The sequence below is a fragment of the Stegostoma tigrinum genome, chromosome 20 (genome assembly GCF_030684315.1).
Source record: "Stegostoma tigrinum isolate sSteTig4 chromosome 20, sSteTig4.hap1, whole genome shotgun sequence".
NCBI lineage: Eukaryota > Metazoa > Chordata > Chondrichthyes > Orectolobiformes > Stegostomatidae > Stegostoma > Stegostoma tigrinum.
This window is the reverse complement of record NC_081373.1, coordinates 29,915,734-30,059,912: the sequence shown is the minus strand read 5'-3', so window position 1 is coordinate 30,059,912 and position 144,179 is coordinate 29,915,734. Positions and strand designations below refer to the sequence as shown.

General features: G+C 40.6%; 1 protein-coding gene across 7 annotated transcripts; it reads left to right on the top strand.

Annotated features, from left to right (window-relative positions):
- The first annotated feature begins 37,980 nt into the window (after positions 1-37,980).
- On the top strand, positions 37,981-123,482 carry chst15 (carbohydrate (N-acetylgalactosamine 4-sulfate 6-O) sulfotransferase 15). 7 transcript variants are annotated; one of them, XR_007249574.2, is made up of 10 exons: positions 37,981-38,571; positions 47,087-47,173; positions 81,051-81,771; positions 83,837-84,176; positions 94,036-94,179; positions 94,731-94,887; positions 98,528-98,684; positions 116,448-116,595; positions 118,883-119,029; positions 120,055-120,169. XR_007249574.2 is itself a non-coding variant. In XM_048551373.2 (9 exons), the coding sequence occupies exons 3-9, from the start codon at positions 81,226-81,228 to the stop codon at positions 120,240-120,242; spliced, it is 1,680 nt and encodes a 559-aa protein (XP_048407330.1). In that variant the 5' UTR covers positions 37,985-38,556; positions 47,087-47,173; positions 81,051-81,225; the 3' UTR covers positions 120,243-123,482. The 7 variants fall into 7 exon arrangements, 6 of the variants coding, with proteins under 6 accessions (XP_048407330.1, XP_048407327.1, XP_048407328.1 ...); XM_048551373.2 differs by lacking the exon at positions 118,883-119,029 and having other exon boundaries at positions 37,985-38,556; positions 120,055-123,482; XM_048551370.2 differs by lacking the exon at positions 118,883-119,029 and having other exon boundaries at positions 37,985-38,571; positions 120,055-123,482.
- The last annotated feature ends 20,697 nt before the right edge of the window (positions 123,483-144,179 follow it).

The window sequence follows — 144,179 nt, the reverse complement described above, 5'->3', positions numbered from 1 at the left end:
TTCACTTGCCAAGTACACCATTCAATTCTAGTTGGTCAAATATTTCATCGATATGCCTCTTACACAATTTCAAGTCATCAATTTTGCAGCTTGAAGATACACCTTGAGTGTGGTCTGTTTGTGTCGGTGCACGTCTCTTTTTAGCTGCATTAGCTATTGCACTAATGCAGTGTCTTTACCAATGCCCTTTGCTGCCAAATACTTCTCAAAATTAATTGAAAGCTGAAACTTTACTTCATGCACGCAGAAAGCCTTACCTCCTATACGCCCTTCTTTGTTTGCGTGTTCTAGTGGTTGTGACAATGATTGGCCTTTATCGAGAACCTTTAAGCTTCATTGACCTGCATGGATCACTTTGTACATATGTCCACCTTTCAGTAGCTCTTCAACACTGCGCGCCCTCAACTCATGCAGCAAATTTTTCAGAAAAACATCTATGAGAGTATATGCAATCATCACCTCGAAAATTCTGAGATAACGAGGTGTAGAGCTGGATGAACACAGCAGGCCAAGTAGCATCAGTGGAGTAGGAAGGCTGACGTTTTGGGCCTAGACCCTTCTTTAGAAACTCAAAAATTCTGTTTGCTAGCTCCCCATCTGAAAAATCAATGAACCATTTTCCCTGCATCTGCTCATGAGGTGTCTATGGATTCTATGTGCTTCCCTATAAGTGACTTGACTGCTCGGTAATGAATATAGAAGTTTAATCTGACGTTGAATTGTTCTTCTAATGTGGCCCAAACCTTTCAGGGATCTTTTAACAATTTGGATGTTAATTATGATACAGTAAATCCATGTAAAGTTTCATTCCTAATTGATAAACTAATCTTATGTACAATTAAATCTAGGTACACTTCAATCGAGAAACCTTAGCTCTAAATGCTGGTTAAATAATCTGAATTCTGTCAGGAGATCTGCTGTATCCCAATTTAAACTAAGGAATTTTGCAGATGTTCTGACAATCTCCCATGACCTTCCCTTGCTTTATATCACTCTGGTACACACACCAATTACCTGCTTTCTCGAGTGAGTTAAATTGGTTTCTGAATTGGAATTTGAGTCTTACAGCAAACAGTGCTTTCAACAATTTCCAGTGCTCTAATGAACAAAGACATCAAAGGTCTTCTCGTGCACTTTAGCACCATTTTTGACTGTCAACTAGTGTTTCACTTGTAGATTAATTTGCTTGCTAACTACTCAATTGCAGCATGCCTCATCAGCATATTTTCTATCACTGTTTGCTCTGTTATATCAATGATAATGATTTAATAATCAGTAGGAATGGATTAACTCTATTGGTTAGCTTATTTTAGACAGTAAAATATAAGTTATGAGGCAGACTTGCAGACTCACAGGCTGAATAACCAATGTCTGCTCCTGTTTCACATATTTGCACATTCGTAACTGCCAAGTAAAGTTGCAACAGTGCAAACACACAGCATTTGGAGTGCCTAGTGGGGGAAATTTCTTAAAGGCAAAGGACACGTTCAATAATGATGCAGGTATTTACCATTTTTCTAATCAAAATTAACAGCATTGTTTAATGAAACTTCTAAATGCTGGGCAGTTAGAAATTATAATCTAAACCTGAGGTGCTGCTGCTTGTAACAAATTCTCATGATCTATGAAGCCATCAAATCCCTTATGGAATACGATATTACAATCTTTCAAAATATGTACTAAATGGTGAAAGACTGAATGGCTTTAAGGAAGCTAATGGTATTTCATTTTCATCTAATAGCAATCCATTTGTGAATGAAAGTAAGAGTAAAGTGACCACAGAGTTGCTGTCTCAATAGAGAGACAACTGGAGGTGGTGGTTAAACCTCAGGGGTAACCATGAGTCAAGATAGGGGAGAAATTGAGCAAGTCAGTCCTTCATGATAACCTCAACTGGTACGGGAATTGAACCTATATTGTTAGCATTGCTTTGCATCAAGAACCAGCTGTCCAGCTGATTGAGCTAATTGCCCCAATAGGTTTTAAAACTAAAGGAATCTAGTTTGCATGTGAAATGTATCTGCATGGAGTGAAATGTAGCCTTCCTCTCCTTTAAACTTGTCATGTTTTTCATGTTTTTTAAAGCAATTCATACTCAACTGAGATAACCAAGTGTGAAGCTGGATGCACACAGCAGGCCAAGCAGCATCTCAGGAGCACAAAAGCTGATGTTTTGGGCCTAGACCCTTCATCAGAGAGGGGGATGGGGAGAGGGTTCTCATACTCAACTGAGGGGGCTTGGCCAGCCTGGAGCAGACCATTGTGAAAATGTGTTAGCTACTTTGAATTAGACAGAGTAGTAATTAATTACAGAAGAAACTAAGAGAATAAAATGAGGGGTGTACACCAGACATAATTACTTTATTCTTGCCAGCTAAGGAGAAACAAGAAAGAACTAAAATATTCCTCAATAACTTGCATGTGTTACTCCACATTTAAAATATGCATGTTAATATATTTACACAACATGAGACTGAAGATTATTGCAATCTAGTAATAGTTGATTTGAAAGTTCAATAACATGGGCTTGATTCCAGCCGCGGGTGACTGCCCGTGTGGAGTTTGCATATTCTCCTTGTGTCTCCATGGATTTTCTCCTGGTGCCCCAGTTTCCTCCCACAGTACAAAGATGTGCAGGTTCGGTGGATTGGTCGTACTAAATTGTGCATAATGTCCGTGAACGTGCAGGTTGGTGGATTAGCCATGGGAAATGCGGGGTTACAGGGATAGGGTTGGGGGTCATTGAGTCAGGGTGGGATGCTCTTCAGAGGGTTGGTGTGGGCTTGATGGGCTGTTTGGCCTGCTTTCGCACTGTAGAGATTCTGTGATTCTATGATTCTTTTTTAGGCTAAATTAGTGAATAATGCATGAGTGGGAACGATAATAATTATGTGCAAAGAACAGGATATATAAAACCAGTGACTCGAGCCATTTAAGGTTGTAGTCTATGGTTATATCAAAGCACTTACTGTATATTTTAGCAAATGCTGTGTTATTTAGACAAAAGATAGATTTGTCTACACGCCGTGCATATTTTCTAATCTTATGTACTTACCAAATGGGCATATTTTGTACAGAAACTTATTGCTACAATTACTTATAATAATTGCTTATATTTATATAATGCCAGTAAAAAGATAAAATATCCCAAGGCTCTTCAAAAGAATGCTGTAAAGTGAAATATTACACTAAGCCTCATGAGAGATATTAGGTCAGATAATCAAAGTCTTGAGCAAAAAGGTAGTTTTTAAGGAATATCTGAAAGCAGGAAAGTGGGTAAAGAGGTGTCAAGGTTAATGGAGGGAATTCCAGAGATTAAGGCCAACTGACTGAAGGCACGGACACCTGTGATGGATGGATTAAAATTGGGATTTGTTCAAGATTCCAGAATTACAGGAGGGTAGATTTCTCTGATGGTTGATGGGCTAGAGCAATTTAAAGAGTTAGGGAGGAGTGAGGACACTGGGGGTTTAAAAAATAAGGAAACAAATTTTAAAATAAGGAAGTTACTTGACCAGGAGCCAGGTATTCAGTGGACACAAGGGTTGATTAGAAAATTGGACCTGGTGTGACCATGTGTAGCAGAGCTTTGGTTGGCCTCACGTGAAAGGGAATTGAATTTTAGGGGCTGGTTAGGATTGCATTGAAAATATTGAGATAATAATTATGCATGAGGGTTTCAGGAGCAGATGGTTTGAGATGGGAATGAAGTCAGGTGAGGTAGAAATTGGCAATCTTTGTTCTGAAACAATGGTCCCCAAGCTGTGCTTCCAGATACACTATGTGACATCAAGATTGCAGACAGTCTGCATTAATGTCAAACTGTTGCCAGGGAGATTGTTGGAGCAGTAGCTAGGGAACAAATTTTAAAGTGAGATCTGAAAATAGTAAATTTCAGCATCCTATCACGAATGAGAGCCTTTCTTTTTACGCTTAAACTCTGAAATCCTATAATCTAAAGCCTCCACAAGGATCTCTCACTTGCCATTTTTATTAATTAGTTTCTTACAGGTGACCTCAAATTTACCGTAGCAGATATCTAATCCTTTAGGAAATGGTAAATATAGTATGTTGCCAGTTTACCTTGCTCCCTAATTTGTGTAGGTTTTGCAAGGGTTCAGCATTGGCTGGTGGACTACTTTATGACCTATACACTTGGACTGTACAAATAACATTTGCCTGTACTGTTGGTTTATCATACCTTGTCGCATTGCCTTGACCTTGTCATCATTTGATTTTTGAGTCCTGCAGGTATTGCACCCAATATTGAATCTGTCTTCCATCTTCTGTCAGACACATTGCAAAATTGCCCCTCCAGGCAACAACAAAAGAATCCAGCCTTTCTAAAAATGAACTTCGCCTGATGAAGGAGCAGTCCACATCGGTTGGACTATAACCTGGTGTCTTGTGACTTCTAACAACACATGGTTTCAGCCAGATCAAATCTTTCCATTTTTGATTTGCTTTGCCTGTAACTCTGCCCGGACTACATACTTAAACCATTAGTCTATTTCTGTTTGTGAATTTTGCCTCAGTCAGTCATTCAATTGTATATTTTAATAAGCTTGTTGACTTTAATGCAGAGATAATAGGAACTGCAGATGCTGGAGAATCCAAGATAATAAAATGTGAGGCTGGATGAGCACAGCAGGCCAAGCAGCATCTCAGGAGCACAAAAGCTGACGTTTCGGGCCTAGACCCTTCATCAGAGAGGGGGATGGGGTGAGGGTTCTGGAATAAATAGGGAGAGAGGGGGAGGCGGACCGAAGATGGAGAGAAAAGAAGATAGGTGGAGAGGAGAGTATAGGTGGGGAGGTAGGGAGGGGATAGGTCAATCCAGGGAAGACGGACAGGTCAAGGAGGTGGGATGAGGTTAGTAGGTAGATGGGGGTGCGGCTTGGGGTGGGGGGGGAAGGGATGGGTGAGAGGAAGAACAGGTTAGGGAGGCAGAGACAGGTTGGACTGGTTTTGGGATGCAGTGGGTGGAGGGGAAGAGCTGGGCTGGTTTAGGGATGCAGTAGGGGAAGGGGAGATTTTGAAACTGGTGAAGTCCACATTGATACCATTAGGCTGCAGGGTTCCCAGGCGGAATATGAGTTGCTGTTCCTGCAACCTTCGGTTGGCATCATTGTGGCACTGCAGGAGGCCCATGATGGACATGTCATCTAAAGAATGGGAGGGGGAGTGGAAATGGTTTGCGACTGGGAGGTGCAGTTGTTTGTTGCGAACTGAGCGGAGGTGTTCTGCAAAGCGGTCTCCAAGCCTCTGCTTGGTTTCCCCAATGTAGAGGAAGCCACACCGGATACAGTGGATGCAGTATACCACATTGGCAGATGTGCAGGTGAACCTCTGCTTAATGTGGAATGTCATCTTGGGGCCTGGGATAGGGGTGAGGGAGGAGGTGTGGGGGCAAGTGTAGCATTTCCTGCGGTTGCAGGGGAAGGTGCCGGGTGTGGTGGGGTTGGAGGGCAGTGTGGAGCGAACAAGGGAGTCACGGAGAGAGTGGTCTCTCCGGAAAGCAGACAGGGGTGGGGACGGAAAAATGTCTTGGGTGGTGGGGTCGGATTGTAGATGGCGGAAGTGTCGGAGGATGATGCATTGTATCCGGAGGTTGGTGGGGTGGTGTGTGAGAACGAGGGCGATCCTCTTTGGGCGGTTGTGGTGGGGGCGGGGTGAGAGGGATGTGTTGCGGGAAATGCGGGAGACGCGGTCAAGGGCGTTCTCGATCACTGTGGGGGGGAAAGTTGCGGTCCTTGAAGAACTTGGGCATCTAGGATGTGCGGGAGTGGAATGTCTTATCGTGGGAGCAGATGCGGCGGAAGCGGAGGAATTGGGAATAGGGGATGGAATTTTTGCAGGAGGGTGGGTGGGAGGAGGTGTATTCTAGGTAGCTGTGGGAGTCGGTGGGCTTGAAATGGACATCAGTTACAAGCTGGTTGCCTGATATGGAGACTGAGAGGTCCAGGAAGGTGAGGGATGTGCTGGAGATGGCCCAGGTGAATTGAAGGTTGGGGTGGAAGGTGTTGGTGAAGTGGATGAACTGTTCGAGCTCCTCTGGGGAGCAAGAGGCGGCGCCGATACAGTCATCAATGTACCGGAGGAAGAGGTGGGGTTTGGGGCCTGTGTAGGTGCGGACGAGGGACTGTTCCACGTAACCTACAAAGAGGCAGGCATAGCTGGGGCCCATGCGGGTGCCCATGGCCACCCCTTTAGTCTGTAGGAAGTGGGAGGAGTCAAAAGAGAAGTTATTGAGGGTGAGGACGAGTTCGGCTAGGCGGATGAGGGTGTCGGTGGAGGGGGACTGGTCGGGCCTGCGGGACTGGAAGAAGCGGTGAGCCTTGAGGCCACCTGCATGCGGAATACAGGTGTATAGGGACTGGACATCCATGGTGAAGATGAGGTGTTGGGGGCCAGGGAATTGGAAGTCCTGGAGGAGGTGGAGGGCGTGGGTGGTGTCACGGACGTAGGTGGAGAGTTCCTGGACCAAAGGGGAGAAAATGGAGTCCAGATAGGTGGAGATGAGTTCGGTGGGGCAGGAGCAGGCTGAGACGATGGGTCGGCCAGGGCAGGCAGGTTTGTGGATTTTGGGAAGGAGATAGAAACGGGCCGTGCGCGGTTGGGGAACAATGAGGTTGGAGGCTGTGGGTGGGAGGTCCCCTGAGGTGATGAGGTCATGAATGGTGTTGGAGATGATGGTTTGGTGCTCGGGTGTGGGGTCATGATCGAGGGGGTGGTAGGAGGTGGTGTCGGAGAGTTGGCGTCTGGCCTCGGCGATATAGAGGTCAGTGCGCCATACTACCACTGCGCCACCCTTGTCTGCGGGTTTGATGGTGAGGTTGGGGTTGGAGCGGAGGGCTGCCCGTTCTGCGGGGGAGAGGTTGGAGTGGGTGAGAGGGGTGGAGAGGTTGAGGCGGTTAATGTCTCGACGGCAGTTGGAGATGAAGAGGTTGAGGGAGGGTAGGAGGTCTGGGGGTGGTGTCCAGGAGGAGGACTTGTGTTGGAGGTGGGTGAAGGGGTCAGTGGAGGGAGGGTTAGGCTCCCGGTTGAAGAAGTAGGCATGGAGGCGAAGACGGCGGAAAAACTGCTCTATGTCCAATCGACTTTAATGCATAATGGTTTCACATTCCTCTTCTGGAGTGTATGTTTTATTCAGATTTTTTTTACTTACTATTGAAAATCGATAAAATTTAAAACAAACTGAAGTATTGTTCTAAAATATACTAGCTGTGCATTCCTTAAAATGTTATTGTAGCCTGGAAACCGCAGAAGCTTACTAATTTTAAAATTATTTCAGAAATGCTTGGTCTTAAACAAACTCCACTGAATACAAGAATAATGCAAAACACTACTTCAATTTATTTATCAAAAGTGAACTCCAAAATCACCAACAGATTAAAATCTTTACTTTTATATATTTACATATATATGTGTGTGTGTGTGACTGCTTTAAAAGAACATTTAATTGCCCAATAAAGGCAGTGTCTACTTAACACAGAGTAGCCAAGTTGGGGACTTTTAAAAATTTCAAGCGGTTACCTGAATAAAACTAACTCATCATGTTTCTGGAATGTCAAACCTCCCATTTGTATTACAACTCTCGTCAAGTCAACACAAAGAAATATTAAGCACTATGTCTATAGCAGCCTGTTCTAAACAAGGAAAATGTTGAAACATTTGATCCACTGAGCCAAAATTAACTGCCACAAAACATAATGCGTTTTCATGAGGACATGAGAACCATCTTAATGGCTGCTGGTATGTAGAATTGCCTTTATTTATAGAATTATAGGCTTCTGTCCTTATTCAACTTGTAGCAGCAGAAAAGCCAACAACAAAAGCAACTCCAGGCTTAACTAAACGTTCTGAGGAAGGGTCACCGGACCCAAAACGTTAACTCTGTTTTCTCCTCCACAGATGCTGCCAGACCTGCTGAGCTTTACCAGAAATTTTCTTTCTGTTCCTGATTTACAGCATCCACAGTTCTTTTGGTTTTTTTTTAGCTAAACGTGCCTCTAGATTTAAGTTGGAGTTCCAGCAAAAATGCCATGTTTTGCCTGCAAAGTAGACAAATGCTAAACCTACAAGAATCACATTGCTGTACCTTAAACTGCATCCAACTGCATCTCAGCTTTTATGAAGAGGAATTCTGTGAGACTAGCTAATTGAAAAACTGCAACAGATGCTTACTTAGAGGAGTTTAATTCATGTGAATGAATGACAGTTTCTTTTTTTTAAGTGATTTATAATCGTAATTTTGTTTTTTTCCTTTATCTTCTTCCTTAAATGCTTATTTGTGGGTGTTTGTGTATATGTGTCATGAAATTATACCTTCCCCCTTACACTCAGATTGAATGTTTGAATAAACCACCCTTTTCTCTCAAACCCTGAAGAGAATCACATAAAAATTTGACTTCACAAACCAAGTGTTTGGGGAAATATGCTTTCCTTTTGAAAGGATAAAGATATAAGAAACAAAATTAAAAGTAATCTTTGTTAATATTAGAACAGAACAGTGAAACTGGCCGAACCCTCTGATAAGAGGCCACAGGTGAAAACTTATACTAGCCTGCACAATGAGGGCTATGTTGAGAGATAGTAGGAACTGCAGATGCTGGAGAATCTGAGACAACAAGGTGTAGAGCTGGATGAACACAGCAGGCCAAGCAGCATTTCTGAAGAAGGGTCTAGGCCCGAAACGTCAGCTTTCCTGCTCCTATCATGCTGCTTGGCCAACTGTGTTCATCCAGCTCTACCCCTTGTTATCTCGAGGGTTATTATGAGGTTTGTGGCAGAAGTGAGGCCTATTTCCATGTTGGAAGCAACTTGCTGCATCTTTTATGCAACTGATAAGGCATCGATGTGAGATTCTTGATGGGCAATGGTGTTACCTACCAAGGGGGGCTTATTGCTTGTGTACAATCTATTAACTGTGCATATCAACTCATTAATATGCAGCTTTCTATCATACCAAACCTACTGAGCAAACTAGGAGCTGAGAACTCTCGCCACTGAAATCTGAGCTGGCACCTGACGACATCAGCTCACCGGTGGCTCTGAGCAGCTGCTAGGTCACTCACTATGAAATAGTGTCTCAGGGCATGATCCCTGAGCACCAGGTCACATGCATCTGATATTTGCCCACCCCTCAGGACCCACCCCAATGGCTTTCAGAAGTTAGAATAGATGACCATGGTGTGAATCATTAGGGTGTAGTGTCAAGGCTCACGAGGCAGTTGGAGGCAAAATTTAATATAATGGGTCATCACGTCAAAGAACAGATAGAATGGACTGTTGGGTGGCATGATGGCCCAGTGGTTAGCACTGCTGCTTCCCAGCAACAGGCACCCGGGTTGGATTCCACCCTTGGGTGACTGTCTGTCTGTGTGGAGTTTGTACATTCTCCCTGAGTATGCATGCATTTTCTCTGGGTGCTCTGGTTTCCTCCCACAGCCCAAAGATGTGCAGGTTAGTTGAATTGACCATGGGAAGTTCATGGTTACACGGATAGGGTGGATCTGGGTGGGATGCTGTTCAGAGGGCTCGGTTTAGGACTCGATGGGCCAAATGACTTGTTTCCACAGTGTAGCGATTCTACTGGTGATGTAAGATAAAAGGAATGAGAAGCCCCTGGGGGAAGGAGTACCTGATATTGTCCTCAATCAATAGCAGTACCTGCCATAACTTACTGTTCTCTAGATGGTGACTGCAAATAGACAATGGCTGGGACAACAGTCAGGGTGGACACAGTCAGTATCAGGTTAGTGGGGAAAAGCACAGGACCTATATCTGCATTTGAAAACTCCAGCTCCATGTAATTTCTGAAGAAAGGCCTAGACCCGAAAGATCAGCTTTCCTGCTCCTCTGTTGCTGCTTGACCTGCTGTGTTCATCCAGCTCTACACCTTGTTATATGTAATTTCTAATTATTTCTTCATCAGTAGACAATGAATGCGGAGTGTATGCATTTCAGATCTTGATCAAAATCATTTTGCCCTATGCCACTAGTTCTTGCCAATCCAACATTGCCATCTCAGTGATGCAGAAGTGAGTGGTAAAGACTTTGAAAGGGGTGGATGCTATTCAATGTCCCATCACATGTAAAACTTCCAAGGGTGCTTTGGGAGGTGGAGTAACATCATTTCAACCTATTTCATGTAATGGTAAGCTGTACTGAATGCAATGAAAAATTGAATGACTGATTTGGAGAGCTATTAGGAACTGCTGATGCTGGAGAATCTGAGATAACACAGTGTGAAAGTGGATTATCATAGCAGGCCAAGCAGCATCAGATGAGCAGGAAAGTTTGACGTTTCGGGTCGAGACCCTTCAGAAATTACATGGAGCTGGAGTTTTCAAATGCAGATGTAGGTCCTGTGCTTTTCCCCACTAACCTGATACAGACTGTGTCCACCCTGACTGTTGTCCCAGCCAATGTCTAATTGCAGTTACCACCTAGAGAACAGTAAGTTATGGCAGGTACTGCCATTGATTGAGGACAACATCAGGTACTCCATCCCCCAGGGCCTTCACATTCCGCTTTTTTTTCTGAAGAAGGGTCTCAACCCGAAACGTCAAACTTTCCTGCTCCTTTGATGTTGCATGGCCTGCTGTGTTCATCCAGCTTCACACCATGTTATGACTGATTTGGTTCTGGCATAGGAAGGGAGGTCAGAGTGCAGCATGTAACGTGTTCTGGTTCGGGTCTGGTGACCGTTCTGAGGAAAACTCTGTTTTTTCCTTCACAGATGCTGCCAGACATACTGAGCTTTTCCAGCAACCTTGTTTTTGTTCCATGTTGTAACCAGAACCACTGGTGAAGCAGATGACAGAGATCCCAAAGGTGCAGTTTTATTGCTTGGAATGGTCTGGTGGAGCTCTTCAGTACAGTCTGGATAGTATCCCTCACTTCATGTTGATGAGTTGGTACCTGCGTAATTGAAGCAAGCAACAAGGTGATGTGATAGATGCCAAGGGACTAGGAGAATTGGAGCAGCCTTCCAAGGAGGACGATATTGATATCAGAGAGGAGGAAGTTCTCCTGGTGTATGACAGAGCTCAACTTGATTGGGCATTGCAGGACAGACAGGGCCTGATTGGCAACCAGCTCCAGTTAATGGGAATTAGGTTAAGCAGACAATCGTGAAATGTAAATAGTCAATGGTCATCATGCCAACATTTGGATGGCATTTTCGGGGTGACCTGTGGTTGCTACTGGTTTAGTTTGTAATCAGTTTTGCTGCCTGTAAATAAAAGTTCTTGTTTGGAATGGTCTGATGTTTTGCCTGCAGGTGATACTCTCCTATTGGACAATGACAAGGTGTTGGTCTCCATTGAGAGTGGAGGTTATTCTCCAAACAATAAATGTATTTAAACAGGATTCAAGTCCACACTTTTAGTGAGAACTTTATTTCAGCTAGCCACAATTCACAAAGCTCACATCCACTGACTGTTAGCTCCCCAGTTTATACAAACATTCCAAAACCAATCAACTCTTCATGAATATATCCAGCATCTGTTCCTTCGTTTCAATAGGTCTCAGACATTCCTTCAAACCAAATTAGGTGAAAACATTGGAGACGGAGTAATGGTGACCTAGAGAGGATATTTAAATGGATGTAGTTAAGGACAAGTAAATTGTATGTTCTTGCGGTTAAATATTGAATAAGGTGAGCGAATAGGGTTTTATGTGAAAGGGAGAGTCAGTCATGCTGGCTATGTGCCATGAGCTATGTGGCTTTATGGCTACAGTGCTATTAGGTTGCTAAAGAGGGACAATGGCAAGTTGTCAATGCTTGACCAAGTACACAATAGCTTGTTGAATATGGCCTGGGTGCCAGGAATGCCAGTCTTTTGGTGGCTGTCCATTGAGTGGAGAGTTGTTTTAAGATCATGTATGGTGATATAGTGCTAGAATCAGGCACAAGGGATGCCATACGGATGGAGTAGATAGTTCATAAAGTGAGTTTGTTACGATGTAGCAAGAAATTTCAGTGGCCCTTATGTCAAGAATCCCTCCAATAACCTTGACAAAGCTGAAATTTATCCAACAAAACATAAGGTTCAGTTCTGCATCTTTTTGGCCTATGAACTGAAAATAAACAAAATGGATATTGTTTTTCAAAGAGGATTATTTGTGCATACAGTTTATTTCCAGCTAGGACAAACAAGTGAAACCAACTGATGAATATGAGACGATGTAAATTTTTGGGGACATTGAGCCCAGACAATCTGGCACCATTTATTGCAGGTCCAGAAGAGCTTGGTTTGGTCACATCTCATTGACTGTTCTGGCTGCAACCTAACATAGGCCCCGTGAAGGAAATGCAGAGATAAGCAAGCAGTAATCTCCAGAAGGAAGTCACATCAATTTTCTTTTTGTTTGTTCATAGAATGTGGACACTGCTGACTAGGCCAGTATCTATTGTTTATCCTTAATGGGATCCCTATTGCCCATCCCTTTGCTGTCAGTCTAGATCATATGTAGGCTAAACTAGGTAAGGACAACAGACATCATTCCACCAAGTTGATTAGTGAACCAAATGATTTTTTATGATTGACAATGCTTACGTGGTTCTAGCAAAGATTTGCAGCTCGGATTGTGAAAGAGATTGTTGATTTGCTCTTCGAGCTGGCTGGTTATCGTACAGGCATTTCATCACCATGCTAGATAACATCATGATGAAGTGATGTTGTTCTACTCCATTTGGTATCTGTATGATCTGGTCTGTTCAGTTGTGTTGTGTCATTTTTGGTTCTGTTCTGCATGGGTTTGTATATGGGGTCTAATTCCACATGTTTGCTGATTGCATTATGGGTTGAAAACCATGCCTCTAGGAATTCCTGTGTGTATCTGTGGTTGGCTTTAGCTAGGATGGTCAAGTTATCCAAGTTAAAATGATTGCCGTCATTGTCCATGTGCACTGAGATGGGGGAAAGTTCATTGTGTCGTTTTGCTGCGAGCTAGTGTTCGTGTATCCTGATGGCTAGTTTCCTTCCAGTCTGGCCAATGTATTGTTTACTTGCAGTCATTGCAAGATATTTTGTAAACTACAGTGGTCCTGCATATCATGGATACGGAGTCTTTGGTCCCTGTGAGTGTTTGTTGCAGTGTGGCTGTGGGTTTGTGTGCTATCATGATTCCTGATGGTCGTGGAGGTCTCATTTTCAGTTCTGCCAGCTACAAAGTACCATGCTATGACTGCAACAAACATTACATTGGACTGTGATAATGGGAACTGCAGATGCTGGAGAATCTAAGATAATAAAATGTGAGGCTGAATGAACACAGCAGGCCCAGCAGCATCTCAGGAGCACAAAAGCTGATGTTTCGGGCCTAGACCCTTAGGCCCGAAATGTCAGCTTTTGTGGTCCTGAGATGCTGCTGGGCCTGCTGTGTTCATCCAGCCTCACAGTTTACTATATTACATTGGACTGACAGGAAGGAAACCAGCCGTTAGGACGCACAAACATCAGCTAGCATCAAAATGACATGATGAACTTTCCATCAACTCAACACACTTGGCCAATGAAGGCCATCAATTTAACTGGAGTAATGTGACCATCCTGGCTCAAGTCAATCACAGACATGCATGGAAATTCCTAGACGCCTGATTTTCAACCTGCAACGCAATCAACAAACATGTGGAATTAGACCCCATGTATAAACCCATGCAGAACAGAACCAGAAGTGACACAATCCAACTTAATAGACCGGATCATATAAATTCCAAGCGGAGTAGGAAACATCACTTCATCGGAGGTCACACTGAAGATGTTACCTAGCATGGTGATGAAACATCTGTATGATAACCAGCCAGCTCGGTGAGCAAGCCAACAACCTTACATGGTTGCTGTTAGGCCAGCTTTTCCTTCCAGAATTAATGAATTAAAATTTCAACATCTGCTATGAAATAGTCAGGTTTGAACTATGATGTCAGAATATGAATCTGAGATTCTGGATTACTAGTACAGTCACATTGCCACTGTGCTACCACCTCCTTAGTCACTTTTGTCTGAAAAGGAGATTTCTCGAATTCTGGTCAAAAGAGCACAGAAATTACATTCAGAGACACTGAAAAAACTAATTCTAAAATCCAAAAGGAAAAAAAAAGACCTGAGGTCCAACCAAACAACCAATGATTCACTGATCATTGCTGTGCGGATAACATTCTGGCATCAAAGAAGAATTGAATGATGCAGAACTGTGCTTCCGTGACCAGTTTTTCTCCAACCATAGAATTTGTGCCTTGTCTGGTTCCCTTTGCATGCTCCCTCACCCCTATCCCAGGCCCCAAGAACACACCTCCTCCCTCACCCCTATCCCAGGCCCCAAGATGACTTTCCACATTAAGCAGAGGTTCACCTTCACATCTGCCAATGTGGTAGACTGCATCCACTGTACCCGGTGTGGCTTCCTCTACATTGGGGAAACCAAGCGGAGGCTTGGGGACCGCTTTGCAGAACACCTCCGCTCAGTTCGCAATAAACAACTGCACCTCCCAGTCACAAACCATTTTAACTCCCCCTCCCATTCTTTAGATGACATGTCCATCATGGGCCTCCTGCAGTGCCACAATGATGCCACCCGAAGGTTGCAGGAACAGCAACTCATATTCCGCTTGGGAACCCTGCAGCCCAATGGTATCAATGTGGACTTCACCAGCTTCAAAATCTCCCCTTCCCCCACCGCGTCCCAAAACCAGCCCAGTTCGTCCCCTCCCCCCACTGCACCACACAACCAGCCCAGCTCTTCCCCTCCACCCACTGCATCCCAAAACCAGTCCAACCTGTCTCTGCCTCCCTAACCTGGTCTTCCTCTGACCCATCCCTTCCTCCCACCCCAAGCCGCACCTCCGTCTCCTACCTACTAACCTCATCCCACCTCCTTGACCTGTCCGTCTTCCCTGGACTGACCTATCCCCTCCCTACCTCCCCACCTATACTCTCCTCTCCACCTATCTTCTTTTCTCTCCATCTTCGGTCCGCCTCCCCCTCTCTCCCTATTTATTCCAGAACCCTCACCTCATCCCCCTCTCTGATGAAGGGTCTAGGCCCAAAACGTCAGCTTTTGTGCTCCTGAGATGCTGCTGGGCTTGCTGTGTTCATCCAGCCTCACATTTCACTATACAATCATATATTTTTTTTGTCATCAGTTTAAAAACTCTTTATTTTCTTGTTAATGATAAAAAAATTTCTTTTAACCCGAATTAGACAGTCAGATCAATTAGAAGTTTAATTACATTTTCACATTTGTGATGTCTCCAGGAACAATGGGTTTTCATATCAAAGCACTCTCCCAAACAAGTTGGAACACTTTTGTCCAATGCATCCACAGATCCACCTTATGCTGTACCTTTCAGTTCTCTTTCCAAAACAGCAGCCAACTGAACTTTGCATGGCTTTTATTATTGAATCCCTAGAGTTTGGCCCTTTGGCCCAACAAGTCCACACTGACCATCAGAGCATCCCACCCAGACCCATTGCCCCTATAACCCATCTAAATCTACACATCCCTGAACACCACAGGCAATTTCACATGTCCACTCTACCTAGCCTGCACATCTTTGGACTGTGGGAGGAAACCAGAGCACCTGGAGGAAACCCACACAGATACGGGGAGAACATGCAAACTCCCCATAGATGGTTGCTCAAGAGTGGAATCATACCTGGGTCCCTGGTACTGTGAGGGGTGCTTGATGAATCATTCCAACACTCAATTGCCTATTGGGCAGGATTTTACACACCCTGTCTCCATTTGTTGTGGTGGCTACTGGAGACATCAGCTAATCTGCCCGTCCTTGGGCCTATTCAGTGCTGAAGTGGCCAATGAATGCTCACTTAGGAACTTCATTCTACCCCCTCTGCTATTTTATCCATGTCACCTTCCCATGACAGTGGCTACCTTTGTCCACAACCCCACTGATCACCCTTTGTGCCTGTGAATGGACCTGATGGACTGACCATTGGCCAACCTCTAGAGAGACCTATACAGACAGCCCTGGATGAGAAGTGCCCAGACCCTGGCTGATGGCTGTACATCCCCTTGCCCATGTTAACTCTACCCCTTGGACTGAGGCTAGACAGCCAAAGGACAGACCATGATCCACATTCTGAATACAGATGCATGGACACTTGACTGAGACTCCCTGACCAGAGGCTTGACTGTGACCAGTTTGGACTAATACAGAACGCTGCCCTTTACTTAGTGTGCAGGGCCTCCTGACTGATGTGTGCCTACATGGGCTTCAGTGAAAACTATTCGTGAACACATTGAGACATGGCTGTTTTGCTTGCTGGACATCCAGTGTGCTTGCTGCGTACACTGCTGGCACATAGAATAGCTGTGAAATTGAGATTGTACATTGCTGCACTGCAAGATGTATACTCTCTTAACTGAGGACAGCTGAGCAGCGAGGCAAGATGCCTGGTGGTGTGACTGCAGTAATTCACAAAGCAAGGTAGGGATTCTTGAGAGCAAACAGGTAGGCACTAAGTGAGCAAGCTCTAAGAAAGCAACCAAGCAGCCCGAGGACGCAGCCTGATCCGATCCAAAAAGCTGAATACCTATCACTTACCAAATCTCACCATGGCCCATGTCACTCAGACCCCTATAAGATTCTGCCAAATGGCTCAGCTGGGTTAATGGCCATAACAGCATGTTAAATTCTTGCTCCTCATTATTGATGAGAATGGTAAATTTCAGACTTTGTATTAACTTTCTGCATTTGGAGTTCAACTCTTGACAGCATGTCAGCAATGTTTATTTGCATATTTTTGACATCCAAATCATTTATTTGTAAATGAAGTAAAATTTTTTGCAGCTGCTTTGTAGCAGGTTAAAAAAAGTTTAAGATGCTTTGATGTGGATTATGATCAGACTCAACTGTCACTATGTCTCTCCATACAGGAATTTATTAAAATGATCAGGGCAAAAGGAATAGCTAGCCATTCCTTCAGAATGGGCACAATGTCTTTCAGTTTATTCTAATATCCTGAAAGCAAACACAACTAGTTGTCCTTTCTTCATGAGGGTTCTTGCAATTCCCATCTCACTAGCATCACTGGCAACATGACCACATTTTTCACATTACAGTACTTCAGGAATGAGTTGTTGCCACTTATTTTTGATGTGACAGGAAGCTGTTTCTTGTTCTGTGTGCAAATACCACCATACATCCTTTGCTGTGAATTTGCATGAAGGTTCATACGCTGAAGATAAATTTAGCAAGAACTTTGCCTGGTAGTTCACACACTCAAAACATCTTTATACTGCTTTTACAGCTGTTGTTTTCCACATCTCTATTACAATCCCCAACCATTAGAATCATGAGAGAGTCTTTTTGGCGTTTGTACAGAAATGATGGGGATCAGCGAGTTCAGTGAGAAGGAGAAATTGAAGCAAATCTGTATAAGTAGAGAAATGTCACATTGTAGATGATCATATTTCTGGTAAGCAGTGAAGTTTCAAGGGCTAATCTCACCTTTTACTTCAGTAGAGTGATGCTCCTTCTTTAGTTCATTTCTGTTGCAGTAATTATTTTATGCTGAGCCACACAAAAAAGTACATGTATCTTTTGGCCTATATACGTATAATTCAGAAACATATTGTTTTTCAATGTTTTTCCTGAATTCAAATTGTAATATCATCTGAAAACGTGGACGTTTTATTTAGAGACAGAGAATGCTAACAGGGGAAAAAGAGTTATTTTGTCCACAAGTAGAACATAGTTTAAACTTATTATTATCCTCTTGACTGCTATGGTTAGCAGAAAAGCTATCTGACAGGACATCCATGTGTGTACACTGATTTTTTGAGAAAAGCCTGAATTATGGCTCAGTACCAGTTGAATAATTAAAATTGACGATAAAATGTATTTAATGCAATTGATAATTACTAACATACTGTCTCACACTAAACTGTTTCCCGTGAATGTCCAACTGGGACATGTAGGTTGAAGGTTAGTGACCAAACCCTTGATTTTTCTACTTTTTGGATACCATGTGGCCGTATCTCAATATATTGGAGTGATGCTGAAAGCACTCAGATATATTTTTCAGTTCTATTTCCTTTTTATTGCTGAAGTTGCAGACTCCATTGCAGCATGGTCCATGTGCTGTGGATTTAGATAATGGATGTGGAAGGAACATTCAATTATGGATTACATCACAACTAAGCGACTCTCACCTCACGTTCATAAACATGAATTTTGAAGTAGAATTTTCTAGTTAGGAATTAGGCGTATGAATTTAGGCATATTCATTTCCCTCCCTCTAGCCCTTAATCATGGATGCTGCTTGATTCTCTGCTCCAGCTGACATCAACTAACTTACCACATAATGGGAAGCAAATTTGATGCTCAAATCTCTATAACATAGCATTATTCTTCCTCTTGGGACTGTCGCTGGCAAGCTAACTTTTCATGACCATTCCTGTTTGCTCTTGAGAAGGTGGTCACAATCTTGAACTTCTTGAATTGCTGCAGTCCCCCTGATGGAGGTACCGCCACCACATTATTAGGAAAGGAGTTCTAGGATTTTGAAGAAAAAGCAACATACTTCCAAATCAGGATAGTGTATAATTCAGAGGGGTTAGCGGTGGTGCCATGAATCTGCAACTCTTGTTAGTTTAGATAATTGTAGGTTTGGAAACCTTGGTAAGATGTGTGGTGCATCTTGTGATGGCCTTCGTTGATGGTGTATCACTGTTGGCACTGAGCGCTGGTGGTGGAGAGACTGAATGTTAACATGTCTTAACTTGCAGGTAGAGTCCATAATTAAGAAAGCGAATGTAATGTTGTCGTTTATCCCAAGAGGGTTGGAATATAAAAGCAGCAATGTGCTTCTGAGGCTTTATAAGGCTCTAGTTAGGCCCCATTTAAAATACTGTGCCCAATTTTGGGCTCCACACTTCAGGAAGGACATACTAGTCCTGGAGCGTGTCCAGCAGAGATTCACACGGATGATCCCTGGAATGGTAAGTTTAACGTATAATGAATGGCTAAGGATCCTGGGATTGTACTCATTAGAGTTTAGAAGGTTGAGCGGAGATCTAATAGAAACTTACAAGATAATGTATGGTTTAGAAGGGGTGGACGCTAGGAAGTTGTTTCCCTTAGGCGGGGAGACTAGGACCCATGGGCACAGCCTTAAAATTAGAGGGGGTAAATTTAAAACTGAAATGAGATGACATTTCTTCAGCCAGAGAGTGGTGGGCTTGTGGAATTCATTGCCGCAGAGTGCAGTGGAGGCTGGGACATTGGATGCCTTCAAGGCAGAGATCGACAAATTCTTGATCTCAAAAGGAATCAAGGGCTACGGGGAGAGTGCAGTGAAGTGGTGTTGAAATGCCCATCAGCCATGATTTAAATGGCGGAGTGGACTTGATGGGCCGAATGGCCTTACTTCCACTCCTATGTCTTATGGCCTTGTGGTCTTATGTTAGGAGGGATGCTGGCTGTTTTGTTTTTGATGGTGTCTAGCTTCTTGGAGTATTATTGGAGCTGCACTCATACATGCAAGAGAAGAGTATTCCATCACTCCTGACTGAGCCTTGCAGGTGGTGGAAAAGATTTGGGGAGTTGAGAGAATAAATACTCATGAAAGGCTGGGGAGTGGCACCTTTGTGGCAATGTTATTGGACTAGATACCCAGACGACTGCTCTGGAAACACTAAATCCAGGCTCACTAACTTTCTCAAGTGTGAATGTGTGCAACAAATTATTATTAATAATAGTTAAAATGGATGGGTTTGCACAATCTCTAATCATCTGGTTAGATCAAAATGATGGCTACTAACATGATGTCTTAGATTTATTTGTATTGTGTATTATTAGACGATATCCATAGTCTATTGAGCTAAAAGGGAAAATAAAGCTGTCATTATCTTTAAGTCTTGGACTATATCTCATTTGAAAACCAGAAATAACTTGAAAAACAATTACTTTCCTAAGAATTTTGAAATGTGCTCATGGCTGAAAGAAACCCAAATACACATGCGTAACATTGCCAGAAACTATTAGTAAGTAATGTCTGGTTGTAGTATTTTTTGTTAAGTTTAAAATTAAGCATATAAGGATCCATGTTCTGCTAACATGTCACATGCATAAATGTCGAGACACCTCCATCTGTAGAATATTATCAAGTGTTAAAGCTGTTTTCGTCTATTACTGAATCTGGCACTTTTGTCAGCCGAAGGTTTATCATTATACCATTATATCATTATAGAACGGGATGATTTATTTACTGAAGTTTGTTATAAGAAGCGCACTGCTGACTATAACATATGCTTCTTTCAATTGTATTTCCACTGGTAAATGTGAGAAGCATTGTTAGGATCCAAGAATATCCATCTAACCAGACAGTCACTGACTTCAACTGCAACTAATAGCAGCCCAGGAATGTTAATTCCAAAGATGAGTCATGAGCACCAGATGAAACAAAATCAACGTAAGGAGGAGCAGGTTTAAGTAACTACAGAGGACCAAGAAAATAATTGACCAAAGAGGCAGCTCTGGGTGACCTTGAATTGTAAATTTAAATTGAGATGGAATTAATCATAATTCATCTAATTTGTTTGATATTAATTGTAATCTGTAATGTTGGAAATGACTGTCAAATGGAACATATAACTTTAACGATATCAGCCAATCCCTCCTCATAGCCACAGAGTTGTCACTCAGTGTTGTGTGTCTATTTCTATAAGTGCACAGCAATAGCATTGTGCAATTGATGCCCTGCAATGGGACCTGAAAACCTCACGCTAAAAGCAGTTGTGGCTAGAAAATACTAAATAATGCACCATTGTAGGAATTTTAATTTTTCTCCTTACCACTATCCAGCTCTGATCTGAAAGTGCTCTCATCCTACCCTTTCTCCATGCACATTTGCAACAACAGTGCACAAGAATAAAGAATCTCTATTTTCTTCTAATCTATAGATTTTCCATAGATATTTTGTAAAAATATGGAACAATACAATTTCTTACATTTCTGTTAACATGTATTTACATTGGCAAACTGCTGTGCCCTTTTATGCTCACAAGGTCTGGTTGATGTACCTTCTTCAAATAAATTACAGGCTAACATTGCACTTTCTCCCTTAGACCCATTAAGGAATGGAGAAAAGTAGGATGAAATCACTCTCTCCATTTTATTAGTACACTTGTTAAAGGTGTGAAATGGACATTAGTCTGTGCGTATCTGACGAGTGAATGAACTGAACAGAAAGTAACTGAACTGTTTTTGTATACAGTAGGTGAGCTAAATGTATAGCGCTGTATCTCCATTTTCATAATTTACAAGGTATTCAAGATTTCAAGAATTTTGATAACACGTTTGTGGATTGGCAGCATTGTTGGCTATGTTAGTGGACCAGTAATCCAGAGACCTGGACTAATGTGCTGGAAAATGCACTTCAAATCCCACCACTGCAGTTATGGATTTAAAACCTGTTAATGAAGATTTGAATAAATTGCTAGTATCAATTGTGGTGACCACTAAAATGCTGGATTGTTTAGTTTTAAAAATAAATCTAGTGTCCTGATGTCCTTTAGCACAATCTGCTGTCTGACCTGGTCTGGTCTGACGCCATACTAGATCTTCTGAAAAAAACACATTTTAAAGTATGTTTTGTAATTTTCACAGTGAGCATATCAATCAAATAATTAAAAGTCTGGCACATAGCATGAGATGCATGAAGGGGAGTCATTTCTACAGTGGTTCCCCCAGTATCCACAGTATAGTCAGCACAAGAACTCAAGGAATTGAAATTAAATGAACTGATTTAGCTTCATTGTCATCTTCTGGATCCATTCCACTGAAATTATACTATTCTCACCCACAGTTTACACAGCTCTTCTGCCTAAATTATGGAACACTAATTGGGAAAATCCCCATGGAGATTACTCCTCCTAGTTAGCTAGCAGTGCCTTAAATCTGCTTGCAGCAGGAAAAAAACCCACCAGTGCCCGGTTTTTGTATCGTTAGATAACTCTGGGCTACAGTCCCTCATTCCATTGGAACACCTGAATCAGCACGACTAGTGTGGGGCAAATTCAGAGGGAGGCAGGAGGGGTTGCTGGGTTTGCTAAATTTTGTGAAGCTTAATGTTTTTCCTTATTTGAATAGACTTCCTGAATAATTAAAACAGGGACCTCAATTATTGTATGATTTGTTTAAAGGTGTTACACTGATGGATCAGAACCTCGCAGTATTTGTAAACTTTTTTTTTGACTTTTAGTTCCAAAATCTGGTATTTTTGTCAGAACTCTAAAGAAAAACTGCATGAATGTTTGCCAAACACTGGTGTGATTGTCGCACATATAAATGATCTCGGAAACTTCAAACAACGAGAGACTTAGAAAGAAGAGATAATGAGGTCAGCAAAAAGAGTGCTGGAGAAACACAGCAGGGTTGGCAGCAGCTGTTGAGAGAAAAGCAGAGTTAATGTTTCATGACCAATGACCCTTGCTTGGACTGAATGTTTTCCAGTCTTCATTCAAGCAATCGCATACTACGAAGGCCACAGTTGATGAACTAGCCCTTTAAACCTGTGCTGTATGTATAGACTCTCTTTAATTCCAAGTGCAGCAGACCAGTTAAAAAAAAATGGACAATTATGGACTCTGATCATACCAAATGCTGGACTTCAATCACAGTTGAAAGGAATTAAAGCTAGAGTATCAACCAATCTGAAACACTAAGGATCAAGAAGCCACTTGTTCAACTACCAAAATCAACACTATTAGTGATCTCTATTGAATGCCGCAATATTTAACTATGTTCTGTTCAGAAACAATGCAGTATCTGATCTATATACAGCATTTAAAACAAATCTTTTATCTTTTTTGACTCACCCTTTATTTCTAATTTGTGTGTGTATGCTTTGCACAACTAATTCTTCCTGCATTTAGTAATTAACAAACTCACTCCTTGCTAGTTCAAGAAAACCTGGTTAACTTAACTCTTTTTACAACATTTTCATTTCGCTCTGGGAGAATGGAATCCATAAGGAATGGGATCCCTTGCAAATTAACCTTTTTGCAGTAAAGGCGATTGTTGAATAATGAAGTGGAGAGAGTTCATCCATTCACCCAGAAGCTTAACAATTTGGAATATCCTATCTGAAACTTTAACAAATTGATCAACCTCCCTCAGGTTCTGGTATGTCAAATGGGTTTAGTTAAACAGTAAAAACTTTGGTTCTTAAATGAATGTGAACGTTTTGTTGTGAATTGCATTCTGTTTGCAACATGAGTGATAAAACAACTGCAGAAAAAAGTAAGGCAGTCACTAGGGAAAGATACACCAGTCGGACTGTGCATAAGATTCTTGCTGTGATGTGGTTATAGAGGATGGACCCTTTAGGAACAATAGACTTTATGCTCATAAAAGCCAAGATTATATAATTTAGAAAAATGGTTGGAGAAGGAGGAAACTGGAGCCAATCCTTAATCAGTTGTTATTTATATACAGAGTGAAACATTACAAGCATATATCAACTAACTCAATCACTCTAAGTTTTAGTCTCTTTTAGTATGTAGACAAGACATTTTTAATCAACCTGTTCAGGTATGTTATGGCACATGTCCATGCAAGTAGAACTTGAATGCAGAATTCTGATCCAGAGGTAGGAATATTACCATTATTTCACAAGATATTTTCTAATTAATCTGCTCAGAGAAGTCATTATACACCTCTGGAACAATTAGGATTCTACCTCAGAGGAAAGAACATTGCCAGTGTGCCACGAGAGCCCTAAAGATGTAGTGAAGTAAAACCACAATGAATGGCATCCAACAGCATATAACTAAATAAAATTGATAAACAATCAAGGTCAACATAACTTTAATGCAATTTGTAGGAAACATATAGAATCACTGGGAACAATTGAGGAGAAGCTAAGTTTTAAGCTAAGTTAAGGCCGATATTAGGAAAACCAACTTTGCAAACAACAATTTCCAGTGGTGATAATTCCCATGCTTACGACACATAGTGATAGAGATTTCAAAGTATTGAGGCAAACATTTCTAATTTTCCATGTGCTATTTAATTGCATAAAAGTTTCACTTTAATGCATACATTTTGTAAGATGTGGTTCAACTTCAAATATGGATAATTTACAGGTTTTAATTTTGGGGTGTCTTTGGAGGGAGAGCATTTGGAAAACAAGGATCACAACTTTGTTCTGTTCAGAGTATTTATGGAAAAGGGCAAGAAAATAAAACCAAACTTTTAAACATTTAGCTGGGCAAAAATTAATCCAGGTATTTTAGGATCAAAGGTTAGCAGATAAAACAGTCACCGGCAACTTCAAAGAGGAGGTAGTTCAGGTATGGGCTAGAGACATTGCCATGGGGTGAAAAGAAAAGCTTCCTAAACTCAAGATCATTGCATGACGAAAGTTAAAGATATCAAAATGAAACAGAAAGACATGGTTTATGATAATGATGATGTTCGTAATTCAAAACAATGTATAAGGAACAGCAAACTGCAAAAGGAAATAATTATGACAAATAGAGAATATGAGAAGAGATTAGTTCCAAAATTGACCAAAGCACTTTCATGCAAGTTTTGAGGGTATGATGAATACGCTGCAAAATTTGTCCAGAATCTGGGGCACAGTGTATCTGACTTCTTTGCTGTAAGGCACAAGGGTTTGTCATAAGATAACTGGGTAAATGACCAAGCCTTTGAGGTTTCTAGAGGCGGCTCCCTAAGATGTGCTCATAAAGAAGTTTTAACTTGAAAGCTGACTACACATGTTGGAGTTCAGCTGTTGAACTAAAATCCAAGCCAGTTTGAAATATTAATTGATCATAACTAATGTTTACGGAAACTTAACAGAGCACAACTTGTTTTAACTGGATGCAACTGGAATAACTGATACTTATCATGAGAAAGTACTGATATCACTAGCTGGTTGATTTTATCAGTGGGCATTGAATCTTACTGGAACCACCAAACTTCTCCTGCAACAAGTTGGTAATCAAATTGAAATCAATTAGAATTTGTGGAGCCACTTGGCATATAGATGTTTCAAATTACTCTTTGAAATGGAAACTGTACCAGTTGATGTCAACCAGACTGACGTAAAGCAAAAGACTACCAAATGTGCGAGGCAAAAAAGCTTTTCTTTCCCTCCCCCCATTGCATCACAAAACCAGCCCAACCCGTCCCCTCCCCCCACTGCATCCCAAAACCAGCCCAGCCTGTCTCCACTTCCCTAACCTGTTCTTCCTCTCACCCATCTCTTCCTCCCACCTCAAGCCGCACCTCCATTTCCCACCTACCACCTCATCCCACCTCCTTGACCTGTCCGTCTTCCCTGGACTGACCTATCCCCCCCCTACCTCCTCACCTATACTCTCCTCTCTACCTACCTTCTTTTCTCTCCATCTTCGGTCCGCCTCCCCCTCTCTCCCTATTTATTCCAGTTCCCTCTCCCCATCCCCCTTTTCTGATGAAGGGACTAGGCCCGAAACGTCAGCTTTTGTGTTCCTGAGACGCTGCTTGGCCTGCTGTGTTCATCCAGCTCCACAGTTTGTTATCTTGGTGTGTCAGTGTTCTCACATTGCATTCATGAAGTGTTGCAAATAGCACAATGTTAGTGATCTACTCACTTCACATGTATAAATATGTTGTCCATAAACAAGTTCTGTTATGCTGATGCATTCAACAGTTCAACTACTTAAGATTTTACTGGTTGAATAGTTATATTCAAATAGGGTTACATAATGGCAAAACATATTGTGTATTAATATTCAATACTTTTCCTGGTAGGAATAAGGGGCAAAATGAGTTTTTATGCCATCTAGAACCGTGAAAACTCTCCATTATAGAATGAAACATAACAATTTTAAGTACCATTGGTAGCCATGATATGGTACCAGTGATAAAGTCAATGGTATCTCTCTTGCTTTAAAATGCAGATCAACGATCCTCCCCTTTAGTATAGTGGTGTGGAAATGGAGAATTCCAGGGAATGTTCGTAGAAGCAGGTGCCTGGAAAATCCTCTCGACAGTTGGAGGCAGATCATAGACGATAGGACAAGGAGGGAGATTGAGTCTAAGAGTTAAACTGAAATGAGACAGGATCACCTTGGGAACAAGTACATTAAACTCCTCACTCTGAGAGAGGGACAGTAACTGGAGACCCTAGCATCAGAGCCTGCCTTCGCTAGCACTCTGCATTCGACACACACACTTCTGCAAATTGTAGGCTAACTACCATATTCCACCAACAAATTCTGCAAAGGATCCTCGCCTTCATGCACACCCAAAAATATGAAATGATTTACAAAGTAAAATATATACAAATTGTCAGAATAAAACGTGTTTTTCTGGGAAGTCATTGAATTCAGAATCAAAAGTGGATAATTTCTAAACAAATTCAAAGTATTTTCTCAGCTGTTCTTGTTCTTCCAGCTTTTTTTAGTTACAGCTTCTGACACAACTGCTTCCATTTATTTTTATCAGCAGTCCGGGCGGGGGGAGGTGACATGTTGGCAATGTCACTGGATTTGCAACCCAAAACCCAGACCAATGCTGTAGGGGCATGGTGTTGAATCCCACAATGGCAGATGTTGACATTTAAATTCAATAAAATCTTATCATGGCCTAACGGTGACCATGAAACCACTGTCAATTATTGTAAAAATCCATCTGATCACTATTCTTTAGAGAAGGAAATCTACCATTCTTACTTGGTCAGGCCTACACGTGGCTTACAACAATGCATTGGGCTCATAGCTGCCCTCTGAACAATTAAGGGTAAACATTAGATAGTGGCATAGCCCGCAATGCCCACATCCTGTGAATGAACACAACAAAAATCGATGATGCTGCCATTGGTTTTAGACTTCACGGAGCTGCTGAGCTGCTGACGTTATTTAAGAGACAACTGAGTTTGCTTCTTTTTACAACTTCACTGTCAACACAGATGGTTCAATATCTTCCTGCTAACCAGGCCACCCTCTCTGACTCCCCGCCACTCTGCAGACTCACTCACTGTCTCAGTTATAATGAGCAAAAACCTCACTGTAGTTACTGTTTCTAAATGCTATGATTCAATCCTCTCCTTCTAATTGTCATTGGTCTAAACTACTAACACATAGTGGGGAAGAATGCCTGCACAAAAGATAGAATCCAAGAGGTCTGAGTGATGTGGGCTATATTGAGGTATATGGAAGAATTGGGCTACTTCATAAGGCTATCACAAGCCTAAACGAAATACAGCAATACAACCTCCAGGTTAATTGCAGCAGAAGATACTATAAGCATGCTACTACCATAGCCATCCCTAACAAATATGTGAAGCCTCATAAATCAAACCATTTAGATAACGGCTATTAGCATATAAAGAAGTAACCTTTTCAGTTTGGTTAAAAAAAACTCTTGAGAAATTCAAGATCCATACAGGATATCAGGATGTGAATATCAGAAACACAAAGGCTGTCCTGCTGAGAGAGAAGTCATATTTCAGGAAAGTACTGATAACTTCAGGGCCCATGTTTATCAAGCTTGATGGGTAAAGTAAGAGTGAGACCTTTTGGCCAAGAGTCGATTTGATTGCTTAAGTGTGTAGGGTTTCCTTGTTTTAATTTATGAATAAAGAGCTCAGCATCTCGCATGTTACTCAATGTTTGACGTCTGCAGTAGTGAAAGTCTTTGCTTTTTCATGTAGGATCTCTACTGCAAGAACCTTTACAAAATAGAGGTAGGAAGCTGTCTTTACAGATAGAGAGTAATTAACCAAAGAGTAAAGACTTAATTGAGTTTGAGGTGTCCTTGCCAGCCCAATGCAGACAGAGAGAAGTGTTGCAAACTTTCTAAGGCCCCAAGATTAAAGAAAAAGAGTGTGAGGCCAGTTTAGATATTGTCATTTGTTGAGATGATGGAAAGAATTTGAACTAAAATTCCCTCAGAGATAGCAGGAACTGCAGATGCTGGAGAATCTGAGACAACAAGGTGTAGAGCTGGATGAACACAGCAGGCCAAGCAGCAACAGAGGAGCAGGAATGCCAACGTTTCAGGCATAGACCCCTCCTCAGAAAATGTGAGGAGGGGCCTAGGCCCAAAACGTCGGCTTTCCTGCTCCTCTGATGCTGCTTGGCCTGTTGTGTTTATCCAGCTCTACACTTTGTTGACTAAAATTCCCTACTGCTGCAAATGGGTTCACCAATCAACATTCCAGAAGTTACAGACAGCAGTTAGAAAGAAAAAGAATGGTTCAAATATGCTGAATTGAGAATGAGGCTACACAGTGACTCAGTGGTTAGCACTGCAGCCTCACAGCACCAGGGACCCAGGTTCAATTCCAGCCTCAGGTGACTGTGTGCAGAGTTTGCACATTCTCCGCGTGTCTGCGTGCGTTTCCTCTGGGTGCTCCAGTTTCCTCCCACAGTCCAAAGATGCGCAGGCTAGGTGGATCGGCCATGCTAAATTGTCTGCAGTGTTCAGGGGTGTGTGAGTTATAGGGAGATGGGTCTGGGTGGGATGCTCCAAGGGGCGGTGTGGGCTTGTTGGGCTGAACAGCCTGTTTCCACACTGTGGGGAATCTAATCTAATCTAGGTTCTGTATTTTCACTTTGTACAAACAGACTTGAAGCATTTAATCAACTGCTGATTCAAATCTGTTCACTTGTCATTTGTGTGAAGATTAATATCACCAAGAGATGATCTCAGAGGCTGGTTATTGCTGTACTGTCTCTGACATTTTGTATCCATCAATGCTGATTTACAAGTGAACAGAGAAGACACTTGTTTAGATTTTTGGAAGCCTAATACACATTCATCTACCTAGCTTTAATTTTAAAATGTGATTTGTAATCAATAAATAGTATCTATTACATGACTTGTGGTTTGGTTTCTCCTTTGAAGAATTGGCAAAATTTATTTCACCCACTCAGCAAATTGAGCATATCATAACTAGAGCCTATTTAATTCAATTTATTTTGATTCTAATGGAGTTCGATATGAGACAGTTTAGGTGCATCAAGCTGGTCAAGCATCAGTCCTTGCTAGATTTATACTGAAGCTGAACAGGACTTTTGTTAGGCCACTGTTGCAGTACTGTGTGCAATTCTGGTCACAGTACTAAAGGAAGGAAGTGATTGCTTGAGAGATGCTGAAGAGATTCACCACACTGTTGCGTGGGATGGAGCAGTTTAGCTGTGAAGAGAGGCTGCATAAGCTCAGGTTGTTTTGTTAGAGCCCAGAGAGCTGAGAGGGTACCTGATGAAAGTGTATAAGATTATAAAGGACATAGACGGGTTGGATGGAAAGCTGCTTCCCCTTAGTTGAAGGATCAGCAACAAGGAGGCATAATTCTCAAATTAAATGTAGGAGGATCCGGGGGATTTGAGGAAGAGATAGTAGGAACTGCAGATGATGGAGAATCTGAGATAACAAGGTGTATAGCAGGCTGAACACAGCAGGTCAAGTAGCATCAGAGGAGCAGGAAGGTTGACGTTTTGGGCCTTGACCCATCTTCAGAAATGGGGAAGGGGAAGGGGATTCTGAAATAAATAGGGAGATAGGAGGAGGCAGATAGAAGATGGATAGAGGAGAAGATAGGTGGAGAGGAGATAGACAGGTCAAAGAGGCTGACACTCGGTTTGCACTAAACAACTGCACCTCCCAGTCGCGAATCATTTCAACTCACCCTCCCATTCCTCAGATGCCATGTCCATCCTGAGCCTCCTGTGGTGACACAACTGTGCCACCCGAAGGTTTCAGGAACAGCACCTCATATTCTTGGGAACACTGCAGCCCAAATATATCAATGTGGACTTCACAAGCTTCAAAATATCCCCTCCCCCTACCACATCCCAAAACCAGCCCAGCTTGTCCCCTAACCTGTCCTTCCTCCCACCTATCCCCTCCTCTCACCTCAAGCCCCAACCCCATCTCCTACCTACTAACCTCATCCCATCCCCTTGACCTGTCTGTCCTCCATGGACTGACCTATTGCCTCCCTAACTCCCCACTTACACTCATCTTTCCTGGCTTCATCCCCGCCTCTTTGACCTGTCTGTCTCCTCTCCACCTATCTTCTCCTCTATCCATCTTCTATCCGCCTCTGCCTCTCTCTCTATTTATTTCAGAACCCCCTTCCCCTCCCCCATTTCTGAAGAAGGGTCCTGGGATTTGAGGGAAGTGTTGATCACTTAGAGCTGGGGTCTGGAATGCTCTGCATGGGAAAGCAACTGAAGTGGGGAACCTCACAATCTAATAAGTACTTGGATGAGCACTGGATATGTCACAATTCAAGGCCATTAGCCAAGAGCAGGAAAGCTAGGCCAGTTTAGATTTAGAGTACAGCAGGCCAAGCAGCATCAGAGGAGCAGGAAAGTTGACATTTCGGGTCTGGACCCTTCTTCAGAAATGGGGGAGGGGAAGGAGATTCTGAAATAATAGAGAGGGGGGGAGGCGGATCGAAGATGGATAAAGGAGCAGATCGGTGGAGAGGAGACGGACAGGGCAAGGAGGTGGGGATGAGGCTGATAGGTAGGAAGTATGGGTGGGAGTTGGTCAGTGAGGTGGGAGGAGCAGATAGGTGGGAGAAAGGACGGACAGGTCAAGGAGGCGGGGACGAGCTGGGCTGGTTTTGCGATGAGTTTCGGGATGGGGAGATTTTGAAGCTTGTGAAGTCCACATTGAGACCATTGGATTGCAGGGTTCCCAAGTGAAATAAGAGGTGCTGTTCCTGTAACCTTTGGATGGCATTGTTGTGGCACTGGTGGAGGCCCAGGATGGACATGTCACCCAAGGAATGGGAGGGGGAGTTGAAGTGGCTAGTGACTGGGTGGTGCAGTCATTTGGCGTGAACTGAGTGTAGGTGTTCCACAATGCGGTCTCCAAGTCTCCGCTTGGTTTCCCCGATGTAGAGAAGGCCTCATCGGGAACAGCGGATACAATGTACCACTTAAGCAGATTTGCAGGTGAAATGAAATGTCAGCTTTCCTGCTCCGCTGATGCTGCTTGGCTTGCTGTGTTCATCCAGCTCTACACCTTGTTATCTCAGATTCTCTACTATCTCCAGATTTAGAGTACTGTTTTTTTTTAGTGTAGACTGAAGGACCTCTTTTAGCCTTTATGATTCCATGACTTTATGTAAAATCTCAGGTGGATTTTTGGTGAGAGTCAAACCACGTAATTTCAAGATTACAAAAGTTAAAACAGAAAAAAACACTCGAAACACACAACAGATGAGGGAACATCTGTGGAAAGAAAAGCAGAGCTTCTCAAGTCCATGATCTTTCAGAAATATAACAGGATTTTGAGCAAGTGAGATGAGATGAGAAAGAGCAGAATGAATTCAATGGTCTGAGATAGGGTAGAGGCCAGGACAGACTAATGGCAAAAGGTTTCATGATAACAAAAACTAAAGTGAATGGTAATAGGATAAGTAAAAAAAAAGAAAACTGTGTCTCGATGAAGTATGAATAGCAGGATGACAGCCATCCAACTCGAAGGTAAAGAGATTAAGAAAGCAACAACAAAAAAGAAAAGAAAACACAAAACAAATAGTGTCACTGTCAGTCCTTTGGAAAAGCAATGCAATCAGTGCCAATAAACGAGTATTCTTATTCTCATGGTCGTGAATACTTCTATTATACAAAATCTCAGGTGATGCTTAGTTCAGTGCCAAATCCTGGTCAGGAGATGATTCCAGACTGTCCTTGGTGAAACTAATTAGTGCACTGCTGGCCGCTATTGAGAAAGGATGCACGTCCACATAAGAGAAGAAGGAACCCTTTTGCTTTTCTGTCCCTCTTTTCTGCATCAGATGATACTGCTTTGCCTAATTTTCTCCTCTAATTCCATCTGCAGACCAGGCTGATCCCCCAGCAAGATACTCATGACCAAGGACCTCCCTTCCCCTGGTGACTCCTATAAATGTAGAGTTAGCCCGTCACTTAATGTTTTTAGGTGAAGGGTTCAGAAAATTTCCAGAATGACTGTTGATAGTGTGTTGATGAAATTGACAAATTGTCACCGAAATCTCATCATTTTTTCAACTGTCTTCTTCAAACATCAAATGCAGCAGCCAATGAGTAAGAGGTGAATGTATCTTTAAGTAGCAATCAAAATCCTTAACAATAACTTGTTTACATCTGTTCAGCTGTTCACTGTCAGGAGATGGTTTTAATTCAAAGAACTCTTAAATGGGCTTAACATGTATACTAGTCATGTGGAGAACACTAGTGATTTACTGGTAGTGGTTAACGTGAGGGGAAAGAAAAGTACAGGTGACTTGGTAGTGGGAAAAAAATGTTCAGTTGTATGTAAGAGCACTTCTGGATATTAAAAAAAAGTTAAATATTAGCATTCGCTTGGGGCGCAGTGGTAGTGCCCCTAACTCAGAACTACAAGATCTACGTTCAAGTCTTACCTCTTCCAGTTGTGTGTGATAACATCTCTGAATGGGTTGATTGGAAAATTCTTAAAAAGTCAGAAATCAGCCCTCTCTCTCTTCACCCTCCTTAGATTTAATATTGCATTGCCCCGCTAGTTTTCCTTAAATGAAAAACACAGGTGAATTTGGTGATTGTTTAAAAAAAAGTGCCCAGAGGTGTGTAATAGAATCCCTAAACAGAAGTAAAAGAACAAGTCAAGCATGATTTCCTCCCTTTCTTCCTTGCCGTCCCTTTTGTTAATGTTGCACTGCCCAGATACGTAGTGCTTGTTATTGTTAATTGTTTAATTAGTAATGGGTGATTTAGTGATGGCTTTGTTAAAGTCAAACACTAACAAGATGGCTTAGCATTTTTGTGAATAGTGAGTGCTAGAAGGAAATTTAAGTGATAATCAGCTTAATAATCTCCTTTACCAAGCTGTCAAGCAAATCTTGTGATGTAGTGAGAGGGTTTAAACCTTTGGGTTCAAGTCACAACTTAAGACTTAGCTACCATAGAAAGTCTGTCATAAGACTGCCAAATAGTATTTTATCAATCTCTAAATTCTTCCAATTTTTCCAAAAGCAGCAGAGTTAAGTCAGCAGACCAGCCAAGTCAGAATCATGAGGTAAACAACCAGGAGGTTGGAAGAACAGAGCAAGCCAGGCAGCATCTGGAGGAAAGGAACAGTCAATGTTTTGGGTATTACCCTTCTTTAGGATGAAATGCTGTAGGAGGGGGAGCTACAGATAAAGAGAGAGGGGAAGGGTGGAGATGGAATTGTCGCGATAGGTGGACATTGGTAGTAGGTATGTCCTGGTCGGTCGATGGAAAGGATGAATCTGGTTGGTGGTTGGAAGGGAGGGTCAGAAGGTGGAATGCAATGGAAAGGAAGAGGTGGGGCTGGAAGGGATGGTTATTTTAAAATTGGAGATATCAATGTTGAGTCCTCTGGGCTGTAGGGTCCCAGGCAGAAGATAGGTATTATTCTTCACATTTGTGTTCCAAGTCACTGTGACACTGGATGAGGTGAAGGATGGATATGTTGGAGGGAGACTAGGAAGGGGAGCAGTTATGGGCCAAGTGATGATGTTTGGTGAAATGGTCACCTTGTCTATGTTTGGTCTCTTTCTCCCACCCACCCCCACGTAGAGAAGACTGCATCAAGAGCACTGGATGCAGTAGACAAGGTTGGAGGACATGCAAACGAAGCTCTGTCTCACATGGAAGGGCTGTTCAGGGCCCCGAATGGAGGTGAGGTTGGGTGTGGATAGGTGTTGCATCTTGAATGAAAATTTATTTATATTAATTTATTTAGGGTGTGGCATATCATAAAATTATCTGAGGCAGAGATTACTGAAAATTAGTTACAGTTTCCAAGCAATAAACCCACAAGTTCAGGTGGAGAGACCTGGGCAAAGGGGTTTGTTTAAACTGCTGAAGCAAAAATTAGTACATGCGTGAACCAATTGCAACTGGGAGGTAGTTACTATCTCAGATGGGAAATGATGTGTACCTTTTCAATTTTAAGAATAACCAATCCTGATAAGCATGGAGTATGTAGCCCTCATATTTTCACCCAACCTATTCCAAACTTATCATATTTCCAATGCTCAACACCTTTCAGGACTGAACATGGCTGCTTACAGATCAAGGATTGGGCATAATGCTATTAATTTTTTCTCTAATTTCCTGATCTAATTTTCTACCAGCCTGAATTAAGGCCTGGTTGGGCCAATAATGAAAGTGATAAAAGTTACATTCATACTATATAACTGCTAGGAAAAGGCCATCTCCTACAAGAGAGAATTGACAATCCCATCAGTTAGATCTCTGACTACTGAAATCCTGGAGTTACTGTTGTCCAAACTGAACTGGAATGGCCGTACAAATGCAATGATTACAAGAGTAGGTCAAAGACTAAGAATTCTGCAGCAAGTAATTCATCTCTGGCTCTCCAAAGCCTATCGATCATCTACAAGGCACAAGTCAAGAGTGCGATGGAACTACCTTCACTTACTTGGATGAGTGCAGCTCCAAAAACACTCAAGAGACTTGTCACCATTCAGGACACAGCATCCCAGTTAATTAGCACAAAATCCACAAAACATCCACTTCCCTACACCAGCAACAATACGAAACTCATACAAGTTGCACTGCAGCATTCACCAAGGCTCCTCAGGCAGTAATTCTGAAACTTGTGACCACTGCATCTGCAAGGGCAACAGCAATGGATACGTGAGAGCACCATCACCTATAGGTTATCCTTAAAGCCACACACCACCCTATCTTTATTGATATGTCACTACTCTTTCAGTGTCACTGGAAAAAAAAATCCTGGAGCTTCCATCTTAATGGCATTCTGGATCCTCCTCTAGCAATGGACTGCAAAGTTCAAGAAAGAAGTTCGGCACCATCTTTTTAAGGACAACTAGGAGTTGGAAATAAAACTGCGCCAAACAGAGGTACCCGTGTCCCATGAATGATTAAAGGAAAAGGACTGACAGTAACTCAGAATCCCTGCAGTGTGGAAACAGGCCCTTTGGCTGAACAAGTCCACACTGAACCTCAGAGCATCCCACCCAGACCCATCTCCCTACAACCCACCTAATCTACATATCCCTGAACACGACAGACAATTTTCTTTGGATTGTGGGAAGAAACTGGAGCATCCAGAGGAAACCTATGCAGACAATGTGCAAACTCCACATCGACTGGTGCCTGAGGCTGGAATTGAACCGGGGTCCCTGGCACTGTGAGGCAGCAGTGCTAACTACTGTGCCACCTGAAATGTGACTTATTAATTTATTTATGAAGTGGGAAAACAGAGATTGTTGCTGAATACAGTAAGCCAGATATACAGCCATGCCCCAGGGACAGTCAGCAGAGAATACAGTAATGTTTGGTGGCTTGTTAGCCCGTTGTCTGCTGTGGAGTGATGTCTGCAGTACTGTGAGTCAATTGCACTGAGTCCAGAGAACTATGAAATTGTGGTGTCTGGCAGATTCTGAACTAATCAAACATCAGTGTCTGCAACACTGACCGTCAGTCATACAGCATGGTAATAAAATGTGAGGCTGGATGAACACAGCAGGCCAAGCAGCATCTCAGGAGCACAAAAGCTGACGTTTCGGGCCTAGACCCTTCATCAGAGAGGGGGATGGGGAGAGGGAACTGGAATAAATAGGGAGAGAGGGGGAGGCGGACCGAAGATGGAGAGTAAAGAAGATAGGTGGAGAGAGTATAGGTGGGGAGGTAGGGAGGGGATAGGTCAGTCCAGGCAAGACGGACAGGTCAAGGAGGTGGGATGAGGTTAGTAGGTAGATGGGGGTGCGGCTTGGGGTGGGAGGAAGGGATGGGTGAGAGGAAGAACTGGTTAGGGAGGCAGAGACAGGTTGGACTGGTTTTGGGATGCAGTGGGTGGGGGGGAAGAGCTGGGCTGGTTGTGTGGTGCAGTGGGGGGAGGGGACGAACTGGGCTGGTTTAGGGATGCAGTAGGGGAAGGGGAGATCAGTCCCTCTTCCGCACCTACACAGACCCCAAACCCCACCTCTTCCTCCGGTACATTGATGACTGTATCGGCGCCGCCTCTTGCTCCCCAGAGGAGCTCGAACAGTTCATCCACTTCACCAACACCTTCCACCCCAACCTTCAGTTCACCTGGGCCATCTCCAGCACATCCCTCACCTTCCTGGACCTCTCAGTCTCCATCTCAGGCAACCAGCTTGTAACTGATGTCCATTTCAAGCCCACCGACTCCCACAGCTACCTAGAATACACCTCCTCCCACCCACCCTCCTGCAAAAATTCCATCCCCTATTCCCAATTCCTCCACCTCCGCCGCATCTGCTCCCACGATAAGACATTCCACTCCCGCACATCCCAGATGTCCCAGTTCTTTAAGGACCGCAACTTTCCCCCAACAGTGATCGAGAACACCCTTGACCGCGTCTCCCGTATTTCCCGCAACACATCCCTCACACCCCGCCCCCGCCACAACCGCCCAAAGAGGATCCCCCTCATTCTCACACACCACCCTACCAACCTCCGGATACAACGCATCATCCTCCGACACTTCCGCCATTTACAATCCGACCCCACCACCCAAGACATTTTTCCAGCCCCACCCCTGTCTGCTTTCCGGAGAGACTACTCTCTCCGTGACTCCCTTGTTCGCTCCACACTCCCCTCCAACCCCACCACACCCGGCACCTTCCCCTGCAACCGCAGGAAATGCTACACTTGCCCCCACACCTCCTCCCTCACCCCTATCCCAGGCCCCAAGATGACATTCCACATTAAGCAGAGGTTCACCTGCACATCTGCCAATGTGGTATACTGCATCCACTGTACCCGGTGCGGCTTCCTCTACATTGGGGAAACCAAGCGGAGGCTTGGGGACCGCTTTGCAGAACACCTCCGCTCAGTTCGCAACAAACAACTGCACCTCCCAGTCGCAAACCATTTCCACTCCCCCTCCCATTCTCTAGATGACATGTCCATCATGGGCCTCCTGCACTGCCACAATGATGCCATTCCCTACTGCATCCCTAAACCAGCCCAGTTCGTCCCCTCCCCCCACTGCACCACACAACCAGCCCAGCTCTTCCCCCCCACCCACTGCATCCCAAAACCAGTCCAACCTGTCTCTGCCTCCCTAACCGGTTCTTCCTCCCACCCCAATCCGCACCGCCATCTACCTACTAACCTCATCCCACATCCTTGACCTGTCCGTCTTCCCTGGACTGACCTATCCCTTCCCTACCTCCCCACCTATACTCTCTCCACCTATCTTCTTTACTCTCCATCTTCGGTCCGCCTCCCCCTCTCTCCCTATTTATTCCAGTTCCCTCTCCCCATCCCCCTCTCTGATGAAGGGTCTGGGCCCGAAACGTCAGCTTTTGTGCTCCTGAGATGCTGCTTGGCCTGCTGTGTTCATCCAGCCTCACATTTTATTATCTTGGAATTCTCCAGCATCTGCAGTTCCCATTATCTCTCATACAGCATGGTAACATGTTTGGTCTAAATTGTCCAAGCTGACTGGGTATCTTAAACTGATCGAGTCCCATTTTCCAGCATTTGGCCCATGTCCCTCTCAACCCTTTATACTCATGCACCCATCCAGATGCCTTGTAAATGTTGCAATTGTATCCAGCATCACCATCTCCTCAGGCAGTTTGCTCCATCCATGTACCACCTGCTGCTGCTCCTCAGGTCCCCTTTATATCTTTCCCCTCTCACATTAAACCTATGTCTTCCAGTTTCGGTCTCTCCTACCCTGGGAAAAGGACCTTGGCTATTCACCTTAGCTGTACTCATTATTTTATAAACCTCTATAAGGTCATCTCAGCATCTGACACTTCAGGGGGAAAAAAGACCCAACCTCTCCCTATAGCTCAAATTACCCAAACCCTGGTAACATCTTTGTAAATATTTTTCTTGAACCCTTTTAAGTTTAATACTATCTTTCCTACAGCACTGTACTGTGTCTACAACCCAGTGGTATTTGCTGGAGTGTGAGTCAGATGCCTATTGTATAGTTAGTTATTCTGGAGACCTGTGTACTGGTTCTAGTGACGTCTGGAGGATTCTGAGTCCGCCGTAATGATGTCTGAGAGACCGTGATCTGCCTATGATGATGTCTGGGCAACTGCGAGCCAGCTGTAGTGAAGTCTGGGGGACTGGGATTTGACTTTCGTGATGTCTGCAGATCTGAGAGCTGGCTGTAGTATTGTCTGCAGGGCGGAGAGCTGGGTGTGAGGATGTGTGTGAGCAGACGGTGGCGGTGCCTAGGGGACCGGGAGCCGGCTGTAGCTGTTTCTGGGGAATCGGGTTGTCTGCTCCTGCACAGTGGGAGGAGAGTTTGTGATTTGACTGGTTGCTGCTGAGTTTGTCTGTGTGTGTGTGTGTAGCTGGCTTACTGACTCCACAGCGGCCGGATACTCGTGCTCACTGCTTCTCAGCCAGGAGCAGAGGAGAGAATGCCTCACCGCAAGTTAGGACATTAAAAAACCAGAGCGGAAAATCAAGTTAGAGAGAGAAAGAGAAAACGGAGGAATACGAAGAGAACCGGCGACTGAACTGTGTGTTGAGCAGCGATGAGTTATAAAAGCCCGGAGGTGAAGAACGTTAATCAAGAGAGGAGGGAAATGTATTAAAGTAAGAAACAGTTGGGTGAGTGAATGTACCGACTTGAATTGAGTTTTGAAGTTGTTTCTGGAGAGCTGGGAGCCGGCGCTCAAGGGAAAGGGGATGAGACTGAGCCGCTGTCTGGAGGCTGTGAGCCGGTTGTAGCGATGTGTGCTCTCCCCCGCCGCTTTGTGCAACTTCCAATCCCCCCGTCAGCCCAGCCCCGCTGCATTTTGCAGCCGGACCCTCCGAGGAACACACATTCTCTCTCACACACACAACCTGTTTGGCCCTGTCATATAGGAAGGCACATTGTTTAATGCGACCAGTCGACCTACTGGATGTCAGTTTATAAACAGAGAAAAGGGAGAACAGACACAATCCATGTGGAAATAATGAGGAGCGGGTTTTCCTGGCCATCGCCCTCCTTTTGATCTCGATCTACTTTTCATGTTCGTCAAGGTGTTCTGTTATAATGACAAATGTTATCATTCGCCCCTTCAGGCTACATTTTTTCCCACTTGCTATTCCATCGAGCTATGACATTCAAGGGTTTCTGAAAAGTGAGTGCCTGCCTAAGATTACTTCACAAAGCTATGATAGAAGTGTGAAATAAAAGCGATGGCGATAAGACTGAAGATCAGAACTCAACTGATCTATAAACTACTGTAAGAATCCAGTGTAGATTCCCTACACCACCACATTTGCTTCTTTTTCACTTCTTGAAATTCTTTTTAAATATGTGGTTACAGACAGTTTCTTATCCCGTCAAATGGATTGTGTTACTTTTTAGTGTTTATCAAGATTTTGGTCTCATACTATTACTTTGTTTAACATTACAGTTAGTCTACACATTCAAATATTCTTGCCTTGGCTTCAAAATCTTTTTTTTAGTAAAAGTCTTTAAAGTTGATTTGACTGCTATTTTAAATAGCTTGGATATTGTTAAGTTGTACACTTTTTTAAAAAAACATTCACAAGTTTAAATCTTTTAAAGACATTTAAAATGGTTCTTCATTGATGTCTCTGCTACTCAGAACCGTTGGTGTGTTTGACCTTATTTTGATGTTCACTTTCCCATTCAACTCTCCTTTTTTGCATTCCTCTTCCCAAAGCTCATTATCTTTTTGTGAACATATAGTTCATAAGATGTGTGGATGCAAAATACGTGGATGAAAAGTGGACTTTTTTTGTTATACAAAACATGTGATAGATGATTTTAGCTATATTAATAATATTTTATAAGATAACCTCTGTGCCAGTTTTAAAATGCAATCTGGATTAATCATGCTTTAAAAATGAAAGTAACAATAGGAATGGAGCAATTATCTTTTTTATTGTTAGATTTTTAACTTTAGAGGATAATAAAACAATTACTAATACGAGTTGAGTTGATTATTTGGTTCATATGTTGAAGTCTCTTTGGCACTTTACTAACTTTCCATACAAAAATATAATTGTGAAATGATATGGAATTAAGTTATGGAATTTCAATAATTATTTCGAACAGCACACTTTGGGAATTGTATCCCATGGGTAATAAATGATTATCGCCATGACAATAGAGAAACAAAATGAATTGCAGCCTTCTGAGCCTGTCACATTGAGGCCTGTGTTTGCCTGTGTGTAAATGTTGTAGCCCAATAAAATATGGTGGAGGTTTTGTTACGGAAAAATATTACTTCTCATTCTGTCAAAGACTGTTTTTATTTTCTAGTTAGATACCTGGTTCAGCAGTACATTGTGAGCATTTTTTCTGCCTGTTTTCAAATCAAATATTAACAGGAGGAGATTGTGGCGTTAGCAGTAAATGTGAACTTTTGTTAAGTGAATTTTGTGTTCTTCAAGATAGGGGATGTTCAGTGCTGACATTAAAACAGGCTTAGTTTTGAGCACCCAATGTCTCCATCAATCAATCAAGCAACAAGTAGAAAGTTCCCCAGCCTGTGGCTGAAGGAACTGACTAAATGAGGGAACATGAAGTACATACTGGCTCCCAGTTTTATAGGCCTACACTAGTCCAAAAAATTTTAGAAGTTGAATAGAAATGTGGAATTGTATCAATTAGTTATTATAGTTAGTCTGGTTGGCTGTTCTTAGTCAAGATTGATATTTTAAAAATGCGCATGTGTAGTTTATTTTAAGAAAAGGTTTTCTCCCCCTCAATGTGACATACAGATGATCAAAAGATTGTGACAGTATTGTAGGTTCTAGCCTTAAAGGCAGTTGGAACTTCAATCTATTTGCCACAGAGAACATTTGGTGAATTTTAATCATTCTAAGTCATTATCTTGCCGATCCTCCACTGATGAAACACTTACTTGTACTCTGTTGTCGATGGACTTGATGACTTTATTGTTGTCTTATAGCCACGCTTCCTTCTTAAATCCCAACTTCTCCAACTCTCTTGTACTTAGCCTATGTTTACTAATACCTGTTCGATCACTAGCTCAGCATTTCATCATGTATTACATTCAATAGTGTTATGATTTAAACATATTTTGATGGTTTAAGACTGGCTACGATTACCAATCCTCTTGGATTGCTCTAGAATTTCCTGAAATTAATGGCCTGCATACTCCTCCAGGTGTCTAGAAGAAGAATTGTACAATCCCTGCAGCGCAGAAGGAGGCTATTTAGGTCCACCCAGACCCAACCCCTTACGACCTACCCCCTACCCTATCCCATAACCCCGCATTAAACATGGCTAGTCCATCTAACCTACGTTTCCCTGGAAACAATGGGCAATTTAATATGGCCAATCCACACAACCTGCACTTCTTTGGATTCATAAAGATATTTTCTTTTCCCACTTTTGCTCTATGCAGACTCAAAGTAAGACTTTGACGTGTTCTGGATTTGTTTGTGGTTGGAGCATGTATGCTGTAAATGGTATAAACCACACAATGAATGGAGCAGCTTCTGGGATGCAAAGAATTCAGTCAATTCTGGCTGACATTGTTGATGGACAGCTACAAAGAGTCTTGTGCCAGACCTCCAATGGTAGGCATTGTGAGCAAAGCAGCTGGAAGTAGCATAATGTGTGAGGGTACATCCTGGAATACAGTCCAAGAGAGTTAGTAAAACTAGCCTTGCCTTGCACTATCCTGTCTACAAGTGACTTCAACTCTCTGCCCTCCTCTGAGTGCTCTTTTCATCTTTTTTTCGGACTTTTGTGCTTCTTTCCTTGTTTCTCATCCCCATATCTCTGACGGCACAGCCTTCAGCAAATTATAACTTAGTGCTAAGAAATGAAACTTCCTCACTACAGCACTCCATGCCTCTTCCTGCATAAGCTTTCTATCTTTCTTTTGCAGCTCATTGTTAGTTTGTTCATTTTTGACCCATCTGTTTTTGCCCAGAATGTTTTGATACACTTGTTATATTAAAGACACTGCATTGGGAAAGACATAGGAACCTAGCCCCACTGTGTCATTGCAGATATAACCTCAACTGAATATCTGGCACATCATGTGCTGAGGTTCTGGGGCTTTCTATTCTTACTGTTCCCATTTGAAACTTTCAGTAATAAGATACAAGAAAGAAATAAAGGAGTAGTAAAGTTTCTTGAGAAGAGAATATATACAATTAATCAGCCTAATTAGACATTGATGACAGCACATCTTTAATTGTCTAGTTCAGAGACGGGGACACTAACGCTGCACCACAACACCCTTATGGGGAATATACGTGACCATCAATAGTGTTTGAAATCTTTGCTTCCATGAACTAACATTTTCCTGTTGTAATTGAGACAAACTGTAAGTAATAACTTTGAAAATTAAGAAATACTGTGCAGCTAAGGGACTATCTCTGTAAAAGCAATTAATTTTTGGGAAGTGAGACAAGCTGGGGCAATGATGTTGCAATTAAAGCCTAAGCAAGTGAAACAGTTGGGGATTTTAGAATGACTTATGTCACTGTAGTCAAGCAAAATAGTTTTGTTACATTTTTAATGTAGTCTGTACACTTTAACAACTTTATGTATAATATTGCCCTGAAGAGAAGCTAGTCTGCATCAGTCAGTTTTCTTTCTTGATCCTGATTCTATGACTAACTGGATAGCTCTTTTGGAAACTGGTACAGATGCAATGGGTGGAAGAGTAAACTTCTATGAAATCTTCCTGCCACACCCCCTGCCTCCCCAATCTACACTATTTTAATCACTTCATAGAACTAGTTTTAATACTTTCCAGTTGGAATTCTGAGATATATGGACTGAGCACTCCGTCAGTGACTGTTAATGATGGACTGTGATTTTCAAGAGTTAGAAATCCAGCTGGTAATGCCAATTACGTCACTACAATCCATTCCAAAATCAATTTTTTGCCTGCATTGTACTCCATCAAGTAACACTGCCTGAAACTGATAAAACTCACCAAACATGTGGCAGGCGAGAGTAATGGGCAGTTCGAGAACGGAGTCTGCAATTTTGTTTTGTTTGGAGATTGCATTCTGCTATGTTGCTGCAGTTTGCTTTTTTAAGAGAAATCTGTGGTAGCATAATTCAACATTGAGCTATATTATTTCAGTTGCAATACAGGAAATAAATAAAAATGTATTTTCACTCTGTCTAAGCACTGTACGTTGCACAGTTAAAGTGGTAATATGGAAGTCCAAATAAGGATGAAGTACCTTGGACACGATCAATAGTATTGCTGGAGCTGACTGCTGTTTTCTTCCTGTTTTGGAGAACATGCACAGTAAGGTGAATAATGTCCACATTGAAAGCACTGTAGAAAATGGAGTCTGATCGACTCCAACAGTGATCAGCAGAATTGATTAATTATCTACCAAAATTTACTTCTTCCTTAAGTTTAGTATACATTTTACTCTTTACAAACATTTTTATTCTGTTTCTGTCTTTGCATAGATAAGAGATGAATCTGCTGTTGTTTAATGAAAGTAGTCAAATCACGTTTATAAATTTGTGCAACTATCCTAACTTGAAGTTTGCTCTTCTCAGTTCTTGACAGTTTTATATGGCTGCTGGTTGCCTTCAGTTGTATCCCCTATGTCAATTAATTTATTTATCAGGATAGGATGAACAGTGGCACTCATTTCTGTTTATAAATTCTCAGAAACATTGAGAGTTGTACATGTTAGATTATTGGATGTATTTGAGGCCAATTTAGATTGATTTTTGGCAAAGTTTTTAAACATTTAAGAAGGTGTGGCTGGCAGGCAATAGAATTAAGGCAACAGTTAGATCTTCCATTATCTGTTTGAATGATGGAGCAGACTTAAATGGCCTACTCCTGCTTTTGGAGTTGGAATTAAGGCCACAGTTAGATCATCCATGGTCTTTTTTGAATGGCAGAGCAGCTTGAGAGGCTGACTGACCCACTCCCATTCGTATGCATTCATATGTAAGATAGTCAGCAAGAAATCAAATAAGGAATCCAGAACAAAACTCTTTGCCCAGATGCTACTGAGAGTGGGTACAGTTGATATCAATGGTATAAATGCATTGGAGAAACAGTTAGGTGGCCGTTTACTAAGGGGATATGAGGATTGTGCTGATAGTTAGATGAGGAGGGAGAGGAGACTTGCAAAGGTGTGAAAATACAACTTGGGCCAAATGATCTGGTTCTGACCTGCGTAGTGTGTGAGGTTCTGCATTGAATCCTCTGTGTATTTCCAGCAAGGAAGTATCTTGATCAGGAGCTGGAATCCTGGTTTATTCTTCTTCATCTGAAGGAGATTGGAGCCAATTGTACCAATTCCACTGCTACCGCAACATGACAGCATTTGTTCAGTATTGCTCATGTCACACAATCTTGGCTAACTCCTGTAAGCCCCCAAACCTTTCACAGATTTAATGTCTATTTTGGACGCTATCATAAATTCCATTTGTTCTTGAATCACAGTTACTCTGTGATTAAGTGGTAAGGGACATGTCTGTGTTTGATGTTGCCACAAGAAAATGTAAGCTGTTCTGATGCAGGCAAAATACAAAAACAGCTTAAATATCACTGCATAGAAACTCCACATATAGACATTACACAGTGATGATTAAAGTGAAAGCCAGTGAACTAATTTTGAACCAGTCTGGGAAAATCAATTGCCTACACTGTCAATACTGTGCCTTGCTCTTCTCTTAGAAGGGTGGAACTTGCAGCTGAAGACTGTCTTAAAACTACAACAATGTCAGACCATTAGATTGGGGTCATGTCTGTGGTGGTGGAAAGAGTGCCAGCACATATTCTTGGAATTGGACTTCCATCTCAAAGGTGCTCGAGAGTTTTGTAGCTGTACCTTATTGCTGCAACATGTTGTAGGATAACAAAAGTCGAAAAAAAACCTTCAGTAAAGAAAATGTGTCCTTTCTTTTTAAGTGTTAAAACAACTGTCCTGATTTTCATTATGATTTTGAATGTTTGACCAATTAAATGTTTAACATTATCAGAAAATAACTTTCCGTATCTTTTATGATGTTAAGTAGAACGCTATCATAGTTTAATCTACTCTAACACATTCAAATGTTTATCTTTGCTTTAGGTTTGGCTGATTTATTCATTACACCTGGGATTATAGTGCAGCAAGGGAAATTGTGTTGGACATTTGCGAACACTTCTTTCATATCTGCTGAAAGATTGATGGTAGTTGTTCAGAGCAAGTATTCTATTTAATCCTTCCCATCTGTACAAAAGTAGATGGCACCTACTGTGCTACTCCTCAGAGGTACAGCTAAGATTGGAAACTCACTACATGGCAATTCGTGGGCACCTTTTCTCCATTTAGGGATTTTTTAACTTAAAAAGTTTGCCAACAAAAAAAAAATGAAGACTAACGAATCATATTTGTAAGTTAAGCCACAAATGCTGTGGTGCTTTTGTGAAAGCATAGCCACAGGGGTTAACAGTAAAGCCTTAATAACATACTGTGTTCCTTTAAAGTGGTGCACTGGACTGAAAGAGAATGGTTCTGATGTGGATGACATAGGCATGGTGATTTACTTGGTATGCTAATTAAAGACTACCACTTGTATCCCGGGAATAAATCTTAACTTGAGCCACATTCAAAACTTGTCCAATTCTTATGTCGTACAGTCTCGATTTAAGAGTAACTGCCTGGGTGTTGACTGCAGATCAATTTTCTCTATATTTATATTTGCCATAATAGAAGCTTACCACCAACATTAAATAGTAAATAAATACAACGTAATGTTTTTCTATTTCTATTCTGCATTTGGGTCTGATAATAGGGTTACCATTATACAACTATGAAATTGTAGCAATTGGATGATTTTAACTTCATGTCATAGTTTGACCTGTTGGCTTTGAAGGGTGAAGATAAATATTGTAACCATAGCCATATTGCTGGTTTGGGTAATGTGAACTTTGGAAATTGATCTTTTTTGTCCAAAAAAAAGTCAATTTCTATTACAAAGGGCTTTAAGCTACAACATTTTTTAAAATTTTGTTTCTAGTACCTTGAGTCACCAGGATGTGGCTTTGCAGTCTGAAAGAACAGACATTTAAACATCTTTGCTGTAGAGAAGCAGCTTGATCATGGTGGTTATGTGAGCCGGCATTCATTCTTTAAAAAAGCATTAACTCGATTGGAGGTTTCCAAAGTATTGAAAATGGGGTGCAAGGAAATTATCAAGGAGCTGTGGCGATGCCAACCATAACTTAACAGGACAATAAAGTCTAAAATTGGCCAGGAGGGTTTGGCATTAGAATTTTACATTAATGCTGCTTGCAATTATTTGGAATACAACTAGCATTAATGGGGCAAAAACCATGATCCATTATTCTGATTTTAAACAAGTGGCCGTACGATTTGAGGCATTTAGCTTGAGCCTTGTTGAAGTTTGTTTGATTTATGATATGGATTATTTCTACTGTAGCTATTTTGGACTGGCGGACTCGTAATGCAGAGGACCTTGGTAATTATTATTGCTTCCTATTATCGACTAATAAGACATTAAATCTTGGAGGTGCAAAAAAAACTCAAAAATGCTGTGGAGGCTCACCAATTGATAGTGAATTGTATCTAAAAAAAACTATTTGTATATTTTCTTTGGTCTTGCCGCCCACACACCCAGTAGTATCAAAATCAATTTTCAAAACACAATGCTCCTTTGACACTCAGACACATTCAAAAACAAGATAAAATAAAATATAATATACTATTCACTTCTAGAAATTGAGACATGATTGCTTGGGTGAAAGAACACGAATTTGGATCAATCGTTCCCAAACCTTTTCAACACTGGGATTTTCCTTGTGCTGTGTTCTGTTCCAAAATAGTGGTGAGAGATTGATTGCTTTGATTAGTCAACAACTACATTGTCATTTAACCATGCAACTACCATGATGCTGGAACTCAAAATATTGGCCATGGTTTGTTTTAAACTAGAAAGTTCAAATTTCATATCAATGTAGGGCAATCGAATACATACTGAGTGTTCCATATCAGTTTTGTACTTCATGGATTTATAGTACTTGTATATTTTGTGCACCTACTCTATCACACACTCACTTCAGTGATTGAGACTGCAATTTCTAAACACAGCAGGATTACAAGTGTGTTTTCTCTTTTATCCTTCTAGAATGGTCACTTGGGCTGGTACTAAACAATTGGCAGTAAATGCTGAACAATGCCATGGCAGGGGCCACTGACAGCTGAGAGGAAGAGGGTAGGAAAAGAAGGAAAATGTGTGCGTGGCTTACAATGTGCTTGCATCATCTGCACCATCGCAAGTAGATCATACCCTGCCCTAAATTCCCCTCAACAGCACCCCCATCATTCTATTGACAAGTTGCTTCAATGTTACAGTTATTTCTCTTGGGTTATGACCTCATTCTTAAAGGAATTTCTCCAAAGCATGCCAACTTCTGTTTTCCCAATTCCTTTAATCTCCTCTTCCTGCACAAAATTTATTGCACAGCTAATTTTTCATTGCTACTTGTCCATTCAGTGTAGCGTGGATGAACTTTCAGTAAGGATATGATTGTGTGTGATATCCATCAGTAATCTGCGGAGAGAACAACTAGCTTCTGAAATCATTGCCACTATTGTGCCACTGTCTAGAACTGTGGTTAAGGGAAATTTTCATCTATCACAACTGTTTAAAACTGTACTTCAGTAACTATAAGTTCACCAAGAACAGCTGTCAACTGTCATTGTAGATATGGCACCACCTACTGGAGCTTAGTTCAGTCTGAAATGGAATACTCTATGTAGCACTGAACTCCTATTTTGGCAAAAAAATTATCTTTCAAAATGCTTCCTTTCAATTTTAAAAAAATTTGAACATCACATTTTCATTGCTTGAAAAATTACCTTGTAATTTATACATATATCTGTAATTGATTATCCCAGTGCTTGCCTTTCCTTTTCAAAACGTTCAATTGTAAGAAAAGGTGAGATACAAGTACCAAATTGTTGCTTTCACTACTGCATGGACTGCGAAAAGATAAAGCAAAGCCAGAATGATTCAGCAAGCCCTTCTGCAACAGTGTCTACTGCTTCCAACATGTTTTCAGCAGTGAAAGGTTCAAATTAAACAAAGAACCTCAGCAAGGCAGTTTCCTGTGGTGTAATTTGAGGAAACAATGTAGAAGAATATTAATGAATCTGTTACGATTCTTTTGCATTTTACCACTGCATGTGGTGTTCACCTTTTTCTGAGAAAGCTTGTGATACCGGTCAAAAAGGAACCTCTTTCCTTCCTGTGAAAAGTCTAATGGAGTATGCATGGCCTTACTTAAAATGTATTTAATTTGTTTTCCCGTTTTACTGTGGTCTGTATGTTAATCCCCACCCACTTCCAATGCTTTTTGAGGAGGCGTTTATGATCATCATCATTCCCAAAAGCGAAATGCATGAAGAACTAACTGTGAATACACAATGTTGAAGTTTCTTGTTGATTTGGAAAACTTAGTTGTTAATATTTCTTCTAAGGCAGTGAATTGATGGAGGAAGGATGGGTGGTAGAAAATGAACAATATTGTACAATTTTTTTGTTGCAATGTGAATTTTTGTTTGTATGTCAAGAAAATGACTTCAAGTCAGATATTTATTTTTGATATTACGTTGTGTTTATGCTCAAAGCTTCACTACAGGTAAAAATGCATAATGGTTTTCATGTTAAATTTATTTTAATCATTGCCTCTTGTTTTGTTGTGAGATTACTTCATATTTTTATAGACTCTTTCTTTGAATAGCCTGCTTTATTGCACTCCGAGAAGATAAAATATCAAAAACTATATTCCAGAAAATTTTCTTCTGACCTTTAGCAGCTGAACAGTAATTGCCAATGAGTGTAAGCTACAGCCCCTATTCTGAAACATTTGATTAATATTTTTAAAATACTTGCAAAAATACAAATTTGGGTAAATGTTGTTTTCATCTTTTTGTTCCTCCAATTTAGTTGGCGATGTTTTCAGATGCACAGCATTTATAATATATTCCTCTGGCAACTTGATGTCAATAGATTGGATCATGGGCCACTCTGAAAAGTCGGAATCTGAGGGAATAGTTAAAATGTGGTTGAGGTGATTATCATTAGATACGTTAAAGGCAGAAGCTAGATAAGCAGAAGTGGAGGAAAATGTGAGAAAAGGATCCTGTGAAACGTAAATAACAGCTTGAATTTGTTGGGCCTTTTTCTCTGCTGTTAGTTATTGTAATACCTTCTTTGCAACACTCCACGTACTCAGTGTTTTCTGTTGTATGCATGGTCATTCAGTCATTATGACAGTGAAACCCTTAAAGGTTTTCTTAATGATAAATAATCTGTAGATTTCAACCAAAAGTATTTGCTCATTCTTTCCAAAATAAATCAGTAAGTCAATATCTTATTGAGCAGCCTTAGGAGTTTGTGTCATAACTCATCAAAATTTGATCATTAACTAATACAAATATCCTTATTTTTGCATTGAACATTATTGCATTGTTATCTTTTAAATTTCTAACAGCAGACGTTAACATTTATACTTTATAGTGACTTTCCTGTGTGTACAGACCACTGCCTGAATGAATAATATTTAGTGAGCTTAAATGTCAGTGGAAAGCCACAGAAGGGAATAATTAGCAACTTTTCTGCCAAGTTGAAAACTGGGGCAGAACAAAAGGCAGGTGGGCTCCTGGCTTGAGTTCTGATGTTTCTTTGGTGATGAAATATCAGACATGATCAGATGACTAAGTCTCTGGGGAGCCCACGTAAAGTCTGATAATCCCCAGTGACAAGGGGACAGGGGGACAAGCTTCTACAAAATGTGTTTATGACGATTGGATCAAGAGTCTGCACTGACCTAGTGATGGCTACCATGTACTCACTTAGGTATTTACGCATTTTGGGGGCCAAAAATCCAGTAAGAGCTCTGCCAATAGTGAAAAGGCTTCAAGTTACTGCTGTGATCATATATTCTAAAAATTAGTGAACTAGGTGCAGTTGAGAGGTTACAGGTACTTCACAAAACTTAAAGCAGATATTTTTTGTTTTGCAGTGTTACACAGGATTATAGAATTGGAACATCTTAACGTGCTGTTTTATACCAGGTTTACTAACGCATTAACAAATTGAGCCCTGACCTCTATGATATCAACATGTTGAATGTTAATGTGTCATTTGACATAACTGCGTTGCTGCTGTGACTAAACCCACGTGTTTATTTAATGTCCTAAATTATATGTTTAATACTCCTGTAGACTTCACAGAATTCCACCAATTATTTTTTGAACATTTGCTTTGCTGTGTATTTTTGATTTCAAACTTTAATTTTTAGGAAAATGCAGCTTTAAGGTATGTATAAGAACATAATGACACAAGTTTGCTGCAACTGTGATAGCTGGAAGTGGTCTTGCCCAGTTACGTAGCGTGAGGTTGCATCTGTGTGTAGCTGGTGAACACTTCCTTAAATTGTGATGGGGATGATCAAACTTATCTGAGGGCTTTTGCAATAAATGTCACACTGTGTTCATTCTGGAGTGAAATCTCATAACATTGGAGCAACAATCCATTTCAAGACGGTACAGGTTGTGCTTCTGTTAAGCATAACATTCTTTTTAATCACACCTGGAGCATCATGTTAATTCCTGGACACTACATTGTGGGAAGGAAGGATATCTTGACCTTGCAGTGTAGAATGACTTTAAGAATTAAATTATGAGAAATTGTATGAACTAAGGTGGTATTCCAGGGGGGTTGAATATTAAAAGGTGATTTGATCAAAGATTTCAAGGCAATTAGGACAATAAGTAGTTTAGTTTGGGAGTACTGTTGTGTGGCTGGACTAGGACTTGGGGAAATAGTAATTGAAAATGATCTGGTCTTTCAGGAATGAATTTAAGAAATACGTGAAGGGTGATTAGAGGTTTGGAATTCTCTCCCACAGGCTACTGTTGACACTCATTCATTTTTAAAATTTTAAATCAGAGGTTGGTTAACAAAATCCTATATTACTGAGGTTTTGAGCAAAGCTAGGAATGTAGAATTAAACTGTAGATTTGTCAATTCATTGAGCGATGGAACAGACTTGAGGGGCGATGTGGTATACTCCTGTCCCTATCTAAAAGCTTGAAGTGAAAAAGAAAATAATCTTCCTAATTTGGGTGAAATGTAACATATAGCAAGCATTGTTTAAACATAGATGCACAAATTGCAAATGAGAACCATAAACATCTTGTCCTTGGATCATGTACAGCAATGGATTTACCATGAATTCTGTGAAATTCTTCCAATTTGTGATAAGTGAAACCAGCAAGGAATGAGGATTCTTCATTGTATTTATGGTAATACAGGCTATGTGAAAACTGATTTAGGCTGGCAGCAGTGATCACAGAGATTTAATTTCTTAAAGTTAAATATTTATTTGTGGACTATATAGAATCATTTTTCAAACATCATTTGGGCAAAGAAATTTAACTAACTTTTTAGTTTCTTTGTATCTGCTCCTTGAGTATTCCTTGCAATATTTGATCCCTGAGTCATTTGTATTACTCTTTTTTTAGTTGATCTCTCAAACATTCTCTAAAATTGAATTGTTGCTACAGCTATAGAAGTGTCCATTTGTATCAACATGTCAATAACCTTGAGCTGCTATTGGTTGTCCTTCAGTCATTCATACAATACTGACCTTTTGAGAGTCAGCTTACTGTTTACCAGTAATGTTATTTCACAGAATAAGGACTGAATCTAATCAAAATCTGAAGTTAAACATACCCTGTTTCATAGAGGAAATGTAGCCATGCAAAGAATTAGCAATTAGTTTATCTTGCTTTTCTCCTCCTGGTAAATAATTGTGCAGTGCTATTGTGCTGTTTTTGGCAAATTGCTCTCAGCCTTTAATTACTTGCAATTTGACCATTCTGAAACATGATGTAGTTTGTTGGCCTAAAATTATTAATATTATGAATGAACCAATATGATGCAAATTGTTAGAAGGCAGACTTCACCTTTTAAATTTACTACATTAAACCTATGTGCTATGATTTTTAATTATTTTTAATCAACCTGTCAGGCATCTAATGTAACATGTCTAGGGCAGATGGGACTTGAACATGGATCTTCTGACTTAGAGGTAGGGACACTAACACTGCACAATATGACCCTTACAAAATATTTTTATATTAGGTCACATAATGTTGAACTCAATAACAAAGACAGCATCTAATGTCATTCGCTAATTGCCAATGTAGAGTAGTAGTTGTTCAAAATATAGGTGTTGGTACTTCCACAGGTATTAGGGATGTTTTCCACATATGGTGAAGGAACCATTTCCAAAACAGGTCGCGTGAGAGTTGGAAGTGGTAGTCTGCCCAAGTGCCTGCTGCCTTTTAGATAGTAGAGTTTGAGAGGTGCTGTCAAAGAAGTCTTAGATGAGCTCTAGCCTTGCAATTTGTAAGTGGGCGATAGTGCTACAGTTGCAGTGCGTTGGTGATGGTGTGGTTTAAAGAGGGTGGATTGAAGATGGTGGCTGCTTTGACTTGGATACTGTTCAGTCTCTTAAGTGCTGTTGGTACTGCAATCACCCAGGCAAGCTTCTGACTTTGAAATGTTGGGGAGTGAAGAAATGACTTACAGTACTCAATTTAGAGTTCTAAGCCTCTGAACTGCTGCTGTAGCTGCAGCATTTATATATCTGGTCGAGTACGGTTTCTGAACAGTGGTCACCCCTAGGACCTTATTAATGAAGAATCCATTATAGCAATGCTGTTAAGTGTCCAGGAAATGTATTTGGACTCGATCATTGGAATTGTTCATAGTCTGGCAAACATATGGCATGAATGCTACGTGCCATTTATCAGCCACAGCCTGAATATTATCCACATCCTGCTACATGTGGGCATGGACTCACATGTGACTGGAACTAAACAGTAATAATTAATACGCATCATCAGTGCAGACCTTCCAAAGATCATTGATAAATTGGCACTAGGAGCTGCCCTGAGGAGCGCCTGATGTGATAACTTGTGGCTGAGATGATTGGACTCCAAAAACCAAAACCTTTGTGCTAGGAATGACCCCAGTAAGTGGTGTGTATTCTTATTGATTTGCATTGACTTCAATTTCGCAAGCGACTTTCTCCAAGATGTCAGACATGAGAACAGTAGGCTGTTCGTCCCAAACTGCATGATTTAGTTAGTTTCTGGCAGATTTGCATCTCAGCTCAATTTTGCACTCCCTTTTCTCTCAACCATCTTTTCATACTGTCACTTGTTAATAATCTGGCTTTTTCAGCATGAAAGCTCTGATTGACGGTGTCCACTGCCTCTGTAAGAGAGGATTCCATATTTCTGTTCCTGAATTTTGCTGCTTCGTGACCTGGCGCTAATTTTAGAATTGAGTTACTTTGTTTTTGACACCCACCTGAGATCATTTCTGTCTCTCTCTCTCTCCTACAAAATCTAACACACAGCAATGTTTGACATGTAAAATGTTTAAGCCACCACTAGTACAATAGAAACAGATGTCTTTCCAATCTTTTACTTGATTTGCTGAAGAAAGATGAATGATGGCCTTTCTAGATGTTCAAATAATGAAACAAAAAAAAAAGAAAATCAGTTTGGAATTGAGGATCTATGATAGTCTGGAAAATAGAGGCTGGACATTGTAAATTGTTTGTTTCTTTAATGCTGATGTGTGATTTGCATTCAACATTTAATGTAGTGGTGATCACTTAAAACTGTTTGATATATTTTCAGCTTAAATATACCTGCTTATTGTAAGATGGCAATAGAGGGTTCTATCTCAGTCAGGTTAAACAACAACCTGATATAAAGCTTCTGAAATAATAAAATGTTCCAAGGAATGACAGGGGTACATTATAAGACAACATTTGATACCAAGCCACGAGAGATTTTGGGGCAGCTTTATAGTTCAATCAGAAGATGTTGATATCTATCTGAGTGTTGTTTCAGCTGCATACGTGCAGACATATTGTCTTAGAGCTGTACAGTATGGAAACAGACTGTTCGGTTCAACTTGTCCATGCCAACTAGATATCTTAATATAGTCCCATTTCCCAGCATTTGGCCTATTTCCTTCCAATTCCTTCCTGTTCTTGTACCATTCAGATGCCTTGTAACTGTTATAATTGTACCAGACTCTACCACTTCCACTGGCAGCTCATTCCATACACGCACCACCCTCTGCATGAAGAAGTTGCCTTTCAGGACCCTTTGAAATCTTTCCCCTCTCACCGTAAAGTTATGCCCTCTAGCTTGGGGAAAAGACCTTGGCTGTTCACCCTATCTATGCCTGTTATGACTTTATAAACTTCATTAAGGTCTTCCATCAGCCGCCGCCTCCAGATAAGTGGCGAGTATTCCATCATACTCCTGACTTGTGCCTTGTGGATGGTAGACAGGCTTTAGAAAGTCAGGAGCTGGGTTACTGTAGGGCTTAGATTTCCTAACCTCTGAACTTGTGACCGCAGTGCCTATATGGCTACTCTGGTACAGTTTCTGCTCAGTGGCAATCCCGAGAAGCTGATAGTGTGGGGTTCAGTGATGGTAATGTCATTGAGCAACAAGAAGCCATGGTTAGATTCTCCCTTGTTGGAAATTGCCATTGTCTTTAAATTGTGTAGCAGAATAGTCACTTGCTGCTCCGTCCCAAAGCCCGGGGATTGACCAGCTATTGCTGCATTTGGATATGGACTGCTTCAGTATCTGAGGAGTCATAAGTGGTCCTAGACATTGTACTGTCATCAGTGAACATCCCCACTTCTGACATTATGACGGAAGGAAGGGTCATTCATGAAGATGGTTGAGCTTACAACACTACCCAAAGGAATACCTGCTGAAATGCCCTGGAGTTGAGACGACTGACCTCGGACAGACACAACCACCTGTATTGTGCCAGGTATGATTCAAACCAGTGGAGTGTTTTCCCCCGATTCCCATTGCCTCCAGTTTTGCTAGGGCTGCTTAATATCACAAGTGCTTTGATGGCCTTGATGTCAAAAGCAATCAGTCTCACCTCACTTCTGGAATTCAGCTGTTTTGTCCATGTTTGGACCATGGCTGTAAAGAGGCCAGGTGCAGAGTGTGCTTGGCAGAATTAAAGCTGTGCGTCAGTGAACTGGTTGCTGTTGAAAAGGTTCCACTTGATAGCACTGTTGTTTTATTTTCCAATACTTTAATGATCAAGAGTAGACTGATTGTATGGTAGCTGGCCGGGTTGGACTTGGCCTGTGTTGTTTTTTGTGGCTGAGACTCAATTGAGCAACTTTCCACATCAGGTAAATACCAAAGTTGTAACTGTACTGCAACAGCTTGGCTAGGGGTGCAGCTAGGTCTGGAGAACAAATCTTTAATACTGTTTATGAAATATTGTCAGGGCCTTAGCATTTGCAGTACATAAAGCTCACTGCCATTTCTTGATATGGTGGAGTGACTTGAATTGGCTGAAGACTGGCCTCCGTGATGCTGTGGAGTGTAGGGGGATGTTGAGAAGGATCATTCACATGGTATTTCTGGCTGGAAGTACTAACCATGTTGAAAAACTTGATTGAAGAGTTCAGTTCCAAGGAGTGCCTTAAAGGAGAAGGGTGAAGTAGAGATGTTAAGGGAGGGTAGCTGAGAGTTTAAGATCCAACTATCTTGAAGCGTGATCACTTATTACGGAACAGTTAAAGTCATTCGATGCTGGAAAGGCCAGACCTGAAGGAGTTCAGTATGTCTGAGGATTGTAGGGCAACAAGACATTCCAGAAATCCAGGATAAGAATTTAAAATTAAAGAACTGCTTAGCCAGGAGAAATTGTAGGTCAGTTAGGTCATTGATGATGGGCCAACAAGACATGGAGTTAGTGGAAGGGAGCAGAGTTTGGAGAGTTTATTCTTATGGAGCAAGCATGTGAGAGATCTGTGTGTAGTTCGTGGGAGTAGTCATTTCTCAAAATAACAAAGGCACGAAGGAGTGCTCAGTAGATGAGCTGAGCCAGAGAAGAGAATCATAGAGTTTTATAGATGTCTGGTTACACTGCCATAGTGATGGAGTGAATACATGGTTGGAAAGTTGTTTCATGGTTAAAAACGACACCAAGGTTACAGACAGGGTCAAATCAAAGATTTAGTCTTGATAATATTTGGTTGGAGGAAATTTTTAATTATCCACTTCAGGAGGTCAGGTAAGTTGTCTGCCAACTTAGAAGCAGAAAGCTTGTTGGAAGATAGAGTTAGGTGCCATCAGTATAAATGTGAAAACTGATATTTTCTCATGATGTCACCCATTTGGAACAGTAGTTAGATGAAAAACCACAGAGCCCAAGGTTCTGCCTTTGGGAGACATGGTGTGGTAATGAGAAGAGAAATCATTACAAATAATTCTCTAGCAATGCCAGAATGAAGCTAGGCGAGAGCACTCACACAATGCTGGTTGCCAACGGAGAGTTGATAAAGGATGATTGTGTGGTGAACTATGACAAAGATTGGAGACTGGTCACTAACGGGACGTAGTTTGCCTCTGTTTGGGGCATTGGAAAGAACTTAGTTTTCATTATGGTCCAGTTGCAAATCTTTCTAAAGACATTATCTTTGTCTTTGAAGGATGCTATCATGTCAAATATAGTTTTCACAGATTTGGGAAGTACAAGATTTTCTTACTTGGATTTTACATGACTATTCAACAATAGAAAGCACTTTGATACCTTTTGTTTCTAATGAGACATATGTCTGCTGCAAGTCAGTGCTCCTTTTTCCACAGATGGGAAACCAATAGCCTGTTCCTTTTACCCCACTTGGTTTGACTGTTAAAGATTCCAGACACATGTGTCACCCATTGTGCTATTATTATCATAAGAAAGCATACAGTTTGTCTAAATATAGGTTGAAGCATGTTGCTTTTTGCACAACAGTTGCTTTTCTGACTGGTCATCCACATTCTATCCTCTGTAAGCAGAAGTCATTCAAAATTCCCCATATTAATCATTCCAGCTCATGCCAATGCCCTTCTAAGCTCTGGAATTCCCTTCATAAATTGCTCTGCCATTCTCTTGCATTCTCTCATTTTAAGATGTTAATTAACTAATCCATTTGTACCTTACTTCAGTCTCAATTTTCATCAAATTACATGCATGGGATCACATTTAGAAGCTTTATACATGTAAATGCCACATCCAATGTTTTGTTTGACTGTCAATTTTTTTTCAGTAGCATGGTATCAAATTAGTTGATCTTTTTTTCTGAGGCATCTGGAATAGTTTACTACATTTAAAGGTGTTATGTACAATGTTGCTATTTGTTCCACTAAAATCTTCTTTTAGAAGACAGTAGAAGAGAATATCCTTTATTGTCACATGTACTCAAGTATAGGAGTACAGTGAAAAGTTTTACTTTGTCACCTCTTATGGCACCATCTTAGGTACAAATCTCGGATACAAAAAGAGGAATAAAAAAGAAAACTAGTGTGTTACTTCACAGTGATTCATTGAAGAAGTTAGAAATAAGTCATAGTTAAAAGGATAGATGTTACAGTCATATAAACAGATTACACACAAACATTACATTACAGCAGCTAAGTGCAGGGGCTTCCACACGTGGAAGACCCCAGTCCAACAACCCGCTCCACTCCAAGCCTCTAATCCTCTCCGCACTGGCTTTCGGCTGCTCCAAGGTACGTTTTCTCAGGACTCTCTTTCCCCTTGCCCCACCCCACGACTCGCTACCCCTCCGCCCTGTGACTCACTCTTCCCCCACCCCACCCCACCCCCTCCCCGGGCTTGCTAGCTCCTCCATTCCCCATCTGGGTAAGTCAAAGTTATTAATTGAGAAATAAAGGAGGAAGAAGGGGGGATAAAAGAAACAGAGAAGAAGGGGTGGAGCAGAGGATCTGTGGCTGGAGTGTCTTACTCCATGGCTTAAATTTATTCAGAACACTAAACCATATTGCTTTAATTGCTAATAAAATGTGACCTTGCTTACGCATCTAGCCGCATAAAGATCTCAAAGTTGGGATGTACAGAATAGCTTGCTAATTGGATCTGCCCCTTAATAATTGGTTCAATGCATTTTCAGTTACTTGGCATTAGTAATTACTCACTGGATCCTTGAATTAGTTAGAATGACCCGATTACTGTTCAATCCCTTTAACCTCCAAACTGCATTGATTTGCCAGAATTTAATGAACAGTAAATTGACTGATTACACTAATGGCCTTAGTTTTTCTGAAATTGTTTGAGCAGTTAAATTGCAGGACATCCATATTATTATGTTTGCATCATAAGTGTGGTTGAAACCTTTTAAAATGTATGGATCCTATTAAAAGGAATAAGCCATATTAATGGGAGAGATTTATGTGATTAAAGCAGTACACACATCAATTAAGTATTAGCCAGTAATTGTATTTTTAAAATAAAATCTTGAGAGATCAAAACACAGCAAGAGGCCAGCTTTAGATGGTCAACACGTATGCTAATTACTAATACTATGGTCGTAGTTTGCCCACCAGGCAATGTTTGTTTTTTAAACTTTATGATGACTGTTACAACTCTGAAATAGTAAGTTTTGTGCTATCTCTTATAATGAGATTGAATAAAGTTGGGAATTCTCAGATTGTTTTGTATCTGGTTGGCAAAAAATGCTGGCTTGTGCTTCATTTTTCAATCCTACTGACTCAAGGACGATCAGTGCCATTTTTGATCTCATATGAACACAAGCATTTACCATTTACAGCATCATGTGTGATCTTGTCTTTTTTAAACACGAACAAAAACAGAAGTTGCTGGAAAAGCTCAGCAAGTCTGGCAGCATCAATGAAGAAAAAAATCAGAGTTAACGTTTCGTGTCCAGTGACCCTTCCTCAGAACTGATGGTAGCTAGGAAAACCATTGTTTTTATACAGAAGGTAGGGAGGGGGAGGGGTCAGGGAGTAAATGATAGGATAAAGAATAGAGCCCGGAGAGAGAGAGAGAGAGAGAGAGAGAGAGAGAGAGAAGTTGGATGGACAAAGAGTTGATAACAGGAGTGGCTAGGAGGGGGACTAGCTGTTAGGGACTATTAGTGACTAGCAATAGGGTGTGTGTAATGGCAGGCTATGTGATAACAAGGCCTGGTGAATGGGGTAGGTGGCGGGGAGTTGGGAGAGCTTAGGCCCTAAAATTATTGAACTCTATCAAGTCTGGAGAACTGTAGGGTCTCTAAGTGGAAAATGAAGTGTTGTTCATCCAACTTGTGTTGAGCTTTGCTGGAACACTGCAGCAAGCCAGAGACACAGATGTTGGCTAGGGAGCAGGGTGTTGTGTTAAAAAGGCAGGTAACAGGTAGCTCATGCAAGCAGAATGTAGATGTTCTGCGAAGCGGGCACCTAGCCTATGCTTTGTTTCCCCAATGTAGAGGAGACCACATTATGAGCTGCGAACGCAGTAGACTAGATTCTGAGAAGTGCACGTGAAGTGTTGTGCACAACATCAATGTCCCATTGCCTTGGCAAGTTACTGCAGCACGTCTTATAGGTCACTTTAAACAATAAAAGTGATCCTGTAGCTGTACAGTTTGGCTATTGCAAATTTTATGAAAGTAAATCATTTACAGAACATTTCTGCTTTAAAATCTCTAACCTGAAATAAAAACCTGTGAATTAAGTTTTAAAAGTCCGTTCGTAATGGAAATCACAGCTAATAACCGTGTTATATTGGGCAATTTCAACGTCTGTTGAATTATGTTACCTTGGCATTTAGAATTTGATTGACCCTTGGATACTGTACTTGTTGTAAAGGTGTGGGAATTCAAAGCTTCCAGGGGAACAAAATACAGAAAAAGGATCTCTAGTTGCTAACTTCTGTCTGACTGAACAATCTCTTATTTCAAATTAATATGCCTCTCTTTAAGTTTTTGATTCTGATAAAGGCAAGTTGTAAAAGCCATTTTGTGCAAAGACCCCCATGTAGAACACTGAGACATTAGGAAGGAGAAGGTTATCTGGAGCAGGGTCTCACAAAGAGGGAAGTCACACTTAAATACAAACAAGGAATAAGCCATTTGACTTCTCCATGCTACAAGATGGTGACTCATCTGATTGTAACCACAAATGTATATTTCCACCTTCTCCTGATCACTTTTCACCTCCTGGCTTAAGAGCAGTCCATTTACAACTTCTTTAGAAATATTTGAGGACTTTGCTTCTTCAGGAAGAGTTTTCCAAAACTTGCAAACCCCTGAGGAAAATCTCTTCTTGTCATAGTGCTGGGGAAGGCATTAGGCAAGAAGTTAGAGACGCAAACAGTAAAGGTACAGCTATAATTATGGACAATTTTAATTCACATATAGATTGGGCAAATCAAATCAGTAACAATTTGTAAAGGAAGAACTACAGGAGTGTGCATATAGGATGGTTTTCTGCATCAATACATTCAGCAAGCAATTTCTGAATCAGCCATCCTAGACTGAGTATTTGCATAACGAGAAGAAATAATTGGCAGCCGAGCTGTGTGAGGCCCCTTGGGGAAGAGTGGTGTGTTTGATTTTTAAGACTAGGGTCCTGAATCTAAACAAAGGAAATTACAATGGTATGAAGTACGAGCTGGCTATGATAAATTGAGGAGCATTACTTAAAGAGATGATGGTAAGTAGGCAATGACAAACATTTTAAAAAGTGCATCGAGGAACTGCAACAATTGTTCTTTCCTGTCTGGCATGGAAATAAAATGGGTAAGGTTACCTGGCTGTAGCTAACAAGAAAAATTAAGGTTAGTATTTAGATCTAAGGAAGGGCATACAAGCTGGCCAATAAATGCAACATATTTCAGCAGAAGACAGAAGGATTAATTAACAGTGAGAAAAGAGAGCACAAGACTAAGATTGCAGGGAACATACAAACTGAAAAAGCTTTTGTAGGTATGTGGAGAAAAAAAAATTAGTCAAGATAATCGGAAACAGTGGAAGTTCTGCCAGGCAACAAAGAGATAGCAGAACAATTAAATATATAATTTGGTTCTGTCTTCAAATGAGGACACAAATAGTGTCCCAAAAATGTTGAGGAATCAAGGGGAGAGAGTGAGAGTTTGAAAGGAGTCAGAAACAAAAACAGAAATTGCTGGAAAAGCTCAATAGGTCTGGCAGCATCTGTGGAGAGAAGTCAGAGTTGATGTTTCTGGTTGAGTGACCCTTCTCCAGCAGGCAATGAAGATAGCAAATGGTATGTTGGCCTTCATTCTGACAGGACTCAAGAACAGGAGCAGGAATGACATGCTGCAATTATATAGGGCCTTGGTCAGACCACACCTGTAGTGCATTGTGTGCAGTTTTGGTCTCTCTCTGTAGGAGGATATTCTGGGTAGAGAGGCAGTGCAAACAAGACTGGCTCCTGAGATGGCCGGTCTGATATATGCAGAGAGACTGGATCACTAACGGCTTTATTCACTGGAGTTTAGAAGAATAAGTGGGGCTCTTTAAAAGCCTATCAAATCCTAACAGGATTAGACCAGGTAAATGCAAGAATGTTCAGGATGACTGGGGAGTCAAAAGCCAGGATTCACAATTTAAGGATACAGAGCAGATGAGAAATTCCTTCATCTAGAGAGTAGTAAGCCTGTTGAATTCTGTACCTCAAAAAGCAGTTAAGGCCTAAACATTGAATGCTTACAAGAAAGACATTGATACTATTGTTAGGGTTAAATGAATATGGAGAGAAAACAGGAACATGGTGTACTGGATGGTCAGCCTTGATGATATTGGATGGCAGAGCAGGCTTTATCCTCCCCCTCCTCCTCCTATCCTCTGTTTCTCTGTACCTAAGCATGGACCAATTGGCTAAGTTGCCTTCTGTGCTGTCGTCAAAATAGCAGAAGTAAATGATGTGGAATGATAATAGTGGTGGGTATGTATGGAGGGGAAGGCAAGAAATGCTGGGACAGAGAAAACAAAGTCCAATAGAGAACCAGGGAAGGAAAATAAAACATGAAAAGGCAGAATGTTGCTGCAGTGCTGCAATAAGCAGTAAAATTAGTGAATTAATAGGAGCAAAGCAGAGGAAAAATTACAGTAGATCATAGATTTAAAGTTGTCTGTTGGCAATGCCTTAGGTTCAATGATATGTTGCAGCATATACTACTAGGCAGTAAATATAGAATTCCATAGTTAGACTTAAAATTGCCTGGACACTAACAACATTCAGGGAGATGTGCAAACTGCATTTTTATGTGAGTAATACTATGGGATGGCCATTAATGCATTTTGCTTTGAATGAAACTTCTTTATAAGGAGATGCATGTGTGAGATCTGGAGACTGTTCTATATTCTGTGGAAATGTATCGAACCACTTTAAGAATCCCTGCATTTCTGATTGAGAACTCAAAGATATGAATGATTAAGCCCATTTGCTCATAATCCATGGCACTCCAAGTTATTCCTTCATCTCATTTTGTTTTGTGCAAAGTGCTCAAAAACAGTGAGATATTTTGAAAGGAGCTCATGCATTGTAAGCAGTGAGTTTTACTACTGTTATATGCTTATCTATTATTTGCATTTCAAATCATAGGGTGTATTCCATCCTTTACATTTAGACAAGAGTTTCTTGAGCCTCATATTAGCATTTAATATGTAGTTTCCCTCCTGTCTATCCAGTAGAGCTCAAATACTGGGTTTGATCCAATATGACATTGAGTATAAACTGCTTTTTGTTGCTCAGTCCAGACAAAACAGTAAAAAGGAAACTCATGTTCTTAATTGAAATGAGGCATACTTCACAGCAATCAGTGGCTATTAATCTTCTGTGTTCCCTGACAAGTTTGAAGAATTCTAGCAGTTGAAATATTAATTTGAAACTTTATAAGTTGCGTTAGTTTGAAGGCAGCACCACACAAAGTTAACTCCCAGCCGAATCGGAGACTGTGAATCTCCAATATAATATGCAGATTTAGAGCAGAGATACAACAGTCGGGAATGCAGTTAAGCCAAAAAGTGCAGTCAGTTCTTTTGTGCAGTGATCATTCAAAGTTTCGTGTATTTCCTATGATTGTGTTAACTGTTGGGACAAACTGTATCGTTTTAACAACCATTTTATACAACAAACCTCAAGATTCATTTTCATCAGAGGACTAATTTTTTATGATTGTTATAAAATATTGTTCTTAAATAATCAGATGGTCATTATAACATGTGAGCATGTTCATTTTAAAGAAAAAAGTGATGGAATGCAGAGTGCAAACAGTAACTTGTTGAATAAGCACAAACAAAAATTAAGACAACTACTTTTCCAGGTGGCGGAAAAAAGTTGAATGGAAATGTGATAAGAAAAACAGCTGACATTTCTCTCTGGAAACCACAAAAGCTGCTTGAATTCTTGCTGTGTGTGTGCTGTGAATGCTGAGCCATAGAAGAAAAGACCATTCTGCACCGAATTAGTCTGGAGAAAATGTTCTCCTGAGGCTGATGTAGTATTTCCTGTTATTGTTAGATTTTGAAAAAGAGCTAGGTGATCCTGATTGTGTTAACAGGAAGATTTCTGCACTAACAGTTGAATAAAACTCAACATTTTTTTTCCATATGTCAAACAGTTTTACACAATGGTGTGTGTACTTCAAACAATCAAGCATTTCAGCATTGTGTGCTCATGATAGGACTGGACAGCAGATATTGTAATCTGCAAAGAGCTAAACCACTTTCAAATTGTCGAATTACCTTTGACTAAAAGAATGGCAAAGTGATTTAAATCTCCTCTATACATTTTTGACTGGAACTGAAATGAGGTTAAACAGGTACTGGGTCCTCTTTAGGAAGATAACTATTCTTTAGACATATGTGGTGTTGAGTGTTGGCAGCTTGAGAGAAAATGATTTGAAGAAGTTATGTGTGATTCAGCTATATGCTGTGTAGCTGGTTTTATTGGCGAGTGATCAGTGACTCATTCTAATTATATTTTTTTAATCAAGTTGCCTAATTCTAGGTAACACCCAAAACGGGGAAGTTGTAACCTCAGAAATGTAGAATTGGTGCCACATGTCTCAATTATCCACCACAGCAATCAGTGGAGTGCTAACTGATGTGCTGACAAAAATGTGTGAAGGAATATTGATTTAATACTTGGAATTATATGGACAGTTGTTGAAAACAAAAGGAGGCTATGCTGCAGCTGTATAGGGCCCTGGTGAGGTCACACCTGGAGTGTACTGTGTGCAGTTTCGGTCTCCTTACTTGAGAAGAGAGATACTAGCACTGTAGGGGGTGCAGAGGAGATTCACTCGGTTGATTCCAGAGTTGAGAGGGTTGGATTATGAGGAGAGACTGAGTAGGCTGGGATTATACTCATTGGAATTCAGAAGAATGAGGGGAGATCTTGTAGAAACATGTAAGATTATGAAGGGAATAGATAAGGTGGAGGCAGGGAAGTTGTTTCCGCCAGCAGGTGAAACTAAGGCTAGGGGATATCGCCTCAAAATAAAGAGAAGCAGATGTAGGACTGAGGTCAGGAGGAACTTGTTCAACCAAAAGGTTGTGAATCTGTGGAATTCCCTGCCCACTGAAGAGGTTGAAGCTACCTTGCTGAAGGTGTTTAAGGCAAGGCTAGATACATTTTTGAACAGTAAAGGAATTAAGGGTTATGGTGAGTGGGCGGGTAAGTGGAGCTGAGTCTCAAAAAGGTCAGCCATGATTTTATTAAATGGCGGGACAGGCTCGAGGGGCCAGATGGCCTACTCGTGCTCCTAGTTCTTATGTTCTAAAATAGGGGTCCGTTTATAATGGAACTTTCTTGATATTTGCTGTGTAACATGAGAAACTATTTAAGTACTGGTACAGCAGGAAGTAACTTCCCAAATTTCCATCATACGAAAACAAAAGGGAAGGTTCACAAAAGGGAAAGATCACAAAATCACAGAGGTAATGGTGCCCTACTGAGACAGACAATGCTTTCTGAGCACAATTTACCATCAATGTGTGCCAAATTATAGATTAATTGTTTGGGAAGATACACTTTTGATTTTATAAAGAATGGTAACCTAACTTTCGGATGAAGGCTGGCAAGGGGACTACAGTTATTATGACATTGAGTAGCTGGTCATTGGTAAACAGAGGTTAGAAAAGTGAATGATAATTTGGCTGAAACCTACACTAAGGTATATCAGCCAGTGTAGGTGGTGGTGGAGTGGGAGGGATGTGAATTTAGGAGAATGACCAACAATCTTCTTGGGAGAAGACCAGGATCTCCCCTACATCAGTCCAGGAAAGAGTGAAGATTGTAGCTACCAAAAACTGTAGGACATAAGAGATAAACACTCCTCCTCTTCAGGGGTTAGCTGCCCTCTCTCCTCCACTCTAGAGAATGACTTGGAATTGGGAAAATGTCACCTCATATATTTCCTTTCTTTGTCTAAACAATTGATCTATCACATTAATAATTAATATCTGAAAATTACTGACAAATAGTCAACAGTCTATATTAGCTAACTGATCACATACCCCTAAAAAAGCTTCTCTGATGAGTTTTGAACTGGTTATGAAAGATCTTTTTAGTTGGAATTTTGGACTGTAGCTTTGTCAGTGTACACTTTTATTTGTCAGGATATTAGCCCCCATGTGCAACTTCAGATACTAGTTCATTATAATTATGATGTTATATGTTATGAAAGTCTTAAAACTATATTTTTCAGAAGATGCTTTGGTACGTCAGCAAAGGTAGAAGTTTTGTATGGCATAAAATTAGGTATCCAAATGATAAAAGATATGAATTATAATAAAGTTCCAGCATTTATTCCAGTGCTCAGAATATGTTATTAGTCTAAAGGCTGTGTTGATTATATTGAATAGCAGTGTATATCATAATTGTATTTAATGTTGTGACTGGGCCTGCAAACTACTTACAGAAATCACTCGGTTTCTCCAATGATTGTGTTTCATATTTTACAATATATTTTACAGTTTTAAATAAACTAACTGAGTTAACCAATCCCTGACACTCAACTGATATTTGACCATTAATATTGTTACAGCACTCTCTAATTCAGAACTCTGGATTATTTTTCCATTCAGCATGATAAGAAAACTGGCAATGTTAGATTAGTTATCTGTTGTATTCTCTAGTATGTCAACAGAAAGGAATATCAAACTGCTTTCATAAAAAGCTGTTGAATCAGGGTAGAAGTAATACTCACAATGACCAAAACACATCTAAATGTAAATACTTCTGCTAAGTTCCTCACCTGTTGAAAGGAAAGATGTCATTCAAAGTTATGACTAGAGTTTGATGAGGTCAGCTAGTAAGTAATTTCTACGTGTCCAGTCAATAACTAGAGGGCACAAATGTAAAATTAACAAAAGAAAAAGGAACCATTTTGAAGAAAGAAATTGTTCAGAGGACTATTTAGATGTGAGATGTCCAATTTAAAATGAAGTGCACATTTAGTAGGTTTTGGGAATCATAGAACAACATCACAGAATGCTGTTTTGTAGCTTTACTGCATTCATTATAATTAATTCCCATCCCTCTGGCTTCTGCCCAATGAATTACAGTGGATTAACGTTATGAAGTTGTTGGCACAACTAGATAGACCAAAAGGCTTCCTTTGGCTCGGTCAAATTTGGTGATCTTTAAAAAGAAAATAGTAAGCTATTTCTTTCTCTAGCTCCCATCTGGGGTGTTTTTAAAATGTTTCATTTCAACTTTTCAGAGAACTTCGTGCATGGAATGGGTATTGTATTGCTCATGTGGACCTCTAAGTGTAACATACTGTTATGATTTTGAAGCCTATAACTGATGCCCTCTTATCTTTATCCTAATTGTAGCCCTAGGCACATTAACTGGGGCAATTAAATTAATTCTTATGTACAAACGTGCAACTGTTTGTCGTTTTGGTACACAGTTATGTAATTGTCAGGTCAGTGTTCCAATGGAATTAGCATGGAAGTATGTCCAGCAATGAGTGAATACACAGTTCGGGAAGCTGGTGAAGCTAAAGATAATGTCACATGATTAGTGATCACAGCTAATGCTCTATGGTTACGGGCTCAAATCCCTCCATAGCAGTTAATGGGATTAGAATTCAATTTTTTTTCTATTCATTTGTGGGATGTGGGCATTACTGGCTGGCCAGCATTTCTTGCCCATTCCTAATTGTCCTTGAGAAGGTGGTGGTGAGCTGCCTTCTTCAACCGCTGCAGTCCTGCTGCTGTGGGTTGACCCACAATGATATTAGGGAGAGAATTCTAGGATTTTGACCCAGCAGCAATGAAGGAACAGTGATATATTTCCAAGTCAGGATGGTGAGTGGCTTGGAGGGGAACTTGAAGGTGGTGGTATTCCCATATGTCTGATGCCCTTATCCTTCTAGATGGAAGTGATCATGGGTTTGAAAGGCGCTGCCTGAGGATGTTTGGTAGATTTCTGCAGTGCATTTTACAGATGGTACATGCTGCTGCTACTGAGCGTTGGTGGTGGAGGGAGTGAATGCCTGTAGATGTAGTGCCAATCAAGCAAGCTGCTTTGTCCTGGGTGGTATCAAGTTTCTTGAATGTTGTTGGGCTGCACTTATCATTGGGGAGTATTCCTTCACAGTTGTGACTTGTGGCTTGTGCCTTGTAGATGGCAGACAGGCTTTGAGGAGTCAGGAGGTGAGTTAATTGCCACAATATTCCTAGCTTCTGGCCGGCTCTTGTAGCCAGTGTTCATGGGGTGAGTCCAGTTGAGTATCTAGCCAATAATAACACCCAGGATGTTGATAGTGGGGGATTCAGTGATGGTAACATCATTGAATGTCAAGTGACGGTGGATAGATTGTTTGTCTGTCATGGGTGATGGTCACACTGGCATTTGTGCGGCGCAGATGTTGCTTACCACTTATCAGCCCAAGCCTGGACGTTGTCCAGATCTTGTTGCATTTGAACACGGATTGTTTCAGAATCTGAGGAGTCACGAATGGTGCTGAACATTGTGCAATCATTGGCGAACATTCCCACTTTTGATCTTATGATAGAGGGAAGGTCATTGATGAAGCAGCTGAAGATGGTTGGACCTAGGACACTACCCGTGGGTGTTCTGGAGCTGAAATGATCGACCTCCAACAACCACAGCCATCTTGCTATGTGTGAGGTATGACTCTAACCACCGGAGGGTTTGTCTCTTGCTACCCACTGATTCCAGTTTTAATAGTGCCCCTTGATGCCACATTCAGTCGAATGCAGTGTTGATATCAAGGGCTGTCACTCGCCTCGCCTCTGGAAGTCAGCTCTTTTCTCCATATTTGAAACAAGGCTGTAATAAGGTTAGGAGGTGAGTGGCCCTGGCAGAACCCAAACTGGGCATCACTGAGCAGGTGCTGCTTGATAGCACTGTTGATGACACCTTCCACTTTACTGATGATTGAGAGTAGACTGATAGGGCGGTAACTGGCCAGGTCGAATTAGGCCTGCTTTTTGTGTACAGGACATATTTGGGCAATTTTCCACATTGTTGGGTGGCTACCTGTGTTGTAGCTGTATTGGAACAGCTTGGCTAGGGGAGTGGCAAGTTCTGGAGCACAAGTCTTCAGTATTATTGCCGGAATGTTGTCACGGCTGGTAGTCTTTGCAGTATGCAGTGTCTCCAACCCTTTCTTGATATCATGTGGTGTGAACTGAATTGGCAGAAGTCTGGTGTCTGTCATGCTGGGCACCGCTGGAGGATGCTGAGATAGGTCATCCACTCGGCACTTCTGGCTGAAGATTGCTGCGAATGTGTCAGCCTTAGCTTTTGCATTGATGTGCTGGGCTCTTCCATCATTGAGGATGGGGATATTTGTGGAACCTCCTTCTCCAGTGAGTTGCTTAATTGTCCCCCACCATTCACAACTGGGTATGGCAGGACTGCAGAGCTTAGATTTGATCCATTGGTCATGGATCACTTAGCTCTGTCTATCACATGCTGCTTTCACAGTTTGGTGTGCAAATAGTACTATTTGGTACCTTCATCAGGTTGATAACATCTTCAGGTATACCTGATGCTGTTCCTGGCATGCCCTGCTGCACTCTCCATTGAACTAGGGTTGATCCCCTGTCTTGATAGTAATGGTTGAGTGTGGGATATGCTGGCCCATGAGGTTACAATTCTGCTGCTGTTGATGGCCCTCAGTGTCTCATGGATGCCCAGTTTTGAGTTGCTAGATCTGTGCGAAGTCTGTCCCATTTAGCACAGTGATAGTGCCACACAACACGATGGAAGTTATTCTCAATGTGAAGGTGGGACTTCTTCTCCACAAGGACTGTGCAATGCTCACTCTCACCGATACTGTCATGGATAGATGTAACTGTAGCTGGCAGATTATTAAGAATGAGATCAAATACGTTCTTCCCTCTTGTGGGTTCCCTCACCACCTCCCATAGACCTAGACGAGCAGCTATGTCCTTTTGGACCTGACCAGCTCGATCATTAGTACTGCTGACCAGCCACTCTTGGTGGAGGACATTTGAAATCCCCACCCAGAGTACATTTTGTGCCTTTGACATCCTCAGTGCTTCCTCTAAGTGTTGTTCAACATGAGGAGGGAGGACAGTACATGATAGTCAACAGGAGTTTTCCTTCTCCATGTTTACCCTGAAGCCATGAGACTTCATGGGGCCCGGATTCAATGCTGAGGGCTTCTCGAGCAACTCCCTCCTGACTGTATACCACTGTGCTGCCCCCTCTGCTGGGTCTGTCCGGCTAGTGAGATAGGACATATCCAAGGATGGTGATGGTGGTGTCTGAGACATTGTGTGTATGGTAAAATTTTGTGAGTATAACTATGTCAGGCTGTTGCTGGACTAGTCTGTGAGACAGCTCTCCCAATTTTGGCAGTAACCTCCAGATGTTAGTGAGGAGTACTTCGCTGAGTTGACAGGGCTGTTTCTGCTGTTTTGTCTTTTCTGGTGTCTAGGTTGATGCCAGGTGATCCGTTTGGTTTCATTTCTTTGAGACTTTGTAGTGATTGGTACAACTGAGTGGCTTGCTGGACCATTTCAGTGGGCAGTTGAGAATCAACGACATTGCTGTGGACTGGAGTCACATGTAGGCCAGACCAGGTAAGGGTGGCAGATTTCCTTCCCTGAAGGACATTAGTGAACCACATGGGTTTTTCCAACAATTATCAATGATTTCATGGTGATCAGTAGATTTTTAATTGCAGATTTTCTATTTAATTATTCAATTCCAATTCCATCATCTGCTATGGGAGGATTTGAACCAGGGTCCCCAGAATTTATAGCTGGGTTTCTGGATTAATAGTCTCACAAAAATACCACTGGACCATCACCGACCCTAATTTATTAGAAGTAAATCAGTAATAGTGACCATTGTGGTAAAAACCCATCTGGTTCTCTAATGTCTTTTAAGAAATGAAACCTGTTCTCTTTACCTCATTTGGCCTACATGTACCTCCAGCCCCACAGCAATGTAATTGATCCATAACTGGATAATTAGCAACAGCCAACATATGTAAGCTTTTCCAGTAAGTCCCACGTCCTTGAAAGATTACAAAAGCAGTTACAGGATACTACCAGCGAAGGGCCGATTAATGTCAGAGGAACATTATTTTATGGAACCAAGACAGAAATTGCTGGAAAATCTGAGCAGGGATGCCAGCATCTGTGTCGAGAATTGAGAGATAACGTTTCAGGTTCCGTGACCCTCCTTCAGAAAGGTTTCCTGAAGAGTATTTAATGAGGAAAATTGGAAAGGTAGGAAATCAACTTGTGGAAGGGGATAGGGGGTGGGGTAGGAATCAGTAGATCTGTGGCTGGGTTAAGGTTATAAGTTGACTTGCAAATATGAGAATGTTACATAGGAATTGATTTTACCTATTCACTTGTGGGACTTGGGTATCGCTGCCTTACCAGCATCTATTGCCCATCTCTCGTTGCTCTTGAGAGGGTGGTACCGCTGCAGTCTACCTGCTGTGGGTTGACCTACACCGACCTGAGGGAGGCAATTCCAGGATTTTGAACCAGTGAAGATTAAGGAATGACAATATATCTCCAAGTCAGGAAGGTGAGGGGCTTGGAGGGGATCTTGAAGTTGGTGGTGTTCCCATGTATCTGTTTCCCTTGTCCTTCTAGGAAATAACTCTGGATGTCGTTTTCGAATTGTAATCTTATGTACGTTTATAATAGCACATCTATTTTGGTTTGTTCTCAATAAAATAATGAGTATGTCATTTTGATAGGGGCACCTGTTTGTGTAATTTAAGCAGGTAATTTAAAAACTGGAAACTAGATAGTCAATGATTTAAAATATTCTTGGCAAATGTTTACCATAATATTCAGCATGGGATGCAAGGAAGTAAGCAAAGTAGAATATTTAAATATGGTTGAAATTGGATATAGTGTGCACATTTGTAACCGCTTTAATATCTTGCATACTTTTGGTTGCATGTTGTAACCACTTACCAGATGGTTCCTAATTTTTGGAATCCTTAGTAGCATGTTGGTATTGTGTGATGGTAATTGAAAAGCTGAATACTTCAAATAGTATTCCAATAAGCATTGAATATTTATCGAATGCTTGAGTGGGAATGCCAGTAGAAATTGCAGTAGTGAGTCTTATCATTGCAATGTTTAAGTTTCAAATTAATTGTGAAAAAGGACAAGCAGTTGGAGATGATGTCAAATGGGATGAGAATGGTAGTTCGATCTGTAACTGAACAGTAAGCTCCCTTTTATGAGGAGGCGGTTCAGTATAGTCGAGACACATTGGTATGAAGCCGAGTTTGGGGGGGGGGGGCGGTGTAAGAAAAGTCAACCCAGAGCTCCCTAGATGCCAAGAGACAGAAGGTAAGAGGAAACAGAAAAAAATGTGCATATGACATAAGTGTGAGCCAGACTCAACATGAACATTTCAGAGGGGATGTAAAAGAAGTAGAAGCAGTGTGAGAGCATGCATTGAGACTGACAACTTACATAAATTGGAATTTTAATATTTTAAAACTTCTATAACCATCTAAATAATAAAAGGAGAAGTGGCACAGATTAGGACCAAAAGGGGATTTACACGTAGAGACAAAATCATGGCCAAAGTACTAATTGACTCCCTTGGGCGCATATGTTTCCTTGATAAAGACAGATTTGAAACCATATTGTAAAAGCAGACAGATGAGACACTAGATGGGCTTAAAATTTAAAAGACAACATATAAAAGAACATAGGAACTAAGAGCAGGCATAGGCCATCTGGCCCCTTGAGCCTGCCCTGCTATTTAATAAGATCATGGCTGATCTTTTTGAGACTCAGCTCCACTTACCCGCCCACTCACCATAACCCTTAATTCCTTTACTGTTCAAAAATTTATCTAGCCTTGCCTTAAACACATGCAGTAAGGTAGATTCAACCACTTGACTGGGCAGCGAATTCCACAGATTCACAACCCTTTGGGTAAAGAAGTTCCTCCTGACCTCAGTCCTACATCTGCTTCTCTTTATTTTGAGGCGATATCCCCTAGCCTTAGTTTCACCTGCTAGCGGAAACAACCTCCCTGCCTCCACCTTATCTATTCCCTTTATAATCTTACATCTTTCTATAAGATCTCCCCTCATTCTTCTGAATTCCAATGAGTATAATCCCAGCCTACTCAGACTCTCCTCATAATCCAACCCTCTCAGCTCTGGAATCAACCGAGTGAATCTCCTGCACCCTGTCCAGTGCTAGTATATCTCTTCTCAAGTAAGGAGACCAAAGAGACCGAGAAGTCTTGAAAGCTGTAGCAGTACTTAAGTTCATAAGGTTAGATGAGATGTATCTGCAGACATTGAGAGATGTATGAGTGGACATTGTGGCGATATTCACTATAATTACTCATAATCACCATAATTTAGATAGAGGAGGGGTGCCAGAGGAGTGGAGAATTACAATTGTTGTACCCTTGCTTAATGTAGGTAAATGAATAAAGCTAGTAACTTGAGTTTGGTCAAAAAAAGTTATTACAGACGATAATCTGGACAAAAGTAGAAGTAACTTGGACAAATGTGGCTTTGTTGAGCAAAGCCAGCATGAATTTGTTGAGGACAAATTGTGTTTAGCTGATTTGGTTGAGTTCAAGCTTATGGGGAGAAAAAGGTCAATTATGGTAGGTGGTAATGAATTGCTTTCCCAAACTGCTGCATTTGTATGGTCAAAGTGTTTATCCAGTGTATAACTTTTCTTTCATGCTTTTGACACCTTGCTAAGTCATTTTGGGGACTACGAAGAGCCACATTTATGCCAGGCCATGGAATAACAGCAAATTGCCTCTCCAAAGTGCATTTGTGAATTCAATGGGTCTTTTACAAAAATCTGTAGTTTCATGATCATAATTAACAAGGTCTATATTTTTATCCTAGATTTATTAATTACTTGAGTTTAAATTCTTCTAACTGGCATTTGACATCATGGTTCTAGGTCACTTGTTCAGGCCTTTGGATGTTACTGTTAATTTGTGCTTTCTGGTAGTTGAAGTATGTTCTGTTTTTAATTGATGAATCCCCAGATATATTTTGGAATAGTTTTTTATGTTTGATTTAGAATAACAGTATAACATTGGAATTGAGGAGCAAAGTCCAATATGAATTTACATTAAACATTCTCTGTTTATCATAGACTGATCAGATGATGTTTCATCCTGTCACGCATATTAAACCACTGGATATTGGAAAGAAAGAATTTGTTCTATTTATATGATATCTAATGGTATGACAAATATCTTGAAGAATTTGGATTATCATGTGAAATGTAGCATCTGGGGACTCAACAGTAAAATAGCATGCTTGCAATAAACAGCTGGATATTTCAACCAGACTGGCCCTATCAAGAAACATTTAAACAAATAATTGTGGCAGAGACTTGAAACTCATTTTAATAGGAGGACAGAACTGTACTGGAAAGAGATTAGATGAATTTCTATGCAAGTAGAGAGGAGATGTAATTCACTTATGCATAGGGAGTAGCTGAGAAATTGATGTTTTAAGATAGATGTATTTATATCATTCATATTTACATAAAGGCAAACATCTTTCACTCTTGAGAAAAATGCCATTTTGAAACTCTTAAATCAATTGCTTTCTCCCTGCTGTCTTTGCTAAATTGTGGCTCACTCATGCGACTTAGACATTGCTGAATCGGTTTAATAATCATGTTAATTTGCTGTTCATAGCACCCAGGAAAATTCTGAATTTGTGGGTGCTCTGTTTACCTTGCACTCCTGTTTTAAAAGTACTTCACTGGCTATGAGGCACTTTGAGGTGACCTAGGATCTTGAAATACACTGTATAAACACATAACTTTTGTATACCAGGAAACATATAACTACATGATTTAAATATGACTCACAGGGAGCAATGGTGAAAGGGTATTCCTCAACAACATTGGTGGGATGAGATATCAGCGATTAGTGTCAAGCCAATAAGGATACTGCCAAATCTATAGGGATATTTCTTAAATGCATGCTCTTCCTTTTCCTTTAGTTTTCACTTTCTAACACTACTATTGCAACGACAGCAACTATGTGATGTCAGTTATATCCTTTACATAAGTCCCTAGTCAGTACTACTCAAGCTGTAATTGCAGTACACACATAGTAATTTGGGAAGATGAGGTTTTCAAAACATCAGTTAAGAATATGAAGCACAGGGAAGATTTCTGTCCAGTAATGAGGCTATGCTACTACTGAAGGCCAGAAACATCAGCTTTTGTGCTCTTGAGATGCTGCTTGGCCTGCTGTGTTCATCACACTTTGTTATCTATGCCACTACTGAAGTTGTGATCACCAATGGACAAGAAGTAATTGTTATCAAGAGATCAGAATTTGATGAGTAAGGATAGCTAGAAGGTTGTAGATGCTGGAAGAGATGATAGCAACAGTGCTGAGATAGGCTGTGCTGGGATTTAAAAGCAAGGGGGGGAGGAATTTTGAAATCAATGAATCCTTTGTTCTGCCTGAAATGTGAAATTTTAGCTGGAATTTTCCAATGATGCGACAGTCATTATTCCAGAGCTAATGGGGGTTAGTTGCGAGGAGCTTGAGGAATCCGCATATTAGCAGACTCTGATGGAATTTCCACTGGGCATTTCCCTACACCAGAAACTTTTCTTAAAGTCTCCATTGAAATCAGAGAATTTGGAGGGTTTAAATGAAATAGATATTTGGGGAAAATTAGACAATTAAACACATCGTCCAAATCCGAAGTGAGCATTCAGCTGACTCATGCCTATGTCACACACAACTACTGCTCCCCCATACCATAGACACTGATCTGACCACTCAGGACCTGTCACCTACTTCCTATCCTCTGTATTTAAGTCCTTTCCCGTATCGCCACAACTGACCTGCTGGCCATGCCCTTCCTGCCCTTTTGCTCCATACCTGACCTCCAACCTTCAACCCCCCTTGCCATTGGGCATGCTCTCCCTTTCCACCACACTGCACCCTTTCCTCTCCTCCTGCTCAACACCCAATCTCCCCCTTCCCCTGCTTCTGGAATTGAGGACTTGCCACTCCTCAGAAAATATGCCCTTTTTTTCTTATTCATTCACTGAACTGGCAAGTGGTCTGGGTGTAATACTGAAGAAAAGGCAGAGATCCAATGTTGTTTGTTTTTCTATCATACTTAAAACTTTGGAAAATTACAAACGGCCTCATGATGTTTTCCTTAGTGGGTTTATGGTCCATTGACTTGTGGAGGGATAAATTACATTGAAGAATTGGGTAACTGTACTGAAAAGGGTTAGTCCAATTTCTCTTTCACAATGTAACACAACGATTTAGATCAGGCATAATACTGAGACGTATTTGTATAGCACACAGCTGTAATACTTAGTTTAGACTAAGGGATTTGTTCCAAAATCTGTTTCATTTCAGCAGTATAATTGAGAAATGGTTGCTGAGTCAGATATTTTAATTCAGGGCAAATGTTTCATTCTTTAAAATAAAATTTCTTTGAGATTTATAAAACAGGAAGCTGTTTTTAAGGACAGAAAACTGCAACAAACTAGAACAAGCACTCTATTGTGTTTCCATACAGAGGTTGAAGCAAATCTTTGGAAAGAACTCAATGATTTGTTGGCTTTTTGGTTGAAGTACAATGTTCTTTATTTGGAATGAATGCTGGTGCTTTCTTTAAAGTGTAATATACGTGAATGGGACATGTGGCAACTCCTAAGATTGTGAAATAAAAGTTTCCATGGTAGTTGATGTAACTTGTTTAAATTCCCCAAGACAATATTTTTTTGACAATTGTTAAATACCAAGGCAATCTTTCAATGTTTTAATGAAACATTATCTTCCAACTGCTCCCTGACTATAAGCAACATTGTCTTTGTTGTATTAATGATTTTTTTTAACCAGTCGTCTATATTTTGATGTTTTTAAATTTGTTGGCATTAACTTCACATTACTCTGGGTTGCTTCAAATGAAGTTTACTTTGACCTGTTATGGATACAGTTGCCGTGTTGAATTTCTATCACTAAATGTTTGGTTTTCAGCGCCCGCTTTTACTGTCTTTTATTAGGTGGGACAAGAAGATGTTAAGATTGTATTGCTTTTCCACTTTTTCTAAGCCATTGGCTAACCATGGTTACAGTTTACAAATTTAGATTTAGCTAGGTTTTATTAATGCAAGTGTTATATAATCAACTGACAACATTACAGCCTATTGGCTAAGAGTCACTTGGTTAAATAACATTAGCATATCTGTTGTGGGATTGTCTTTGGCTATTTTAGCAGTCTGGTGCAACATCATTTGTGGATGAATGCACTGTGGCCTGGTTCTGAGAGGGCAACCAGCAGCTGGCAGAGGGAGATAGGCATGCATGATGTTAGCAGGGAGATGAAAAAGGTGTTTGGAGCCTCCGGTAGGAGTCATGCCATTCATTTGTCCACCTCTTGAGGTGCCTTGATTGGAGGGAACACACTCTGGCTGCTGACGCTTCTGGCCATTTCCAGGGTGTTTGTTTGATGAAGCAGTCCTCCTCCTCCCTTCCTCAGGGCACTTCAATGCTGACCCTCCAGATAAACTTGAGAGCTCCACTAGGCATCTTCCCCTTCCTGTAAGTGCTGGAGCTGAAAAAATACAAGTGCTGGGCTTTCGTTTTTAAACATGCCATGGGTTTTCTCAACAGAAACCTGATAAAATAGTTACCTCTTTCAGCCTGTCCTCCTTGAATAGTTAGGGAGCTGAAAATTGGGCTCCTCATGGTTTGCTTTGATAAGTTTGGATTTGAAATCTGATATTGTCTTGCTGCTGTGTTAGATTAGATTGTGTTAGACAGTAAAATTCTGTCATAGTGTCTGCATACTCTCATATTTTGAATTTGATTGCGCACGGTTCTGCTATCTAGCCTCAATAGTAATTAACTCATGGGACAACACAGACACAATAGAAAATAGGTGCAGGAGGAGGCCATTCGGCCCTTCGAGCCAGTACCACCATTCATTATGATCATGGCTGATCATCCACAATCAGCATCCTGTCCCTGCCTTATCCCCATAACCCTTGGTTCCACTATCTTTAAGAGCTCTATCTATCGCTTTCTTGAAACTATCCAGAGACTTGGCCTCCACTGCCTTCTGGCGCAGAGCATTCCATATATCCACCACTCTCTGGGTGAAGAAGTTTCTCTTTAACTCTGTTCTAAATGGCCTACCCCTAATTTTTAAACTGTGTCCTCTGGTTCTGGACTCCCCCAGCAACGGGAACATACTTCCTGCCTCCAGATTGTCCAATCCCTTAATAATCTTATACGTCTCAATCAGATCCCCTCTCATCCTTCTAAACTCAAGTGTATACAAGCCTAGTCGCTCCAATTTTTCAACATTTGATAGTCTCGCTATTCCGTGAATTGACCTCGTGAACCTACGCTGCACTCCCTCAATAGCCAGAACGTCCTTCCTCAAATTTGGAGACCAAAACTGCACACAATACTCCAGGTGCGGTCTCCCCGGGGCCCTATACAGCTGCAGAAGGACATCTTTGCTCCTATCCTCAATTCCCCTTGTTATGAAGGCCAGCATGCCATTAGCTTTCTTCACTGCCTGTTGTACCTGCATACTTGCTTTCATTGACTGATATACAAGAACACCCAGACCTCGTTGAACTTCCCCTTTACCTAACTTGACTCCATTTAGATAGTAATCTGCCTTCCTGTTCTTGCCACCAAAGTGGATAACCACACATTTATCCACATTAAACTGCATCTGCCATGCATCCGTCCACTCACCTAGCCTGTCTAAGTCACCCTGTATTCTCATAACATCCTCCTCACATTTCACCCTGCCACCCAGCTTTGTGTCATCAGCAAATTTGCTGATATTACTTTTAATGCCTTCATCTATATCATTAATGTATATTGTAAACAGCTGCAGCCCCAGCACCGAACCTTGTGGAATGCCACTGGTCACTGCCTGCCATTCTGAAAGGGACCCGTTTATCACTAATCTTTCACGGAAGATTTGGAGGAAGAAGCAAAAGTACTGTAGGCAAATTTGCAGAAGAGACAAAGATAGGTGGAAAGGCGGCTTGTGAGAGGGATACAGCAGTTTACAGAGAAGTTTTGATAGGCTGTGTAAGTGCTCAAAAAGACTGCAATGGAGTATGGTGTGGGGAAAGTAAGTTTTTGTTTATTCATTCATGGAATCTGGCATACTGATCAGGCCAGTATTTATTACCTATTCTCAATTTCCCAGAGGGCAGTTAAGTGTCAGCCACATTGCTGTGGATCTACGTCATAGTAGAGTAGGCCAGACCAGGGTAAGGATGGCCATTTCCTTACCTAAAAGACATTAGCAAACCAGATGGGCTTTTCTGACAATTGGCAATGGTTTCATTGTCATAATTAGACTGCTAATTCCAGATATTTATTAAATTCAAAACTGCGTCTCCAGAACCTTACCAGGTCTCTGCATTAATAATCTAGCAATAATACCAATTGGCCATCACCTTGCCAAGTTGTTTGGAATGGACAACAGAAGAACACATTATTATTTAAATGGAGAAAATTTATAGAAGCTGCAACATCAGGAAACTTGTACACGAAGCACAGAAAGCTGGCACATAGATACAGAAGGTAATCCGGAAGACTAGTGGAATGTTGACCCTTGTTTCAAGGGGGTTGGAGTAGAAGAGTAGGGAAGTCTTACTGTAACTGTACAAGATGCGATGTGACCACACCTGGACTACAATGAGCAGCTTTGGTCCACTTATATAAAGAAAGATCTTATTTCATTGAAGGCATTTCCAAGCAGATTCACAAGGATGATTCCAGGTGTGGAGTGATTGCCCTATGGATAAAGGGTAAACAAGTAGTGACTCTAATCACCTCATGGAAACATAAATGATTCTTAAGGAGATTTACAGGGTAGATGCTGAGACGAAGTTTCTCGGAACAAAGGGCATAGCCTCAGAATAAAGGGGTCCCAAATTAAGACAGTGATAAGGAGGAATTTCTTCTTTAAGGGTTGAGAGTCTTAAGAATTCCTTGCCACAGAGAGCTGTGGGGGCAGAGTCCTTGTATATAATTAAGGTTAAGATAGGTTCTTGATCAGTCGCGGAATTGAGAGTAATGGGAAAGGGCAAGAAAGTGGACACGAGTCTAGGAACAGCCATAATTCTATTGAATCAAAGCAGGCTTAAGTGTTCAAATAGCTTACGACTGTTCCTATTTCTTGTGGTCTTATTGCTGAGAACAATGAGACAGGAGATTAGGTGTTCTTTTCTTTATTATTATTGACTCATGGACATGGCTGTTGCTGCTCGTCCCTAGCTGCCCTTGAGAAATAAGGAAGAATTCCCTCTCTCAAAGGGTCATGTACCTGTGGAATTCTCTACCCCAGAGTCTGGGGAACTGAGTAAATTTTGAAGAGGAGATAGACAAATTTTTAATTTGTAACGAGTTAAGGGGTTATGGAGAGTGAGCAGAAAATGAAGAGTTAAGGCTGAGATGAGATCAGCCGTGATTGCATCAAGTGGCAGAGCAGGCTCAAGGGGATGAATTGCCTACTCCAACTCCTGGTTCTCATGTTCTAATAGGAGCAGGAAGGCTGACATTTCAGGCCTAGACCCTTTTTCTGATGAAGGGTCTAGCCTGAAACGTCAGCTTTCTTGCTCCTATGATGCTGCATGGCCTGCTGAGTTCAGCCAGATCTATACCTTGTTATCTCGGATTCTCCAGCATCTACAGTTCCTATTTTCTCTCATGTTCTAATGTTCTCTCTTCACATATGATGCGAGTCTTGTTGAGTATTTCTAGCATTTTCTGTTTTAATTTCATATGTTCTATTTTTCTGTTATACTTCAGGTGTTACATAACATTGCAAGTTTCTATGTCACACATGGGATAACATTATTTACAGTAATAAATCAATAAGTTTAGAATGTACTAGTTGTCCAGCACCAGGAAACACCATTCTGTGAAGTCTGCTGTTTCTTAATTGACTTGAATAGGTTCTTAAGCTTTTACTTTCAATGGGATTTTGGATTTTCAATGGAGCACAGAATTATGTTGTGTAAACAGGATAAAGCTTTGTTTTTGGTGTAGAGAAATGTTGTCTTCCGCTGATTTGCTGTGAACAGTACAGGCTACTTTTAATGGTGATAGGAGTACAGGTAAAGGGTAAATCCCTCTGAACAAGTTGAAGCCACAAAGGCAGTAATTTGCAATGGATGGCAAAGTTCCTCAAATTAATAATTTCTCAGAAAAAAAATTGTCATTGCTGCTCAATTGATCTTGGCAATTAGACTTTTTTTTAAAAAATGAAGCAGTATCATTCTTCTGTGTCACAATTGTACGGAAATTTGTTTTAGGCAACTTTCTTTTAGTGGATTAGCTTGAATGTAAACTCATAATATTTAATTCATATCTTTTGAAAGAAAGAAGCAGCTATTTGGGAAGTTGAAAAATTCTTCTACAACCCAAAACAAAAGTTTAGCGCAAAATCAAAATGCCTTGTTTACATGCTTTGGAATCAAGCATATTCTTTTCAGTAGAAGAATACATTATATTCAATATGGTAAAGCATTCCTGTCCTGAGAATATAATGATTGCTGTAATGTTAACAGATTGATCTATGTGATGTACTTTTCAGTATTTTTAATAACTGAAGGTTAATTATGTAAAAATGTCACACCACTTGTATTAATTTCATGTTTCTTTTCTTTCTGTAGGTATGTTTAAAGGCAGACTAATTATCTCCACTAACTGGCATCAGAAGCGTGTCTTCACAGCTTAAGAGCAAGATTGTGCTGAGCCACTCCTTAACTGAGGTTGACTATTTTTTCCAATGTTGTAAGAGCGTCAAAAGAAATTAGTCCAGGACATCATTGAAGATGTAGTTATTTAATGCCCAATTGCTGTATACGTTTGCATCACTACAACAAGATACATGACAATAAAATGCGTTCAGTGACTGATCACACAGAAAATAAATTTGCTACCTTTACTTTCAGTAAGGACTTTGAAAAGCCGCCTCGACTATTTAATGAAGGTGAGCAGCAGCCAATGAATTTACTTGCAACACTGGAGGTCAAAGGAGAGCGCAGGTTTGGATGGAGTAGACATATCTTTGCTTGGAAAGCCAAACATGGGACCCTGTTTATGGGAGTAATAATATTGTGCCTAGTTATGGTATCTTATATTTTAACTAGAGACCAACAGAAATTATTGTTGACTCCATCCCCATTCCAGTACAGTACAACCACAAATAATGAAGAATCTCCAGAATTGGATCTTACAGAAGTTGAAAGTGATGCTGAGAGGCTTTCCTTACCATTTAATTGGTTAGAAAGAATCAATCATGCAACACACGAACACAGCACTGATTCTAAACTTCAGCTCATGCCAAGGAGACTGCCAGAGAGGGAGGACCTTGTAAAACAAGAGGCACATGTAAGTTGAAATGAATTTTTCTATGATATGTTTGTTGTAATGTCTTCAGCAAACAATGTTAAAGTTTTTGCAACTTTCAAATAGGTTACTAAGTCAAAAGTACATAGTGTAGTACAATTTTCCACTTTGTATATTCATTAGTGATTGAATCGTGCTATTTGGCATCATTCTTGGTCTCAGTGCTATAGTCTAGACTTCTAGACTAATACCATACATACCAACTTTACAAGCTGCTGCATGTAGCTAATAGTTAGAATGACTTTAATAGAATATAGTTAGTACTAAGCAGCATTCATTTCAGGTATTGAAAAGCACCTTTAACTGTTATGGCAACTAATCACTCTTAAATACTGATATTTGTTTTAAAAATTACTAAACAGTATTGAGGATTAAGTTTGATTATTAGATCAGAAATTGCACGACACCAGGTAATAGTCCAACAGGTTTATGTGAAAACACAAGCTTTTGGAGTGTAGCCCCTTTGTCAGGTGAAGTGCTATAGTGCTTTGTCAGGTGAAAAGCTTGTGTTTTCACATAAACCCGTTGGACTATAACCTGGTGTTGTGTGATTTCTGACCTTGTCCACCTCAGACTAATACTGGCACCTCCACATCTTGATTATTAGTAATATTGGACTTTGAGTATTAAAATAGTCAGTTGTGCTAATGGTTCAGTGCTGCATGATATAGAATATATGAAAGTAGTAGGATTATAGGGCAGAGAAAGCCTTATTTCATGCATTTATATCTGGTTTTGTGAAACAGGAAAGGCTTTGCACACTTCCATTTCCTTTTGACTGCTGCTCACGTATTTTGCACAACCTACCATTTTATGGTTCCAAATTCATCTGTTTAATCAAAATCAAATTGTATGTGTATTTATCATAACAGTTTAAGAACATCCATTGATCATAATATCTGAACTATTCAATCCAGAATATTATAGCAATATAGAAACAGGAGCAGGCCATTTCAACCTCTTGAACCTGATGGCACCCAACTGTTCCCCACCATGCTGATCACCCATCTACTACCCATTTGAAACAAGTGACCAGCTATATTTTTTTTGTATGGTATTATTTGTGTAGGATCACTGACAGGATACTGAATGTATTCCCTCCTCTTCGATCAGTCCTTTGAGATTTGTAATGCTAAACGGAAACCAAAACCAAAATAAATTAGCTTACTACATTTTGAACAGAAATTTGTAGCGACACATGTTCAGTATTGTTGGTAAAACGTTGATATTTGAAAGGGACACTGGAATAGAAATTGGTTATGATCCATTTTTCTGTCACATAGCAAACAGTGTGCACACAGTATATTTCAAAATTGGGAGATACGAGCTTTATACAAAACTTAACATCTGATCCCATTACAGTTATTTTAAAAAAAGATGTTGACACAAATCATGGGCACTGAACCAGCACAGTCAACAAATGCGTTTTCATTTTTGACTTTGAGGAAATAAAAATCCAGAGAGATGTAAAATGGACTGGTGGTTTGCCATCAGCTTTTTTTTTTATTAATCTGTTGCACAACATTAAAATAGCCCAGCGTGATTAGAGCAACATACCCTTCAGGCTTTGCACAGTTGGAGTGTTAAACATTGAATTCCAAATAAGTTTCATTTTGGGGAATGTTGTGCCATGTTTCTTGATGGCATGTGTATTTGTAGGAATTCTCAAACACTGTCACTATTCAAATTGCATGGTACAAGAGAGAGCCAGTATTTACATTCTGTTTACTTCCGTCAAGATTTGTACATAGTTTGTTTTTTACACCTGATGTTCTGCTTCTTTGTGCTTTCCGGAATCTGGTGCATGTGATGTTTTGGTGTTGCAACAATCACACTGGACAGAATATTGGGTAATATGTAAGATTTTTTTCCTACAAACATTTTACAAGGTTTCACAATGGCATTGTGTGCAATTTCTCGAAATCACACGATCAACAGTTCTGTAAATCAAATATAATTAAATAGCCAACAATATGGTGTCAAAATGATTTTAGAATGAAATCTAGGTATTGACTTCCTTCACACATTTGTTATTTTTATATTTTAGATATTCTCTGTCATTCCAAGAAACTTTCTTCAAAGTGTGAAGAACCATTGTTGGTATACGAGATATACAGGGACTGCATCCACGGACCCTTACAAGAAAAATGCTTATTTTTTACACACAAAACATTTTCAGACTATATTTGATTACTTGAAAAAGGTAATTTGGAAACACTTGCAACATCGTGGTGATGAACACTACCGCCTCCGCTGTCTTCCTTATTTCTATATTATAGGGCAGCCAAAGTGTGGGACTACAGATCTGTATAACAGACTTAGATTGCATCCGGAAGTGAGTTTTTCCATAGTCAAAGAACCTCACTGGTGGACAAGGAAAAGATTTGGTAAGTAGCATATTTCATTGCTTTCTTCTACTGTGCAAACGGGGAAACCAGAACAAAGGTTACTGGAAGGGAATCTACTTGTTTAAGTCGCCATCACGATTTGGATTACAAGTATATGAGGAATTGCTAGGGCTAATATTACTCCACAGATTTGTGAATGAAAGGAAACTGTTACTTAAAAAAAATACTGTATTTAACACAAGGCAAGCTGTGTTCAGGGCTGTCTGCAGCTGGTTAATGAAAGACTAGAGTTTGTTTCAGTTTGAAGGACATATGTCACATTTCAGTTGGTAGTGTTTTAACAGTCTAGTATACCAAGGGCACAGTCAGATTATCTGCAGTGCTATTAAATAGAGTGTACAAGAGTTTCAGTTATGTGGAGGTTCCAGACTGGACAGCTACTTACATATGAATGAGGAACAAGGCTGCTTGCTTCCTTGAGCTTGTTTTGCCATTTTAAATATCGTGGCTGCTCTGATTTCAACTTCAACTCTACGTTCCTGCATATTCTGAACACGCTTTCATCCTCTTGATAATCACGAATCTTTCTACCTTAGCATTAAAAATATTTAAAATACTACTGTAGTTTAATATTTATTTATATTAAAGTTCCATTTAAGTGATGTGTGTTGGTGACCAACATACATACCACTTCCACCTTTGAAAGCAAAATAAACTGCAACAGGAGGAAGAGCAAAAGGATCCATGGATACAGATGAAAAAAAATTAAAAACAGCATCTTGGGTCAACAAAACAAAGCTTTCTGGTTTAATTTTGGCTTAATAGCAAAATAGTTGTTCGACAAGTCCCTGGTCAGATTACGCTCTACCAAGTATAAAAATGATAGACAAGAACTGGGAACGGTATAAAAATGATTTACAAGGATGGCAACAGATCTAAGCAATTGGTGCTTCTGTAAAAAAATTAAACAGGCTAAGGCTTTTTTTTCCCCCAAATAAATAGGAGAATTGGAAGTGACTTGACATGGGGCTTAAATTGAATGGATTGGACAGGGTAGCTGAGAAGAGATTAATTCAACAAGTATGAAAAATCAAAATTAGGAATGATAAATATAAGGGCCTATAATTTCTAATCAAATGTGCTAATTTCCTCCAGCACAGTTCAAAAAATATTGCAGCATCTTGATCATAATTTGCATTGAATGCAAGTTGAGATTTGGCAATCGTTTGGCCTAGTTTAAAGACCAGACCAGACCAGACCAGACCAGACCAGTCTGTTCCATTTCCAACCCCCGCCACTGCCCCCCACTCCCACGCCACATCCAAGGTCATCACCATTTAGAGTACCTGCTAATATTTGCAGGCCCTTCAGAGATGTATTGAAAATTAAGCTGGAATATTTTGAAGCCCTGGACACCTAACCAATGTATTCTATAAGCATTTAAATGTGATTTATGTTTTAATTCATTATGAATCTAATACCTCATCCTAATTAGAAAATAATTCTATAGATCCTTTTTAAAAGCAAATTTCAGTCATTTAAAATCCACTTACTCAGATTGATGACTGAACCATGACTTTAAAAAAACCTTTTTTTAAATAAAGCTGCATTATGCTGTTTTAATCAAACTTCACTGTGTTATCACTTATAAATATACAGCAGAAGATTTTCTGAGCAAATTGTTTTTCTGAGAATTGTAAAAATAAACTTTAATATTTTAAAATGCTGCTGTAGTGTGCACTGATGATCACATATTTCGCACATGTAAATGAGTGTGTGTTGATACTCATGGGGAAGAATCATTTTAAAATGGGCACCATTTGTACTGGAATCTGCAATTGTACTGAAAGGGGAAATTATTTCCTAAAGTATTAGAAACTCAGTAGGAAGATAAGTGGACACTTCCTGACGCAGAGAGTGGTCATAGAATGTTGAACTCACTTCTGGAGTTGAAACAAATTGCTTAGTTACTCTAAAAAAGAAAATAGACATGCAAAAAAAAGGAAAGATATTCGGAAAGGCTAAAATACAACAGTTTGAATAAGATGAAACTCAAGGAATATATACATTGGGCTCAATGACTTGTCTCTCTGATATACCCGATGTATCCTATATCCTATGTTTCTCATTTCAACGTAAAGTTGTTGTACCTTTCTACTAGCCAGGAGATAGAGTACCATTTGTTTGCTTACTTCATAATGGTTTTTGCAATGTTGCAATTATTACTTCAAAAGGCCATCTGAAAGTCCACAACTTCCATATGTTGAAGAACATGAGGAAGTACAATAGTCTTGAAGCACCAGTGCGTGACTCCAGAGCAGGTTAGTTTCTGTCTCAGGCTCTCTACTGTAGTGAGGTACTGAATATTGGTCAGTCCAGAAGGAGGTTCTTGTCAAGACTTGTCACAAACAATAGTTAAATCAACGTCATAACGGAGTGGGAAGAGGACTGACCACAGATTTTTCCATTCAGGGTCTGGATTTAAAATGTGGGTTTGAGGTGCAGAATGATGGAAAGGAAAAAAATTAATGTCAAATTGAAACATCCATACATCCTTAATGAGTCATTTGCACAGATGAACATGACCCTTTGCATTATTGAGCGATGGTAGAACTGCCGATGCTGGAGTCTGAGATAACACAGTGTGGAGCTGGAGGAACACAGCAGACCAGGCAGCATCAGAGGAGCAGGAAAGCTGACGTTTTAGGTCAGGACCCTTCTGCAGAAATTTCTGAAGAAGGGTCCTGACCCAAAATGTCAGCTTTCCTGCTCCTCTCATGCTGCCTGGCCTGCTATGTTCCTCCAGCTCCACACTGTGTTACCCTTTGCATTATTGCCTTGTTACAGATTTCAAACTAGACATGATTCTATTTTTGAATATGGGTGTACAAGTTGTGGTATGTTGTATAGTATGCTTTCTAATTTAGATAATTTAGTCATCTGCCAGAACTGGTGAGGCCTTTCTGCTAGTCCCACAATTACTACTTTTAAAGCTCCAAAAAAAGCATTCTAATAATTTGGCAGAAGGTTTTGTTTAAAATCCTGGCTCTGAGAGTCTGTAAATACATTTTAATTTTGAGAAATTTAAAAAAAAAATCCTGTATTTGCATAGATGACAGGAATGTTCTGTGCAGTTCATTTTGCTGAAGGAATGTTTATAAAATCCAACAAAACATGAAACTGCAGGGGTTACAAAATGTCAATCATCCCAAGGAAATGGAGAGCTGACCATATAAATTGGCTGCATACCATATTAAGTGTTTTGTTGATGGTATTGGCTTCAAGTTTCTGTTGTGGGGAACTTCTGTCAAAATAGGCAATAATCCATGAACAAAAATGTCCCGGACAGGAATGATGGGTCAATAGCCTCCTACTGTACTGTGTCATTATGTGATTCTAACACACAGCCGTTGAGAGTCTCTTTTTTTCTCCTGTTTGTAATGACATGTTTAGTTGAGACCTGGAGGTAGAGAAGAGTGCCCGCAGGTACAGTGATGGAGAATTGGTTTTGTGACCAGAAGATGGATTTGAAAGGCTTATAACATTAGAACAAATGAAGGTTGTAAAATGTTTATGAGCTGTTGGGAAGAGAGAGAGAGAGAGAGAGACCCTCTATGAAGTTGTGGTCTGATTGATTTGTTAACAACCTAAACCTGAGTTTTTTTTCTACTTTTTAATTGAAAAAATTTGAAAGTAGGCAACTGTTTTATTTTTAAATTCAACTTTCAAACTCACTCAAACCTTGCAACTATAGAGCTTTAAAAGAACGACTAATTCTCAAATGAGAAATATAGCAATTGACAATAAAATTGTTATATCTTTTTAAATGGAAAAATAATGAAAGCCTTGGTTAGAAAGCCCATTAAGTAAAGTAGAAAATCTATTTTTCTTGAGATTTTATCTTCATTCACGGAACGTAGGTGTCACTGGCTGGACCAGCATTTACTGTCCACCCCTATTTGCCCAAAAGCAGTCAAGAGTCAACCACATTGCTCTGACTCTGGAGTCACATATAGGCCGGTCCAGGTAAGGATGACAGCTTCTTTCCCTAAAGGACATTAGTGAACCAGATGGCTTTCCCCACGAACTGCTATTGGTTTCATCATTAAACTTTTTAATTCCACATTTTTTAAAAAATCTGCCACAGTGGGATTTGAACACAGTTTTCCACAATGTTGCCCAGATCTCTCAATTAATTGTCTAGCGATAACACCACTTTGCCATTGCCTCCTCTCAAATGTCATACCTTGGATCTCGCTGCATAAAGTAAACTTTCTCTCAAACATTTAATATTCTTTTCAATCTTTGTACTTTTCCCCAAAGACTTAAAGAAAAATTCTGCACATTGTATTTGAGCTTCTTTACATGTGCCATAGATTTATATTTGGCATTGCTTTTGGATCCTGTGTTTTTCAGCTGTTGTTAAACTTTTTGATAGTTTCTTATGTTACCAAAAATTGTCTGTGTTTTTGCCCCACTTGGTGTGCTCCATCTCTGTATTTAAGATGGTTTCCTTGATAGAATGGTACCTTCATGATAACACTTGATATGGCAGACTGTCAACTGATGTCACACTTTGAGTAATTCTGACAGAGTAAAATTACATTAGAGAAAATTAAGTCTGTTTTTGATTTTTTTTCAGGTTATTTATTCACCTGTTGAACATTTAAAAATTGAATACAATGGCACATTTTACATTTGCAAATGCTTTATTATTTTTGACAACTCCCCCTCCCATTCCTCAGACGACGTCTCTATCCTGGGCCTCCTGCAGTACCACAATGATGCCACCCGAAGGTTGCAGGAACAACAACTCATATTCCACTTGGGAACCCTGCAGCCCAATGGTATCAATGTGGATTTCACAAGCTTCAAAATCTCCCCTTCCCCCACTGCATCCCAAAGCCAGCCCAGCTCATCCCCGCCTCCCTAACCTGTTCTTCCTCTCACCTATCCCCTCCTCCCACCTCAAGCCACACCCCCATTTCCAACCTACTCACCTCATCCAGCCCCCTTGACCTGTCTGTCCTCCCTGGACTGACCTATCTCCTCCCCCCCTCCCCACCTACACTCCCCTTTACTGGCTCCATCCCCACCTCTTTGACTTGTCTGTCTCTTCTCCACCTATCTTCTCCTCTATCCATCTTCGATCTGCTTCACCCCCCATTTATTTCAGAACCCTCTTCCCCTCCCCCATTTCTGATGAAGGGTCTAGGCCCGAAACGCCAGCTTTTGTGCTCCGAAGATGCTACTTGGCCTGCTGTATTCATCCAGCTCCACACTTTGTTATCTCAGATTCTCCAGCATCTGCAGTTCCTATTATCTCTGAGACAAGTTCTCCATACAGTCAACTCCACATTTTTTCCATGTTTACTTCCAGCTGAAAAGATAACACTGTGTCTGAAAGAAGTGTAGGAACGAGGTATAATCCATCAGCATAATGGAGACAGTTGTTGTTTTCAAGAATGCTGCCTTCAATGCAAAACCTGAAAATGGAGGAGTTTTTTTGGATTATTTTGTGTCTGACACGTGAAGAAAGCCATCACATTTTCCAAAGGTCTTGAAATTGCACATTTAATGTTTGATTTCAGACTGTGGGAAATTCTGATAAGGCTGCCTTGCAACATCGATGCATCTTTGTGAACAGTCATAGGGGATTCCAGGATCTTAATCAAAGGATAACGAAGAATTTGTGATGAGAGTCTGGGTCAGTATGGTGGTTGATTTGGAGGAGGCCTTGGAGATGATGATGTTTCCCTTATCTTTCTGGTGCTCTCTGTCTTGACAGTGAATCGTACAGTGATACACTAGATTACTGTTGTATGGGCACACTAGATTGCTGCACTGTGTGAGCTACTGCTGATGACAAAGGTTGCTGTCACCATACTCTTTACGTGTCGGGACTACAGGGCATTCTTGGTCTGGTGTGTAGAGGAAAACTACTTCTTGGAGTATATAGAAGATTCTATTGTCGTTAACAAGGCATGTTTTATTGCATGTCAGCAAGTTACAGGTCACAGTCATATGACAGACGTTGTTACAGGGACTTTGAGGAGGCCCAGTGGTTAGGTTTCATTCGTTCAAGATCTTAAGCTGTTCTGCCCACAAAACACCGTTATAATGGATGGTACATAAAGCTCTCCTCAGCATTAACTCTTTCAGATCCAAGTACAAAATGAAACGTTATTGAAGTTACTTTAGTAAATGTCTAGTTTAGCCACAGAACACGAAAGCAAGTTGGTATTTGCTGAGTCCAGTGATACTGATCAAGTGGATGGTTTCAGGCTGTTGTAGTAACTCTCAAGTGATTAGTGAATATTTCATTATAATCCTGTCTGGAATCTGGTGATTGTTCAAGAAGCTCTGATGTAGGCAGTTCAGTAATTTAATCAGAATATCTGTCATCCACCCAGTTCTTACACGGTTATCATTTCTAGTTAAACTTACTTCGATGCTAATAATCCATCCAGCGTGATGGGGTTTCTATGATGGCTGTGCCATTGAAGGTCAGGGGGATATGTTTGAGCTGTTTCTCATTGTTGGACGGTTATTACCCAGAACTTATTGGTATATGTTGTAAATCTTGTCTTCCACATGATAGTTTAAGCCTGTTAATCTAATCTGATTGAGGATAATCAGTAAGAGTTTTTGAATGAGAGATTGTGTTTGATAGACTTGTTGGAGCTTTTTGAAGTTGTGCTGACAAAATTGATAAAGAAGTGCCAATGGACTGGAAAGCTTTTGGAAAACAGAAGGAATAAATGGTCACTCTTGCATTGGCAGGGTGTGTCCAGTGGCTGCTACGAGGAACAACACTTTAGCTGTTCACCGTAGGGACCAAATGTAATATTTCCAAATTTGTGGATGATGTAAAGCTAATTGGGAATGTGTGATTTGTGAGGAAGATGTGAAGTGGCTACAGGAAAACTAAGTCGGGTTTGGTAAAAGGGCATGATCATGGCAGATGAAATTCAATGTGGAAAAATGTGAGGTTATCTTATTTGGTAGAAGAAGCAGATGTGCAGAATATTTCCTACATGGTAAGAGTTGGAAAGTGTAAATTATAAGGGGACCTAGCTCGTCTTGTTAATAAGCCACTGAATGCTAATATACAGGAGCAACAAGCTATCAGCAAGGCTAAAAGATTGATAGCCATTGATACTAGGTGATTTGAGTACAGAATTAGTGAAATTTTGTTTCATTTGTACAGGAATAGACTATACCTGACATAACATGTGTAGTTTTGATCTTGTCATCTCAGGAAAGATACTATTGCCATAGACGGAGTACAAAAAATGTTATTGAGGATGGTGGAACTGTCCAAAAAAGAGAAATTGGGAAAACTGAACTTTTAATGTCTGGGGTTTTGAAGAATGAGAGGTGATCTGTAAGAAACCTAAAATTTTTGAAGGGACAGAAATAGTAGATGCAGATAAGCTGTTTCTGTGGCTGCTCCCAACCTCCCATGGAATATTGCTCTTGCTAAAGTATCTGACAAGATCTGGACCTGAATGATGCATGTAGAAACCAAACTGAGCATCAGTGGGCACATTTTTGGTGAGGAGATATCAAATGATGGATCCATCCATCAGGTTGCTGGTCACAGGGCAATAGTTGATTTGGTTTAGATTTGTACTGCTTTCTGTGAGAAAGACATCCTTGGGAAATATTTCACATTGTACAGATGTTAGTGCCACAGCTGCACTGAAATAGTTTTGGCTCGAGCTTTTACTCATTCAAACAACTGCCATGATCAGAATTAAGAGAAGACACTTTAATTATCCTGTATGGAACTCACAAACACTTTGTATTACTACATCTTGTTCTGTGAATAGAAATACTTTGTTATTAGCATCTATGATAATGTAGCATTGTCTACTTTGTACTTCAGTGGAAGATGTTTGGAAATGATTCAAAAATAGGAAAAAAAAGCATATTCCAAATATTATCTCATACTGAAATGAGCAGGGATCTAACATTTGGAATGATGAATTGTTTGAATATCCTCTTCCCCAATTCTTCTCTAATTGTCTACCACCATTCTTGACTGGATGTGGTTCCACTACAGAACTTTAATTGATTTACCTGCGAATGACTAGCTCTACCTGTCTGGCCTTTCCTTTTTCTCTTTCCAGAGCCCTATTTTTAGAGCTTCATCAGTATGTAGTATCCTATTCTGAGATGTAGCAGTTACTGTTCCGGGAATATTTACTGCCCTCTTATTTACACCAAGGTTGGACCTTAACTTGGTAGTGACATGTCATGAAGTTACAGATTGGTATATAATACTGTTAAAGAGCGAAGGTGCCTCATAGATATCTGAATAGACAACTGAATTTGTCCTTAGTTTGTCACAGTAAAAGTATGATAGAAGTTTGCCTGCTGTGAAACTAAGACTCTTTTCAAGTACTGTGTAGTGGTCATTCCTATCGATGTTATTATGCACAAAAGTGTCTAAGATATGTCAATTAGTAAGCATGAGATCAGGCCTATGTTGGTTTCCCTTGGAAGCTCCAATTTACAACTATTTCTTTAAGTACTTGCCCAGTTTAAAAAGCGGTATTACTACTGAGCAACATATGTTGGTAGACATTGAAATCGTACATTCAGATGAACTTTTATGGCCTTGCTGGTGCTTCTTCTTAAGCGCATTTAGCAAGAGCAGTTAATCAATGATCAATGGGTGTGCTTTTTTTTCACTCATCCATGGGATTTGGGCATCACTGGCTGGGCCAGTATTTGTTGCCCATCCTTAATTGTAAGAGTCCACCACATTGCTGTGGATCTGGAGCCACATGTAGGTCAGACCAGGTAAGGATGGCAGATTTCATTCCCTAAAGAACATTAGTGAACCAGATGGGTTTTTTCTGACAATTGACAAGTTTCATGGATACCATTAGACTCTTAATTCCAGATTATTATTGAATTCACATCCCACCATCTGCCATGGTGGGATTTGAACCCAGGTCCCCTGAAGATTACATGGGTCTCTGGATTAATAGTTTAGCGATAATACCACTTGGCCATCGCCTTCCAGTAGCATGGAATATGCCTTGATCTAAAGTCATAAGATTTGATGGGAGATCGATATTAATATTAAAAATGCCAACCAAATCCACGTGAATGAATTTGTACTCTCTCCTAGTAGAATATAGTTTAGGACAGAGATAGCAATAGAATCCAGATGTTGGATGGTAGATATGATTCTGTGAGTATGATTGTTGATCTGGCACTAGCCCTCAAAATTCATGAAGAGAATTTGCAGGGTGACATAGGTTGAATTACCTGAGCATTGTCCTGATCCAGTACCTGTTTCATTGGTTCATTTAATGATTTGTTATTTTTACATCGTGCAGTGATTTTTTTTAAACAACTGAATAATCAAGTGGGGATTTTCATTTCAACAAGATATCAAATGTTGAACAGAAATAACAATATTGAAGTCACATGGCCTGTGGGAGGACAGATAGCTATATTGGCCTGCATTAGTGAGCCAATTTCAATCAGTCAGCACATTTTACTAATGTTTTGTGATACTAGACAATAAGTTGCTTAGCTTTGTTGAAATGTATATCATAATTTCCTATATTAGGGTCTGAACTCTCTAATTTTGTGCATTGCTTGACCAAAATCATGTAGAATCTACATGAGCATAAGCAATTCTTGATAGACCATTTTACTTGATGTATGCATGAAGGTGGGACAGTAGCAACTCCGTATTTAAAAAAGTGCAGCACTGCCTGTTGGATTTATACTACAATTCACAACACTATTTTATAAGTCTATAGTCTCAAAATTCAAGGCTAAATTAGTTCTCTGATCCATTTGATGAGAGGGTCATCTTAAAAATTGTGCGATGTATTATAATTTCTGTACTCAAGCATGTTATTGTTTGCAGGTATTATCCAACCCTGGAATGGGTTCCATGACCGATACCTTATTGAAGATTATCTGGATCTGTTTGATCTGGCTGCTCATCAGATTCAGAGTCAGATAGCCAATGCTTCTGCTGAACAAGAAATTAAAAGCAACACGGTCATTGGTGAGTTGCTTTATTCACCCACATTCTATTAAAATGTTTACTTCTGCTCTCAATAATGGTGTTACTCTAAATCACAGGTTGAGCATGTGTTATATAAGTGTTATAGAATGGCCAATAACAAATAATGAGCAACGTTTGTATGAAAATGTTTTCCAAAACACACATTTCAGAGGCAAGTTCAATTTTATATTTGCTGATGGAAGGTCTGATAGTTTACCGGAACAGTTCAGTCTTTGTTTGTAGCAGGAATGCGTTAATTCTTTTGCAGCTGATCATTTACTGGATTACCCTATGAAAGTTATTCTAAGTAAAAACAGCTGTTAAAATTTCATTTGTCTGAATGTGATTTTTTTAAAAAGTATGTTTTGTTTCCTTTCTCTTTGTCTTTCTGACCTTGCACCAATCTAAGAGAGCAGGGAACAAATTTATTGTTAGATCTGTCATTGCATTACCATCTTGGCAGAACTGAGATTTAATGGTGTATTGTATATTTGATCTGCATCCACTTAATTTCATTATTTATTGGAAAAAAATATTGTATTTCTTTTTAGGTGAAGCAAGTGCTTCAACAATGTGGGATAATAATGCTTGGCAGAATTTTTATCATCGCACTGCTGATGGTGAACCACCATATTTAATTCTGGACTTCCTTCATGCAGTTCTGCCGTCTGCTAAACTCATTGTTATGCTTAGGGACCCCGTCGAGAGGTTAGTTTCCAGTCTTTGTTCATTGCCTGGAGTTTTATTGTCAAATTGTTAAGAAACCTGAGGTCTTGCAAAGAGCTAGACCTGTGCATTAATGACTGTTGTAAATTCTGATCACTGAATTTCCATGTCGTCTAATGTTTCTGCTACCCTGATGCTTTCATGTGTGATTCAACATTGCTGTGACTCTGCATATGGTGTAAATAATAGGAAAAAATGAATGTAGACAGAAATAGATTTTCTGTAATAGACATGCCATAAAAGTTTCAGTTCACTTTTGATGAAGTTGACCTTTTCAAGAACTAACTTCACACTTAAACTAATAAATTGCTTAATTCAAATGACTGAATCAGTACAAAAATAAATGCTTTATTAAGAGTAGGCTAAAAGTTTCTGGAATAAATATATTTTGACCTGTTGTTACTTAAACCCCAAGTGCTGGGATTTGAAAGTTTTAGTGGATAAATGGAGCATGTGTACATGACATTGAATCTGAAATCCCATGCAACCCTAAAGTCTGATTCTTTACGAAGTGACGACTCTTGATTGTGGCAATTTTGGAACCCTTGTAGTGAATCTCAATGTTTTGAGGGAGAGAAGGAAAATCAGACTGAGTTGATGCATCTGAATGAAGTCCAGTGAATTTTGGTACGTTTGTGGATGTTGCTTGAGGATCATATGGAGTTCTGCTATTAAATTCCCCTATAAATTTTATTCCAATATTCAGGTTTTTTTCTAACTTTTGGGCGAGGTATGCGTGGAATTCTATCCTAGAAAAACTCAGGGCCATCTGGAGGAATTGCATCATTGACAGTGATTTGGAACAGTTAACAAGACCAAACATTTTGGATTGCTATGGCAATTATTGCTGAAGTACTTTAGATGTAATAGCCTGTTTACAGATTTTGAATTGAATGAAGGCCAGAGCTGTGGTAGAAATTTGGCATTGAACTGACGGTGTGTAACCACTATATCTGGAATTGGCAAATCTGAGCTAGTTGTCTCTGAGATTTATCCAAGTCAGTGGCTTGGCCCTGAAATAATGCTGTGGCACTGCTAGTGTTTCAGCTGCAGCCAACGTGGCAGCCAAAACCTAATGTATTTTTTTGTGATGTGCAATTGAACTGCAGGTTTTGGAGGAAACTGGAGCCACTGTCTGAGGGCAGTTCAACCTGGCCAATGTAAGTGGGGCAAAAGGATATAATGCTCCTCTCTTGAAACAATGCCATTGATGTAACAAAGGAGTAACTCTACTGAAAGTCCAGTGTCTTTCTCATAGGTATCCCAAATTTCCAGGTAGCACCAGCAGTGTTCAAAATTATTAGCCAGATTAAACACAGTATCAGAAATACAAATATCTGCATTCAAACTATATGGACCAGAAATGCAATTATTTGATTTTGTTTTTAAGATGTCTGTACTGATGAGATTTCCATGTTTTTTAAAAAAAAAGTACCATTTAAATTAATTTCTAAAAGGAAGATTATTGTTCTATTTATAATTGTGCATCCAATATTTATGTTGTGACCCCTGTTTAATATATGAACATTGTTCCTTGCACATCATCTGTACTACTGGTTGCAAAATATTTTTTCATGTTACATTATTGTCCAAAATAGCCATTGATTAAAATATTTGTGTGGTTTTTCTGTATTGTCATGGTATTAACTTTAAATATTTTTGTAAATATTTGCTGTTAAAGTGAAGGTACCTGTGCCTGCTTTTAAGGATAATTGTGCTTCTTTGGCAATCAATTGTTAACATCATGATCGACAAGGTCACTTGTAAAGTGGTTAAGTGTCAAGTTTTTTTTTCACTCAGCTGTGTCCTGGAATCTTTACTAAGCAAAGTTCTTCAGTTGTACAACATTGTTACTTTTTGATTTTCAGTCCCAGTAATCATTTTTTCCCCAGCTGTTAAGTGATGCTGAATGGTAAGGCTGCCCCCTCAAGGAACTGACTATATGAAAAAATCATTTGGAGTCTTAAAACACAAGCAAATGGTTTTCCAAGCTAGATATGTACCCATGTGTAAGAGAAGTCCAATTATTAACGCATTACGATATCCCATCCCACAATATGGTACTTTCCATTGATCCTAGAGGACCAGGATAATTTAAAAAAAAAATTTTGGAGACCGTGGTGTCAGTTACTTAGGTAATGAAAAACTGGTGAGATACTCTGATGAAGGGTCTAGGCCCGAAACGTCAGCTTTTGTGCTCCTGAGATGCTGCTTGGCCTGCTGTGTTCATCCAGCCTCACATTTTATTATCTTGGATTCTCCAGCATCTGCAGTTCCCATTATAACTGAGATACTGACTTGATTAGGGGATGAAGGTTTGGGGCAGTGAGAGATGGCCTTTCAGGTATAGTCAGTCTGTTGTATTTTGGACTAGATACATGGGATGTGAATCTCCTTGAATCTTGCAGCATTATTGGGTCACAATTGAATGTAATAATATATGACAGGATTAGAAATACTCTGGGATCGGCTAAAGCTTATTGGGATTGCCCTTTAATGGGGTAGAAAGAGGAGATAATTACGTCCACATGTGCTTGTACTACCCAGATATTGCACATCATTTTGGGACAGAGTAAATCATTTTCCATAAAAATTCCCACCAATACCTTCTCTCAAGAATGTTGACCAAGCAGTATAATCAGTTTTCTGTGTAGCAAAAGTTTCTTCATTAATTTATCGTTTTCTCTCCTTTTTGTCTAACGTTTTTGAGTCATAGTTACATATAGTAATTCTTACAGAGTAATTCAAAAATATCTCTTTGGCTATTTTGATTATTTCTGTTTTCTTCCTGCTATAACATTCTGAAAAGTTAAGAACTGTAATAATATTTTCCTTTGTCATCTCGCGCGTGCATGTGCACACACACAGGCACACACACAGATACACCCTTTTGTACCATTAAAGTCCAGCCATCGTAAAGGAATATGACAAGATGTTAACCTGTCCATTCAGACCTTTCTTCATTATTTCTCATTAATCCTGTCCCTCAACCTCAAGATTTGTGCTCCTAGTAATGAATTCTGAAGGCCTTAATCAACCAAGCTTGGAAGAAACATAAATTTAGTAATCTACATACGATTACTTTCTTTCAGCTATCCTGTAAGTCAGCTCTGCAGCTGTTCGAACAATTCTCTTGTGTTACCTGAATCAACACCCCTCTACAATAAGTTCCCTTAGCATATTTTGTTTTTCTAGTTCATTCCTTTCAAACAATCAGCAGATAGAGCAAAAACAACACTGACTTTATTTACTGGAGAAGTTAAAGGAAATACTAATAGTGAAACTTCAGTTTTGTTTCTCACTTTGAACCCACAAAGTACAAGCATTGCTTAAGTGAGATGTCAGTGGAACACATTAGCGATGTCAAATGAGTTGCATTTTTAAAGTTATTCTAAAATTTGAGGACAGAAAGTTTATTACTTCACATTTGAACCTACTAAATTGACCATTGTAACCACAGAAGAAATTAATGTTCTAAAATGTCATGTTAAGGAAAAACATTAGCATGGGGGCAAGAAAACTAGCTCTTGTAGAAATGTTGTGGCTTACAAAGTATTTCACTGAGAGTAAGTCACTCAATTCATGCCTTTTTTTGATCATTAATGTATTCACACTTTTTTAGGCTGTATTCTGATTACTTGTACTTCATAAGCGCGAACAAATCTGTCGAGGACTTCCATGAAAAAGTAAAAGATTCACTGCAAATATTCGATGGATGTTTGATGCACTCTTCCCTTCGATCCTGTGTGTACAACTGCACCGTGAACTCTGCCATGCCTGTAAGTACTTTTTAGTGACAGTCTTTTAAAGAGCAAGTGCCTCTGTCCATCAAAATGGATGTGCATTGATAAAACAAAATTATTTGTGATCCTCTGGCAATAATACCTTTTGCTGTCCTGTGGCGTAGGGGTAGTGCCTTTGCCTCTGAATTACAAGCTCTGGGTTTAAGTCCTTCTCCAGGACTTGAATGGTCAGGGAAGGTGCCTTGACAATGTGGCCAAACTGCAAATTCTTCCAAACTACATCAATAGTGGTAAGAGCGGGCAAAATTTCTTGTCAGCCGAGTGAAAATTGGAGCTGAAACACAACTATCTTTAGCTTTGCACTATAGCATGTGTGAGAATTGCATGTTGCCACAGAAACTCTCGTATCTTATGGTAGAGGGATGGAGAGTGTAGGCCAGTTGAGCACTTAGATCAAATTGCCTTCAGCGCAGAGCTCATTCTATTTGGGCACTGAATGACAATCCTGTCATTGGACAGAGAACTGAAGAAGAATATTTTACTCTATGGTGCTATGCTGAAGTCATTTATTGCCTTCAACTAAATTAATTGTTGTAGTTGAAAGGAACACTACAATTCTGAGCTAGTTGGTTAAAAATTGCAGCAATTCATACTGCCAATGCATTAAATTTCCAGGCACATAAGCTGAAAGAGGCATATGGAAAATAGATGGTAATGAAAGTTTCTGAAATGTTGTTATAGATAATGAGTGATTAACTAGATTGCTGTGATAGATTCATTATTAGTAGTTTTAATTACATTCTATGCAGCAGCTTGCAAACATTGTATTTGTTTGTGATATCTGTAAATGATCTAGAGGAAGGTGTAGGTGGTCTGATCAGCAAGTTTGCTGATGACACTAAGATTGGTGGAGTAGCTGATAGTGAAGGGGACTGTCAGAAATTACAGCAGAATATAGATAGACTGGAGAGTTGGGCAGATAAATGGCAGATGGAGTTCAATCCGGGCAAATGCGAGGTGATGCATTTTGGAAGATCAAATTCAAGGGCAAACTATACAGTAAATGGAAAAGTCCTAGGGAAAATTGATGAACAGAGAGATCTGGGTGTTCAGGTCCAGTGTTCCCTGAAGGTGAAAACGCAGGTCAATAGGGTGGTCAGGAAGGCATATGGCATGCTTTCCTTCATTGGGCGGGATATTGAGTACAAGAGTTGGCAGGTCATGTTGCAGTTGTATTGGACTTTAGTTCGGCCACACTTGGAGTACTGTGTACAGTTCTGGTCGCCACATTACTGAAAGGATGTGGATGCTTTGGAGAGGGTGCAGAGGAAGTTCACCAGGATGTTGCCTGGTATGGAGGGTGCTAGCTATGAAGAGAGGTTGAATAGATTAGGATTATTTTCATTAGAAAGATGGAGATTGAGGGGGGACCTGATTGAGGTCTACAAAATCATGAGGGGTATAGACAGGGTGGATAGCAAAAAGCTTTTTTCCCAGACTGGGGGACTCAATTACTAGGGGTCATGAGTTCAAAGTGAGAGGAGGAAAGTTTAAGGGAGATATGCGTGGAAAGTTCTTTACACAGAGGGTGGTGGGCGCCTGGAACGCATTGCCAGCGGAGGTGGTAGATGCAGACACATTAGCGTCTTTTAAGATATATTTGGACAGGTACATGGATGGGCAGGGAGCAAATGGACTCAGACCATTAGAAAATAGATGACAGGTTAGACAGAGGATCTTGATCGGTGCCGGCTTGGAGGGCCGAAGGGCCTGTTCCTGTGCTGTAGGTTCCTTTGTTCTTTGTTCAAATTACCTCGGTACCACTTCCATCCATTTCATTTTGAGGTTCCTAAGGAAGCAGCAGGTCTTATAATGGGCAATAACTCCCTGCCTCTGAGTCAGAAGCTTCAGGTTCAGATTGCTCCCCAAGGATGATGCCAAGGAAAGTGTGTTTTGTAACAAGGGCAAACAGATCAAGTATAAATCTTTCTATCATTCCAGTATATGCCGTGGCAGGGTCTAAAAGCTGGAGAGGTTCTTGATCAGTCCTGTGATGGAACAAAATTTAAGCCACTACTATGGGGCTTCCCAACTGGGGTCACAAGTCCTGAACTGACAGCAGCCGTCTGGAGTTCTGACTGAGTTCCAACAGCTGTACTCTCACTTTAACAAGCAGGCCTCTGTCCTCCTCAGTCTCCTACCAGCCTCTATCCTCTCCCTGAAGGGCCTTGATAGTTTTCAAGCTTTGAGTTGGGAGTCACAGTTGGAATAAGTTTAGGAAATTTATTCCCAAATAATAAACTTATTCCCTGTTATGGACTGGACCAAGTGTCCTCAAAATCTATTAAGAAGATAGCCTAGACCCTAACTTTTTCTTATTTTATAAGTAAGTGTAAAATGTTGCATTCCTGATGCAGTTCAATTTGTCAAACTACTCGACTTTTAAGTAAAACACTTTATTTTCACTGTAGTGTCAAAATACAGACAAAATAAAATAAAAGAACTGGCTTAACTGTAACTCTATCAAAATGCTTAAAATAATATACATATTAACTACTAAACACACCCTTGGGAAATGCAAATTCAGTACGATTGTCTCATGTGCAGTTCTGGTAGCAGGAAGAGAACCCCAGCTTTCATGTGTAACGGAGAGGGGAATAAGAGCTTCTACATTCAGCTTCAGGACCCCAGCAGCTGCTGAAAGCTAAAATTAAAAATCCTAGTTCTTTGGGAGTTTGTCCCACCCATTCAGGCTGCTTCTATTGTTCATATCTTTCTTAAGAAAAAAAACAAGCTGTCAAACTCTGTTTACTTTATTGGCTTTGAGCAGACTACTCATTTCTTCTGTCTCAACCTTCTGTTGTTTTAAAAAAAAGAACAAAATACACCTCTTAAAGCCATAGTATGATCACACTTTCCTACCCCACCAAAAAACATGTCAATATACAAAGATGGCGTCATTTTTAAAAAACACTTTCGCCTACTCATTTAGTACACTGCAGTACATATATGTTACATTGATTCTAAGCATGCAAACATTCACTCCTACAGTCCATTTCAGTTCATTTTTCTCCTGTCACCAAATGCAGTCTGGAATTTTTATCCCTAAAAACTTTCCTGAAACTTTAGGGGATTATGATCAGTATATACAATTGTCTCGGGTGAATTACTGACAATATAAATGTTGAAATGTTACACCACCAACACCAAATTTAAGGTTTCTTTCTCAGTTGTGGAATATTTCTGATAATTATTCAATTTTCTGGAAAAGTACCCAATAGATTTTTCTATCTTCATGTTCTTCTTGGAAAATAAAGCACCAACATACACGTTAGGTAGGGTGGGCAATGGCCTAGTGGCATTATTGCTTGACTATTAATCCAGAGACCCAGGTAATGTTTTGGGGACCTGGGTTTGAATCCTGTCATGACAGATGGTGGAATTTGAATTCAACAATAATCTGGAATTAAGAGTCTAATGAAGACTGTGAATCCATTGCCCATTATCAGGAAAATCCCATCTGGCTCACTCATATCTTTGAGGGAAGGAAATCTGACACCCTTACCTGGTCTGGCCTACATGTGACTTCAGACCCACAGCAATGTGTTTGACTTTTAGCTGCCCTCTGGTCAATTAGAGATGGGCAATAAATCCTGTTCTAGCCAGTGACACCCACATCCCATGAATGAATTTTTAAAAAATCACTCACATCGATAGCCAGCTTGAATGGCTTTGCATAATTAGATGTGGCTAACACAAGGGCAATGGCTTTCAGGTTGTCAAATGTCTTCTGACCTTCCTCAGTTCACTAAAATTTTCTACATTTCAAGTCAGGCAGTGGAGCAACCATACTGCTAAAATTTGGGAAAAACCTCTAATAAAAAAACCATTCAGTCCCTGGAATCATAGTACTTCCCTCTTTGTCAAAGGTATGGGGAATTCCCCAATAATCTCTGTTTTCACATCCCATGGTTCCAGTTGGCATGTCCCAATAGCTTAGCCCAGGAATGTTATTTGGGTTTTTGCGAATTCATTCTTAGCCAGGTTTATCATCAAGTCTGCCTCCCTAAGTCAAATGAGCAATTCCAATAGATGCTGTACATGTTCCTTCCCTGTGTGACCAAAAGCCACCAGATCATTGATGTACACCACAGAATTGGGTGACCCTGAAATTACTTTATTGATTTGTCTTTGAAATGTGGCTAGCACATTTTTTGTGACAAATGGTATGACTTTAAACTGGTACAGCCAATTTGGCATCACAAAATGAAATTTCCTGCATTCTTTCAGATAAACCTGCCTGCCAGTATCCTCAGAGTAAATTCAACTTTGATGTACAAGTTGCTTGTCCCACCTTCTCAATACAATCTTTCAAATGTGGAATAGGATATGAATCTGATTTTGTAACTGCTCAACTTTTTGAATGTGTGCCAATTTTAGCGGGTTACGTCTACAGAGATATTTCTTAATTGGAACAGCATTTCCTGTATCTACATCATGCACAATTAGATTAGTACATCCCAGCTTATTCCTACATATCTCCCCATGTGATTTGTAATAATTTTTTCAGGTCATTTTGATTTTCCTCTGAAAGGCCACTTATCCCATTTTTAGAGAACTTCCTCATTCCAATTAAGTTTGAGCAATGTCCAACTCAGAATCATCTGAACTTAGTTCTTCACTCTGTGTTGTAAATTCTCCTTTTGCTTTCCTTCCCTACCAAAATACTTATGAGCATATTCACATGACACACACAGATTTCTTTGTATTTAGCATTCTTATCAAATAATTCTCCTCAAACAATTTCCTTTCAAATTTGATAAGGCCCACTTAACCTTGTCTATCTCTGGGAGTAACACTAACACTTTATCTCACTTAGCAAAATTACAAAGTTTTGATCTCTTGTCTATTTCCTGTTTCATCATATGGTGTACTGTTTTCAAAAGCTGTCCGCCGTCCAGATAACTCACACACTATTTAGTCTTTCCCTAAAGTTTGGCATACAGACCACATATGAGGTCTTTGAACTCACCAATTCCTCTTCTAATTAGTTTCAGTGGTCCTCTCACCTCGTGCCCAAAAACTAATTCAAATAACATCTCTAATTGCTAACAATACAAGTGGGATTCCTTTATCCCAATTCTCTGGATAGTCTGAGTGTAAGCCCTCAAAATGGTCTTTAAAGTTTGATGCCATTGTTCTAATGCTCCCTGTGATTCTGCATAGCACACAGTGGACTGAATTGATTTATTCCTAAGCTATCCATAACTTCCTTGAATAATTTTGACGTAAAATTTGACTCTTGATCCTATTGTTTTTATGTGGGTCATCCATAACTAATAAAACTAGTAACTTTTCTAAAATCCTTTTAGCTGTCATTCTGCAAAATGGAATGGCCTCTGGAAATCTAGAGGACATAAGCATTATGAACAGCAAATTCTGATTCCCATCTTTTGTTTTAGGTAGGGGTCCTACGCAATCAAGTAAGACTCTTGTAAAAGGTTCCTCAAATGTAGGAATGGGTATTAAGGGTAATAAAATGTGAGGCTGGATGAACACAGCAGGCCAAGCAGCATCTCAGGAGCACAAAAGCTGACGTTTCGGGCCTAGACCCTTCATCAGAGAGGGGGATGGGGGGAGGGAACTGGAATAAATAGGGAGAGAGGGGGAGGCGGACCGAAGATGGAGAGTAAAGAAGATAGGTGGAGAGGGTGTAGGTGGGGAGGTAGGGAGGGGATAGGTCAGTCCAGGGAAGACGGACAGGTCAAGGAGGTGGGATGAGGTTAGTAGGTAGCTGGGGGTGCGGCTTGGGGTGGGAGGAAGGGATGGGTGAGAGGAAGAACCGGTTAGGGAGGCAGAGACAGGTTGGACTGGTTTTGGGATGCAGTGGGTGGGGGGGAAGAGCTGGGCTGGTTGTGTGGTGCAGTGGGGGGAGGGGATGAACTGGGCTGGTTTAGGGATGCAGTGGGGGAAGGGGAGATTTTGAAACTGGTGAAGTCCACATTGATACCATATGGCTGCAGGGTTCCCAGGCGGAATATGAGTTGCTGTTCCTGCAACCTTCGGGTGGCATCATTGTGGCAGTGCAGGAGGCCCATGATGGACATGTCATCAAGAGAATGGGAGGGGGAGTGGAAATGGTTTGCGACTGGGAGGTGCAGTTGTTTGTTGCGAACTGAGCGGAGGTCCCAAAACCAGTCCAACCTGTCTCTGCCTCCCTAACCGGTTCTTCCTCTCACCCATCCCTTCCTCCCACCCCAAGCCGCACCCCCAGCTACCTACTAACCTCATCCCACCTCCTTGACCTGTCCGTCTTCCCTGGACTGACCTATCCCCTCCCTACCTCCCCACCTACACCCTCTCCACCTATCTTCTTTACTCTCCATCTTCGGTCCGCCTCCCCCTCTCTCCCTATTTATTCCAGTTCCCTCCCCCCATCCCCCTCTCTGATGAAGGGTCTAGGCCCGAAACGTCAGCTTTTGTGCTCCTGAGATGCTGCTTGGCCTGCTGTGTTCATCCAGCCTCACATTTTATTATCTTGGAATCTCCAGCATCTGCAGTTCCCATTATCTCTGATACTATGGGTATTAAGGGTACTGGTTTTATCACTGCCTGAGGTTTTCCAATTACCTGACATGTCTGGCAAAAGTCAAGCTTATCCTTATGCAGCCCAAGCCAAATACAATTTTTTTTGTGTTTTGGTTAGAGTTTTCTTTAGTCCCAAATGACCTACTACTGTAATTCATATGCTACCTGCAACACCACCTTTCTGCAACCCACCAATAATACAACTTAATGAACTTCTGCCTAATTCTCATCTGCCTGACTATGTGATGGTCTCTATTTCCTCATCAAGGCATTGTTTTTAAGATAACAACATTCTGGGAAACAGTCAGATTTTTCTTCTGTGTACACTTTTTGATACAACTGCTTTAGTTTTTCCTCTCTGTTGTAATTCAGCTAATTTCTTTAAACTAAAAATATCTACTTTGTCCTCCATGTGTTCTTGTTTGTTTTTCCCCCAACCATTTGGTTAAACATAGATTCTAATAATTGAACTTCAATATCCTTATCTTCGTTCTTTGATTTCACTTCCTGTTTCCACCTGTGGTTTTATGACCTTGTTATCATACCATTAGAAAAACTTGCTGTAGCACTTCAGTTGCCTGATTTTTTTTTAACCGGCTTTTCAACCATAATAAGCATCACTCCCACCCGTTATCCAGTTCTATCATTACCAAGGATAAACTGTGTTTCCGGAACCAAGAATTTCTCTATTGCTTCTACAACCTCTTCACCATTTTTCACTAAACTCTCCAACCTCACTTTAGAAAATGGAACACTGCTCTTCTCACCATGAATTCTGCATATTACTGCCGTTTCTGGCAATGCACCTTCTGAATTAAATATCTCCTTATCTCTCATCACCAAAGATTGACTTACTTCTCCATGTTTTAAAATCTTAATTTCTTCACCTACTCCTGCCAGCATGCACGTGTAAACCTTACTCACGCAAGTAAGTTCTTGTGTGACTCAATGGTTTGTAGTTCTCTGGCTTATCTCCACTGCCTTTCTTTATCATCGGAAACACATTACCTGTTCTCCAGTCCTCTGGTATCTCCACTATGACCAGAGGAGAATTAGGAAAGAGAGCACAATGTTTAGGCTTAATGGAAATTCAGGAGATGAGATTCTTGAAATAGTGAAATTCAGTTCATATTAGTTACAGTTAAAGCTCATTTGAATGAAAGTTTCAAAAAAAAAGAACAAACAAGCAAATGAAAAAGAACAATAAAGTAGATGGAACTGATTTTGACAACATTAGACATGAAACCTGCAATACAAACGTCAAGGGAAAATGCATGTTCTGTGGGTCCTGGCCTCAGCTTTGCAGAAGCTGCAAAGATATTTTACTAACTCAGAGATCAGTTGGTAGTTATCTGTTAGAAATGAGGAGAAACACAACTGGACAGAAAAGGAAAACAAATTCAGTAATTTAATTAAATTTTATTTTTTTTTAAATGGCCTAACTTTAAAATAATACACTTGGCAAAGGCAAATTCAGTAAAATACATTGTCTCACATGCAATTCTAGCAGCAGGATGAGAATCCCAGCTTTCAGATGTAACAGAAAGCGGAATAAGATGCCACCTACAGCCAAAAACTGAAGTTAAAAATCCTGGTTCTGTGGGAACTTGACTTCACCCATTCAGGCTGTTCCTATTGTTTGAACTTAAAGAAAAAACTCAAGGCCTTAGAAGCTGCTTGCTTTATTCTCAGTAGCTTCATCTTTTTTCTAGGAAAACAGAGACAAAATACAACTCTTAAAGCCGTAGTTTCATCACATTTCCCAATAATTGTGGCTGTTCAACTATCAATATCTATAGATCCAAACTATAAGATGCATAGAAAACTGCCTGTTATCACTTACAGATTCATGTCACAGCAATTAAACTAAGTGCATTCTGTGCATCATTAAAATTGAATTAGTAATCAAGATGCCTTGCTTGGTACCTCTTCCGTTATGATAATCAATTGGATATACAAGAGTGGTCTGAGCCATGTACTACAAGCTGAGCCTCACCCTGAGATCTGAAGAAGATAAACGGACAAACTGCCACTTGTCATCACTGTAGAACTGCAGCAAGTGACCTAGATGTGGCTTTCTGCCATAGCACTTCTGAAAAGATCTACAGTAAGCTATCAATGCTGAAACTATCATTTGAATACCATCCAAGCTGAATGAATCTGACGTACAAATACCTGTTGACACTTTAGAAAATTAGGTGTTAATGAAGTTTTATAATATTTGACCTGAAGGCTTTCTTGCCAAATGTTTTATTCCATTCCTTCAAAGAGTCTCCATTTCTCTTTTTATGATATTGTTCATGAATACAATTTACTTTGACAAAGAATCAGGCCCTATTAAAGGGAGGAGTGTTTACTGGTGCATGAAATGTTTTTGACCCTCATTATCAGAGAATCATACAATCATACGGTGCAGAAGATGCCCTTCAGCCTATTGAACCCGTTCTGACGTGAGAAGCACCTGACATTCAAAGTAATCCCATTTACCAGCACTTAGCCCATTGCCTTAAACATAATGATGTGCCAAGGGCTCATCAGGGAATTTTTTTAAAGGGTGAGGCGATTTGCCTCTCCTAACCTCCTCAGCAGCATATTCCAGACTGTCACCACCCTCTGGGACGATAAAAGTTTTTCTTCACATTTCTCCCTAAACCTCCTGCCTCTTACTTTGAACCCGTGCCCCTGCATGAGTCCCCCTTCAACTTAGGGGAACAGGTTCTTCACTCTGTCCGAGCTCCTCATAATCTTGTACACCTCAATCAGGTTGTCCCTTAGTCTTCTCTGCTCCAATGAAAACAATCCAAGCCTATCCAATCTTTCTCATAACTTAAATTTTCCATCCCAGGCAGCATCTTGTTGAATCTCCTCTGCACTCCCTTCAGTGCAATCATATCCTTCCTGTAATATAGTGTTGAGAACTGGGCACAGCACTCTAGCTGTGGTCACCAAAGTTCTGTACAGCTCCAGCATAACTTCCCTGCTTTTGTAATCTATGCTTTGATTATAAAGGCCCATGTGCCTTTTAAACCAACCTACTAACATGCCCTTCGGCCTTCAGAGATCTGTGGACAAACACACCAAGATCCCTTTGTTCCACTGAACTCCCTAGTATCATGTCATTCATTGAATACCTCTTTGTTGAATTACTCCCTCCCAAGTGTATCACCTGGAACTTTGCAGGGTTAAATTTCATCTGCCCATTTGACCATCCTATTTATGTCTTCATACAGCCCAAGAGACACATACCCTCACTGTTAACTGCCTGACCAATTTTTGCGTCATTCTCAAATTTAGTAATCTGAAACCCCACATAGTATTCTATGTTGTTCGAGTAAATGATGAATAATAGGGAACCGTGCACAGATCCCGGTGGTACGCCGCTGGACACTTGCTTCAAGTCACTAAATCAACCTTCTGTCATTACCCTCTGTCCCTTACAACTGAGCCAACTTTGAATCCACTTTATTAAATGACTCCATATCCCATGCGCATTTACCTTCTTGATAAGCCTCCTTTGTGGGTCCTTATTAAAGGCTTTGCTGAAACCCATATAAAGTATATCAACTGTGCCACCGCCATCTACACGCTTGTTGACCTCTTCAAAACAAAAACAAAAACTCAATCAAATTGATCATGATCTCCCACTGATGAAGCTGTGCTGACTATCCCTGATCATTATTTGCATCTCCAAATGGAGATGGATGCTCTCCTTCAGAATTTTCTCCCACTGACAAGTGACTCAATGCTTTGTAGTTCTTTGGCTTATCTCCGCTGCATTTTCTTAATCATCAGAAACACATTAGCTGTTTTCTCCACCCCCACATTTCCCATAGCATTCCCCCATGACCGGAGGAGAGTTAGAAATTTGAGTCAGTGCTCGTATAATCTCCTCCCATGCTTCTCACAGCAGCCTGAGATACAACTTATCCAGAGCTCTGGAGAATTGTCCACTTTTTAAAAAGGATCATATCTCCAATTCCTTGTCCTTCCCAATGTCAATTTTGCTTAAGCACCTTGCAGTCTGTCTCCTGGGTTCCATACCTCCTTCCTTATTGTCTTGGGTGAAGAAGGATATGAAGAATTGCTCCAACACTCTACCAATGTTCTCTGGCTCTATCCACAGACTGGCCATTTTGTCCCTAACAGGCCTTAGTATTTCCCTGGTTATTCTCTTTGCATTGATATATTTACAGAATATCTTGGGGTTTTCCCTTCTTTCACCAACTAGAGCTTTTTCATATCTCCTCTTTGCTTAAGCTCCTCCCTGCTCTCCACTAATGCCTCCACTGATTCGTTCCCCTTGTACTCACTAAAAACCTCCCTTTTCTTTCTCGTCGTATCTTGACTATCTCTGGTCATCCATGGTTCTGTGGGCTCATTATTCCTTTCTATCACTCTAGAAGGAGCATGTTAGAGTTATACCCTATGCATTTCCTTTCAGAACGACTCCTCCACCCTACGGCTGCTCTGTGAATTTCCCCAGTAGTAGCTGTTTCGAATCTACCGTGGCCAGATGCTACTTAATTTTACTGAAATCCACTTGTCCCCCAATCCAAAAAGATTTTTGTGCTTGTCTGTTTCTTTGTCCATAATAAACTGAGCCGTAACATGATAAAATTTTTCATTAAAATTCTCCCCATTACCACATCAAACTGTCTGGCTTCAATCCCCAGAATGATGTCTAAAACAGCTATATTCCTTGTTGGACCCTCAACATAGTGGACTAAAAAGTTCTTTTGCATAAATTTCAAGCAATTTCACTCCATTCAAGCTCTTAAAACTATGTTCATCCCAGTTAATGTTTGGTAAGTTGAAATCACCTCTTATAATTACTACTCTTTTGTTATTATTTTTACAGACCTCTGTGAATTGTGCACAAAATTTGCTCTTCGATTTCCCACTGACTTTCTTGAGTATTTATAATAACCACCTCGCAATATATCTGACTTTTTTTTATTCATAAGCTCTACCTCCAAAACTTCATTCAAAACCCCTTCCAAGATATTAACCTCTCCTTACTGCAGTAACTGACTCCTTATCTAATAATGCAATGCCTGGTTCTCTTTCACCCCTTCTCTGTTTTGCCTGATGATTCTACAACACAGAATATTGAGTTGCCAATCCTGCCTGTCCCTCAACTACATCTCTGTGATGCCTTTTATAGTACACCTCCATGTGTCAAACATCGCCACTAACTCCTCCATCTTACCTGTGGTATTCCTGGTGTTAAAGTAAAGATAATCCAGCCTTGCATTCCCCTCTTGAAAATTAATATAGCCTTTGACCTGATTGTTTTACTGTATGATTCTGTGCCTTCATTCTGCTAACAGTCTGTGTCCCCTCCTCCAGCTGAAAGTATGGGTCCCACCTTTGCCATAAATGGCCTCAGTGATCCAAGAATCTAAAGCATTCATCTGCACTGTTCTCGTATTTTTGTGCTCACTAGCACTTGGCACTTTTTTTTTGTGATAGCAACCCAAGAGGTCCTGCTGTTTTGTCTCCTGCCTAGCCCCCTGAATTCTTGATACAAGGTCTCATCCGTCTTTCTACCTGTGTCATTGGTACTAACATGTACCATGACCTCTGCCGTATCATCCTCCCGCTTCGTGACACCCTTCAGCCATTCAGTGACATCCTGGACCCTAACACCAGGGAGGCAACACAATCCTGGAATCCTGTTGGTGCCACTGTGGCCATCAATCTGTTCTGACTGACGAATACCCTACTGCCCATTGCCTTTCCTCTTTCCTCCAGCGTACTGGCTTGTGCCCTGGAAATGTGCCAACACGGAACAAACCATGGCTTTGTGCTCTCCTGCCGTGACAGAACCCTTTAAGGTGTAAACACATTCTTTCTAAAATATATAAACCAGAAAAGGCCCTACTCTTGCTTAAATTGTGACTTAAGATAATTTGGAAATACTCAGCAGGACTTACTGTCAAATTAGCTGCTCCCATTTGACACATATCACTTTCTGGACTGTAATGTCTGGCCTACTTCTGCCCCACTGGACCCCCAGGTTTACCATACATTGCACCCACTGCTGCTACTGCTCTGAGTGTGCTCAATCAAAGCCTTACTCCTTAGATATTTATCTGGAATCTCCCACTGCTGCTTACCCTCCAGTTTGCATTACTCAGCTCTGACCACCACCACTCTGAGTATGGCCAGCAACATCAAGCCACAGCTGACGTATAGAACATAGAACACAGAATATTACAGCACAGTACAGGCCCTTCGGCCCTCGATGTTGTGCCGACCTGTCATACCGATCTCAAGCCCATCTAACCTACACTATTCCATGTACGTCCATATGCTTGTCCAATGACAACTTAAATGTACCTAAAGTTGGTGAATCTAGTACCGTTGCAGGCCAAGTGTTCCATTCCCTTACTACTCTCTGAGTAAAGAAACTACCTCTGACATCTGTCCTATATCTTTCACCCCTTAATTTAAAGCTATGCCCCCTCATGCTCACCGTCACCATCCTAGGAAAAAGCCTCTCCCTATCCACCCTATCTAACCCTCTGATTATTTTAGATGTCTCAATTAAATCACCTCTCAACCTTCTTCTCACTAACGAAAACAGCCTCAAGTCCCTCAGCCTTTCCTCGTAAGACCTTCCCTCCATACCAAGCAACATCCTAGTAAATCTCCTCTGCACCCTTTCCAAAGCTTCCGCATCCTTCTTATAATGCGGTGACCAGAACTGTACGCGATACTCCAAGAGTGGACGCACCAGAGTTTTGTACAGCTGCAGCATAACCTCTTGGTTCCGGAACTCGATGCCTCTATTAATAAAAGCTAAAACACTGTATGCCTTCTTAACAACCCTGTCACCCTGGGTGGCAACTTTCAAGGATCTGTGTACATGGACACCGAGCTCTCTCTGCTCATCTACACTACTAAGAATCTTACCATTAGCCCAGTACTTTGCATTCCGGTTACTCCTACCGAAGTGCATCACCTCACACTTGTCCGCATTAAACTCCATTTGCCACCTCTTAGCCCAGCTCTGCAGCTTATCTATGTCTCTCTGTAACCTACAACATCCTTCGTCACTATCCACAACTCCACCGACCTTAGTGTCATCTGCAACTTTACTAACCCATCCTTCTATGCCCTCATCCAGGTCATTTATAAAAATGACAAACAGCAGTGGACCCAACACCGACCGTTGCGGTACACGACTAGTAACTAATTTCCAGGATGAACATTTCCCATCAACTACCACCCTCTGTCATCTTTCAGCAAGCCAATTTCCGATCCAAACTGCTATATCTCCCACAATCCCATTCCTTCGCATTTTGTGCATTAGCCTACTGTGGGGAACCTTATCGAATGCCTTGCTGAAATCCATATACACCACATCAACCAGTTTACTCTCATCTACCTGTTTGGTCACCTTGTCAAAGAACTCAATAAGGTTTGTGAGGCACGACCTACCTTTCACAAAACCATGCTGACTATCCCGAATCAAATTATTCTTTTCTAGACGATTATAAATCCTACCTCTTATAACCTTTTCCAACACTTTACCAACAATTGAAGTAAGGCTCACTGGTCTGTAATTACCAGGGTTGTCTCTACTCCCCTTCTTGAACAAGGGAACCACATTTGCTATCCTCCAGTCATCTGGCATATTCCTGTAGACAATGACGAGTTAAAGATGAATGCCAAAGGCTCGGCAATCGCCTCCCTGGCTTCCCAGAGGATCCTAGTATAAATCCCATCCGGCCCAGGGGACTTACCTATCTTCACAATCTGTAGGATTTCTAACACCTCTTCCTTGTGAACCTCAATCCCACCCAGTCTAGTAGCCTGTATCTCAGTATTCTCCTCGACAACATTGTCATTTTCTAGAGTGAATACTGTTGAAAAATATTAATTTAATGCTTCCCCTATCTCCTCTGACTCCACGTACAACTTCCCACTACTAACCTTGATTGGCCCTAATCTTACTCTCATCATTCTTTTATTCCTTATATACCTATAGAAAGCCTTAGGGTTTACTCCGATCCTATCCGCCAACAACTTCTCATGTCTGCTTCTCGCTCTTCTGAGCTCTCTCTTTAGGTCTTTCCTGGCTACCTTGTAACCCTCAAGCGCCCTAACTGAGCCTTCACATCTCATCCTAACATAAGCCGTCTTCTTCCTCTTGACTAGAGATTCCACTTCCTTCATAAGCCACGGCTCCCGCGCTCTACAGCTTCCTCCCTGCCTGACAGGTACATACTTATCTAGGGCACACAGGAGCTTTTCCTTGAATAAGCTCCACATTTCTAATGTGCCCATCCTATGCTTCCTAAATCTTGCCTAATCTCATCGTAATTGCCTTTCCCCCAGCTATAACACTTGCCCAGTGGTATACACCTATCCCTTTCCATCACTAAAGTAAACATAACAGAATTGTGATCGCTATCACCAAAGTGCTCACCTACTTCCAAATCTAACAGCTGGCCAGGCTCATTACCCAGTACCAAATCTACTGTGGCTTCGCCCCTTATTGGCCTGTCTACATACTGTGTCAGGAAGCCCTCCTGCACACACTGGGCAAAAACTGACCCATCTATAGCACTCAAACTATAGTGTTCCCAGTCAATATTTGGAAAGTTGAAGTCCCCCATGACAACTACCCTGTCTCTCTCACTCCTATCGAGAATCATCTTTGCTATCCTTTCCTCTACATATCTGGGACTCTTCGGAGGCCTATAGAAAACTCCCAACAGGGTGACCTCTCCTTTCCTGTTTCTAACCTCAGCCCATACTACTTCAGTTGATGAGTCCCCAAATATAGAATGATGAGTTGCAAAGTAAATCTCTCTCCATTGTATACAAGCCTTTGGAGAGCCTACGTAATGCATCAGCATGACATCTCTGTTTGCCACAGCTCTTATCCATGTGTTACAATTGATTTAGAGTCAAGACATATTGTTATTCGCAATTTAGCCACAGCAGACCCTTACCTGTTATAAACTGGGATGAAGCTGCTAAAAGTCATTTCACTTAACAGCCTTATTTTGAGTATTAAAAGGAACCTTCATGCTGTTGGCCTTGTGTGACATTAAAGGCATTGTCCCAAAATGTGCGAAGCTCTAATATCCACCCAGTTCTTCAGACTTCAACCTTCTGGTGTGATTATATTGCAATGTGAGCGCAATCAGCTTGAGGGCAGTGCAGGATTTCCTGACCCATCAAAGTTTTTTTAGCCATTTGTATTGACTTTCTAATAATATTTCTTTTCCTTTATGAACATTCTTTAGCAGGTATGTATGATGGCAAGCGAATAATAAACAGCTGAAACTGTTTAAAGAGTTTTAGAAGATGTAGTGATACAGTGCATTAAAATACATTTTCCACTTCTAGGACACGTATTAGAATCCAGCCCAAACAGCGTCAGTCTTTTCTGGCTCTTAAGGATCTTAACTAAAGCACCTCTGATAATGTTAAATCATCCCAATAAAACAATGTGATTTTAATATCATTACCTGACTTTTCTCAGTATATTAAAATAAAAAAAAGCCATGACTTAATTGGGTTTCTGACACTCAAAACTTTGAAATACGCTATCTGAACCTTAAACCTTTATTATTCCAGCATATCTCAGTTTCTACCTCCATGTATCCTCATTTCTGTTTGCTAATTGACGTAGCCTCAAACTCTAGGCGAAAGCTGCTGTTTGTATCTGTACTTATCCTGCTGGTCTCTGGCACTGAGGCATCAATTTTGGGCTTCACTGCTAAACTTTCAGAATATTTTTGATTAGATGGGAAGATTCCAGTATCTCTCTGGCAAGAAAGTGCATATTTACTTATTTAGGTTGAGGCAAGATCAGACTCATTATCCCCTCCACTAACTTGGTGCCTTCCATTCATTCACTTTGATGGACTGGCAATGAAAAGTAGTTGGGTTTTGTTTGGGCTAGCTATCTTGAAATTAACTGTAGAAAATTCAGAATGCAATACAATTCGTGCCTAATTTGTATAATATATTTCTTGAAGAATGAAGTGCACCTATTTAGGATCATTGCTTTCCCAAATAAGGGACCATTTAACATTCCAGGCTAATTTTCCTTATCTTCAACAATAAGTTCAAATTCTGCCTACAATAATTCAGCCATAACTCATTCCGTTTAATGCAGAGAATTTTCATTTTTTTTGTTAAACTACTTTATTCCGCACCTTTGCAGAATTTAGCAACTGCAGACTTTTTAAAATGTTGTAATTGGTGTTGATTTGTTCTGCATACTCTTCATGCAGCCGTATGTCTTCACCTTATGTTTTGATATTATAATGTGAGTTGCTTGAAAGTGGCTCAGAGTGAATCATGTAGTTTAACCAGCATCCCTGTAAGTAGTCTGAAGTGAGGAATGTAACCATCCTGATACTTGCATCGTTACATCTGAGGTTACTTGGAGTTAAAATACAGTTTTTAGGAATAAGTAGCTGTGACTATTACTTTTATATCTTGTGAATATTCTTTCTTGCCCTCAATCTTCCCTCCCTGCTTCATATCACCAGCCTGTGATTTCTTGATTTGTCTTATCTTAGTTCTTCACTGAGATCTCTGGGGTTAGATGAGGGATGAACTACCAGTTATACTGAATTCAATGCATTTGAGATGGCTTATAAAATGCTCTTAAGACATAGAGCCATGTGTTTGGTTTATTCCTTTTACAGTTCCTGATATTGAAATCAGCCACTAAAGGCACCATTCCCTGACCAAGAAGACAGCTGAATCATTTCCTCTTTGGCCTCTCTCACCAACTGATCAACGACTGTATTTTTATAGAGGAGCCTAGGTTGTCTCGGCTTCCCAAGCTTGGCATTTCTATTGGGAATTTTCACATCTGTCACTGGACCTTCGACACAAGGCTGCTGGAATCTCAAATTCACACTGTTTCATTAAGATTTCTCCTGAAGTTACAGGAGGAGGTCATGAAAACTCTATGGAAATGTTTCCCTTCATATCATATCCCTTTGTGTTCTAACTTCTCAATTGTGGGAGAGGGAAGCCTTCCATTCATACCTAGTGCAGTAAGTCAGTGCACTGATGTTATGCCACTGATCATATCAAACTGCTTTTTAATCAAATTGAACTATATATTTTCAAATATTCTGTACAATGGCCATACAGTGATTGACTACAAAATAAACAGACGAAAAACGATAGAATAGCCAAACAATATGTTGTGTTTCTTTTTCTCCTTAGGTGAGATTGCAGATTGGGTTATATGCAGTCTTTCTGTGGGACTGGTTTACAGTTTACAATCCAAACCAATTCCTCATTCTCCGGCTGGAAGAACATGCTGCTGACTTGAGAAAGAGCATGCACCGAGTCTTCGATTTCTTGAACTTGGGTATGCTTTCATGTAAAGCTTCATTTTTGTGCTAAAAGCATGAACTAATAAAATATAATTCTAAGTATATTGGTTAATTGCAGTACGCATCATAAAGTGCATTTTGGAAAACTCTAGAGATCAGCAAATCGACAAATGGCTGATGTTTTAACAATAGGATTAAGTCACTTCTAAATGGTTTAGACCTGTTGCTATGTTTACTTCTACAGTGAAGTGAAAATAACGTTCAAGATACTCTGAATATTGATTTGCCTTTGAAAGGGCAGCCTGCCTGAAGGCTGTTGTCTATCTGATTCCCGTTGAGGGCCCCCTTTTTATATAATTTTGCATATTGCAATGAAGCTCTTGCTTTTAGGCACTTGCTTTAAAAGTACCAAACTGCCAGATTGTTAGGCCATTTTTGCCGGTGATTAGTTTCCATGGTACACACCACTTGCTTAGATTTAGCACATGCACACGCCTACACATACACACACATGCATGCGTGTATGCTCTCTATCTTACTGGTTAAAATGGTTTTAACCAGTAATCTGAACTGAGGCTTCAGCTTTTCACCATAAGAATTTAGACGATAGGATGAAGATTTGTATTTTGTGATTACATATGATACTAGGTTCATAAGCACATTAAGTTTACAAAAGAATGGTGACTGCTTTCCAACTCTGTGCCACCGGGCAGCCACCACTACAGGCTCCATCCTGTAGGTAGGACAGTTTCAAGGTTGTGTCTGAGACAATGTCTGTAAGATATGATTCCATGGGTTTGTCTGTACAAGCCTGCCTCTTCGGATTTTGACACAGGCCCCTAGATGTTAGGAAGGAAGACTTTGTAGGATTAATGGGGCTAAGTTTGCCATTGTAATTTCTAAGTCCAAATAAACACTAGATGTTCTGTCTGGTTTCATTCTTTTGTTTAGACTTTGTAGTGATTTTGATAAGCTGAGTGGCTGGGTTGGCCACTTCAAATGGCAGCAAAGTATCAACTACATTGCTGTGAGTCTGGAGTCACGTGGGCCAAACCAGAAAAGTATGGCAAATTTCCTTCCCTACAGGATATTAGTGAACCAGATATATTTTTACAGCAATCAGCAATGGTTATGTGGTCACCGTTTATTTTTATCTTTAACTTAAATTTCATATTTACTATGGTGGAATTTGAATGCCCGACCACAAAACAATAGCCTGTTGATCCAGATTACTGGATTCCCTAATTCCCCTGACAAGCTTCTAGCGAGCTGCCGCCTTGAATGGATGCAGTACATGTGATATATAGATAACCTCAGCATACTGTTAAGGGAAGAGTTCCGGGATTTCAATGCTATGATAATTAAGCAGTGATATAGTTTAATATTTGAATGGTGCAGTATGAAGAGGAACTAGCAGGAGGTGGTGTCCTAAGCATTGACTGCCCTTGTTACTCTAGGTGGTAGAAATGATAGTGTTGTAAGATGCTGTTGTGCGTTTTTAGATTATATGTTGTACTGCCACCATGCCACTGCCTCCCAAGGTGTTGGTGGTGGAGGAGTCAGTGATGGTACTGATGTTAAAGGTTTAAGGAGATGGCTAAGTGTTCTCTTGTTGGTCATTGTTTGGAATTTGGGCAGCAAAAATGTTATTTGCCATTTATTTGCCCAAGCCTGAATGTTGTCCGGGTCTTGCTGCATGTAGACATGGACTGCTTCAATACATGAAGATGGCAAATGGTGCCAAACACTATGCAATCTTCAGTGAACACCCTTACTTTGAATCTTACATTGGAGAGAAGTCATTTCTGGAACAGCTGAAGGTAATTTGGGCTAGGACACTACTCTGAAGAATCGAGGCCTGGGTTCAAGTCCTAACTGCTCTGGAGGTGTGTTTTGGATCTCTGAAGAGGTTGATTAGAAAATATCTACCCTGAAGAACTCCTGCAGCAATGTTCTGGGACTAGACGTCTAATCATTTCAATGTGGGTTATAGGTCAACAGGGGATAACTGTAATTGAGTAATTGATTATACATGATTCAACCAAACTACAGAAAAGAGTTAGGGGGCTGAATGATCTACTGCTTTCCTTCTGTCCCTAATAGGGTCGCTCCATTTGTTATAAATCAAATAAGGCAGTCAAATTAAAGTAAAAACCAAAAGAACTGCAGATGCTGAATATCAGGAACAAAAACAGTTAATGGAAAAGCTCAGCAGGTCTGGCAACATCTGTGAAACAAAAAATCAGAGTTAACATTTTGGGTCAGATTCTGAGGAAGGGTCACTGGACCCGAAACATTAACTCTGATTTTTTTTCTTCACAGATGCTGCCAGGCCTGCTGAGCTGTTCCAGCAACTTTGTTTTTGCTGCAGTCAAATTAAAGTACTGCCCCAGTAATACTCCAAAGATGCGCCTGGGGTGAAGGAAGAAGAAGGATCCAAATTCTGAGACATTTTACCTGAACAATCGTGTACTTTCTGTTCATTTGTAGTCTTATTTATGGTAGTGCTATCAGGGAACATGGAAACCCAATATCTGAAGGCATTCAAATTGGACAAAGTCAGAGCAATACATCTGATTTAATGACACTTTAGCAAACTATTTTTCTGAATATTATGATGGAGAGGCACAAATCTAAGTTCTGGTTATCAGTACTGTTCACTTATTTTAGAGTTAGCTTTCTTTATTTCAGATATTGAGAGCCTGGTGTTATGGCTTCCAATCCTAAATCAAGAAAAAATAGGAATATTATTAATAATTAGCACCAGACCCTAAGCCTCCGTTATTCTGAATGTTAATTTGATTGGATTAACTGAATTCACAAGTGGGTCAAATGATAATTTCATTTTGATAACATGCTTATTAATTAGTTTCCTCTTGACAATAAATTCACAATAAGTACCATTGAGTCCGAGAATCAAGCTAAAATTTGTTACACGGGCTCACAGAAATTCCAGCCTTTCATTGAACCAGTTTTCCAGTTTTAATTGAATTTGCTCAGCAGCTTTTTTTTTAACAAGGACACTGAAGAGGTATCCAATGCAAACAGGAATATATATAAAACTGAATTATGAACTAATAATGCAGTATTTAAAAAAATGAATTTTATCAAGCACCGGAAGCCTATGCTTCAGATGAATCGGTAATTACATGGGTATTTTTAAATCATTGGCAGTTTAGGTCTCTGATTAATGAGTACTGAATGACTAGGTATTAGTTAAAGAACTGACTGTCAAGTAACCGCACTGAGCCATGTTATTTAATTCAAAAGAAATCGCTTTCCTTCTTCATTTGTCACTCAGTTTGTCAATACAAATGAACAACCAAATGTATTTTCTCTCTTACTTAAAATCATGGCAGGATCGGGGCAAAAATAAAAAGACAATGCATAGATAGAAAAGGAAAGAGATGTCAAATTGAGCAAGAAAAAGCTGAGGTTGTTGTGTTAGTATTGAACTTGTTTTTCCCTAAAGTACTACTGTTGCTTTTCAACAGGAAGTTTGACTGATCAACAGGAGGCAGCCGTCATTAACAATCCTGCATCAAATACCAGGCGTCCCAAAGACAAAAGCCTTGGACCTATGTTGTCAAAAACCAGGGAGCTTCTCAAGGATTTCTATGGGCCATTCAATGAAAAGCTGGCTTTGTTACTTAATGATGATTCCTTCTTATGGGAGCAATAGCGACCAAATTCATAAAATTGTAAAATATCAAATGTTTTATATGCTTTCTTCACTTTTGTGGAATGTTCAACAAAACATTGATTTTCAAGTTCAAAAGTTATTTTTTTAAGTTTATTTTTAAACTTTTAACTGAAGACTTGTCCAAAATTCAGTAGAAGGCGTGCCTGAACTTTAACCATAATTATAAAGGTGAACATTATCTGTATGTCCTCATGTAACTTGCTGTGGAGTACGTAGATTTACAATACTTGACACTGTGACCATCATACAAGAGTCCTGAGCTTGTGTAAACATTTTTTTAACAGAACGTAATTCGTCATGTGGTTTTAAATATTTTGTAGGGTTTTCAATTATGCATATGTACTTGGTAACAATGAAATCTTTACAGAATATGTTTAAATATTGCTATCGAACATACATAAGAGATTTCAATAACAGTGCCTACTTTAGTCTTCCGGGAATTCATATGCCATAATTATGGTTTAGTGGTGGATGCAAGAGCTACTATTTTTAACTTATTTTTATTGCTTCCCTCTCTGTTGGTTTATGTGGTGGAGTGAAAGAGAAATGTCTCGGACAATTGTGCTGATTGAGTTCTACAAAATCCATTATCTTTGTTTCCCATCAGTTAAGAACAGTTACAGAATTTGTTCTGTGTTCTCAAACAAAAATCAGTTGGCCATAGTTTATTTGTTTCTAGGCAAAAGTATGACTGGTGAAATGTTAATTCTTTCTTCCACAAATAGAATTGGACAAAACTGTATTTTCGAGGTCCATGTGCACAGCAAACCTATATTTTTGTGTAACACTCCGGTCACTGTTATAAACAGAAGTTTGCACTGCATATTTGCAATGAATCTATGCTTGATTTTACTGGGAATTGCTTTTCAGTCCACGGTCATACCATTTGCATTTGTCATCAACTATGTTAGGAAAGTTTGTGTAGCAGTGCCCTCTATTGTCAAGTGGTTTATAAGTTGAACATTCGGTTTAAATGAACAAATACAGGTTCAAAGAATCTCAAACGCATGTTTGTGATAGTGGACATTACATTTATCTGAAATGATAAAACTTCAGTACAACAAAGGTTTTCAAAGTTTATCGTGTAAACTGCATCAGGAAGAATGTGGTTTAACTGGTTGAAACTCCTTGGGCGCACTCAGCAATAAAGACCATTAATTTGCCAAATGCTGAAAGGACTTTATACTTTTGAGAATGCTAATATTTTTCTGAATTATCTTTTACACTCAGGATGAATAGGGTAATTTGACTTTTGCTACCCAGCCAATTACTCCAACATCAGGCATTATTGCATGGTTTTACAAAATAAAGCCAGTTTACACTATATCTCAGCAATAGGTCACAACCTGCAGGACCATTGGCCTTTGTTTTTATGCCTGTTTAATATCCTGTTTTTCACTTTCTTGGTGTTCTGTTTTAATAAAAAGAGAAAACAAATGCAAAATATTTGAACCTTTCCAAAAGCATTTGGCTAAATCCAGAAAGAAACAGCATTTTTATGAACTAACTATCTTAAAATCTCAATTTAAACACAGTTTAATGTGTATGGCCTAGCCAAACATTAACTTCCAATGATTATGGATAGTACTTAAATGGATCTTACAAATTTTTGCTAGACTTCTGGATAATTTTTTTCAAACAAATCATTCCTGAAAGGTTTATTGTAATTCAATCACTCACCTACCATTATGATGGGATAATAAATTGAAAAATTATGAACAGAGGTGCAGTTGTGATCTTGCTTTCAATGAGAAATGGTCTTGGTGAATTGAATCAGCCTATGATTTTGAACCTGAGGGCCTCAATGGTAACTTTATTGCATTGTCCTTGCAATATCCTGGTATTTTACTTCACCATTTTCCAACTGTGTGAAATGGGTATTCACATCTAGGTATTGGAGAGGAGTAGCTGTTAAGGGTGGGGAATAAGATTAGCAAAGTTATTTTCAGGCTACATTTGAATGCTTTTTTTTAAAAGAAGAGATTATTTCCTAATTGTGAAATTGGGTAGATGTCTTGCGCCAATATTTTGGAATTGTTGGGATATTAGTTTTTATATTCATTCATGGGATATGGATGTAACCAGCATTTATTGCCCATCCTTAATTGCTCTTTGAACTGAATGGCTTGCTAAGGCCACTTCAGAGTCAAGCAAATTGCAATGGGTCTTGGCTCACATAGGCCGTATCAGGTAAAGATGAATGATTTACTTCTTTTTAAGGGCAAGAGTGAACCAGATGGAGTTTTGTGACATGTTAACTTTTAATTCCCAATTTTTAAAATTCAGTACAAATTTCATCATCTGTCGCAATTCAAAACAATATCTACAGAGCATTATCATGGATCTCTGGACTACCAGTCGAGAGACACCATGACCTTCCCATAATAATACATCGTATCTGTGGTATTGAGCTTTTGGAACAGTTACACCATTTCTTCAAAAAAAAACAACAAATACATATTAAATTTGCCAGAAACTGATCTATTACTAACCTCTTATCCTAATTTGCAGGCAAAAGTACTGCTTCCTAGCAATGGCTATGCAGAGGTGGTTATAAAGTTGACAATAACTCTACAGGATTCTACAACCTGTGGAGTGTGTTGCAGTGAGCAAATACCATAGGACTGGTGATGTCATTGTGATCAGATGTAATACCCTCGATATCAACACTATTTCATCAGTCATTGCTGCATCATTCCATCACTCAGTTGACCATGGGTTTCCTACCTCCACATTTTACTGTAGCAGCCACTGAGTTTTCAGCAGGTTTTTTTTAAGAACTGAAATAACTTTTCAAATTCTAAGATGTATATTAAAGAATATTGGCTTTTCCTAAAATCTGCCACAATTTTTATTCTTGTTTCAGGGCTGCTTGCCCTACCCCTCCCTATGAGCCCCAAGTATTGTTCTCAATATTGATTAAAAACTAAAAGAGGAAATATTGAGATAGTTAAGAACCATTACATTATACTCAGCAGTTTTAAAACCTTGCAAGCATGCAATGTATATGTAACCACAATCACTAACCCACAAAATGTGCTTATGATACTCAGCGCTGTGAAAACCACTGCACTCCAATCCACTTCTTGCATAATTTCAAAACACGCCAACATTTCCTCTTCATTTTGATGTAATTGACCACATTCTGTTATCACAAATTTTGTCAATTGTCCGGCCTACTTTTCTACAATAAGCATGCTGAACCTGAATCTGTTAACCATGAAATAAACTCTGATGGAATGCAAGATAATAAGTATGTTTGCCTGAACAACAAATTGGCTCATTAATTTGTTTTCCTGTTTAAATACATGTGAAAGCACTATTTATTATGCATTTATGTTACTCCAACGTGATACCCTTTAATTCTGCTTTCAGAACTGACTCAGTTCTACTGAGTCTTTCTACAATTTTGCTTAATCATCTGCTTAAGAGCAAGGATGCCATATTGTAAAATGCCCTCGCACATAGAAGTTGAATGTTATGTCATTATGTGAAAATTCTGTTGGTGTCACTAATTACTGTGAACTGATATTAATAATTGGGCAATATTTACATCAATTTCAAGAAGTCAGTTAATTACAAATTGTGATTGTTTATTGAAGGTGCAAATCAGCTATGTTGGTGAACTATTCAGCCAGATTTCCTTATCAATCATGGAACTAGGTGTATGAAATCTTTGTTGCAATATTACAGTAAGCACTGAGCTGAACGACAGAAGGTCTGCGAATTAGATTATACAATAAATAAAAAATTGGAAGTGCTGGAGAAACTCTCAAGAAGCACTCTCGGGAAGGAGTCAAAGTTTCAAGTCTGATATGGCTTCTTCAGATGTGAAAGGGATTGGAAATGGTGGTATTATATTTTTGACAAAGGCAGAGAAGGAGCAAGTGAACAGATTTTTTGGAGGCCCAGTACCAAAGAGATGTTTCTAACTGGGGATGAAAGATAGTGAGAAATGCAAGCAGGATATACATTAAGGGTGAAAATGGATTCTCTCTGTTGATAACAGGGTAAATTATATAAGCGAGACAAGGGTAATTAAGAAGGAGAAAGGCACGTTTGCCCTTATCAGTTTATCTAGTGTTGAAATGCAAAACACCATTTCATCTCTTTCTAAGAGTGGAAGCATTTCCTTTTTGGAGTATAAATGTAAACTAAAATGGACTGTTATATTTCAGAAATAACAGGAGAGATTTGCAACTTTGTAAAATGAGTTAATAAAGCAGTGAGGGGGATATATGGAGATGGAAACATGCTAAGAGTCTTGGAGTTCACAAAAGACCAGCAGATGTCAGCCCTCCCATTGGTTGGGCTGCAGTTTGCTAAGAATCTGCAAATGCAGGGCAACCTGTGCCTGTATATACTTTTAAAAGCAGTGAACATCAGAAACTGGTTCTTCCTTAGCTTGAGTGTGAGTAGTCTGAACTCACGTTTTTAACAGTGGACCAGCTTGTTGAGCTGATACAAATAAAGTTATATTTCTTACCTTGAGGACTACAGCATTCCTAAGAATTTGTAGACTAGCGGACCGAATCATAGAGATGTACAGCATGGAAACAGACCCTTCGATCCAAGTTGTCCATGCTGACTAGAGATCCTAAATTAATTTTGCCCCAATTTCCAGCATTTGGCCTATATTTTTCTAAACCCTTTCATTCACATTCCCATCCAGATATCTTTTAAATGTAGTTGCACCAGTTTGTTCCATACATACATACATACATACATACACACAGAGGTGTGGAAAAATTGCCCTTTAAATCTTTCCCCTCTCACTTTCAACCTATGGCCTCTGGCTCTGGACACCCCTACCCCAGGGAAAAGATATTGGCTGTTCACCCTATACATGCCCCTCATGAATTCTTCTGGTTGCAGTGCTGCTGCAACCTTCATTGGCTAGGTAGGTCTAGCTATAGGCATTCTGACTACAGTGTCATGGAAATGCCAGACTTTTTTTCTTGCATTTGTTTGACCTTCTTGACATAGGAACTTAGAAGCCAGGAGCAAGAGCATGCCGCTCAGCCCTCTTATTGCTGTAATGTTTGGGAAAATAAGAAGTGCTTGCTCTCATAAAGAATGGTAAAGGCTGGTAAGGGGCAACAGTCAGTCTGGTTTCACCAGTAACTGTGGTCATTGGCCAAGAAGGTGCAGAAAATTGATTGACAGAGCATAAATTTCCAGCCCCAATCAAGGAATATCAAATGGAGTTGGGGGAGGGGGAGTGGAAAGACAGCCTGAGAGAATGAGCCACCGCCTTCGGTGAAGACAAAGAGTCTCCCTTCTTCAGCCCGAGGAAAGAATGAAGATTTGAAGCTATCAAAAGTGTAGAACATGAGGGATAAGCCAGCACTCCAAAGCCCCTGCTTCTGCTACCTCATGCTTTGGGATTGGGCAAGTGTATTGCTCTGTCATAGTTCAATAGTTTCCTTTCTTTGTCCAATTATTCATTATATCTAAACTACTGCTTAACAAATGGAATAAACATTCTTGAAAATTGTTTACAAATGACTGACTGCCAATATTAGGTAACTATGATCGTGAACCTCCTAATACCAACGCATGGAGATGCAGTTTCCTACCACTGACTCCACCAATATCTTTTGCAGTTGGTTGGAGATGACTAGGTAAGATTTTGTTCTGGAGCAGGAGTTTGTGGATCAGCTCCTAATCATTGGCCTGCATGTCTACCTATCTTGGCCCTGTCATTCTCTGTTTCTCAAGTTGTATTCTTATTGAAAGGTGTTGGAGTTTTAAAATTTCTCTGCGAGTTATTTCATGGAACTTTTCATAATTGGCTTCTGTCTAAAGTAACCATATCAATTGGTCTAAGATGTTCAAGGATGTTACCAGTGTTGGAAGGTTTGAGCTATAGGGAGAAGCTGAATACACTGCGGCTATTTACCCTGGAGCGTCGGAGGCTGAAGGGTGATCTTATACAGGTTTATAAAATTGCGAGGGGCATGGATAGGGAAAATAGACAAGATCTTTTCCCCAAGATGGGAGAGTCCAAAACTAGAGGACATAGGTTTAATGTGAGAGGGGAAAGACTTAAAAGGAAACTAAGGGCAATCTTTTCTTGGAGAGGATGATGCAGGTCTGGAATGAGCTGACAGTGGATGTGGGGAAGGCTAGTAAAATTGCAACATTTAAAATGTATCTCAATGCGTATATTAATAGGAAGGGTTTGGAGGGATTTTAGCCAAAAACTGCCAAATGGGACTAGGTTTATTTCGGATGTCCGGTCAGCATGGATGAATTGGACCAAAGGGCCTGTTTCCGTGCTGTACATCTCTCTGATCTATAATTTCTCCTGGCTGTGTCCTGCGGATGTACAATATTTGACAGTATGTCTCAAGTGTTAATTGACATGCAATTTTTTTTATAGCTTCGTAATCAATGACACTTTCTCAGGCAAGGAGTAAATCTTGCATGTTTTCCCCTAGAGCTTGCTTTGCAGTAACGAGGGCCAACTTATGACTGATTATTCACCCTCACCCTCAACAACTTCTCTTTCGATTCCTCCCACTTCCTACAGACAAAGGGGGTGGCCATGGGCCCCAGCTATGCCTGCCTCTTTGTAGGTTACATGGAACAGTCCCTCTTCCGTACCTACACAGGCCCCAAACCCCACCTCTTCCTCAGTTACATTGATGACTGTATCGGCGCCGCCTCTTGCTCCCCAGAGGAGCTCGAACAGTTCATCCACTTCACCAACACCTTCCACCCCAACCTTCAGTTCACCTGGGCCATCTCCAACACATCCCTCACCCTCCTGGACCTCTCAGTCTCCATCTCAGGCAACCAGCTTGTAACTGATGTCCATTTCAAGCCCATCGACTCCCACAGCTACCTAGAATACGCCTCCTCCCACCCACCCTCCTGCAAAAATTCGATTCCCTATTCCCAATTTCTCCGCATCCGCCACATCTGCTTCCACGATGAGGCATTCCACTCCCGCACGTCCCATATGTCCAAGTTCTTTAAGGACCGCAACTTTTCCCCCACAGTGGTCGAGAATGCCCTTGACTGCGTCTCCCACATTTCCCGCAACACATCCCTCACACCCCGCCCCTGCCACAACCGCCCAAAGAGGATCCCCCTCGTTCTTACACACCACCCCACCAACCTCCGGATACAACGCATCATCCTCCGACACTTCCGCCATCTACAATCCGACCCCACTACCCAAGACATTTTTCCATCCCCACCCTTTTCTGCTTTCTGGAGAGATCACTCTCTCCGTGACTCCCTTGTTCGCTCCACACTGCCCTCCAACCCCACCACACCCGGCACCTTCCCCTGCAACCACAGGAAATGCTACACTTGCCCCCACACCTCCTCCCTCACCTCCATCCCAGGCCCCAAGATGACTTTCCATATTAAGCAGAGGTTCACCTGCACATCTGCCAATGTGGTATACTGCATCCATTGTACCCGGTGTGGCTTCCTCTACATTGGGGAAACCAAGCGGAGGCTTGGGGACCGCTTTGCAGAACACCTCCACTCAGTTCGCAATAAACAACTGCACCTCCCAGTCGCAAACCATTTCCACTCCCCCTCCCATTCTTTAGATGACATGTCCATCATGGGCCTCCTGCAGTGCCACCCGAAGGTTGCAGGAACAGCAACTTATATTCCGCTTGGGAACCCTGCAGCCCAATGGTATCAATGTGGACTTCACCAGCTTCAAAATCTCCCTTTTTCCACCGCATCCCAAAACCAGCCCAGTTCGTCCCCTCCCCCCACTGCATCACACAACCAGCCCAGCTCATCCCCTCCACCCACTGCATCCCAAAACCAGCCCAGCCTGTCTCTGCCTCCCTAACCTGTTCTTCTTCTCACCCATCCCTTCCTCCCACCCCAAGCCGCACCTCCATCTCCTACCTACTAACCTCATCCCACCTCCTTGACCTGTCCGTCTTCCCTGGACTGACCTATCCCCTCCCTACCGCCCCACCTATACTCTCCTCTCCACCTATCTTCTTTTCTCTCCATCTTCGGTCCGCCTCCCCCTCTCTCCCTATTTATTCCAGAACCCTCACCCCATCCCCTTCTCTGATGAAGGGTCTAGGCCCGAAACATCAGCTTTTGTGTTCCTGAGATGCTGCTTGGCCTGCTTTGTTCATCCAGCCTCACATTTTATTATCTTGGATTCTCTAGCATCTGCAGTTCCCATTATCTATGACTGATTACTTAACTGCTTTTCTCATCTACTTGAAAGACATAATCAAAGCTTCTATCTCTGCCTTCTGAAACATAAGAATTAAATGAATGAACCACGTTGCCCTCATTCTCACTTTTGAGCTGTTAGCACCTTCATTGCCACAGCAGGGGTCCTATTCCTCACCTTGAAGTGACTTAATTCAAACTCTGCAGAGATAGTAGGAACTGTCAATGCTGGAGAATCTGAGATAACACGGTGTGAAGTTCGATGAAAACAGCAGGCCATGCAGCACCAGAGGAGCAGGAAAGTTGATGTTTCAAGTCAAGACCCTTCTTCAGAAATGGGGGAGGGGAAGGACTTGACCTGTCCGTCCTCCCTGGACCGATCTATCCCCTCCCTAACTCCTCACCTACATTCACCTTCACTGGCTCTAACCCCACCTCTTTGACCTGTCTCCTCTCACCATATCTTCTCCTTTATCCATCTTCTATCCGCCTCCCCCTCTCTCCCTATTCATTTTAGAATCCCCTTTCCCTCCCCAATTTCTGAAGAAGGGTCCTGACCCAAAACATCAAGCTTTCCTGCTCCTCTGATGCTGGTTGGCCTGCTAGGTTTTTGTCTTATTTACTAATAGCTAGTTTGGCCTGACAGAGCTCATAGCTGAAATTCCGATTCGTTTTTACAATAACATTTTGAAACAAATTATTCTTGAGACTAAAACATTTATTCCACATTAATGTTTTTGCCTCATTTGTCCACCACTTTGTCCATGAATTCCATTGAATGACTGATATTTCCATTTGAAAACCAATGTCGTTCAATATAATAAATATATATTAATTCATGATTAACTCATACAACACATATATAATACATATATTTTTTGTGATAATATTCCTCACCGAATTGTTGAATGATTTTCTCCTTTTTTCCTGAGAGTATTAACTACATTCCAGGACATAAATCTGTGGGCATTGCTGGAGATCAATGATCTTGAAGGAGATGTGGCACTGTGTTTGCATGCTTCTCAGCTTTGAGAAGCTTCATTGTGTCCCCACTCTGTCAATTAGCAGAGATCACTGAACAGTGACAAGGAGGAGAAAACAGATTTTCTTTTCTCCTCCTTCTATAATGAAGCCTAATAGAGGTCAACATTTGCAACCTAACCACTGTTCTGGCAGAGATCAGCTAGCTCCTCACAAACTGGGTAGAACTTGAGCACTTGCACTACCTGCTTCAGATATTCAGATGAGGGTGAGGATGCTTCATCCAGTAGAAGACCATGGATATCACCATTCCTCATTGCGGGTAGAATAATGGTATCTTCTGTTCTTTGGGCTGTATACTCAAGATTAGCATAAAGAAATGAGGGAATCATCTCGAATAATGTGGTCTATTGGTTCACTTCCTTCAAAAGAGTTGTACAAAGTGTGGATTATTGATGAATGTCTCAACGGAACTTGTTCCTTGCACTGTAAAATTTGCTGTTAGGAATGAACAGCACTACACCCATTGTAGCCCACTGCAGCCTGTCTGGTATAGGCATACCTGAACACAGAAAATATTAGTCACAACCTTGTACTGTGGCTCAGGAGGAGTGTCAATTAAATGCAAAGTTTTCCTCAATTGTTAAGGTTGATAAAATAGATATGACTTTATCATTGATTGATGTCTTTATTAATGACAAGCCATCAGATTGATATACATGCTTTGTTTCCTTTCTGTGCCCATGTAAACTGCATATATATAGCCCACCATGTCTTGCTGGAGAGCTTGTGGAATTATGACCTGTTTTCCTTTGAAGATTATATTCTTAGAGAATCTTAATTCATCCATAATGAACAGGATGAGTGTACTAACAGGGGGACCTGTTAGATGCGTTCAGGCTCCCCATTGCTGATGGTTCTCTTCAGCTGTTGCAGTTGACCATCAGCTGGTATAGCTCCCTGGAGCTGATCATCTCAACTGTAACCAAGCTGTACAAGATTGATATTGCAACTTGGATCCTTTGTTGCAACTTATAGATTTGTTATTTTGTCATAAAATGTATATGCATGCGTATGTAGATTGATAGACGATCTGTTTATTTCAACAATTTACAAAGTTTCAGGTGTCCATACCAATGGTCTATATTGGCATTTAAGATCGATGGTGCCACAGCATGGGATAACAAACCCATTGTTAAGTGATCAACTTAACTTAACTTAACTTGTGTGAATTGTGTCAGTTTCTCTAGTATATTTTATGAGATGCATAAATGGTGATTTTGGCATATGGTGCATACTGTCCATTCCCTTTGGGATAATCATTTGGAATTGAGGTAAACATTTCAGATTTTCTGACAAATCTATGATGTTATTTATCAAATTTGACACACGTACTATCTGACTGGTGTTTGTAAACATTTGGAGAAACTCAGTGCACCACTTGTCAGAAGCAGGAAAGATGAACTAAGATCCTCCTGATGTTAAGATGTTCCTCACTAGGTTTTTTTACAATTCTATCGCAAATCTCACCATAGCTCACATCATTCAGACCCATAAAAGATTCTGGCCTTGGTCTGGGTTCTCTGCTTGCTGATGTTGCTGCACATTACACACAATGTTGACTGACTACACTGACTCCATTATACAGAAAGAGTGATTGAAGGGGGATGGATAGCTTTTACTGAAATGTCACATGTCATGTCGGTATCTTAAAGGTACAGGCCTGTCTTGGCTGGAATCTATATCTTGGTATAACATTACCCTGGTTGTTAGTCCATTTTATACTGAGCTCAATTGTCATTTTAAATGGAGATAATGCATGCCTAATTTGATTTTCTTTCTATTTTACAAAATTATGAAGTTAAAATTGTCTCCTTAGAACATTATTGAATTAATGGAAATCAGCTAGTTGATGGTGTTTTTTGGCCCAACTTGTCCATGTCAACCAGATTTCCTAAACTGAACTAATTCCACTTGTCTATATCCTGCTAAACCATTCCTAACATCGTCCTGGTACTAATGGCTTTTAAATGTTGTCATTGAACCTGCTTCTACCACTTCCTCTGGCAATTCCTTCCATACGTGCACCACCCTCTGAATGAAAACGTTGACCCTGAGGTCACTATTAAATCTTTACCCTGTCACCTTAAACACATGCCCTCTAGTTTTGGATTGTTTTACCCTGGGTAAAAATATCTTGCCATTCACCTTATCTATGCTCCTCATGATTTTATAAACCTCCGTAAGGACACACCTCAGCCTCCCATGCTTCATGAAAAATGTCCCAGCCTATCCAGTCTTTCATTATGACTCAAACCTTCTAGTCTTGGTAACATCCTCATGAATATTTTTTGTACCCTTTCCAGTTTAACAGTATCCTTCCTAGAACAGAGTGACAAGAATTGTATGCAGCGCTCCAAATCTGGCCTTACCACTGTCTTGTACAGTGGCAACATGACGTCCCAACTCTTGTCGTCAATGCTTTGACCAGTGAAGGCAAACACACCAACGGCCTTTGTACCTGCTAAAGAAATGAACTACTCCCTTAGCTCAGGCTTTTTCGTATACATTTTTAAACTTCCTTTTTCAACTATTTTTGTGTTTTCAAAAGCTATTAAGGATACTTCTTCAACTAATGCTTCTGGAAGCACTTCCATTTTCTACTGTGCCAGCTTTAACTCTGTCATGGAACGTTGACCTCTGTACTAGAGAATTATGTATTCAAGCCTCATGTGGGTACATGATGTAGGTTGACACTTCAGCATAGTCCTGTCAATGAACAATACTGCACATAAAAGGAAGTGCTATTTTAGGGGCCTACCTGCTATTTTAAATGGACATTGAAAATGTGACAAGAGGAGGATAATAATTCTCCCAGCGTGCTGGCCAACATGAAATTCTTCAATCAGTCATTGATACAACTTGACCTGGTCCTTGATGCAGCAATATGAAGACAAGTGCCAGAGTACTATACTTCCCAATCATTCACTGGTAAATTTCTGTCAAAAATAGCTGCAGACCCCAGAGTAAGTGGAGTCATGAGTCTGAAACATCATAGCCAGTGTTCAATGCACACCCAAGCTGTAGGAGAAAGACATAAAATAGTCATATTATTTTCTTATTCATAAAGGTAAATCTAACTGTTTTGTACCTGCGAATCATATTTTCATGCATTATCCATTTTACCTGAGGTGATGCAGAGTCGTAGAATGCACAAGGAGAACACTCAACTCTCTGAGTCTGTGTCAGCTCGCTGTAAAATCAATTCACCTTGTTCCTCTTCCTTGTCTTTCTCTCGTGATCCTGCAAGTCTTTTCTATTCAGATAACTGTCCAATTCCCTTTTGAAGACCTTGATTAAACCTACCTCCAACACACTGTCAGGCAGCTCATTCCAGATCCTAACCCTACACTGTGTAAAAATGTTTTCTTCCAATCTACACTGCACAGACGCTTCATAATATTGAAATAAATAAATAACAAACAGTGGCAATTCCTTTTATAATAAAGTGTGAGGCTGGATGAACAAAGCAGGCCCAGCAGCACCTCAGGAGCACAAAAGCTGACGTTTCGGGCCTAGACCCTTCATCAGAGAGGGGGATGGGGTGAGGGTTCTGGAATAAATAGGGAGAGGGGGGAGGCGGACCGAAGATGGAGAGAAAAGAAGATAGGTGGAGAGGAGAGTATAGGTGGGGACATAGGGAGGGGATAGGTCAATCCATGGAAGACGGACAGGTCAAGGAGGTGGGATGAGGTTAGTAGGTCGGAAATGGAGGTGCGGCTTGGGGTGGGAGGAAGGGATGGGTGAGAGGAAGAATAGGTTAGGGAGGCAGAGACAGGCTGGCTGGTTTTGGGATGCAGTGGGTGGAGGGGATGAGCTGGGCTGGTTGTGTGATGCAGTGGGAGGAGGGGATGAGCTGGGCTGGTTTTGGGATGTGGTGGGGGAAGGGGAGATTTTGAAGCTGGTGAAGTCCACATTGATACCATTGGACTGCAGGGTTCCCAAGCAGAATAAGAGTTACTGTTCCTGCAACCTTCGGGTGGCATCATTGTGGCACTGCAGGAGGCCCATGATGGACATGTCATCTAAAGAATGGGAGGGGGTGTTAAAATGGTTTGCGACTGGGAGGTGCAGTTGTTTATTGTGAACCGAGTGGAGGTGTTCTGCAAAGCGGTCCCCAAGCCTCAGCTTGGTTTCCCCAATGTAGAGGAAGCCACACCGGGTACAATGGATGCAGTATACCACATTGGCAGATGTGCAGGTGAACCTCTGCTTGATATGGAAAGTCATCTTGGGGCCTGGGATGGAGGTGAGGGAGGAGGTGTGGGGGCAAGTGTAGCATTTCCTGTGGTTGCAGGGGAAGGTGCCGGGTGTGGTGGGGTTGGAGGGCAGTGTGGAGCGAACAAAGGAGTCACGGAGAGAGTGGTCTCTCTGGAAGGCAGACAAGGGTGGGGATGGAAAAATGTCTTGGGTGGTGGGGGTCGGATTGTAGATGGCAGAAGTGTACAAGTCTACAATCCGATCCCACCACCCATCCTCCGACACTTCCGCCGTCTACAGCCTTGGATATAGGCAGTGTGTTCTGGTCTGTAGCCCACTTCCTGTGCCTTGAAAGAAATTCATCCTCTTCTTCTGATGGTAAAGGCATTGAGGCTGTGACATCTACCATGTCCACCTCACATTCTGAGGTTCCTTCAGTGTTAGGTGGAGGGGAAGGTGGGTGGGTTCTGGAACAATCAGAAAAGCTGCCAAGGAGCCAGACATGTTTTGTTCCCTCACCATTTGTGAGTTTGCAGTTTTCGTGTGGTCCATGTGCTTGTTCAGGACAGTCTCTTGAACTTTGTATGCCACAGACCCTGACCTCGAATCGACCATACCTCTTACCCATGTAGGGCCAGTTCCAAGATTTTGGCACCAAACTTCATCTCTTGATGTAAACTGTCTCTCTCACTTACCAGAGTCTTGTGTCTAATATTGGTGTTCCTGATACTGTTTCATCATACCCCCCGGTCTAAGAAGATCACGTTTAACCAGGTGTAGTGTCTTCTCCCCTTTAGCAACCCTGCTGGGGCTATCCCTGCAATTACATGAGAGATGGTCCAATTATCAAAGAGGAACTGGGTCAATTTGGTATTGAGAGAAGATGTAGGCTGTTTCTTTAAGCCTGCCGTCAAAGTTCAGACTGATCTTTCTACCAGACCATTGGACAACGGATGGTATGGATCTGTTCTTCAATGTTGAATGCCTTTCAACTTCAGGAAATATTTGAATTCCTGCTGGTAAATGGTAGCCCGTTGTCAGTGACCAACACTCCTGGAAGCCCATTTATTTCAAAAAGATGCTCACAGCTCTCCATTGTCATCCCTGTGTTTGATAAATGAACTCTATTCACATCCAACTACTTTGAGTGGTCATCCACAAGAACAAACAACATTGAACCCGTGAGAGTTCCAGCATAATTGACATGTAACTAAGTCCAGGGTTTATCTGGCCACTCACTGAATTGGAGGAGCTGCTGGTAATGATTTTGTCACTCTTGGTATTCTGGGTGCTGGCCCACAAATGCGGTTATGTCTGCATCCAATCCTTGCCACTAGGCATAACTTCTTGCCAACATGTTCATTTTGGAAACCCTTGGATGACCGTGGTGGAGCTCAGCCTGTTCCTCTGTTCCTGGCAACAACCTCTGCTCAGGACAATCACGCTTGCCCCCCATAATACAATACCATCCTTTACTGTGACCTGGCCTCACCTAGTCCAGAAAGATTTCATTTCTGGTTGTGATAGCCCTTTTGTTTCCCTCATCACCAGCAGCTGTTTTAATTTTACCAGGACAGGATCTTTCTGCGTTCACAGTCTGATATTGTCAGTGGTGACTGGAAGGATGTCCAGAAAGTTTAAAACCAGAGTGGACTGTTGCAGTGGTGGCACCACTGGTGGTGTATCTGCCAGTGGGAGGTAGATCAAGATATCCATATTTGCTACTTGACCTCCCAGATAGTGTTCTACCTTGCAATTATATGGACTTAGAATGAGAGCCCACTGCTGAATTCAGCCTGAAGCTATTGGTGGCATTGCCATGTCCTCTTTGAGTATCTCGGGGTTTATGGCCTGTTGCTATTATAAATTTACATCCGTAAAGGCACCAAAGATGACTACCAAACTTTCTTTCTGTATCAGGGTGTATTTACACTCTGCATTAGCCAAAGCCTGAAATGCATACGGTATTGGTTGTTCCTCTCCTTCGGGCCACTGGTGAGCCAACACCATTCCAATACCATACGGGGGGGGGGGGGGGGGGGGGGGGGGGGGGGGGGGTGGCGGAATTGCATATCAACATCAGATCTCGCTTGAGATCATGGTGTGCCAACATTTGAGACAATGATAGCTGCTTCTTTACTTCCCTAAAGGCTGTGTCTTGGTGATGACACTATTTCCAAGGCTGACCCTTTTTGAACAGCAGCTGTAAAGGTGCCAAGATGGAGGACAGGTTACGTATGAACTTTCTGTAATAATTTATCAATTCAAGAAAAGATCTAAGCTCCGGTACAGACTTAGGAGACAGGGCACCATTGATCACCCTCATTTAATCTTCCAATGGTGTAACCTGGTCATGCCAATTCTGCAGTCAAAGTAGGTCATTTGGGATGCCTGGAACACACAACTTTTCCTTCTAAAGCATACACCCACCTTGGAGAAATGTCTTAGGACTATATCTAAGTCCTCTAAGTGCCCCTCATTGGTCTTCCCTGGAATTACCACATCATCCAGATAAATGGTGCCCTGGGATGAACCTCATAAAATGTTTTCCATTATTCGCTGAAAATGGCACAGGCTGATGATACCTGAAATGGCAGTCTCATATATTGGTACAAAATCTTAGGGTATTAATTGTAGCATACTTCTAGGACTCCTTAACTAACTACACTTACAAGTATGGATTGCTCATGTCCAGCTTCATGAAGACAGCTCCTCTACCGGCTTTGTGTATAAATCCTCAATGTGAGGGATTGTGTATATATCCAGCTGTAAAAAGCAGTTGACCATTTGCTTAAAATCCCCCCAAAGGTGAACTGACCCATCAGCCTTCGCAGTCAGTATGATCGGTGTTGCCCATTCAACAAACAGGGCTGATTTGATGATTCCCTCTCTTTCCAGCCTCCTGATTTCTGCCTCTACTTTTGTCTGTAAATGGCACTGGGTGGGCCTTGCAGAATTGTTGAGCTGCTTCCTGGTCAACATGCAGGGTGGCCTTGGTTCCTTTGGTAGTCCCTGGGGCTTCCTGAAAAGTATTTAATTACAACTTCACTCAGTCAGCCATTTTCTAATCAAAAAATGTTGAGCCAATCTGGGTGAATCGCTCTCAGCCAATTTCACCCCATCAAGCTTGGGCCTGAGCCCTTGACTATAATCAATGGTAACTGAACTGGCTGCTTCTCATATGAGACTGGAACATAAGTTGTACCCTTAATCTGTAAAAGTTCCCTGGTATGGGTCTCAGTCTAGCTGAGGTCTATTGCAAACTTAGGGGTTTGAATCCAGAGTGAATGTTGTTAAGGACTGGTTCTATAATCACTGAGACAGCGACATCAGTATCAAACTCCATGACAACCAGGGTACCATTTAACTAAACGTTTATTTTGATTGGTTCGGATTTGGATGTTATTGAGAAATTTATCTGTTCCAAGCCAGATATAGATGGCTTTTCCAGGGTGTACATGCTCCCGGATATTGGCCTATGTGTTCTCTTATTCAATTTAAGTTCTGATTTGACTATTTTGCTGTCTTGAGTCTGCATACTGGCAGCAACTGCAATGGATTGCCATCCTGGATCCTGAAAAAAATGTTGACCATTTGGCCAAGGCTTGGCTTTGTTTTGGGGTTTTGCTGTGGGCTGACCTAAAGTCCCTCAGTTTAGGATATATCCTGAGTGAGGACATGCAATTACTTTCACTCAAGTGGTGTTCCCCAAGCTCAGTTGGCCTGGTGAAGGAATCCACTTGCATTGGCATACCCTGTAATTCATATCCTCTATGGGCTGCATTTTTTAATGATAAAGCCAGTGTAGTGCCTGTTTGAAGTCTAGCTGGGCTTTAGCTAGTAGATACTTTTGCATGGTTACATCATTATTCTCACATCCCAAATTGGCTCTCAGCATCTAAATAAGAGTGAAACCAAAGTCACATTTCTCTGTCAGTCATCTTAACCTCATCAAAAATCCTTACATGAATTCCCCTGGTTTTGAATTGCTGTGTAACACCAATAGCATCCCAGAATTAGAGGATCCTTAACTAAATCTGTCAACTCTTAAAAGGTTTCAATATCTTGTGCCTGAGGAATCGTTGAGCTCCTAGTAAAAGCTGTGAGCCCTCAAACTGCCAGGAGAATTACTTGTTGTTTTCATTTGTTCCAATGTCATTTGCATGGAAAAGATAATGCAATCTTTTCACATACTGGCTCAAGTCTTCAATAACAAGATCAAATGAGTCAAGCTTCCTAATTATTGGCATGATAACAGAAACGCTTACCCCAACTCAAAGAAAACTGTTGTGAATGAATTTTTCCAGAGCATTTTTTTCTCTCTCATTGCCAGTGAAATGACTCCTTAGAGGCTCATATCCCATCACCAAATCAGATAGGGCATGTTGTGTGACAATATTGGGTTAGATTCAATATTTTTTCTTCTATCATCAATACCAATGCAATTTTTTTTCTTTAGTTTCCCTAACCCAGAATCAATATTAATTGGTGTGGTCAACAGAATTATATATTTTGGCTTCAAAATATCACTGATTTACTTATACTTTCAATTATGAATGCGAGCAAGTATTAGAACAGTCAAATAATTACTGACTCTGAATTTGCCTGACTTGCTTTCTATTCAGCTGCTTTTGTACCACACTGGGGCAGCATTGTACAACATTTTTTCCACATTGTTAAGTTATTGATGAAGCACTTGTAGTATTAAATCTACATCCTGAGCAAAAATCTTCATTAACTTATATTTCTAAAATGCAAATTGTGTTTAATTAGTGTTCAGAGCTATTGATAAAATTAGAAGTTTATTTTAATGTATGAAGTGATTAAGATTTGCAGAAATATAAAGTGAAGTTGAATGGTGGAAAATTAAAATGAAATAGAAGTGCTAAAAATACATCTTAAGTCAATTAGCGCCTGAAAGAAAATAGTAGATTGACATTTTTAGTGTAACCAACTTTGCTAAGTGTTACGTTGGTGTTTTGTTTTCTCACGCTGATTGGCATGCCCTTTCTAATACTTCCACTTTTTGCTGGTATCAACATTTTACTAAATGTGATAAAGCTAAATCTTATCGTCCAATATACCCACTAATAACCTGCTTTGTTGAAGCATTCTGGAAAGAAGTGGTGAAAAATCTGTGAATTATGTGCAAGTTACCATGGAAACCATGTTCTGCATGTGTTCTGGAAAGTTCCATCTGGCTTTTGCTTTCAGGTTCAGATTTATTAGTTCTTGCTGGATTGCTGATAGCTAAAATAATAACTTCCAAATATTGAAAAACAGCCACAATTTTTTTTATTTCAGATTACAATGAAAATAATTTCTAGAACATCTATCATGTTTAGCACGGCTGGGAATAAAAGGTCAGCGAAGACAAGGCCTAGTTTACAATTTGTTGTACGATTATCTCTTGGCATAACAACCTTGTATATGGATATAAGACTCCTGATCTGATCAGTTAAAATGCCTTTACTAATATAAAACTCACATTACTCAACAGGTGCAGTCAAATTTCTTCCTAATTCAAAGCTGTTTCTAATTTAAAAAGGCTTTAAACAGCTTAAATTTGTCCCTTGATATCCCTTTTCAGTAAAACCATTCCATTCTTGGTGCCAGTTTTAAATCGTGATTAGTGAGTTAATAGATTAGAACTAAGCTTGTATAAACCATTTCATTAAAATTCTACTGCGCTGTCAGCCCCGCTATGCAATTCAACATCCATGATCTTCCATGGCTCTCCCAATCTCTGTAACCTTCTCCATATATACCCTTCAACTCTGAATTCCTCCATTTCTGGTCTTGTGTGTATCCTTAATTCTCTTCCTTTGTTGTTGAACATGATGCATTCAGCTGTCTATATCCTAAAGTCTAGAATCCCCTCTGAAAATATTGTCTCTTTCTCGCCTTCTTTAAAACACCTAAGAAAGAAAAGAGTGGAGTAATTGCCTATGAATGCCTACTGCTTCTCAGAAATCTTAGTACAATGGTATAGTTATTGTTAAGTCCCTGAACTGACCCTGACACTGCACCCTCAAACTTGATTATCGTCCATGGCAACACTAGGGCATCTCTCAAAACCTCCTCCTGACTCCCCAAAGCCTGCCCAGATTTGCAAGGCTTAAGACAGGAATTTGTTTTGTATTTCTGCTTTTGTTTTTAATTTAAATTTTGGCTTTTGTATCCTAGATGGTTGATATTTTTAAAAAGTTTGGGTTTTTGTACCTAAGATGGCTCTGGAGAATGGTGATTTTGTACGCTTTTCACTGTACTCCTGTACTTCTATACTTGAGCGCATGTGATAATAAAACCTAGTCCTAATTCTGATGAGATATTCTCTACTTGTTGGGATGAGTTTAGCTCCAACAACACTCAAGAAGCTTGACACTACCAAGGTCAAAGCAGCCCACTTGATTGACATCACATCCACAAACATTCAGATCTTTCACCACTGATGCAGAGTAGACATCACTTCCCTTCCAAAATCACGACCACTACCACCTAGAAGGAAATGGTGGCAGATACATGGGAAAACCAGCGTTTGCAAGTTCCCCTTCAATCCACTCAGCATCTAACTCAGAAATATATTCCATTCTTTCAGTGGATTTAGTCAAAATCCTGGTACTTCTTCCCAAATAGCATTTTGGGTCTACCTACAGCAGTTCAAGAAGGGACCCCACCACCACCTTCTCAAGACTAGGGAAGGAAAATAAATGCTGGTCCATCCAGCAATGCCCATATCCTATGAATGATTAAAGGGATAAATTACTTAAAGCCAAAGTCAAACTTAAGGCCTTACTTTTCTTGGGCATTGTGCACTAGTCTGTTCTGCATTGAGATTCCATGAATGAAGTTAGTATTAGTAACTGATTTGTGCCTACAAAGTGACATCAGTCAGCTAAGGTATATGATGTGACATTGCTAAAGTGAAGAGAAACTTATATAGATCATGTACTGTGGTTAGGAGAGAGTGCCATTGAGGTCAAAGAAGTAAAGGAAGAGTGGTAGTTTTATTAATTTATCTGCGCTGCTCAGCTTATTGAACTTTAACAGCACTGGTCTGCGGTTTCAGAGATGACTGATAATTCTCAGTAGGAGAATGCTTCTCAACATGGGGGAAGAAATGGACACCTTTCTCACAGAGAGTTAGCTGTTTGTGTTTCCCTTAGTCAATCAATGGAAAAGAGTTTGTAGATTGGTCTCACTAAAACTGTGAGTTCTTACATCTTTCTGCACAACTTCCTGCCAGCTATGAGGCTTTTTCTGCTTGCTTTACTAGTAGTGTGCATTCTTGAAAACTGGCACATGGAAAAAAATAAGTCAATGAATGAAGCCGCTTAACAGTTAATTCAACTTTGCTAGTCACCTGCTGCTCCCACAACATGTTATTGCAATTGACTAGAATAAGGTTTTCATTGTCTCTACTCTAATTTCCAAAATATCCCAAAGCATTTATTCCCAGTTTACTCACCATTTGTGTCACAGAGATTTATTACTTGCAGTAAAGTGTTGGCCCGAACTTTGTCTCCTGAGCCTGCTGCTTAGCATCTAGTTTAAAGATGTGTTTCCACTTTCTTTATGCTTCCACATTTTGCTCAGGCCTTGTGCATTCATGAAGTATGAACCTTACCCTTTCTATCTTTATTCCTACATCATGGAATGATTTATAGTTTAACTTAACAATAATTAAGCCACTGCTTAGAACATTTCTCCAGCATTTATTCTAAATGTCAACTTCCTCTCAGTGTGTATTATGATATCAATCCCATTACTGTTCACAAGATGGCTCTATTCAACTGCAGGCATATTGCAGTACACTGTGGTAAGACAGTGAGGTTACCTGAATGAAGGCCAGTTATAGGGAAGAAAAAGTTTCACCTTATCCCTCTCTACTGTTTGTTGTCCTACTTTGCCGAGGAAATAGCAGTTGAATCCTCTTAGCAGAATAAAATGCTGCCAATTGCAGCCATTAAAGAAAGAAGGATAATGGTTCTACATAATAGGCAGTATCTGTTGCTGCAACATAAAAGTAATTTGAATGCAATCAATGTTACAGCTATTTGGATTGAATTTTACCATATTTTAATTAAAGGGCGGCATGGTGGCTCAGTGGTTAGCACTGCTGCCTCACAGCGCCAGGGACCTGGGTCTGATTCCATCCTCGGGCAACTGTCTGTGTGGAGTTTGCACATTCTCCCTGTGTCTGCGTGGATTTCCTTCCATAGTTCAAAGATGTGCAGGCCAGGTGGATTGGCCACGCTAAACTGCCCCTATTGTTCAAGGATGTGTAGATTAGGAGGGGTTGGGATGCTCTGAGTGTTGGTGTGGACTTGTTGGGCAGAAGGGCATTCCTGGTACAATTTCACTGGCTGGAGTGCACCCCCACTGTAGCGCTTGCAATCCCAAGATGCTCTGAATTTTTCCAGGCATTTGTGAAAGTAAAATAGGTGCCATACTTTGTGGCAGCGAGTTGGAGGTCCTGGTGGACAGGGTTGCACAGAAGAGGGCAAGAGAACTGCAAGAGAAAGTCATGCCATCTTAGTCAAAAGTCACTACCTTAGTCAATGGGGAGTCTATAGCCAAGAGATACAGCCAGTAGTGCAGAAAGAATGTCAATGACCTTCACTACTCTGATAGGATAGGTGCCACCATCTTCTGTCAGTCACATCACACTCGTCTATCTCTGTGACTGCACTCACCGCTCTTTAACACTTTTACTACAACATGAAACATCTTCTCTCCCTCAGTCTTGCCACCCTAAATGTACCACTCCTCATACCACTAACACTGCATGCCTTCTGAGATGCCTGCTCACCCAGTCAGGTCACCTCACCACCTCACCTGCACCCACACTAACAGCTGTTTCACTCACTTTCAACGCTCTCAATTCCTCCCTTTCTCTCATTCGAGTAGAAATTGTCCATGGCTGGGCCAAGAAAGCCAAATATTTGTCTCCTTTGCCTCTATCAGGAGAGGATCTTAGGCAGCGAAACCTCCATGACCTGGTAACCAAGTGAGAAACATTGTTGATTGTTGTGCCACTCTCTCATTAACGCCACTGTGCACTTACTATTACTGTGCCACAACTTCTACCTCTTGGTCATGACATTCTGGCTTCTGCTTTGTACAAGTACCAATGAGATGTCCACAGTGCCCACCAGTAACAGGACTAGTCCTGTAAGACGTCCCTCCTGCACCTTGGAGGAGAAGAGCACAGATATCTCAGGCTGCAACCTAGATTAGAGGCAGGAGAATCTTCAGGTGAGCACTTCACTGGCGCGCCTCTGTTGTTGGCTGAGAAAGTAATACCTAGGATGCTGGCACTCACAGGAGTGTTGCCAGACACCCACTCAGGCCTATCCTATCTGTTTCAAGCAAGCTTGATCTTGTTAATCCTCCATTCCAAGAAAGTCATCATTCACTTTGATAAATAGATCCATAATTTAAAAAAAGATGTTTAGGGAAAATATTCATAGACCATGAGATGGTGTACCAATACAAAGACAAAATGTTTTGATGTGTATTGGCAAAAATTTAGCCAGTTTCAAGGTTGAGATGATCCTAACTTTACACAGCAATAATCTCAATAATTTGTTCATTAATAAAATACATTAAGGGCCATTTGCCAAGGGGTATTAGTGAGCCCGCACCTGGACTATTGCATACAATTTTGGTCCCTCTCCTTGAGGAAGGATGTGGTTGGTTTAGAGGCAGGACAGAGGAGATCCATAAGACTGATTCCACAGATGAGGAGTTTGTCTTATGAAGGGAGATTGAACACTTCAAGATTACATTCTCCGGAGTATAAAAGAAGAACAAATGATCAAATTGAGGTATATCATAAGCTATCAGAGATTGACAAAGGTGATGTAGAGATAATATAATCTCATGTGTGGCAAACCAGAACAAGTTGTTATGGCTTTAGGATAAGGGGTTGCAGATTTTAAACAGAGTTGAGGAAAAATTAATTCTCTCAAAGGGTTGCAAATGCATTGAATTCATTACCATAGAGTGTGGTGGATGCTGGGACATTGAGTAAATGTTAGGAGAAAATAGACAGACTTTTAAATTGTACTGGGTTGAAGGGTTGTGGAGACCAAGCGGGAAAGTGGAGTTGAGGCCAAGATGGGATCAACCATGATTGTATTAGATGGTGGAGCGGGTTTGAAGAGCTGATTTGCCTATTCCTGCTTCTAGTTCCTATATCTTATCACTTTGATGAGGAGAAATGTTTCAGCTTTTCTGGTGGCATCAATGTTGTGTGTCAACGCATGTAACTTCGTCTGGGGTTTGTAAGTTGGCCTTTGGAGACCACTTTGTCATTGTTCCTTGGTTGGCTGTCCTCCACTGCTTTGAAATATTATGTTGGAGCCCAGTTTTCTGTCCTCAATTCAACACCTGATTGGACTTTTAGCCCAATGTCCTCTTGTGGAGCATTGCTGGCGTGTCTCAAAATATTGAACATCGTCTTAGTGGGTGAGGCAAGCCACAAGTCATACAAGGTTTGAA

Excerpts from the sequence above, each read along its gene's own strand:
- chst15 (XM_048551375.2), top strand. The coding sequence starts at position 81,226 with ATGCCCAATTGCTGTATACGTTTGCATCACTACAACAAGATACATGAC. Across the intron at positions 81,772-83,836 it reads TTGTAAAACAAGAGGCACAT|ATATTCTCTGTCATTCCAAG; the intron begins GTAAGTTGAAAT and ends TTTATATTTTAG. Across the intron at positions 94,888-98,527 it reads CTTAGGGACCCCGTCGAGAG|GCTGTATTCTGATTACTTGT; the intron begins GTTAGTTTCCAG and ends ACACTTTTTTAG.